General features: G+C 38.1%; 7 protein-coding genes across 13 annotated transcripts; 4 read left to right on the top strand and 3 right to left on the bottom strand.

Annotated features, from left to right (window-relative positions):
- Nucleotides 1-28,615: 28,615 nt before the first annotated feature.
- On the bottom strand, nucleotides 28,616-43,744 carry LOC127634407 (nucleolar and coiled-body phosphoprotein 1-like). 2 transcript variants are annotated; one of them, XM_052113946.1, is made up of 18 exons: nucleotides 43,416-43,744; nucleotides 39,281-39,324; nucleotides 39,041-39,111; nucleotides 38,801-38,922; nucleotides 37,287-37,347; nucleotides 36,950-37,151; nucleotides 36,793-36,873; nucleotides 36,621-36,701; nucleotides 34,899-35,057; nucleotides 34,130-34,572; nucleotides 33,301-33,687; nucleotides 32,481-33,065; nucleotides 31,792-32,404; nucleotides 31,334-31,404; nucleotides 31,086-31,247; nucleotides 30,333-30,493; nucleotides 29,531-29,621; nucleotides 28,616-29,445 (listed from the first exon to the last, which is right to left on the bottom strand). In XM_052113946.1, the coding sequence occupies exons 1-18, from the start codon at nucleotides 43,422-43,424 to the stop codon at nucleotides 29,360-29,362; spliced, it is 3,429 nt and encodes a 1,142-aa protein (XP_051969906.1). In that variant the 5' UTR covers nucleotides 43,425-43,744; the 3' UTR covers nucleotides 28,616-29,359. The 2 variants fall into 2 exon arrangements, with proteins under 2 accessions (XP_051969906.1, XP_051969907.1); XM_052113947.1 differs by having other exon boundaries at nucleotides 36,793-36,867.
- Nucleotides 43,745-48,949: 5,205 nt separating this feature from the next.
- On the top strand, nucleotides 48,950-50,611 carry LOC127634420 (cystatin-B-like). The gene is made up of 3 exons (XM_052113974.1): nucleotides 48,950-49,091; nucleotides 49,852-49,953; nucleotides 50,061-50,611. The coding sequence occupies exons 1-3, from the start codon at nucleotides 49,020-49,022 to the stop codon at nucleotides 50,187-50,189; spliced, it is 303 nt and encodes a 100-aa protein (XP_051969934.1). The 5' UTR covers nucleotides 48,950-49,019; the 3' UTR covers nucleotides 50,190-50,611.
- Nucleotides 50,612-50,871: 260 nt separating this feature from the next.
- Nucleotides 50,872-72,860, bottom strand: LOC127634418 (protein MIX23-like). Of its 4 annotated transcripts, none has more exons than XM_052113971.1 (5): nucleotides 72,513-72,860; nucleotides 52,739-52,864; nucleotides 52,457-52,603; nucleotides 51,184-51,243; nucleotides 50,872-51,092 (listed from the first exon to the last, which is right to left on the bottom strand). In XM_052113971.1, exons 1-5 carry the CDS (start codon nucleotides 72,561-72,563, stop codon nucleotides 51,042-51,044), a joined length of 435 nt encoding a protein of 144 aa, XP_051969931.1. In that variant the 5' UTR covers nucleotides 72,564-72,860; the 3' UTR covers nucleotides 50,872-51,041. The 4 variants fall into 4 exon arrangements, with proteins under 4 accessions (XP_051969931.1, XP_051969930.1, XP_051969929.1 ...); XM_052113970.1 differs by lacking the exons at nucleotides 51,184-51,243; nucleotides 52,457-52,603; nucleotides 52,739-52,864 and adding exons at nucleotides 68,464-68,523; nucleotides 69,735-69,881; nucleotides 70,017-70,142 and having other exon boundaries at nucleotides 72,513-72,599; XM_052113969.1 differs by lacking the exons at nucleotides 52,457-52,603; nucleotides 52,739-52,864 and adding exons at nucleotides 69,735-69,881; nucleotides 70,017-70,142 and having other exon boundaries at nucleotides 72,513-72,599.
- Nucleotides 66,173-67,491, top strand: LOC127634419 (cystatin-B-like). 2 transcript variants are annotated; one of them, XM_052113972.1, is made up of 3 exons: nucleotides 66,173-66,336; nucleotides 67,134-67,235; nucleotides 67,343-67,491. In XM_052113972.1, the coding sequence occupies exons 1-3, from the start codon at nucleotides 66,265-66,267 to the stop codon at nucleotides 67,469-67,471; spliced, it is 303 nt and encodes a 100-aa protein (XP_051969932.1). In that variant the 5' UTR covers nucleotides 66,173-66,264; the 3' UTR covers nucleotides 67,472-67,491. The 2 variants fall into 2 exon arrangements, with proteins under 2 accessions (XP_051969932.1, XP_051969933.1); XM_052113973.1 differs by having other exon boundaries at nucleotides 66,216-66,376.
- Nucleotides 72,861-72,914: 54 nt separating the features above from the next.
- Nucleotides 72,915-77,037, top strand: LOC127634416 (protein FAM162B-like). Its single transcript, XM_052113962.1, has 5 exons — nucleotides 72,915-73,108; nucleotides 73,671-73,766; nucleotides 76,003-76,114; nucleotides 76,508-76,616; nucleotides 76,714-77,037. Exons 1-5 carry the CDS (start codon nucleotides 73,006-73,008, stop codon nucleotides 76,825-76,827), a joined length of 534 nt encoding a protein of 177 aa, XP_051969922.1. The 5' UTR covers nucleotides 72,915-73,005; the 3' UTR covers nucleotides 76,828-77,037.
- Nucleotides 77,038-77,909: 872 nt separating this feature from the next.
- On the bottom strand, nucleotides 77,910-93,676 carry LOC127634410 (importin subunit alpha-5-like). 2 transcript variants are annotated; one of them, XM_052113951.1, is made up of 14 exons: nucleotides 93,562-93,676; nucleotides 90,535-90,668; nucleotides 90,214-90,327; nucleotides 90,010-90,109; nucleotides 89,832-89,926; nucleotides 89,441-89,572; nucleotides 87,392-87,480; nucleotides 87,217-87,316; nucleotides 86,710-86,873; nucleotides 86,455-86,533; nucleotides 86,221-86,346; nucleotides 85,998-86,125; nucleotides 81,060-81,235; nucleotides 77,910-79,817 (listed from the first exon to the last, which is right to left on the bottom strand). In XM_052113951.1, exons 1-14 carry the CDS (start codon nucleotides 93,674-93,676, stop codon nucleotides 79,630-79,632), a joined length of 1,740 nt encoding a protein of 579 aa, XP_051969911.1. In that variant the 3' UTR covers nucleotides 77,910-79,629. The 2 variants fall into 2 exon arrangements, with proteins under 2 accessions (XP_051969911.1, XP_051969913.1); XM_052113953.1 differs by lacking the exon at nucleotides 93,562-93,676 and adding an exon at nucleotides 93,324-93,380.
- A 10,662-nt stretch (nucleotides 93,677-104,338) lies between these two features.
- LOC127634412 (D(3) dopamine receptor-like) lies at nucleotides 104,339-123,756 on the top strand. The gene is made up of 8 exons (XM_052113957.1): nucleotides 104,339-104,479; nucleotides 106,968-107,268; nucleotides 111,258-111,370; nucleotides 113,348-113,484; nucleotides 115,960-116,153; nucleotides 117,570-117,641; nucleotides 120,433-120,796; nucleotides 123,391-123,756. Exons 2-8 carry the CDS (start codon nucleotides 106,981-106,983, stop codon nucleotides 123,585-123,587), a joined length of 1,365 nt encoding a protein of 454 aa, XP_051969917.1. The 5' UTR covers nucleotides 104,339-104,479; nucleotides 106,968-106,980; the 3' UTR covers nucleotides 123,588-123,756.
- Nucleotides 123,757-134,948: the final 11,192 nt, after the last annotated feature.

Below are 134,948 nucleotides of genomic sequence, written 5' to 3'. Positions count from 1 at the left end.
GAACAAGGTGCTTGCAAAAAGACCGTTCAAAATGCTTACAATCAGGAAACTCCTCGCGCATGTGCGCCAGGGGACTGGTTTATTTCTCTCGATCTGAAAGATGCATACTTTCAGATTCAGATAAATCCCGTCACAGGCCATTCTTGAGATTCAGCCGACGGCCAGGTTTATCAATACACCGTCCTTCCGTTCGGCCTGTCCTTAGCACCTCGTACTTTCACGAAGTGCATGGATGCGGCGCTCGCACCCCTGCGGAGTCAGGGTTTGCGAATTCTGAACTATTTGGACGACTGGCTGATTATGGCTCAGTCACATATGGAGCTTCTGTCTCACAGAGCAGTTCTCCTCAGCCATCTGAACAGTTTGGGTCTTGCAGTCAATTGGACCAAGAGCTCACTACAGCTCAGTCAGACCATTTCCTTCCTGGGAATAGAACTAGACTCCGTGGCAATGACGGCTCGTCATTGTCTGTAAATGATAGCGGTTGAGTACGCGCTCGTGCGCTTTCTCCCGGTCATTCAGGGTCACCACGTCCTGGTCCGTTCGGACAACAGATCTGTGGTATCCTACCTAAACCGTCAGGGCGGTGTCAGATCCAGGAACCTCTTCCATCTGACAAAACGCATACTGAGTTGGTCCCAGTGCCACCTGCGCTCGCTGAGGCGACGCACGTGCCAGGCCACCTGAACGACGGCCCGGACAGACTGTCCAGAGACAATATTCCCCCAGGGGAATGGTCCCTGCACGCTCAAACAGTCCAGACGTTATGGCACCTATTCGGCAGAGCAGAGATAGACCTCTTTGCGTCCAAAGAGAACTCTCACTGCCCAATATTTTTCTCTAAAGCGAGGACGCAGCTGGCCCAGGACTGGCCCAGACGCCCGCTTTACGCCTTCCCTCCCGTCTCGCTATTGCCACAGGTAATGCAGAGGATCAGGGAAACGCGTCACTCGGTGCTCCTCATAGCCCGCGTTGGGAGAATCAGACATGGTTCCCGGAGCTTACGCAGCTGTCACTGACAGCGCCGTGGCCCATCCCAGTGAGAGCAGATCTCCTCTCTCAAGCTCGCGGCACAATCTGGCATCCCCACCCAGAGCTGGGCGCTGCATGCGTGGGTGATCAACGACTACCCGTCGCTCTGCCAGAAGGAGTAATAAACACCATCATACACGCTAGAGCCCCTTCCACGAGAAGACTCTATGCGTCAAAATGGTCTGTGTTCTCAAAATGGTGCACCGACAGAGACCTGGACCCACGGACATGTGGGGTGTCGTCGCTGCTCGTATTTCTACAAGAGCTGCTGGATAAGGGCAGATCCCCATCCACGCTCAAAGTGTATGTGGCAGCCGTTGCGGCGTTCGCTGAACCCCTGCACGGCCAGTCATGGGGTAAAAACGAGCTGGTCATCCGCTTCCTCAGGGGAGCTAGAAGGATGAACCCCCGCGCCCCCATCGGTTCCTATCTGGGATCTTTCTATAGTTCTCGAAACTATGAAAGCCCCCTTTCGAACCACTTCAATCCGTGGATTTGAAATACCTTTCACTCAAAACCGTTTTTCTGACTGCCCTGTCATCAGTCAAACGTGTGGGAGACCTTCACGCGCTGTCTGTCAGCGCTGCGTGTCTTGAGTTTGGACCAAGTGACTCCAAGGTCATTTTAAAGCCTAGACACGGCTATGTTCCCAAGGTGATCGGTACTCCTTTCAGAGCACAGGTCATTTCCCTATTGGCGCTGCCAGCACCGGATAGCTGAACGCGACGCCAATCTCCTTTGCCCGGTCAGAGCACTGAGATTGTATACTGCGCGCTCTGCTGCTTTCAGACGCTCCGAGCAGCTTCGTTTCGTTCGGAGGGCGCACCAAAGGTCTCGCCGCTCGAAACAGACACTATCTAGATGGATAGTGGACGCTATTGCTGCTGCATACGCGTCAAAAGACCTGCCATGCCCGTTGGGCATTAGGGCTCACTCCACTAGAGGCATGGCATCCTCGTGGGCATGGTCCAGCGGAATTTCCATTCACGACATATGTGTGGCAGCGGGATGGACTTCCCCTCCACCTTTGTCAGATTTTACAATATGGAAGTGCCCGCTCTGCAGGCAAAACTACTAGCGGTTTATCACGCTACAGCTCCCCTGGTGAGCTGCACTGATGGGACACATTCCACACAGACCGGCACCGCCGCTCTGTCGTTCCCGTCCTACTATGTGCTTATGTATTACACAATCAATGACCCGCATTCTTGCCGGCCAAATATTATTTCCCCACTCATAAGGGCTCCCCTGGTCCCCCTTAATTCCCTGGGGCTCATACAGTGGATGCTTGGTGCGCACGGCGTTGACAATGGGTTCCCGTAGCGTAAGCTAGCTTACGCAATACGAGAGAACCTCTCGTAAGAGAACGTATCGGTTACCTAACGTAACCTCGGTTCTCTCTAGATGAGGGAACGAGTATTGCGTAGCCGGCCGTGCTTCGCGCCTACGGCGACTTTTCGCTTCAGTCAATGAAAACCAGGGTTCCAGCCTACGAACTACGCTTATATGCACTCTAGTCACGCCCATTTTGGCGGGCTTTGATGCAGTGAGCGCGCGGACGCCTCTCATTGGATGCGAGTTCGCCCAAGCTCGTCTATAGGCTGCAGCAGTTGCCGCAGAGCAACCTATGAGCTCGCTAGCTAGCTCGCTCAAGGTCTGCAGCTGCCGCACTGCGTTGACAATGGATACAAAAATTAAGGATAATTTTTTGGCTTCAATATCTCAGAAAAGATGAATCTTTCCCGTAGCGTAAGCTAGCTTACGCAATACTCGTTCCCTCATCTAGAGAGAACCGAGGTTACGTTAGGTAACCGATACGTTCCATCACTTCGTGTATTTAAACCCTGTTTATTTCTCCATTCCCCTGTCGGTCTTTGATGTTTGTGGACACCTGTTTCCGTGCTCATCGTGTGTGTATCTTGCCTGTTACATCTTCGTATGTCTTCCGTGTTTTTGTTTTATTTTCCCCATCGCGGGTATTTCCTTTGTTCTGGTTTTGTCTTATTGGTTTTCACCCTTTGTTAAATAAAGCCCTGCATGTAGATCCTCGCCTCACGTCTACCTTCATCCACTATCGTGACACTAATAATCTAATAGACTTTTATAAAGTTTTTATTTTAAAAAAAATATATATATATATTTATAATTTTTAAATATGATTAAATAATTACTGTATATTAAAATTAACTCAATGCTTTTATAGAGTGATAAAATGATGTGATTTTAGTGTATTATGTAACAATTTTAGTCTGTAGGTGTATTTGTTCAGAATCATGGTGACTTTTGGTGTCAACATATAATAACCCGGTATACAGATTTTTACTTTGTTGGTTATTATACAGTAGGTATCATTACGTTGCAAAAATATTATGAGTAAATGTTTTTGCTCTTTTGCCCATCAATGGCTTGGTTCAGTTCTTACATAGTGGTCATACATGCATACATCTTTTCCCAAATTTAAGGTTTTTCTTCTTTTAATTTTTTACATTGTTTTGAAATTTAACCAGAACATTTTTATTTGTATTTGTTCATTTGTTTGCCTTTTTGTTTTCACAGAGATGTGAAAATTGTTACAAAGCACTGGAACTTATACCCATACAATACCCAGAATGACACAAATCTCCAATCACATACAATTCACACCTTTAAACATAATTAGTCAGATTCCACACAGAAAAACAAACAAGCAAAAAGACATGCCCACAAATATACACAGTCAACATAATGAGAGCTGTGAGCAATTGTACCCACCGCAGAACTGCTGCATATGGGAGTACCCCTCAAAAAACCTACATCAAGTCTATTTATAGCAGTCATTTTATTTTGTAGTAGAAGCTTAGTGGGCAATCAAGTAACCATAATAAAGTATGTTTGTTTACGCATTGGGCAGAGGAATGAGGGGCCACATAGGAAACACTATAAGCCATGCGAAAAGGGTACTTTGGAGAAAACTACAAACTTGCATTTCACAGCACCACAGCTTGTGGTGGTAAATAGCTTTGACAGCTTAATGAGGTAAACAGACATTTTTAGATTCTGCCAAAAGCCAAGTTTTCTTTAGAAGCAAGTGTTGCATAGCTGGAATAATAAGACTGTGAATCCATTAAATATTTGTAATATATTAGGTTATTTTATTGAGGCTAAATGTGGAGAATTATGCTTTAAATTATGCCTTGTCTCCATGAGAAAAATAATAAGGAAACAATATTTACAACCTATTTTAGTTCTGTCATATTTCTGAGTGAAACAGGCTGTTCAACATGTTGGGAAAGACTTGATTTCATCCATCAATAATTTATAAGATATGCACCAACTGACACACTGCCATTGAGACGAATGGGAAGAGATTTCCTTAGTGATGTCAAATGAAATATAAAGTCATTTTAGGGGCTGGTTTTTAATTTCAGAGAGCAAGTTATTACATTTTGCTGAAAGATTATGAAGAAGAAAAAAATTCACTGATGAATCATACTCACCAAGTATAGAATGAATAAGAACATGCATTAAGTAAATAGGGTCAATTTGGATTTCATGTTGACTTTAACCTTAATCAAGGTGGCAGGTTTAGAAATATTCAGTATCTTTGGTACAAAATTTCCATCATATTTCCATCAGTATTAAACAGGGGACCAAAAACAGAAGACTTCAGAATTTTGATTGATATTTGATATCAGTCTGAAGCAGATGCATGGGTTGTCTCATGCAAGTATATGGATTTAGAGTATAAGAATGGATTTCCTCCTGATGTGAGATCATCTGGTAACACCTCTATCCTTTTTTAAAGTGATAGATAAGGTCAGAATTGAGAATGATTTTATTACACGTTGAAGCTGTGACGCTGACAGAAGGCTGATGCAGTGTTAGCAGTCTCTCACTCCTTTCCCTGGAAACTGCTATTAAAGGTGTGATCTCGGGTGAGAAAGTGCAGCCGCATGAACTGCATCCATTTAATCTTTATACTACAAAAAATTTACAAAGATGTACAAAAGATATTCAAACTGTTGTTTGGCAACATGGATTTGTCTTAGAATATTCACCAGACTTTTAAACTACAATAAGACCTGTTAAAGATGCACTCAATAATTATTTCCTCATCAAAAATAAATTAATAGTAATTTTGAAATGTGTATAAAATCATGACCACTCGCATTAGATGAAGACTCCAGTCATGTAACCTTATAGTTTTGTTTTACATAGAGAGTCCTCTCATAATGATCACACAACCAGCCGAATACTACTTGCTTAATCTCAATAACTTTTTCACTTATGGATATAATTAATAATATCTGATTGTGAATAATAAATTTCTACAATGGCATCGGGAACTAAATTTTTTTTTTTACATGATGCTGCATCCACACTGCTTGGTGTCAGTGTAAGTCCAAGATAACATATTTAAAAAATGACTGCGTGTACCTTTAAATCCAAATCATCAATTTGTGGATTGCAGTCATTTTGTGTCCATCAATCTCTTCCCAACACTACTTAAAGGAATATTCCGTGTTCAGTACAAGTTAAGCTCAAATTACATTATGCTTCCTTTTCATAAAAAAAGCCCAAATGGAGGTTACAGTAAGGCACTTACAATGGAAGTGAATGTGCAAAATCAATTTGGGGGGATACAGACATTTGATGTTTAAAAGAAGCTATATTTCGTGCTATATTAATTTTATGTTAAATAATAGTTTATTAAAAGTTTTTATTAGTTCTCACAGCAAAAAATAAGTCAAGGGACATTGGTTGTGGAAAGAGCCATGAATTATAGTGACACCTGCTGTATTTCATCCTCTCTTTTGACTTAAACATTTTTTTTACAAATAATTATTGAGTATGCTCCCAGAGGTCATTATCCTGTCTGCATGCGAGCAGGACCCCATAGCTGGCATACTGCAGTTTATTGAGCTTTTGAAGGGTACAAGGACAGTGTGGTCACAGACTGCACTCCTAAACAGTCTATTTATATGACTCTAATTAAACCATGAACCCCTGAAGCGGGACCGTGTTCCACAGACCTTTAGAAACCGTTCCAATATTTTGCTTTTCCGTGTTTAACAGTGTTAAGGATTTAGATCAGCCATGTCAAAGAACTACCCCCATTAATGTTCTACCACCTGGTGTTGAGATCTCACAGCACCTGCACAATACAGTCCACATTTGCATAGTTACACAGTTTTGGTCGGGCTTAACATGGGCAAAGACTTGGGTATGTACGGTAGGTAGGGACGTAGCTGTGGCAGGATGTAAAGGATTGTTCATTCAAAAAAATTTATTAAAATGTTCACACTCTCATGTTGAAGTCTGATTTATTTTAAAATGTTGCTTCTGTTGTTTACATTTAGCTACTATTAAATGGGAAGATACACTGTTTTTTTAATAACTCTTTTCCTGTTCACAGAGTGTCAATTTGACTAAAAACAACTGTAATAAATAAACAGGATGTTATAATATTATAAACCTGATCACAGCAGCACTGGAGTCCCACAGCAAGATGACAATGTTCAATATTTAAAGGAATATTTAGTACAAGTTAAGCTCAATAAACAGCATTTGTAACAATGCTAATTACCCCAAAAAATAGTTTTTCTTAAAAAAAAAAGCAAAAATCTGGGTTGCAGTGAATCACTTACAATGGAAATGAATGGGGCCGATCCATAAACATTAAAATACTTACTATTTCAAAAGTATAGCCACAAGACATAAGCAATATGTGTGTAAACATGATTTGAGTGTAATAAAAATCACTTACTAACCTTTTCTGTGTAAAGTTACATCCAGTTTTACAACTTAATTGCCGAGATGAGCCTAAAATGGCTTAGAAAATTACAACTTTACACCTCAAATAATATACGAGTTTTAACAGAAGAATTAATGTAAGTGCTTTTATAAAATTATAAGCTTCACATTTCTGCCTTTAAACCCTCCAAAAATTGGCCCCATTCACTTCCAATGTACGTGCCTCACTGTAACCTTGATGATGAGTTCAAATGTTTTGTGGTTATCAACATTATGCCACAAATGCTATAGATTGAACTTAACTTGTATTGAACCCGAATTCCTTTAATTATTCCATCGCCTAAAAATACACCACTGTGTGTACTGAAGGCTCGTTGTACCCTACTTTGGCTACTATTGACTCACACTAAAACAACCTCTGTGAATCCTTGAAAAATCCATAGAATCTAACTGGCAAAGCTAAGTTTAGTACTGAACAGTTTGATGAAAATCTAATGGGCCACCTTAATAAAGAACAGTACTGTGCTGGCCAGAAAGCCGGTGCTCTTGGAACTGATGTCATGACTCTTAGAACTGAGAAAGTGACAATGTAATGCTGCTGTACAGGCAGCAGGACTTAAAAGATTTACTCAGACCCAATAAATCTTAAATGCCTTCAATCCTGGAAAGTCTGCTATCGACAGAGTGACTTGCCCAAGGTGACAGGCAGTAGTTTTTGAGGGATTTTGATAACATGTTGACCTCTTGATGCTAAATGGCGTGTTCTGTAAAAAGCTTTCTTAGCGTGAGTTCATACGCTTGTGGTTAAGCAATTTTACATCCGAACATAACCCTAGAGCTTTAGTTGTGGATTAGCTATAAAACTGATGTATTTTGAGCCCTCAGCCTAAATCAGTGTTTAATGTTTAAGATATGTGCCAGATGTAATAATAGATACAATAAATACTGTTGTACTCAATTAATCAATTCTTCTGAGAACCTTTAACTGTCCTTTTTCTTTTTCTTGATTGAGATTTGATTATACTACACTATTGTGTATTTACAATCTTCCTCTACAGCTTGTTATAATTTGCATTGTACATTTAGGGTTAAAATTTAAATTGTAATTTTTCTGTATATTCTGTAGATCTGTAAGTAAGTGCCGAAATTTACAGCTGATGCAAATATGTCAATAACCACTGCCTGTACTTTCCAAACATCATACTTTCACTTTTTGAACAAGGCAAGAATTTTTTTGCAAACTTAATTATAAATCTGTGATTTCAAGATTAACAATTACAATGAGTAACAACATTTTGAACTGTTCAGAACAGGTATAATAATAATAATAGATGTTTTTCTTTTTCAACATAAAAGCATGATTTCCCATGCCTGTTACCAGACAAACTCATGCACTGAATAAGATATGTAAATGCTCTAATGATAAGCAAAGAAAAAATTATCTAATTGAAAATGAATATATTTTTGGGACTACTATTTTATGTTAGGAATTGCAGAAAAATATGCTTGAGGCGACTCCCTGACTGAGTGAGACAGATCTTTTTTTGCTTCTCAAAGGCTAATTGTAGGAAAATCTGTAGAGAAAGGAGACAACAACTGGTATGAAAACACTGGAATAATTTCTGTGCTAATTAATGGCCTTGCGCACTTGAAAAACAAAGAAATCATGTTTATTTTATTAACATGAGAAGGAAACAATTTTTACACCGTGCATTTTCATTCCCTTTAAACATATCATTTAAAGCCAAAGTAAACTCAAGAACACATTTTTTTTTTTTTTTTTTACAAAACGTCTTTTTTCTGTTTCATCATACAGTACAAGAGGATGTTTTAACACAGACGATTTATGTGCTAGAAAAATGAATGATTAAGCGATTCGACTCATTCTGCAAATTGTTTTACTCTTTTATAATTTTTCTTTATTTCTTTGTTGGTATTGTTGTCCATTTTATGTACTTTTCTTATGCATGTTTATTGTATAGCGCTTTGGTTAACCTTGGTTGTTTTAAAATGTGCTTTATAAATAAAATTGGACATTGACATGAATTACTACAAAGAGCTCAATTTGATTACCACAGACAATGGCTTTATACCCATTCCAGCTCAAACTGATGAACGGTTAGAACATCCAGGCTTAACTGAATCTGTGCGACCGCACCCTATGTAGTCATTTACTGAAGTAAAGCAAAACCACAGTTGTCCGAGTGAATGAGAGACTTGACTGGATGGAGAGATTTCACAGGCCTTTTGACATAAGGCCTTAGGCTCTGTAAACTCCATTTGAGCCTTTTCTACAACTTAGAGATACAGAGTCATTTGGCTGGTGACTTGTTGATTGTTTTAAACTTCCAAACAAATGCTTAGTTCAGAGTGATGGCATTCAAAACACATTCAACAGTAGTTACTTTTCATCATGAGACATCACTCTGCAGCAAGTGCACTGCACCAAATTAATTCACCCCAAATTTAAAATCTGTCACCGTTTACCTCATGTTGTTCCAAACCCCTATGACTTTTTGGACTCACATTAGGTGCATTTAACTACTACGTACTAAAGCATTTGATACAATTTACTTATTATGTTAATACGTGTTGTTGCATTGTCCTTACATTTAAAGTACCTGCGTTTATTTACATCTGTAGTTACACTGTTAACCTAACCCATAACCCAAAACCTAATCCTACTCCAAATCTTACCCTAAACCAGACATAGGCAACATACGGCCCGCGGGCCGGAACAGGCCCTCCATATGGTTTAATGTGGCCTTCGGCTCATTTATCGTAAAAGCGATTTTTTTTTTCATTGGATATTTCAGTTAACTTGCATTGGGACCTAACGCGTCTCCACAAGCGTTTAAAATGCTTAGGGTTGCCAGATAAGAGACACCACACCCCAGTTTGAGATATATCCTTGCGCAAATTGGAAATATTCTGCCTAGCGTTATACTTATTTCGTGCAATCTGGCAATCATGCACGCGAGTGCGCTATTTCTATCTCGCTTTCACCTTTGAACAAATTTAGCGATTTGTAGTGCAATATTCTGCTCAAGGAAAAGTGTGATACGGCTGCTTGTGATGTTTGGTGCTACTTTGCAGGTAAACCTTCTCAGTGATTAAATTAAATAAAAAAGTAGATCTCGGCATCATTGACATACGAGTAAAAGCAAGCCAGAGATGAATATGTATATGTATTTTTTATTTGTGCAATTTAGAAATGTTGAAGTCCCTTCGCACCTGTATGTTAATGTAACACAATGCAGTAATTATTTATCATAGTCATGCAGCCGGTGTTATTCAGTTGTGTGCTGAAAGTTACACCATCAAGGAGACCTGCATCATGACCCTTTTAGCATGTAAACGTGTAATGTTTTAGAAAAAAATAAGCAAACTCGCTGGCTTTGCGACAAATATTAAAAGTTCTGTAAATTTCAATTTATTTTTTTATTAAAACAGACCCCCTGATGTAGAGATTGTTAAATTGAATAATAAGTTAACAGGGAAGTAGAGATAGTAAAATAAATGTATAACCTCAGCCTTTATTCAGTTTTTTAATGCCTGAGAGAAAAGTATCTATCTTTAATAGATAATCAATAATTATCAATAATTTTGTATCTGTACTTACAGACCTGGAGAGTAATTTGAATACAATTTCAATTTCAGCTCAGGACCAACATCGTAATTAAATGAAAGGATTAGAAGGTTGAACATCAACAACATGTATGTGTCTTAACTGGCATGAAATAGGCACCTGATTCTGTCATGCATTCAGTAGACACTGGCGAAAACATCCCTTTGAATTTTGATGCCCAGAATGTCTTCTTGTCTCCCCAATATCCTTTAACCCAACTCAACCTCAAGTTTTGATTCTGATAAAAACAAATTACATTAAATATGACTCATAGTGTTGTCTTTAGCCAGGAGATGCTTTTAAAAAGATTAGAGATATTTAGGGTAGAATGAATTCCATCAAGCTGTCAGGATTGTCTCCAGTTATATTAAACACTTTTATTAGGGCAAACAGACTCTGGATTTATTGATACAATGTGACAAAATATGCACACGACAATCCAAATGAACTCTGTGATATTTGCCAGAACATTTAATCTTTCTCCCAGAGAGAAAAAATGTCCTTGTGTCTGTCTTTACTTAGTATAATCAGTAATTGTGCCAAGTCCTTATGTTGCCAACTTGAAAGAGTCACTCTACCACTACAATGTTTTTTTTGTTTTGATTTTGCAGTGCCTCCAAAAGTCAATTATATTATAGCCTCCCGACATTTCTAGTCACTCAGTATATTTACAAAGCACTTAAAGAGCAGATTCATACCAGGGTCAGTCATCGGTTGCACTAAAAGCACACTTTCTACAGCTCTCAGTTTGAAGCAAACAGGCAATAGACAGTTTGTCATGGGAGGGTGTCTCAGAATTAGCTGTCATTTAGGGGAATGTGGTTTATTATAGTATTTAAAAATGGAATTGACCACAGGAAATGACAGCATTGGTATGCTCAGCACTGTGCAAGTATGTTTTCCAGTGTACCTGCAGAGTGGTGGTGGTGTAGTGGGCTAAAGCACATAACTGTTAATCAGAAGGTCGCTGGTTCGATCCCCACAGCCACCACCATTGTGTCCTTGAGCAAGGCACTTAACTCCAGGTTGCTCTGGGGGGATTGTCCCTGTAATAATTGATGCCTATTACTTCATAAAAGCGTCTGCCAAATGCGTAAATGTTTATCGGACTATTTAAAGCAGTTTATCTCAGGTTATTGCTTGGACAGTACAGCCCCTTAAACTGAGCAATGGGAAGGATGAGCCTTTATGTGCTCTCTCCTGAAGCTATCTAATGTCCCCTGGAGCTATGCAAAAAAGTTACAGAGCACTGTGATTTGGTACAATTCATGAGCATGTATGCACGTGAGTCATTTGTTTGAAGGTCACATTTATCCAGTGCTTGTGTTTATTAAACAGCACCATCTGGGTTCCTTGCCCCACATTTGAATCATGCATGCAGCCCTTTTCTGAGAGAGTCTTGAATGTCAATTGCTGTGCTCTTCCATTGGCATGTGTATAGCGCAAATGATCAGTCTTCAGGGCAGTTCCTGCGAAATGTATTCAAACATTGATGCAATGCATCAAAACAACACAGAGTCAATTAAAACATCATGGTCTTTCTGGTCTTAAGGACTCATCCATGCATGTTATTCCAAAGAATATCATTTTGTCTGTAATTTTTTTAAATAAAATAATTTGCCCCTACTTTTTCATTCCCTTTTTACACCCTAACATGACCCATCAGGGCATTATGCCATACTGCTCGTTCTGTGCATGATTTCCTGCAAGACAGGAATGCCAGCGAACAGCCCGGATCTCAATCTCATTGAGCACATCTGGGAGCTGTTGGATCAGAGGGTGAGTTCTAGGGCCATTCACCCCACAATGTCTGGGAACCTGCAAGTGCCTTGGTGGAAGAGTGGGGGTAACATCTCACAGCAAGAACTGGCAAATCTGTTGCGGTCCATGAGGGGGAGAAGCACTGCAGTACTTAATGCAGCTGGTGGGCACATCTGATGCTGACTCTGACTTTTAATTTTGGATATATTTTCATCAGTTCATATTGGACAGAATAATCCCTTGGTGATTTAAATATTCCTATTAAAAATATTTCATATTCATTTCATACCATTCATAATGGTTTGTTGTACAAATTACAAAAAAAATACACACATAGCAGCATCTAATTCATACATAATTTTCATCTTCACAAATCCTCACCCAAAACAATTGGTGCACTTCTAAATGCGTTTTAATAATTTACTGTGGGCTTGCCACGGCACACACATAATTATTATTATTTTTTATTTTTGTTATTTTTTTTGGAGAAAACAAAAGGAGCTTCAGAGAGCAAAAAATATAAATGACTAGTGGAAAAATATGCTTGAAAGAGCACAGTCCCTATGCCAAATCCCAGGTCAAGAGAGTTGCTCAAGTTAGTTGTCAGAGCAATAAAATAAAAGATAAACAGAGATGTGGACCTGATTTTGCAGTCCTGGCTGTCTGCACCTGATACAAGTTCGGATGACTGTGACATCTGGAGTGATATCAAGCTGAATGAACCAATCAAGGTTTAGCTGGTTGGCTTCAGCAGTTAATCCCTGCTGGAAGGTGTTGTAACTACACCATAATAGGGACAAAAAGCATCTTTCTCCTCTAACAGCCATCCAAAAGTATTCTGGTTGAAAAAACTTTTTTGCGAGCAACATATGAATCTGAACAAAGGAAGTATATTCTAAGTTTGCTGATCCGTTTTCTTGTCTGAACTAGTTATGTGCATAAATCTCAACTCTCCTTTCCCTTTGCAATCTCATGACATCACAGAATGTAATGATATAAAAAAGAATTACATTGCAGATGCAATGCAAGGGTCTTTCTGAGAGGGATGCAAAAGGAGATATCACTGACAGATAACATCTGCAGCAACTAATATTATTCTACTGATCAAAAACGGTGTTATATTTATAGCTTCTGTCTCCTCCAGCACGCGGCACCTCCCGATGAACTAATGTGCTACTCCCAGTCGTGATGAAACAGCAGCCCGAGCAATGAGTAATGGCTTATGAGCATGTGTAATTCATTTTAATGTTTCTCAGGTGCACTATGAAATACCTGCTTCAATAAATACAATAAAAAATGGGTTACAGTGGTGCCATATCGGGACATGGTTTATCTCTTTGGCCTTAATAAGCCAAAAGAGAGCATGGATTTGTTGGTACATCCAAGATCCAACAGAATGCTGACTCCAGTTCAAAACAATGGCCTTGTTACTATAATCGTACATATAATGTTTTGTCCTGATATTAGATGTTTAGTCATAATAATATATTCCCATATATAGATAGAAACCAGAATACATATGGGAAAGTGATAACACTTGCAAAAAATAACAAAATAAATAATAAATTCTGCATAAGATATTAAGACTTGTTTTCAAAGAATATACAGTTATCTTGATTTTGTTTGTTTTTTACTTAAGAGACACTGTTCATTATATAGAATTATTGTTATTATTTATTTATTTTATGTATATATTTATTTGTCAATCTGTGTGATACAAAAAAGTGCCCTTTTAAGCATAAGTCACACACACACACACAATTTTTTTTTTTGATTATGCCTAAAAACTAATAAACTATTTGCTAACTAAAGCTATTTTTAAACAATATTTATCATATTAAAAAATATATATTTTCAATGATTTAAGGATGTTTAGATATTTTTACTGTAAAATAAGAACCAAATAATGATTAAAAATGCTGAAAACAAATTTAGTATTTTTTATATATAGTAAAAAATATATCCAGATTTTTAATGTACAACATTTACATTTTCTTGCACTGATATTTTTCAGTATTTACATTTTAAGGTGATTTTTGAGTATTTTGCATACAATACTGAACAAACTACAACATACACACAATACCTTAGGCCAGGGGTTTTCAAACTTTTGATGCCAAGGACCCGAATATATGACAATCACCTTGCGAAGAACCCCATCCTAAAATATAAAAAGATCACTAAGTATTTTTGTTTAGAAAGACCAGAGAAAAATTATGAAAAATGTGTGTGGATTATAAAGACAATTTAAATAATTAGTAGGGCTGTCGATTTAACGCGTTAATTCTGTGCGATTGAGTAAAGCATGTTGAATATAATATAATATAATATAATATAATATAATATAATATAATATAATATAAATATAAAATGAATTTGTTTTGTTCTATTATAACATGCTAAATGTGAGTTCTATTTTTTTTAAAAATGCAAAAACATAAGTGCAAAATAATAGCAGCAAGTCAGCCTCAAATTATGATTCTCCTACACTGTACTTCACCATAGGGATGATCTTTTCATGTTGGAATGCTGTACACTTTTACGCCATTCGTAGTCCTGTGTGTCCTTCCAAAGCAATTCAACTTTAGTTTCATCAATCCACAAATATTCTCCCAGTAGCGTTGTGGAGTTTCAAGGTGGTCTTTGGCAAATTTCAGGCACACAGCAATGTTTTTGTTGGAAAGCAGCAGCTTCCTTTGTGGTGTTGTGCCATGGATACAATGGCTGTTTAATGTTTTCCGTATAGTAGACTAATGAACAGAGATATTAACCAGTTCCAATTATTCCTTTAAGTCTATAGCTGTTCTTTTTTACCTCGTTGAGCATTCTGTGGTGTGCCCTTTGAGGCATCTTGGCTGGACAGCCACTTATAGGGAGAGTAGCCACAGTACTAAATCATCTCTATTTATAGAAAATGTTTTTAATTGGGGACAGATGAATATCTAAGCTCTTCAAAATAACTTTGTAACCCTTTCCAGCTTTATGCAAAATAACAAATTTTGATCGTAGGGCTTCTGAAATATATTTTTGTGAGGCATGGTCCATGTCAGCAGATGCTTCTCGTGAATAGCAAACTTACAATGTTTGAGTGCTTTTTATAAGTATCTTTAACCCAAACCTCCAATCTCATTTCATTAATTGGTTGCCAGATTTGCCAACTCCTGACTCTAAATAGCTTTTGTTGATGTCATTAGAATAGGGGTTCACTTACGTTTTCCACAGCACTGGGAATGTTTAATGGCATCTGTTCAGTAAAGACATGAAAGATTATAAAATCATTTTACATGAAAGATTTTGTGTGTTGATGGCTTAAGCACATTGTTCTTTGTCTATAATTGTGACTGATAAGGATGAGATCAAATTTAATGACCAATCAATGCAGAAAATCATCTAATTCCAAAGGGTTCACATAGTTTTTCTTGCCACTGTATCTTTTGTGCCTCTTTGTACATTGTTAATGCATAATTCCTAAACAATACAGTTATCTGATGACAAAAATATTGTTAAATATAAATATCGGTATTAGCCTGTAGTTTTTTGTGTAAATCAGTATAGTATCAGCCGAAAATTACCATATCGGTGCCTCTCTAATTCTCTGTGTATTATTTAGCATGTAGTATTCTACACAATAATTACAGTATGTTGAATGTATAAACCTGAAGACAAACATTTATATTAAACTGAAATGGCAAAAAATCTAATTCTCTAAATATATCATTTATTTTACTTTTTTACAATTATGAACACTTTGTTTTCCTTATCTGAAATTTTCCACAGACCCTTCACAGCCTTCTGGGGGACCCCAGTTGAATACCCCTGCCTTAGGCAACATAAACAGTAGTAAATAGCCACCTGAGGCCTGACACCCTTACGGAATAGATAGTTACTTTTATTACTTTCAGAAATTCTGCTTTAAAGCCTCATGGGTCTTGTCCAACACTATAATGGTCCCTGTGCCACACAGTGGAAAATGTCACAATCTTATTGATGATATCCCAGAAGCTTTTACATTAATTGGCTAGTTTATGACCGCAGTGAGTGGGGGACAATGGACAGTCAGTCCATAAGTCTGGAAAGCTCCCAGATCGAACATTGCATTAAAACAGGGCGCTCAGCCAAGGATCCCAGTTTAACAGCTTTGACAACGAAAATCAAAGGTTTTTGCCCTAAAAGTGGTAAAAAAAAAAAACATCAACAAACAAAATGATAAAATAAATTTGCAAAATATACCTCAAAATAAAAATGTAGGATATATGGAGAATTAATGGGCAAGATTCCCAGCATTCCAGAGTTTATATAGTTACTGCAGACTTGTACTCTTGATACTTGGCAAGTAAATTCACCAGATTGTAAAGGGTGGAAAGAGTACTGAAAAATCAGACTCAAGTAGAGGTACTGTTACTTCCCAAAAAATGTAGTGTGAGTAGAGTAAAAGTAGCTGTCCTAAAAACTGCTCAAGTAAGAGTAAAAGTGTAGCTCATTTAAAAGTGCTCATGAGTAGTGAGTTTTGATTACCGAGTTGCAAAACCTATGCCCCATTATAATGAACACTGTATGCTAACTTTTAAAAATTCATCACTTATCTATGATAAACAGTACATGAATCTGATTCTGAAAAATAAAAGGGAGACATGATAACAGAAATGAAAAGATGAAAAAGTCATTTTCAATACACAGATCAGAAATATATTTAAAAAACAATTATTATTAATGTCAGTTTTATTCTATTACATTAATATTTTTAAAACTAGTCAAGTTATTCAGCCAAAAGTAATGAGTGAGTGCAAATACACTTTTTGCCCCACAGTTTAAGTTCACTTTAGACATAAATGACTTGGTTTACATTAATGCCACATCAAGATGGGCATTGGCAGAATTATAAAGTTTATTTGATCATTTAGCGCTCTAGGAACACACACGCGCATGTAAAGCGTGCAAACATTAGCCACCTGTCAATCAAACAGCACGTAGCGACAGACGTCAGGAAATAAAAAGTCAATCTTTTATATTTCATCTAGATCAACCAACCAGTGGTGCTCTTGCTATTACGATTGATGTAATGAACACCCCTGTTCTAGATGTAAAACATAGGCTAAATATAGAAAACAACTCAAATGTTTGATCGAAAACATTCTCTCTTTTTCAGATAAACATCTAGATTGTTTTATCGCCCAGCCCTATTGATAACATTGCATTAATCTCTCACAGCAGCCCAATATTCTCAGTGATAAATAGTTCAATTACAGGCTATGTTTACCTAAATAAATTTACCTTGATGTTTCTTCAGATTAGAGGCAGGATTAATGCTGATATCTGGCTTGAGCAAGTTCAACTCACATGACACGATCATACAATTGGCCTTTTTCAATGCGAAAATCCCTTCCAGGTGCGGCCGGTTATGTTCAGCTGTAATCTATGCTTGAGGCATTCTCCACATCCATAACAGTTGGCACCAGGTCTGCAGGTGCCGTTCAAGTGTTTTTTACGTGTGATTTGACATGATGGGAGTCACGAGACTCTCCCTAGATAATCATGTTGACAGATAAAAATTAAATCAGGACAGGGAAGTAGCGAACACAGATGGTGGGAAAACAGCACAGTAAAAGTACAGTTACAGCACATAAAATGTACTCAAGAAAAAGTAAAAGTATACAAATTTTAAACTACTTAAAAAAGTACAATTCTTGGGAAAAAGTAGTTAATTACAGAAACGTAAGTATTTGTAATTTGTTACTTTACACCCCTGCAGATTGTATATAACTATGCACATGTTTAAGTGTTATGGTTTGAAACAGTGTGATTATGATAGCATATATTAAATATTTATTTGCAGTTCTGCTTGCTTGGATTCCATTGTAAGTATTGTATTGTCAATGTGTTTTCCATTCTTTTTTACAAACTGAGGGACAAGCCCAAATAATTTTCTGTAACATGAAATTTTAAATAACCAGTTTGTTCTTTAAGGGCAAAAGGCAATCACGGCCATCAACACCTAAAGTGCATAAAAGACGATTAGATTGCTTTAAATGTCATAGAACTTGTACATATGTTCTGTTAGTCAGCAACTTCCGAGCAATGTTCATTATAATGCCCTTGGCTGAACTTATCAGCGGAATTAAAAGAGGCCATAGGCAACTTGTTAATTAAATGTAAGTCTGCAAAAGCCCAAGATCTTAAAGATCAGGTCATTGCTTCCTGTCAGTTATTTTTAAAGCATCTATAAATGGTGATTCTTTTTTTACAAGAAGGTTTTCCATGTATGAGGCGCTAGTGCAAATACGAATGTGGAAGTGCAGAAAATATCTCAAAGCAAAGAGCAGTTTACATTTGGAAATGAATCCTGTGTCTCGCGATCTATGTAATAGCAAACTTCCCTGTAGCAATTTCACACACAAGGGAAATGAAATTCCCTTATATATAAATATATATAAATGGGATTGAACTTGTGTGAATTGGAAAACCATTACACATATTATCATGGCAAATGTCTGGTGTTATAATTTTATTTTTATATGTAAAATATACACTCACTGAGCACTTGAACAGGAACACCTGCACACCTACTTATTCATGCAATTTCCTAAACAGCCAATTATGTAGCAGTGCAATGCATAAATCAAGGCGATACGGGTCAGGAGCTTCATTTAATGTTCACATCAACCACCAGAATGGGGAAAAAGGTCTCAGTTATTTCAACCGTGGCATAATTGTATGCAGAAGACCACGTCGGGCACTTTGTTAGGACCATAGTGTTCTTAATAAAGTGCTTAGTAAGTGTAATTTCTATGAATATACAGATATTTAAAAATGTAAATACTGTTTTATAATATTAAAACAAAAACTTTATTATCATATTAAATAGCCTAATATTTTTATGTAATAACTTTATAAATTAATTTGAATTAAAATATTTACGCAAATCACTTAATAGTAATGTTTACCATTTAGTTTACTTCATTAAATGTTGTGGAAGTTGCACTCTTTTCATGGAATAACTGAGAGATTACTTCATGAAAGCACAGGCCCAGTGTAATAATACAATGAAATGACAATGTATTCAAGTCCAGGCTTTCTGTCTGTGCAAAAAATGCAGAAAAGGGGTTGCTTGAGCACAGAAAAAGACATGATGGTATTAATGCATCTCTACCTTACTGCCTCCTGCCAGCTTCATTACCATGCTGTCACGTAGATTGCGATTATACCTGCTGACAGAGATTAACTATATTTGAACAGTATCTACCAAACACAGACACAAACATGCACATAAACAGTGTCCAACATTAGTCACTACACTTGTCAAATAGTTTATCTTACAAAAACAATCACACAAATAACAAATAGCTAAAGAGCATTCTCAAAAATATGGTGCTACTTTCCATTAATAAGGGACAATTCGGTGTCCTATTACTTTATGAAAAAACACATAAACACATTAGAGTAACAAATCTCATTATAATTGTTGTCTGTATAAATTAGGTGTTTATTCAATGAAATATAATATTATATTATTATTATATAAGTATAATATTTACCATGACGTCCTGAAATTGATAATCAACATTTTCTGAAGGTTAAGCTCCTTTTATTTTCATTATCACACAATTTCATTATATATATATGAAAGTTCCCCTATTCGTGGAACGTGCCAAGTTTAATTCCCAGCCTCTCACCAGTCTCAATGTGTCTGTGCGGTCCTGAATCTCACTAGCTGTCATTCTACCCTGCGGGTGGCTGTATATCAGTGCAGCTCTCGTGCATGGCAGAACTATCGAAGCAAGAAAGTGGATGTTTAGTCTGTCATCCATTTTCTCAAAATCTCAATGACAAAAACAGTCATTCAGAGCTCATCCCCATAGTGAACACATTTCATACCTCAATTAGGACCAAATAGATTGCCTGTCAGTTATGAGAATTTAAATGAACTGTCAGTAGCTGAAACTGTATGCATGACTATCAGGGGTGTAATGTAATTGAGTAAAAATCCATATAAAAAGTATTATACTTAAGTACTATTTTTGGGATTTGTACTTTACTCGAGTGTAATTTAAATGGAATACTTGTACAATGTAAGAAATTGCTGTACATTGATGAGAGCAAATTTCACAGCAAAATTACTAAAATTAAGTTTTACATTATTTTACAGTATTAAACAATGCATTGTGGAATATGTGATGTACAGATGCACTCTGCAGTATTTTATTGTTTATATATATATGAATTATATATATATTGAAGTCAGAAGTTTACATACACTTAGGTTGAAGTTAATAAAACTCATTTTTAACCACTCCACAGATTTAATATTAGCAAACTATAGTTTTGGCAAGTCGTTTAGGACATCTACTTTGTGCAAGACACAAAGTAGTCATTTTTAATGCCCTGAGTGATTTTTCCAACAATTGTTTACAGGTAGAATATTTCACTTTAAGTTGATTTCATCACAATTCCAGTGGGCCAGAAGTTTACATACACTAAGTTAACTGTGCCTTTAAGCAGCTTGGAAAATATCAGAAAATTATCTCAAATCTTTAGACAATTAGACAATTAGCTTCTGATAGGAGGTGTACTGAATTGGAGGTGTAACTGTGGATGTATTTTAAGGCCTACCTTCAAACTCTTTGCTTGACATCATGGGAAAATCAAAAACAATCTGCCAAGACCTCAGGAAAAAAAACATAAAAACTATTGTGGACATCCACAAGTCTGGTTCATCCTTGGGAGCTATTTCCAAACACCTGTAGGTACTACGTTCATCTGTACAAACAATATTACGCATTCTGTCTCCTAGAGATTAACGTAATTTGGTACGAAAAGAGCAAATCAATCCCAGAACAGCAGCAAAGGACCTTGTGAAGATGGTGGAGGAAACAGGTAGACAAGTATCTATATCCACAGTAAAACGAGTCCCATATCAACATAACCTGAAAGGCTGCTCAGCAAGGAAGAAGCCAATGCTGCAAAACCACCATAAAAAAGCCAGACTACAGTTTGCAAGTGTACATGGGGACAAAGATCTTACTTTTTGGAGAAATTTCCTCTGGTCTGATGAAACAAAAATTGAACTTTTTGGCCATAATGTCTATAGTTATGTTTGGAGGAAAAAGGGTGAGGCTTGCAAGCTGAAGAACACCATCCCAACCGTGAAGCATGGGGGGTGGCAGCATCATGTTGTGGGGGTGCTTTGCTCCAGGAAGGAACACTATGTGGATATATTGAAGCAACATCTCAAGACATCAGCCAGGAAGTTAAGCTCGGTCGCAAATGGGTCTTTCAAATGGACAATGACCCCAAGCATGCCTCCACAGTTGTGGCAAAATGGCTTAAGGACAACAAAGTCAAGGTATTGGAGTGCCCATCACAAAGCCACAAAACTCAATCCGATAGAAAATTTGTGGGCAGAACTGAAAAATGTTGTGCGAGCAAGGACGCCTACAAACCTGACTCTCTGACGTTCAGTCTGGAGGAATGGGCCAAAATTTCAGCACTTATTGTGAGAAGCTTGTGGAAGGCTACTTAAAATGTTTGACACAAGTTAAACAATTTAAAGGCAATGTTACCAAATATTAACAAAGTGTCTTCCCAATGGGAATGTGATGAAAGAAATAATAGTTGAAATAAATCTCTCTCTCTCTACTATTATTCTGACATTTAGAATTCTTAAAATAAAGTAGTGATCCTAATTGTCCTAAAACAGGGAATGTTTTCTACAATTATATGTCAGGAATTGTGATTCCTGATATTTACACATGCACATGCGTAATGTTTCATCCATTGTGCTGTCTAGATTGTTTTTAGTGCAGGTGTCACAAAGATTTAATGTTTTGAACAAGTTCAGGTTGCAAAGAGACAGTTACAATGTTTAACATTATAGCATAACAAATTATTCTGGAACAAGCAAAGTTTCAGTGGAAATGTTTTTTTCCTTCTAATGTGCTGAGGGGCCTCCATGCCTTGTATGTTTACTGTTACAGTCACAAATGTTGCCTACAATGCTTACATAAAATACAGCCTTTTGCAACATGATAAATTTAAGCATTAGAAAATAAGCTCCAGATGAAAGTAAAGTAAATAAGAAATATATAGCTATTGTATAAAACAAATCCTCAAAGTAATAATAATAATAATACTGTATCATAATGTATTATGATGAAAAACTGGACAACAATGAATAATTGGTGGGCTATAATAATAAAAACAACTGAATTCCAAAATGTTAGTGAGTGAAGTAGTATGTTTTTCACACCCTGTACATAAAAAAAGGTGGAAAAGTGTTTGTAAAAATATATAGGTAAATATTGTTTTTTTTTATCACTTGTCAAAAAACTGGAAAACATGAATTGATTATCTTGAACTAGAATTTTATTTCAGTAAACATTTTTAATGTACTTGGCTACAACAGCTGATATGATGAATTTAACATTCTGATTTAAGATCAATTTTATGTATTTTTTTAAGCAAAATTTTCTAAATGGGGCCTCGGGTTGGTCAGTTTCCTAGGGCAACTATTAACTATAATAATAACTATAAGCCAGCAATGATAATGATGATAATATTGATAATAAAAAATAATGGAATTGGAGTCAAGTCAAGTGGTTTTTATTGTCGTTTCAACCATATACAGTTAGTACAGTACACAGCAAAACGAGACAACGTTCCTCCAGGACCATGGTGCTACATAAAAACAACAAAGGACCAACATAGGACCACATGAGACTACACAACGAAATAAAATACCTATATAAACTACCTATATATACCTATATAAAGTGCACGTGCAAACATGTGCAAAAAGTACAGGACAGTACAACAAATTACTGACAATGAACAGGACAATAGACAGTGCAGCGCCGACCAGTACTCAGTAGTGCAAAAAGATGACAGTTTCTAAAAATGTAAACATAACATACTATGAGATAATGTTCTATGCACATAGCAGTTATTGAGGTAGCAGACAGTTATAAAGTGACAGTAATTAAAGTGCAACTCAGGACACATGTGTGTCAAACCAGTCTCTGAGTATTGAGGAGTCTGATGGCTTGGGGGAAGAAGCTGTTACACAGTCTGGCCGTGAGGGCCCGAATGCTTCGGTACCTCTTGCCAGACGGGAGGAGGGTAAAGAGTTTGTGTGAGGGGTGTGTGGGGTCGTCCACAATGCTGGTTGCTTTGCGGATACAGTGTTTTTTGTAAATGTCTTTGATGGAGGGAAGAGAGACCCCAGTGATCTTCTCAGCTGTCCTCACTATCCTCTGCAGGGCTTTGCGGTCCGAAACGGTGCAAGTCCCAAACCAGGCAGTGATGCAGCTGCTGAGTAAATATTAATTATGAATTTATTTGAATTCATCCATCTGCTCAACAGCAAGGTTTGGTAGCAAACCTCAGAAAACATTTCACAAAGCCAACAACATTACTAACTTTCTTCAAAGCTTTCATTTATTTTTCTATGTCTCAAGGGGCTGGGTGCTCTCAAATCGCAATTTGTGAGTACCTTATCCCATGCATCGAACATTGTGTGACTGTGGCAACGTTTTCGCAAAATAAAATGATGTGGTTCATTACATGTGTCAGGCAGTTCCAAAGTGAAATGTCCACTGTGTGGTGCTAAAAGCGAGTGAAATGTTCTCCTGAACAAATTCGGTTTTTAAGATTAAGTTCAATCAAGATTTAAATAAACAAAACCGACCTAACTCCCTACCTTAAACCTAAACTTAACTGATTGTGTCATAAAAATCAAATGTGACATGAAAAACTATTTCTGAAGCAACCACTTGTAATCGTACTCCAGTCCTTTGTATCGCATATGCAACACTCTATCAGTTGAGCTACAGTGCAATTTGATCACATTTGAACAACCTTGTAAATGTAGTTGGTTATGTAATGCAAATGTTAAAATGAGTCATGCACTATAATAGCAAAAGTGTTTATATGTCATAAAATAGCATTGTGTGAGGAACAGAGCAAAAAGTAAGTGTTTATGAACTGATGTCGTATTACTCATGATTTGATTCTAGTGTTCATTCCACCTGGAAATTGCCATGTTATCTACTACAGGCCATGTAAAAATGATTTAGCAAAAATTTTGTTATTGTAACATGATTTTTTTGACCAGGTTGCGAATGTCAGAGACAGTTAAAAGGTGACTTAACAAACAAATCAATTTTAACAACATCTTCTCTCACACAATCTCCTCTCTTGATTTCATTCTAGATAGGAAAAATTACACTTTTTTTATTTTTAAATACTTAAGATCATTTAATCATGTGAATACTTTTTAATTTCACTGAAGTATGTTTTTGGCTAGATACTTGGACTTTAAATTGAGTACAATTTTCACATAAGTATAATTTCTGAGTACTTTTTACACCCCTGAGTATAGCAGTGAGATCACATATCCATCCATAGAACCGTGATGAGTAGATTTGTTTTAAAGAGAAAGCACTACAAATGAAGCACTCTGTTGCTCTAGATGACAAATAACATGTAAAGAAATGTTATTCCCTAACATGAAGATGTTAGGTTAAAATGTACATGAATGTATAAGTGAAAGTGTGTATTTTAGGTGCTTAAGTCAGAATTTCATCACTATTTTAAGTCTTTCACCATTTTTCAACATAAGAGGAAGAGATAGCAGTTCTATAAAATACAACCCTGACAATTTAAGCCCCCATTTCCAATCATTTGGCTGAAATACTCCAAAAAAAATTAGACAAATCTGAAAGTCAGTTTCTGCAGTGCAGAACTAAATTGGGCACTGACATTGTATGAAACATTAACTAGTGCTAGTTTTAAATATTGTGGGGTTACCTCCCCAATGCCCCAGAATCTATGCCCCCGGTCGGCAGACTGATCTCACTGTGAAATCAGAAACAGTAGGGTGACTTTTTTTGTGTGTTAAAATCAGTCTGTGCTTACAGAAATTCTAAACACTGCCCCCAGTGGCCAAATTGGTAAGTGTTGTTGGGCATATGAGCATGTTTGAGCTCCCTTTTCTGGATAAAATCTCCACAGAGGGGTCTCACACAAGTGAGTTGTTTTCAGCTGTACAGGCTGTAATACAGTGAAGAGAATTCCATATTTTATAAAACTGTACCCATCAAATCCAAAACCCAAACTTAAACCTAACTCTCAGTGGAGTACAAATGTAATGTTAGTGCTAAAAATGCAACCTCCTAATCATGCTCACCACTAATTATTGAAACGCAATTGCTTCCTGGTTTCAATGCGGGGTCTGTACCCAAGTCTCCAAGCTGATAATACAACGTGCTTCAAGTCATGCCAGCAGGGAAGGTAAACACGCTGGAGCCGATGCAAAAATATCTTATAGGACATGGCGCTTGTCAATGAGTCTGCACAATGTGGCCAATCCTAGGGTAGTGAACTCTTGGAAACAACATGCCAACTTCTAGTGTGATAATGTTGGTGTCTGACTGGTCAAGGTGCTATCAAATAGAGCAATGTTTTGATAGCACCACAGAGTCCACAGTTATACTTTTCTAGGAAACCAACATACATAAATTTGATTCTGCATGTTAAGCCAGGAGAGGAGAACATATTTTAAACATCCACAAAACAAATAGGGTTAGGGTTGGGGGTTAGCGTCCATATTCATTTATTCATATGATTTGTAAAAAGAATTACATCCAAAGGACTGGAAAGGTAATATTAAAATCAAAAAGGTACAAACTGAAAACCATTTTTGTATTATTCAATCAAGAAAATCAGGGTTCATTTGGATAACAAATTAGCCTTGTTAAGTGTCTGGCAGCTGGAATTTCCTTGATTTGTTTAATGCTGCCGAGACTGCCAATTGAGTTATAAGCAAATGCTTTAGTAAAATAGCCTTATTGTTTAGCTGAATTGATTTGAATGGGCTTAGTAGAAACTAACAGAAGTGTGTAGCACCAGGCATGTGGGTTTAGAGAAAAATTCAACAATGAAAGGAAATGACCCTTGATGACTTTCACTGCCAAATGGTTGTGTTCATAAAACCATCACATTATTGCATTAAGCACCTCTACAAAAAACTGCAAATAAACTGATTTTGTTCTGACAGTACAGTTCTTTGGCTGATCACATTGATGTACAAAAACAAGGAATGCATTCACATTAACTGAACAAAGTTTCACGACTTTGTGATTAAGTTTTAAATTGCTGTGACTAAAACACTACAACACATGAGCATTAACTTGTCTGAAGGTCTAACTGTAATGGGGTTTTAAGAAACATGTTACTAGCACAGACTCCTCTACATTGGAAGACTATAAAAATGCTCATCTAATGACTCTTCTACATATTGCCAGAATTTTTACCTGAAAAAGACATGCACATCTAGAGAAAAAAGCAGTGTTGCTCTCCATTTTGGTGAAATGTGTTCTTTGGGGAGCTGTGATTTTTCTATTACAGACTGCTCCACATTTATAATTTACCCTCAGAGTTTAGGACTCTCTCAGTTGCCCTGTGCTCTGTACCCTTTTAGAGCTCTCAGATTCACTTAGCACCACAAATGTGAGAGCACAGTAATCAATGTTACCAAGTGAGGAAAAAAGGGTTGCAGTCTTTTAATGCTTTAAGCTCACAGTGCCTCCGCAAGCTTATGAAGCTACTGAAGACTCACCAGCTTAGATATTTTCTTTTGACTGAAGGTGAACGGAAAGTTCATCATACCTCAATTACATTTGATATCCATGTAGCACAAACCAACCGAGGATCTTCATGAAAATCACAGTCCAGACATAATTATAATTTCTTTGTTATTTTAACAACATTTTTACTGAAATAGTTTTCCTAATCAGTATCTAAACATTATTTTTGCAGCGTTGGACCTTAAAATAATTCACGTCCAAAACAGCATCCTCAAAGATGCAAGAGCAGTGTTGTTTTTTACTTATAATCAGCCAATCGTGTTGCAGAAGTGCAATGCATAAAATCATGCAGATATGGGTTAGGAGCTTTTGTTAATATTCACATCAACCATCAGAATGGGTAAAAATGTGATCTCATTGATTTTGACAGTGGCATGATTGTTTGTGTCAGACGGGTTGATTTGAGTATTTTTGTAACTGCTGATCTCCTGGGATTTTCACACACAACAGTCTCTAGAGTTTACTCAGAATGGTGCCAAAAACTAAAAATATCCAGTGAGCGGCAGTTCTGTGGACAGAAAAGCCTTGTTTATGAGAGAGGTCAACAGAGAATGGCCAGACTGATTTGAGCTGACAGAAATTTTACGGTAACTTAGATAACCACTCTGTACAGTTGTAGTAAGCAGAATAACATCTCAGAATGCACAACAGATTGAAACTTGAGGCAGATGGGCTACACCAGCAGAAGACTACATCGGGCACTTTATTAGTACCATAGTGTTCCTAATAAAGTGCTCATTGAGTGTAATTCAAATATAATTTTGGGTCTCTATGTATAGATATTATCATGATACAATCTTGCTATTTTTATGCACCAAAAACAAGATACATACAAATGTAATCTTCCATATTCTTTGCCATTTTCTGGAAGCTCTTACCCTTGAACACAGCGAATCATTCAAGGGCTTGGTTTCACACATCTTTGGTCTCTATGGGTAACATCAATCAGCTCAGTGATGGGCTTAATTGCAAGGATTTCTTCATTCCTCTTCCTCTACTGTCCTCTAAGAGGAATTACAGAATCCACAGGTGGGCTGCTCGATAAAGAGAATTAATTATTGATGTCTTTTGCTACTGTTATTTCACAGCACAATTCCAAATGAGAGGCTGCATATTGTAGATCTTCCCACATATCAGCTGGTGATGCATTCACACTAAACTATAACCTAATCTGACTGGCATTATCCCAGTAGTAAATTGAAACATTTTCAACCCAACATTACAGGTTAGCCTGGTGATAAAACAAAGTTTATAAAAGCAAATTGCAACTTAATTTCTCAGTCACTGGAATTGGACAAATTATTCTGTGGTAAACAACCCTTTTCTTTTTTTGTGTAGATTGGCTTGAAACCCATAGGAGAAATATGCTGTTATCTTAACTATAGTCATATGGTCAGTTTAATCACTTGGTGTATTATCCTTATAAAAAAAGTCTTTGTTATCAGTACCACACTTCTGTCAAATAATTTGAGCAGAACATAATTATTCAAAGACAAGCATGCCAATCTTACCAAAGGGTTAAGTAACCTAAAGTGTTAAGATTTGTTATGAAAAGCCACCTTCAAAGTATTCAGTCTTTCATATTTTTCATGTTGTTTCCATTGCATTTCTGAGGTTTAAAGCATGTTTTATAATTAAATGATAAAGACGCCTATACACGTCACAAGGGGGAAAAATTGGCATGCCGCAGTGGATTCCAGATTAGAAACCTTTTATGACATACAAAAATGTGGCTGAAGGTGTTTAGCGTTTGCCAATATAAATGACCTTAAATGTAATATCTTTTGAACAATAGAACTACATAACTAGCCTGAAAGGCTTTGAAAGCTGCTTTTGTTTTTACTAAAGAAATTGACTTTACAAGAAAAGCAAATGTACAGTGAAATGCTGGTATCTGCAACAAAATTCTCTTTCAGAATGGGATGTAAATGAATGGCAAGCTTTCCAAGTGGAAAAATTCAAATGACTTTTTCTTGCAGATCTATACATACAAACACACCCCAAACAATTGAATTGAAACAGGTTTGTGGTTCACATAAATATTTCATCAACAAAAGCAGTGAGATATAAAGAGATCACATACATGTCAACACTAATCTAAATGTGACAGACTGTAAATTAGGCCATTGCTAATAAACTGAAAGAGAGATTTTACTAGAAAAACCACAACTAGCAATTCATTTTTTTTGCCCAGTGATAGACATTCGCTACAGACAATGTAAAATAATACAGGATCTGCTGACCCCTGCTGACAGCCTAGCAATTTGTTTAAAATTCCAAAACAGTTGCATTCCAATGGGAAAACACAGGAGACAGAAATGTACATTTGTATTAATAAGACCTCTGTTTTGAAAAGCTTTATACATAACACTTTAAAAATAATATTTTACAGATGTCATAACAAATAAGAAATATGATCCTTTCAATTTTGACAATTTACCTGAATCTATTTACACAAACAACTGCTTTTATGTATCTTCTTTAAACAAACAAAAACAAAAACTACAATTTTATTAAAACAAATTTAAACAGCTGGATATTTCAAAGTTAAAAAGGCCACATCATGTTAATCATCTTGTTGTGATGTTTGTGTTCTGTGGTAGATCAGTACAGCAGGCTCTTGACAGAGGTTATGGATGCTATACACTTGTCCTGTAATTAAGACAAATACACATTAAATTAAAGAATTTGTGACAATTATGTGACTGACATAAGAGATTAAAAAAAATTCACTCACCAGAGGGTATCATAAACACCTGTCCAGAATTGTAAACTGACTTCACGCCATCAATATCAACACGCACACAACTTGAAATAATGCTGAATACCTTAATAAATAGAAAAACAGTAAGGTTAAAACTGTTATGTATAGTGGCCCCAAAAAGTATTTGGACATTATAATGCATGTTATTGCATTAGATATCAAAAGTGAAATATACAAACAAATTATGTTTTCTCAGAACGAACATTTTATTTTTGCCATTATTCGGTTTATTTTAAACCAACTGCTCCCAAGGTAAATTTTTAATGGATGCAAGTTCCTCTCAAATTCAAACAAGTATCCTTGAATAGTAACCACGGGTGTAGTTTAATCACATTTACTATGGACATGCTCCACAAACTTTGACAACCAGAACGTGTCCAAATCCTTTGTCTAAATTTTTAACAATGTATATTGTTTTATCAATTGAAACCCAACTTATTTCTGTGAAATTTTTGCTTGAAAAATATTAACTATAATTCAAATAAATGGCAATATTAGTTTGATCTTTTGTTGATATATAATGCAAAGGCATTCGTACATTTTCAAGTGTGGCTAAAAGCATGCAAAACGTTCTTCAATACTTAATTCTTATCAAAAAGGCCAACTTGGGATGAAGAGAAAGCAAAGGATAATACAGTAAACCGATTGACAGACAGGTACGTTTGTGGCCACCTGTTAACCTTGGTTTTACATTTGTAATCTAAACACTGCAACAGGTCACCACTGCAGTTATGCAATTAGCTCAGAGATAACACGAGAAACACTTTCTACTCACAGAAACAGTGTCAAGGTCCATCTGTGGGGGTTTCTTCATGAACGACCCCAGCAGAATCTTTCCATGAGAGAATGAGCCACTCTGAAGGTCAACTGCATGGCCAATTGCTCGGCCTCCATGGGAGTGCCAGTGAAAGTCATCAGGACTCACAACTCGCCCGTCTAGAAAGCAGAAAACATACTGCACATAAGTTACATGAAATAAGTCACAAAAGGTTAATGCTTAAGCACATAGGCTAGCAAAACAAAGGTTGCAAGTTTATTCTCAAGTGGGGCATTCCAGGAACTGGAGAGCTAATGAGACCCTTTATCCTCCTGTATTACTATCGTGCCCTTAAAGAATTAAACACAAGGCTGTCACAAGGGGAGTTTTCCTGTCATTTCTGTACTGTACATTACAACAGACAAAAACCGCATTCTACATCCCAAGTAACTTCAAGTGACAGATATTTTTAGCTTTTGAAGGAAATGTGAGTTGTTTTTACCAAAGCAAAACTTGCAGCTACAATGTTGGAGTTGGCTTGACAATTTTCCAAGTGCTTTCTAAACCATTGCTAAGGTGTTCTGAGTGCTTTAGGGTGTTGCAAGGCAGTTGTTTACTGGCCCAAGTCAAAAGAGCCCACCAGAATACCTCTATGGATTCCTAGGTAGTCACTGATTTTGTAGATATGGCTTCGATTCCTCCTTAAAAGTCTATGGACTTGGCATGTATAGTTGATATGTTTGCAGAAAATCCATTTATACATGCGTTTACCTTTAGAGGCTGGGGGCCACAGGTGAGAGAACCACGCGTGCAGGTTGTTCCAGTCCTCCTCCTCTAAGATGATGGGTTGCAGTGGAGGACCACAAAGATCACACTGGGCCAACACCCGAGGGATGTGTCGCACATGGGCAGTCACTCTGGATGACAGCAAGTCTAAAAATAATTGGAAATTAGTTTGTTAACCACGTTTGATTTAAGATTCAAAATTACAAATGGTACATCACACATCAAACACTCACCAATATCATCCTCCTCATCGTGTTGCTGAAGATCAATCATTGACGATGGCCCACTCCTTAAACCTTTGTCACTAGATAGGCGACACAAAAACAATGTTGCAGTATAAGCAATATTTGTAAATTTATTTTTATATTTTTATTAATCATGTTTCTGTTCATATTTCTATATTTATAGCTGCCTAAGTGCAGCATTAAAAAGTGTGTAAATGCAACTTTTTATAACATTTATATGACATTTTATGCGCTTACGCAGAGTATAGTACGGCCAATATAGTATACTTCAAAAGGCTACAATGTTTGACCGTATGCAAGACATAACAGTGCATGAAAAAAATGTGGCATTCCCTAACCTTTAGATGCAGTTTCTTTGCCGCCTTCAAAGTGCATAGACAACATTAGCAATGCAGTTTAACAGTAACTGATAATTGCTCAAAGGGGAATTTTATAAATCAACTTACACATCAGATAACGTGTTGGGTCCACTGGATGCTCTGATGCTCTTTTCTTTTCTGGTCCCTGAGGACTCCACAGTAATGCCACTGGTGAACCCAAAGGAGGCATTACGGTTTCCCTGCAGTTGATCAACGCTGTGGGCCATATTCTCACTAGAGTGTTCTGACTGATCCTCAAGAGAGTGAAGGAGGTTTCTACGTCCCCGTTTTTGTCTCGATTTTACAATGTTTTCAGCTTTATCCGAGGCGAAAATGGCATTCATTGAGGTTAAAGATCTTTTGATTGACTTTGGTGTGTTGATTATGCTTCTTTTTATGTTCTTGATGTAATTCTTTGTTTTCTGTGATTTGTTTTCTGTGATCCCCTTATTAAACACAGCACTAATAGAAGAATTTGGTAATTTGGACTTTGCATTTGGAGGGGGATTGTGAGGTTGTGGCCCATCAGTTGCTTCCTCGGATGGTGGTGCTTCCCACCAGTTGGAAGGGGCTTTTCTTTGCCTTTTCTTTGGAACGTCATCTGGTACAGAACTCTCTGGCCTTCTAAGAGAAGATGAAGGATTTTTCTGAGCAGTTCCAGTGTCTCGTGTGTAGACCTTGTCAAATACTCTATTCTCACCTGTTGTAACAATAACAAGTTTTAAGTACAAAAACATATATCAAAAGCAGTAAACACAGTCTGAAAATGAGTGTACCTGGTGTGATGTTGTGCTGTCTGTAAGGACTACATAATAATGGACTAACTTGCTCAGCACTCTCATTCACAAAAGTTTCTTGTCTATCTTCTTCTAATTCCTCCCCAAACCCAGGAGTTGGTGACGGAACTTGTTGCTGAGTGGTTGCAGATTTACGTTTCTTTCGAACACCTGTTTTCTTAGACATTTTCTGTTTTGCTCCAGTTTCAAGGTCATCACCATGAGCCATCACCTTTTTAATGCTTTCCACTGCATTGTTAGTGACTGAAGTTTCTGGCTTCTTCAGATTCCCCTGGATAGGTCTGCGAGACTGTGTTTCTTCAGAATCAACAACAGCTGCTTGCTTTTCTGTAGTTTTTGGCTCTGATTGACACTCTGTGGGGCTTTCATCTTGGCTAGTAAGCCACCAATCTCCTGGAGGCTTCCTTCTCCTCTTGCATGTCACAGGACTATCTGAAGAAGTGTCAGGTGCCATTGCTGATGGATCCTTTGGTGCAGATTCCACTGTTTTTGTCTCTTTTTCCTTCAGTTTTTTTGCTGGAATCTTCAAAGCACCTTGCTTGGTTGAAGACTTTTTATTTACAGCTACATTGTAAAAAATGTAACCAGAAAAGGTAGACAATTATTGGCGACACACAAAGAAACCAGCAAGTAATAGGATAGCACAATTCCTATAAATAATAATTGAAGAGTATGTGTATGACTATGTGCAGCTCATGTACGTCAACAATTTTTGTCATGAGAAATCTCAGCTGGGATGGGTGTGTTAGATACCAACACAACAAAATTCTACTTCTCATATATTGCCAGAGCAACTCACCTGTTCTTTGTGCCTTCTCTTGCTCATTAAGGGAAAGTGAAGCTTCACCAACGTCTTGTAGTTCACAAGCAGAATCTATCTGTCCCAACTTTTTTTGTTGGTTAGATATCCGTTTCTTTGTCTTAGAAACAGCTTTCCCATTTCTGCTCTTTTTTCCATTTTTGTTAGATTTTACAGAGTTTGTGGTGTGAGAACCTGCTACAGTGATTACTTTGTTGGATTCCTTTTTTGTTTTCGACCCTGGTCTATCACGTTGAGAACTGGAGGATTTTTTTATATAGCTAGGCACAGGTGGAACTGGAGTCTCGTGGCTACCACCAGCATTGTTTCCATCTTTGTCAGATAGCTCATCAAGATCAGATGTTTTGCTCTTCGTATTTCGTTTTCCTATAAACATCACATAACAGTATGTAAAAGAATATAAATAAATGTTTTGCCTCACCAGTCAAAGTTTGGGCACACTTAACTTAATGTATGTTATGCATGAACTAAAGACTTATGTTTAAATAACTGAGATTCTAAAATTATTACAAGAAATTAAGAAGCTAAAATATAAGATATTTGATATAAAATACAAGTGTTGGTTTGTTTAGCACTATTCTTTAATAATTACCATACATCCATTTGTGTTAATCGTTTTGATGACTTTACAATTATTCTAAACCTTATAGAATATAAGTAAAGAATGAGTAGGTGTGTCCACACTTTTGACGGGTTAGTGTTAATGTAAAATTATGTCTATAATTCCCAATTTAGGAACAATATATTATTAAAATGAATAATACATATTAATACAACTAAATCTAAGATTTGGCAGATTTGCATGTACCTGATGAATCCATAACTTTGTTTCCCTGTACAGTTTGAGAGGGACTCTGATCACAAATCCTGTTCTCTCGTCTTTGGGTTACAGGGTCTGGTCTGTCCTTGAAAACATCATGCGGCACAGGTCCTTTGCGGCTCTTTTTTGAAGCCCTCCTACGTTTTCCTTGAGGTTTTTGCTTATCAGAATCAATTTGCGCTTGGTTTCTTTTAGAATCTGTGCCCTGCTGATTATTTATATCTTCTTCACTCTGTAAAAGCTGATCTGCAGATTGTGGATCTGCAGGAACACTATCCTTTGCAGAGTCTGCTGGGACTGGTCTTTTGCTCCTGCTGACCTCTGGCTTGCGAGGGATCATAAAAAGAATAGGAGCCTCATCGTCCAGGATCATGAAGTCCTCCTCAAAATCTACAGGCAGAGGAACTGGAGCTGCCGCTGGTTTCCTGGAACTTAACATTGGAGAAGTGTTATACTTCGGTACACAATGTGAGACATTCAAGCCAGACATTCCATACATGCATAAACAAATATGTGAATTAAATTACTCACAGAAACTTTGTAAGAAAATTATAAATGATTGAGCATGAGCTGTTATGTCGGGCTAGTTCTGATCAGAGAAATGTGCCACAATGTTTACACTTTTCAGAAGAAATCAACGTTGAGTGGCTTACTTACATTTGTCTCTGCACATTAAAGTGAGATAGGAGAAGGTATTTTACCATTCAGAAAATTACACACATCACATTTAACATTAGAGGCTCACATTTAAACTCACCATGAAGACTTGGGCATTAAGGCCTTTTTAATCTTGTGCTGGAAAGACAATCTTTTCTCAGAATCCTCCGCCATCTGTTCCTTGCTTTGCTGAGTCTTCCCAAGTTGTAGTTCATTCTTCTGAACCAAAACTGGAGACAGCCGACTTGGATCTTTATCCCTTTTTAAAAAAGTAAAACTTTTTTTGTTTTGAACCAAAACTATGTTTAAACTTTTTGTAACATATATATATATATATATATATATATATATATATATATATATATATATATATATATATAAATAAATAAAAATACTTAAGGTATATAAATTAATGCAGCTGCTATAAGTCAACGTATTGTATAATTTAGTGGCAAGAAAAAGTAAGTGGAATTATCTGGTTCTCTGCATTATTGGTCATACAATGTGATATCATCTGCATCAAGGTCACAAGTATAGACAAAACACTATGTGCTTAAGCCAACAACACAAATGTCTTTACTGAACAGATGCCATTAAACATTGACAGTGCTGTGGAAAAGTAAGTGAACCCCTATTTTAATGATATCAACAAAAGCTAATTAGAGTCAGGAGTTGGCAAACCTGGCATCCAATTAATGAAACGAGATTGGAGGTGTGGGTTAGAGCAACTTTGACTAATAAAAAGCACTCAAACAAATGTTTAGTTTGCTATTCACAAGAAGATTCTGATGACGTGGACCATGCCTTGCAAAAAAGTGATCTCAGAAGACCTACAATCAAGAATTGTTGCAGTTATCAAAAAGAGCTTTGATATTCATCTGTCCACAGTTAGACAAACTGTCTATAAATGGAGACGTTTTAGTACTGTGACTACTCTCCCTCGAAGTAGTCATCCAGCCAAGATGACACAAAGGGCACACTGCAGTATGCTCAATTAGTTAAGAAAACCTTGAATTAAAGCTAAAGACTTGACGGAATCAATGGAACTGGTTAACATCTCTGTTCATGAGTCTACTTATACGGAAAGCATAAAAAAGACACTGTGGCAGGACACCACGAAGGAAGGGAAAAATTAATTTCCATGTTTATCAAGATATCCTACTGCATAATGTCATTGTGACAGTGTGCCAGCTGAAGCTCAGTAGAAGTTTGGTGATGCAGCCGAACAATTGACCAATTAAACAATTAATTAAATCCACTACACTACAGAATGGCTTCAAAAAAGAAAAATCAACCTATTGGAGTAACCCAGTCAATGCCCAGACCTTAACCCAATAGAGATGGTGTGGAATGACCTCAAGAGAGCTGTTCACACCAGACATCCTAAGAATATGGCTGATCTGAAGCAGTTCTGTAAGGAAAAATTTTACCAAAATTCTTTCTGAACTTGTGCATGTTTAATTCGCAGCTACCGGAAATGCTTAGTTGAGGTTATTGCTGTCAAATGAGGATCGACCAGCTATTAAATCCAAGGGTTCACTTACTTTTTACACAGCACTGTGATTATTTAATGGGATGTTAAATGAATACATGAAAGATTTTAATTGTATGTGTTTTGTTAGCTTAAGCATATTGTGTTTGTCTAAACTTGTGACTTGAAGATGCAGAAAACCAGCTAATTCCAAAGGGTTCACATACTTTTTCTAACCAATGTAGGTGGACCTGCAGTTCATAATGTAATCCTTAATGGAGAGAACAATTAAATGTATAGTCTCAGTTGATAGCACTGGAAATTGTAACACTGAAAATATTGTTTCCTAACATTAGTAAATCTTCCTTTGTGTCTGGATGTGAACACTGGATGGCTTGCAATGCTGCCTTGCTTGGTTTTGTAGTCTTCATGCTGAAAAAGCAGAGATCAGGTGATGTTAATTATAAATACATTTATAACAGAAATATAAATGTTACTGTTGTTTTATACTATAATAACTGACCATGATGAGGAACCAGCATTTAGTTTAGTGGCTTTTCTAAGTTCGAGCCTTTTTGGTGGTGACGCCAGAGACACACTATCCCTTCGGAGCAAAGAAAATTATGAGACAATTATGCAATAAAATAAAACAGTGCTCATACTTTCAGTACTACTCTTACCCACTGAGGGATTCCTTCACTGGTTCTGACTGCTGAGTGAAGGGCAGCTTGCTGAGGTCTCCTCCAATGGGCTCCTCATCTTCAACTCCAAAGAGCAGAGGGTCAGCCACAAGCCTTACTCCATCTACTGCATCACCTCCCCCTGTTTCCATTTCAATAGGGCTGGACGTCTTAATGGGAGCAATGTCTTTAAATGGACTCTCTTTGTAAGAAATTAAGAAAATATGACAATGATTCCAAGCCCCAGACATGGGATGAGACTTATTTTTTTAACAATACACACCAGTTCTACGATCACAGACATTGCAATTAAAACAGATTAAAGATAGCGTGTTACCTTTATAAATTATTTCACCCTCTTGAATACCATTTTCTTGGATCAAAGCATCCTTGCGAACCTGAGAATAAGAGTCGTGTGATTAACAACCCTCTACGAACATGTTGGAGAAAGAATCGTCATTGGCTAGTACATTTTAGTTTTTACTCGCCAGACTTTTTACCACATGTAAGCATAATGAAACTAAAAAATATATTAAGCAAACTGAGAGAGGGGGCCTCTTCATATTTATTCAAGCAATATAGTATATTGCTTTTTAAAAATGTCATTTATATGATGTCATGAAATTGCATTTCTAATAAAGATACAAGCTGTTGTCACTGTTTGAACACATTTCTAACAAAACAATTCACAAGGTAGGAACCTAATAATGAAAATTAGGGGTCAGGATTGTGAAATTTGTCTGACAATTAATTGTTCAATCTGTAATCTGTTTTAAGGTGTTTCACGAATATGACAATTAATTACCATACACACTCACTATGTGTGCTTCATGCACACAACAAAGTAATTTATACAAATTTAGCTTGGGTCATTTAATAATATAAGGGTATATGATTTCCTTTTCAGGCTTCAAAAATATATGAATGACAATCAAATATAAAAGTATAACATTTAAAATGATTAAAATAATATTTTAATGATCAAAATATGTCTAAATAACTAAAATATATCTCTTATTTGTACAATTTACTTTTGATCCAGTGGACTTTTTCAATGTTTTGTTTTCTTTTGCTTCTTTTGTAACCCAGCCAACCTGTATAGCTAAATAATATTATGCAATAGTAAAATATTTCTTAAATTCTTCACTTTTACACATAATTTTAAGGCTCACAACACACAAACCCTTATTTCTCGTGAAGGAAGAATTTGAGATTCTGTTTCTTGCATTTTATCATATCCACAAAAATGGAACAGGGCAACACCTCTGTCTCACTGCGTGTTATTAACACTGTGAATAAACCCACAATGACCACAGACATTTGTGATTACATGGCTGTTAAGTCAAACTGGAGTGTTTGCGTCCACAAAATGAATACGTTTATACCTTGTTTATATTTTCGCGGGAGTTTGGCGCAAGACTCTGTAGAGAGCGTGCACATCAGAGCACTTGAGAAGTGGTTTATCTTCACAAGCTCTTAAGAGAGCTGCTCTTGTGACATCCGCAGTGCGGTCCCCTGAGATGCTCGGAGTTCAACTGAATGACACGTAAGTGCTTTTTCCTGCACGCTCATGAAACAACATGCAGGGAAATACGAGGCTGAATCCAGCTTCTTAATCAACTGCTTTTTATTCAGTAAAAGGGCCTCAGTGCTTCGACACTACACAACTGGTGAGTGAAATGTTAATATTTACTTGCCAGTGGCTAATAATGGTCGCAGAGTGTGAAAAGTACTTGCATATGCGAGTGATTTACTCACAATGTAGAGGGCTGATTAACTTCATATAATTAATAAGATCACACTGTGGTGCTAAGAACAGGAATCTGTCCCAATAAATCATGCCCTATTCACCTGTTTAAACGGAGTTTTCATCTGATCTCCATTAGATAAACATCTGCTTTCCTTGGTCTCAGTTTCACCAGTGCTCTTGGGCAATGGAGAACGCAGAGACAAACCCAGGTCAGAATCAACATCTATCGACAAAAACAGAGAATATGAATTTACACAACAAATAATATATGCAATTAAAAATTAATCAATTAAATGTTGGTGGGAGAGGTAGCATGGAGAAGAAAATTAAAATATAATTACCAATGTCATCAAATAAATTGTCAGTGCCACGCAGGGAAAAGACATCTTTTATCCTAAGTTTAGACATGCCTCTGAAAAGCAGCAGCAACATATTCCCATCTGAAAAGTGCCTCATACTTGAGCTAGTTAAGATATTAACTTTTAAATCAAGTCAGATTAAACAATCATATGCATGATCTACTACAAGACTACTGACATGCACAGGTTACATTAAAGTTTTGAAAATGCAGCATCACTTACTTTTCCTCTCCTTGGAGATAGTGCAGTTTCTTTTTGGCCTTGCCCTGAAATGATTCATTAAATAAGTAATGTCACATTGAGAATTGTATATTTTGACCTCCATTCCAGGGCAAAAGCCAATAACATACATTTATACATCAGATCTGTATTAAAATATTACACATTATTGTATATTTAGATACAAACATGTATGTTGTTTACTGTAGCCACTCATAATGTAACAACAACAGATAATGTAATAAGCTGAATGTAATAAATGTCCATATTGTAATGGGTTATTTTATGGTAGATGTATTACATTATTAACTCATTGTAGTGACTCATAATGTAATCATCACAGTGCATAATGTTAAAACAGCACAAAATGTATAAGCGAAACATAATGTTTAATAACAATCACGATAAATCAATCATATTTTATTTTGTTAAATTGAATAGGTTAATGACATTAAGAGAAATGTATGCTTATTAGGCTACATTGTGAACTCCAATATTTTCATAAAACCTTAATTTTGTGATTGTGACCTGCTCCATCATTTTGAGCTTTAATTTAATTGATCAATTGTCACACATTATACATAAATTTCTGCATATACATGGTGAAATTATTTATTTTTCACATATCCCAGCTAAGCTAAGGTCAGAGTGCAGGGTCAGCCATGATACGGCGCCCCTGGAGCAGATAGGGTTAAGGGCCTTGCTCAAGGGCCCAACAGTGGTGTCTTGGTGGTGTTGGGGCTTGAACCCCCGACCTTCTGGTCAGTAATCTAGAGCCTTAACCACTGAGCCACCACTGCCCTTTATGCACTGAATTAAAAAGAAAGCCTCAACTTTCTGATTATATAATTATTACGTTTGTAATAATTGTCTATATTTAATCATTTAAATAGTGTCTGTCATAAAAACTTGCTTTTGAGAATGAAAGAAAAAAGGCACTAAAGACTCCAAACACTTTTTGTCCATTTGACAGAATTGGGAGATTTATTGAAACATAGGCTATATTAAATAATATATAGACATCAATCACAGGTAACTAAAAATATAATGCATATATATATATATATATATATATATATATATATATATATATATATATATATATATATAATGCATATATATATATAAATAATATATATATATAATGCATATATATATATATATATATATATATATATATATATATATATATATATATATAATGCATATATATATATATATATATATAATGCATATATATATATATATATATATATATATATATATATTCATATATTATTCTGCATATTTTAATAGTGTATTTATAATTTTAGCAATATGCTTCTCTTTTCTCGCTAAGTAACATGCTAAGGACATTATAGGCCTAAATTTCCTGTGGTAAACATAAAGTTAGGTGACAGTTCTTAGATATTATAATTAGTAGTGGTATTCGGTATGTTAGTATATATATTAGTAGTAGAGATCGACCGATATATCGGTCTTGCCGATTAATTGGAACTGATAACAGATTTCTGGAACTATCGATTATCAGCAAAAATGCAAACAGATTGTTTTTCCCTGTTGCGTCCTGTGCTGGAGTGGCTGGGAAGCGTCCGCTGTCGTTATACAGTATGAGAGTGGCCTCTAGAGGCACTTTACTGATGCCTTGTGGTGTTTGTTTTGACATGTAAGACTACACTCTGCATGGAGCGGAACCCTTCAGATGCAGATTTAAAACATCAACAACGAAACGGTTAGTGATGGGTCATTTGCGAACGAGTCAGCTCTAAAAGCCGGCTCTTGTAGGTGAAAGTTAGGAGCCGGCTCGTATATCAGAAGAGCCGAATCCCTTTATAAAAATATTTTTAAAAGATCAAGATATGAATAATCAAAAGATTTAAAGGAATAGAATTAACTAATTCAAAGAACGAAAAAAGAAATAAGATAATATAGGCCTAAATGCTCGAGCGCTCACATTCGTTCTGACTGTCTGCTCAGACTAACAGTCTCACCTGTTCCTGTCAATCAGACACACAGTGTCAACCAATGAACCAAAGATGCGAGGGAGGGCGGAGCCAACATATTATTTTGTTCAGATTGTATTTGATTTGAATGGTTACATTTATATGCACTTTGTTTATATACGTTGAAAAGTTATACTTTAAATGCACAGGTGAAATAGCATCCTTCTTTTTACATTTATTTCAATTTGTGGGATGCTGCAGTTTTGAAAAATTGTTATTTAATTTTCTTTGATATGGTGCAATATTCTATTATCAGTACCGCCGCTCCCTACAAGCGTACTACGCAGTCTGCGTAGGGCACCAACTCCCTAGGGGGGCACAATCTTAACCTAGGAGGGCACCAGAAAGTCCACCAGCTGCCCTTACTTGTTATACATTATTCAAGAACCCGAAAACAGTAGCGGAACACAGACGAACGCTTCACGCTCATATCACGCGAACACCCCCCACAGACTATTACGCTGTTCAGACTGCATTTGTTTTGAGTGGTTAGATTTATACGCACTTTGTTTATATACAATAAAAAGTTATACTTTAAATGCAAATGTTTAATAGCATTCTTTTTCATCACAAACCAATGCATTTTTTAATACATTGTGGTTAAGGTAGAGTATGATTTCATTTAATAATTTAATTAGAATTGTTTTAACACCAATTATAGTCAAACTATCGCAAACTGTTTGACTAGAAAAAAATACAAAACCTATATTTTTTTAAAGAGCTGTTTGCGAGCCAAAAGAGCCGGAATGCCCATTACTAGAAACGGTATGTAAACGTTACACCAGTCTGTTGTGTTCCATCTGTTTGAACAGCCCCTGGCCTGGGCTCATAGTCTGAGCTGCTTCTCCACAGAGTTCAGCCAAATGCCACTGCTATCTATGAATATTGCTACTCTACATACAACTGTACTGAATAAAAAACATTCTGATATTTCACTGTTATTATGAAGCTTGAGTCTGGAGAAGCAGGAATCAGTGAAAGTGTAACACCATGTGAACTGTCTATTGAAGCGTTTCCCCCCCCTCATTTTACTTATGAATTAACATTTGAGAATATGGACCGACAAAAACTTTTGATTTATTTTATGAACATTAGTTGAAAAGTTAAATGCTCTTTTTTTTTTTTTTTTAACAGCCAGGATAGGAATGATCTATGCAATAATATAACAGTGCTCAATGGTTTATGTATTTATTGCACCTTCTCGTGGACTAAGGAATCAGCTGATTTTAAAATTAGAATATTAGTTCATATATATATTCATATTTATATATTTCATTTAAAAAGTGCAATACATTATGGTTCAGTCAGTACTGTTTATTTTTGTAATTAAGTTCAGCACTATTTTACTTTGAGTGAGTGTTATTTTTTCATTCAGTTTCAATTTAAAAAACAATCGGTTCACTAATCGTTATCGGCAGGTACTGCCCAACTTAGTTATCGGTGTCAGTAAAATCAGTTGACCTCCAATTAGTAGTAATATACAGTAACATTTATAATTATAATAAATGCATGAATATTTCAATCCAGTGTATTCCGTATGTAGCTTAAGACTAGATTTAGATTTTTTTATTATTATTATTACTTTTGTAAAGGAATATGTTTGGTTAGGCCTTAAAATGGATATTATTGTTTTGTTTTGAAAATGATTACAATGAGAAACAAATGATTACATTTTTAATTAAACTGTTTTTTGGGAGTTCATAATGTAATACTTCTCTCCTACTGTAATAATCTATTACATTTTGCGCATCATAATAATGTAATACTTATTATGTTTTGAGAAAATGGTTACATTTATGAACATGTATAACATCTAACTTGTTACAATATGTGCGGTTATTACATTATGAGTTGATAAATATACTAAAAATCAAGTGAACATGTCCCCAAAATTCATAAACACAGTTTGTTTTTCTTTATAGCTCTCTGAATTGTTACTAGTTGCTGTTTTTACTTTATAATCTCTGGGTGTACTCAAAACCTAGTGAGCTGCCTATCTAGATAGCATTTTCTCCCATAATGCTGCCTATGTAGGCATCTCACTAGGTTTTGACAGCCTACTTGAGTCTCAAACTGTGGCTACAAACAGCGGTCATTTCAGTTCTACAAGTTTACCAAGTTACTGCAGTACAGACCTGCGGCATTGTGTTGCGTTCCACACCGAGGTTCGAGAGACCGTGTGTCCAACAGTGAAGCTCACAAGCCCGCAGACAGTTTCCCGATGCTCCGCTGCAGTCTCAACATGCCCGCTATTGTTAGAAGTCCGCCATTCGTCGATTACTTTACACTAGCATTTGCTTAAATATGTTTGAAGTATTGATTCTGTTATGCTCCTTTTGCATTTAAGAATGTCTTAAACAGCCCAAAACAATACCGAAAGTTAGTCTTAAAATGTTTATATCCGAAAGAAATTTTAATATATACCATAGAGTCAGCCACTGTATTTGGCCCACAACAACAACACGAATTCTCCCGCCCAATCTTATTCCGCTGCAAAAGGAAGACAAATGTTTAGTGTCGCCACCTAGTGATATGGAGCGTAACTTCATTGTCACAAGCCACAAATATTAGAGCTAAGTTTAATAAGTAATAAGATTAAGTTTTTTCGCTTTCAACTGATAATTGCAACGAATATGGTTGTTTGTTACATTTGTCTTGCCTTAAATGCTTTTAATGAAAATATACATTTGATAACTTATATTACCTAGTTATCCATACAGAAAATACTTCATAAACAAATTGTTAAACAGTTAATTAAATAGATGGACAGTCCCCCTAGGAAGTACATCACTTATTTATTTTTGTCTTGTGTCTTTTCAAATCATGCTGTATTATTATTATTATTATTATTATTATTATTATTATTATTTTACAAATTTTATTTTTCTTCAAATTATGTTAAATTGTGGGGTTTTTGTTTTGTTTTGTTTTTTTATGACAGAGTTAGTGGAGAGGAGACAGGAAATGACAGAGAGAATAGTGGGAGTGGGATCAAGAAAGGAACACACAAGCATCAGCACCACACGTCATAAGCGCAACCCATTAATGGCTATGGATAATGGTGGTGGATGGAAAAATGCCCGTAAAACAATCTCAAGGAAAACTTCAAAAAACTCTTTTGATCCATGCCAAGTCCCAGGAAAGGTGAATGCAGGTCTGAGGTCTTCACAAACAGGGTTGGGAGGGATACTTTTAAAAGGTATTCCACTACAGATTACAGAATACATGCTGTAAAATATTATTTGTAATTTATTCCATTAGATTACTCAAGGTCAGTAACATATTCTAAATACTTTGGATTACTTCTTCAGCACTGGTAGATTTTTTTTCACTTGTTTTGACTATAAAAACTCTGTCAGTACAGTAAGACAAAATACACATGTTAAAAATACATTCTCAGAAAACCCTAAATATCATATGCAGTGTTGTTTCTGAAACAATATCAATCAAACTGTTCTTGTTTTAAGGATTTTTTGATATTTTTACTGGAAAACAATTAAAAAATTATTATCAAGAATACGATTTTTGCCCTAATATCAAAGGTCTTACTAGAAAAAAAAGAAATTATGATCTAAAGTGCCTCATCTTATGTATAAGTCATTACCGACACTTCAACCCTATTTGGTCTGTCCAATACAAATGGTATATCCCAATGCCATGTGCTTACCAGAAAACGTCTTGGTTACGTGTGTAACCTCGGTTCCCTGAGCTAAAGGGAACGATACATTGCATCATGCTGACGCTTATGGAAAATCCTTTTCTGACAACCTAGTTGAAACCCTTCCACAATAATGCCAATCCTAAGATTGGCTATGGTGTTTAAGCCTTGCCTTTTTAGATGTGAATATGTCCAGTATATAAGCGGGCATGCAAACACCATTCCTCTGAATTTTCTAACTGAGTGACAAAGAGCATGTGACAGGGCGGAGGGCTAATCAGGCTAGTTAGCACTTGAGAGGGATAAAGGCCGATCGAAGAAGGGAGTGCGACAGAGAGAGAGATTTATGGGCAGCTGTCCGACACCTGTGTGTGTGTGTTTGTCTTTTTGATTACCTTTCTTATTAAAATACTATTTATATTCTCAAGCTGGTTCTCACCTCCTCCTTTCCATCAATCCCTTTACAGAGCGCATCACTTGCACCTCAGAAAACTCTGAGTCTGTAGTGCAGCCAACTTAGGCAATTTCTTGTTCCCTTCATCTCAGGGAACAGAGGAGTTGCATATGTAACCAAGACGTTCCCTTATAATTCAGTTCACTCGACATTGCGTCATGCTGATGCATATGGTAAACAAGTCCCATCACGTTGCACAACACAACATATTCCACCCAGAGAGGGATACCGAAGCATAACACTCGAAAGAACATGATGCCCCAGTCCTGTGGGACGGTGACATGGTGAGCCAGGAGGGGACCACTTAGAATGGATATATGAACTATAGTCATATAGTAAGAATTAACCCCTTCACAAACCCAGTCGGGAAGGAAGTACTATTAATAATGAAAGTGCTCGGTACTTTATGGAAAATTACAATGGTCAAATGCAGACGGTTATGTAAATTGATGGGGGAGCCCGTACTTAATAGGGGCAGAAGTAATGTTCAGCCAATGAAATAGCATGCGCTCTACACAGAGAGGACTTGCGAAGAGAGAGACGTTTTGTCTAATTTGTAACACCTTGCAAATGTTTTTTGAGAAGATCAACCTGCTGCAAAACATATGTCTTGCTGTTGAACACAACATCACCGTGCAGCTGGGTCCAGCTACACTGTCACCTTCCAAAACTGTCAGAAATCTAGGGGTAACCATTGATGATGAGCTAAATTTCACAGACCACATCTCAAAGACTGCAAGATCATGTAGATTTACACTCTATAATATCAGGAAGATAAAACCTTTCCTCTCCGTACATGCCACACAACTGCTCGTTCAGTCAATTGTCATAACTAGACTGGAGTACTGTAACTCTCTCATTGCAGGCCTTCCTGCATGTGCTATTAGACCTCTGCAAATGATTCAGAATGCAGCAGCACATTTTGTCTTTAATGAACCAAAGAGAGCACATGTTACACCACTCTTTGTCTCTCTCCACTGGCTGCCGGTTCATGCACATACTAAATTCAAGGCCCTGATGCTGGCATACAAAACAGTCACTGGGTCTGCTCCTGCATACCTAAACATTTATGCAGAACTACGTTCCCACCAGAAGCCTGCGGTTGGCTAAGGAACGTCACCTTGTCGTACCAAAACAAAGAGGCACCAAAACACTTTCCCGGACTTTCAGTTTCATCATACCACGTTGGTGGAATGACCTTCCCAACTCAATCCGTGAAGCAGACTCACTCTCTATCTTAAAAAAATGGCTAAAAACACATGACGCAATGTTGAGTGAACTGAATCATAAAGGAACAAACTTCCCAGATGCCAATGAAGAGGAGCAGAAAATATGCGATAAGTTTGGTCATTTTTTAATTGTATGTACAGTAGTTAAAATTCAGGGATGGGCTGGGGCTCAAAACATTCCACAACCTACAGCTGATACTGTATGTGATCATGTTGGCTGTACTAACTACTTTATATATGTTTTGATGCTCACCATATTTTGATACTTAAATTAGTCATCTTTAAGTCTTCAGTGTTTAGGTAGTCAAAAGCATCTCTTAATGAATTCGCAGAGATCCGAGTTCAAATCATGATTAATCGAACAGGCTCATCGGTGTTTATTTACAGTTCTGTTCCCTTTTTTTTCTTTAAAAACAGTTGAAGTCTCATACCGAGGATAAAGCTGGGCGAAGTTTAAACGACTTCATCTCCAAATCGTATAAAACAAATTAATTACTTTTATCAAGATAGGAGGACATGATAAATTAATATCTTTATAAAAGTCGATGCATTGGAAAACTGGTGTCTATGAAATAAAAACCCAGATGACGGATTACAACAACTAAGATCAATGTGCAATACTTTCTCTTTTACCACTTTTAGGTGCATGTAGGTGGGGATGACTTTATTCATCTGCATGTGTTGCCTGCCCTGTTGTGAAGACAAACTAGAGCTGCATGGCCTGCAGACATCCAAAGCTCACCATGATGAGATTGAATACCTCTGAGTGAAACCTCCAGAAAGAGCCTTTCCAGAATATTCATAGATGAATATTTCAGCTCTTTTGGTCCACACAATGCAAGTGAATGGGTGCCAAACGTTTGAAGCTCCAAAATTCACATAGATCAGCATAAACGTTATCCATATGACTACAGTGGTTAAATATATATCTTCAGAAGCGATTTGAAAGGTGTGTCAAAAAAAAAGTTAAACTGTTGGCACCCATTCACTTGCATTGTATTAAATGGAATTAAAGTGTTTAGTAAGATGAATCCCTCGCTCTGTATGCCAAATGTCTTCTCACAGTTATCATTCTTGTTTTATTCATTTATAAGTCGTACCATGCAGTGCAGCTTATCAGTGGAGCATTAGTGGTCTACACTGCACTAGAGAATCAGCTGGCATTCGCAGACCAGGCATCACTTTAAAACCGGGGACAGTCCCTGTTTTACAAATCATGTACCTCCTCATGGTGGACTTACAATCGGGACACCTTTTGTCCTAATAATGTAATTAGTCTAAGCAGAGGAGGTTTAGCCATTGGGAGAACCGGGACTTTTCCCAAAGGGCCGGCCGTGAAATGGGGCAGAATGGGCTGCAATAAGCTGAAATGGGCCACAACATTATGCAAAACGCCGCCGCAATATGCCGAAAGGTGCAGCAATATGCAGAAAATGACACGTAATTAATATATTTTTTTTTCATTTTGTTTTTGTAAACGAATAATGAAATAGCAAGTTGTTTTTGTTTTTCCGATTTTTAATTCCTAATAGAATATGAAATGAACGAATGATACATGGATTGAGTCTCCTCTTAGACAGTTTCATTCTAGCGCTGAATGCTGAGGAGGGACTGGTCTAGCAAGGACACAGCCTAGTAGCTGTGTCTCGTTTCGAAGGCTGCGTGCTAGGTAGGACACGTCCTTTGAAGGCTGCAGTATACTGAGCTTTAAACAAGCCTCGTTTAAACGAGACAGCCTTCGTAGGACAAACGTAAACGGAACGTACCATTGGTTGCAATGACAGCACACCACTCTTTAACGCAAGCGCTTTGAGTGAGAAGGGAACAAAGTCCCCTTAGAAGGTACATTTTAGGAGAGATATAATGATGTAAAGAGAAAAGTAAATAGATTTTACAGGTGTACTTTTAGTCTAATACTTTATTTTAATTATAGATTAATATAATTATACATATTATGCTGCAGCCTTCCGATTGATGATTAAACCTTTTTTTTTAAATGTGAAAAAGTTATCAAAATATGAACACAAATAAATGGCCAAAAAAAAAAAAAAAAAAAATATATATATATATATATATATATATATATATATATATATATATATATATATATATATATATATATTTACATGTTGAATATATATATATTAAAAGCATACGTGTAAAAAGTAAACATTAATCATATTTGCGAATAAATTCAATATATTTAACGACAAATAAAAATAAACTACTGTGTAAGTCGCTACTGAAACATTTCAACCCTATTTGGTCTGTCCCATTCAAATGGTATGTCCCAATTTCATGTGATTACCAGCAAGCAAACAACTTTCACGGAGTGAACATGCACTAGTTCGAAAACAATATTTTTTGTGGTTGATTTAGCTAATCTTCTGTATTTGAAATGCCTGTAATTTGTGGAGGAACTTCCGAGGCAAAAGATGCCAATGAAAATGTGCAGAAAATATGCGATGAGGTTGGTCATTTTTTAAATTGTAGACAGACTGTGAAAATTAGGTATGGGCTGGGAACCTCACAACCTACAGTTGATCATCTTTCACTAAATGTGTAACATTTACAAGTAATACAGAGTAATACCTGCTGTTGTCTTTGATATAGCATCGACAATTATCATATTTTGATACGTGAAATAACAGTTGTCATCGCCTATTGTGTGTACAGAATTTTAACTCACAGATGTTGGTCAAAAAAAAGAGTCTAGATGCTTATTCTTTTAAAAACTACTTATTTTTAGTTCAAGAAAAAGTATTTATTTTAATAATGTATTTTTTTTTTTAAATGGATGATATATATTTTATTAAACACTGAAGAGTTTCGCACACATTGAAAACGGAGTGGCAGTTTTTGTATATTTACATTGAATATTAATTTGTTTTTTGTCAGCCGACCCATGGGAAAGGTTTGGTATAGCCTACTCATTGTGCCGCAAGGGAGGGGCCCAAAAATAGACATTTGTCACAGTCCTGGTCATGCCCATTCTGATTATTGAGAGGAAATTATTTTAGATAAAAATAATATATATATATATATATATATATTATTATTATTTTTGTTTGGGTAAAAAGCTAGGGCAAGAAACATTATTTACATGTTTAAATTTGGTACATCAAAACAAAACCTGCTATAGGAGGGAGAAATGAAAAAAATAAAAGTTGCATGACACCCCTGCCAACATTCATTGACAACCCAATTCCCCTTTTCTTCTTTGAAAACAGTTGAAGTCCCATGTCGAGGATAAAACTGGACAGAAGTATGACGTTTTCATCGCCAAATCATATAAAACACAAATTGTTCAAGGAAAAAACTTCTTCATCAAGGTAGAAGAAAATCATAATCTCTATTATACTTAAGATGCTTTGAAATAAAGACCCAGACTACAATTACAACAACTACAATTTTAATAATTTATTTTACTTCTCTTTAGGTGCATGTAGGTGGGGATGACTTTATTCATTTGCGTGTGTTTAATAGCCTGCCCTGTTATGGAGGCAAACTAGAGCTGCATAGTCTGCAGCCATCCAAAGCTCACCATGATGAGATTGAATACTTCTGAGTGAAACTTCCAGAAAGACCCTAAATCAAATCAGCATCCCTATGCTCATGAAACCAGCTGATGGCCTTAAAGTAATGAACATATGCATTTGTTTACTAGTGGGATCATAAGTAAAACACTATCTGCAATAAAATTGCTTAAGTTTAGTAATTATGTCCGTATGTGTGTCCAGACATTGTGTATTTGGCCATAGGATAACAGTTAATTTTTTACACTAAAAACATCAAATCACACCGTTAATCTGATAAATAACTATGGTGACAGACTGGTCTTTACAAAAGTATTTGACCATATCCCCTGATTATATATAAATGTATACTTAAATAACTGCTTGTACTATATACATTATTTACATAAAATGCATGGATGAAACCCTTCAACTGAACATTTACTATGTTGGCATCATGCCTGTGTTTAGTCTTGCTACCAAAGTCAAAAAAGTGCAGTGTTATGTCAGCTGGGGTTTATGAACAGATGTGCATTACACTTTGGCTCTGGTGGGCAGGTCAGCATCTCATAATGGAATAATAATCTAACTGTTACCCATCTCTTCAGAATTGTCAATTAAAATTCCCCACTGACTAAATTTACAATGAAAACAACAGACAAATTGTTCAGCTATTGGAAAAATGTTGACGTTTATAAAATCTATTGTGTACAATATTTTTATGAAAAAGTATACAGGACTTGGAAAACAGTAGTGCTCCTTCACTGTAGAAACAAAGCCACAGAGGAGACTGGAGGGGAGAGGTTTTGTAGGGCAAGCGACAGTGACACTTGGGTGGGCCGCTGCCTGTTGTCCTCAACAGCTGAGTTAATTTTTGACTTCTCTTGACAGAACAGAACTAACATTCACACGATCTTGGGATGGGTGTAGTGAATTCGGCACCGTTCGTTGAAAACCTGTTGGGGGGGGGGGATTCACAATGGTAATTTGGTAAAGATAAAAACAGAATTCAATAATATCAATACGAGAACACTGATATATGCTCACCTTCAGACTACGGTCATTGACCACTTCTTCAACGTTTAGCTCTGACTGCATGAATTTTAACTGTAAGAAAATTGAGAGAGACTATCTGGAAATCAAACAAGACTTCATTCACTTAAAAAAGATGTTCCAGGTTGTGAAATGGAACATAACACCCCCCTTTTTTTTTTTTCTTTTTTCTCTTGACCATAGATGGCACTAAATCTCATCTCAACACCTTTATTGAATGTCTGTACTCTTCTCAATCATGATATTTCATCTGAATGTCAACATTTGTGAGATTTATTCCATCCAAATGTCTGTGACATTCGATTATGTTGGATATAAAAAGTTTTTATGTCTATTGGTTAAGGGGGGAGTCTGTGGACACAGTAAAGTATTTCGATTTTTGGAGTAAAAATATTGTTTTTATTTTTAAGTGACAAAGGTGGAGGTCATCTTGCCCCAGTAGTGTGGTACGATTTAATATTCTTTTATTAAAAATGTTCTCCCTATTTTGGAATGCCCAATTCCCACTAGTAGGTCCTTGTGATGGTGCAGTTACTCACCTCAATCCGGGTGGCGGAAGACAAGTCTCAGTTACCTCCACTTCTGAGACAGTCAATCCACGCATCTCATCACGTGGCTCTTTGTGCATGACACCGCAGAGACTCACGGGATGGGAGGCTTATGCTACTCTCCACGATCCACGAACAACTTACCACGTGCCCCATTGAGAGCGAGAACCACTAATCATGACTACGGGGAGGTTACCCCATGTGACTCTACCCTCCATAGCAACTCGGCCAATTTGGTTGCTTAGGAGACCTGGATGTAGTCACTCAGCACACCCTGTATTCAAACTTGCGACTCCAGGGTTTGTAGTCAGCGTCAATACTCTCTCAGCTACCCAGGCCCCCTTCTTCTCATAATTTGTAATTTTGTGCTATGACAACAAAATTAGAAAATGTTTCTATTTATTTCCCTTGATAATATGTTGGATGATGCACCATCCTCCTGTACATGCTAAATGTTTATATATGTTACAATTTAAAAGTAAATTAACATTGTTCTTTAGGGTAAGATGGGGTCAGACACCCCCTTTTTTTCATCGTTCGGCTTATTGGATGTTAAACCACTGCTGAAATACTGTATAACAGCCAATTACAACATGGTTGTTATAACGTGGTATAAGTTGCAAGCCTCTCTCCTCATTATGACATTTATTTGGTTATGAGTTACTGTTCAAACGTGACAAAACTTAAGTGCACCCCCTAGAAGCAGAAAGTGCCATTACCTTAGTTTGCTCTTTCCTTGGTTGCTTGATAATTGACAAATTGTCATTATCCTTTGCTCTCTCTTCACGTAACTGCCCGATGATGGCTGAGGTCTCTGTAATACATGCTTTTATTGCTTTATCTCTGGAAAGATGAGCCTCCATGAGCTGGAACACATGAATAAAATACATAGAAAAGGTTTTGTAATAAAGTCACAGACCAAAACATTCCACTAGAATGTGGGATCTCTAATAATCAATAAGATTATTTAAAAGTATTTTGTAGTGTAAGGTGACACATACAGACTTGTAAAGATCTTTGCAGGTCTGTGTGGCATCCACTTTGCCAGAGAAGGATGCAGTGGGCACAGTGGTATTAAGGGCATGGACAATTCTGTCGTCAATGGTGCGCATTACTTTTATTACTTCCTAAAGGATGTGGGGGAGATACACAGATCAATACATTACTTTGCAAAGTATGTAGTATAAATCAAACCATTTCATAATCTTTAACTCCATGCATATCCATTACATATTGTTTCCTGTAAATATAAATATTTTAAGGTTACATGTGTTTTGTAATCAATAAAAGCAATATTTAACAGATATATACAAGCACAGACTATTTTCATATTTCTCCTAAATAAAGATAACTAAAATGAGATTAAGTTGTTATTTTGAACTTAATGTCATATGTACTGTATATGTGCATTTAAATGCAATCATCATTCATTTAGCTACTTTAATGGATATGGAGACTTGCCACCTCAAAGACAATAATAAATTACACAAATTCACAAAACTATAGGTATAACACCACTTTGCAGTACAAATGCAAGAGGTAGCCTAAAGCAACTGACAAGCAGTATATAGGTGAACTTCTAAAAAGATTACAAATGGTTATAAACTTATAAGAAACGGTGACCAGCAAGAGTACCCTAAATATAGGCTACATTTACCATGGCAGATGTGAGGAAAACTCACATCTCAACCCACGGAAGGCTGCTGGACCAGACAACATTCCTGGCAGAGTGCTCAGAGGATGTGCAGACAAGCTAGCAGATGTTCTTACCGACATCTTCAACATCTCTCTGAGCAGCGCCTTCGTTCCAACGTGCTTCAAGGCCACCACCATCATCATCCCCATGCCAAAGAAGTCTTCAGTGTCCTGCCTCAACGACTACCGTCCCGTCGCACTTACACCCATCATCATGAAGTGCTTCGAGAGGCTCGTCATGAGGCAGATTAAGACCCAGCTGCCCCCCTCACTAGACCCACTGCAGTTTGCGTATCGTTCAAACCGTTCAACGGACGATGCCATCACCACAACCCTCCATCTGGCCCTCACCCACCTAGACAATAAGGACTCATACGTTCGAATGCTGTTCATAGATTTCAGCTCAGCATTCAACACAATCATTCCCCAGCACCTGATTGGAAAGCTGAACCTGCTGGGCCTGGACACCTCCCTCTGCAACTGGATCCTGGACTTCCTGACTGGGAGACCTCAGTCAGTTCGGATCGGGAACAGCATCTCCACCACCACCACACTGAGCACTGGGGCCCCCCAGGGCTGTGTGCTCAGTCCACTGCTGTTCACTCTGCTGACTCACGACTGTGCAGTAATGCACAGCTCGAATCACATCATCAAGTTCGCCGATGACAGGACCGTGGTGGGTCTCATCAGCAAGAACGACGAGTCAGCATACAGAGAGGAGGTGCAGCGGCTGACGAACTGGTGTAGAGCCAACAACCTGTCCCTGAATGTCGACAAAACAAAAGAGATGGTTGTTGACTTTAGGAGAGCACAAGGTGAACACACTCCGCTGAACATCGACGGCTCCTCTGTGGAGATCGTCAAGAGCACCAAATTCCTTGGTGTTCACCTGGCGGAGAACCTCACCTGGTCCCTCAACACCAGCTCTATCACCAAGAAAGCCCAGCAGCGTCTCTACTTTCTTCGAAGGCTGAGGAAAGCACATCTCCCAACCCCCATCCTCACTACATTCTATAGAGGGACTATTGAGAGCATCCTGAGCAGCTGCATCACTGCCTGGTTTGGGACTTGCACCGTTTCGGACCGCAAAGCCCTGCAGAGGATAGTGAGGACAGCTGAGAAGATCATTGGGGTCTCTCTTCCCTCCATCAAAGACATTTACAAAAAACACTGTATCCGCAAAGCAACCAGCATTGTGGACGACCCCACACACCCCTCACACAAACTCTTTACCCTCCTCCCGTCTGGCAAGAGGTACCGAAGCATTCGGGCCCTCACGGCCAGACTGTGTAACAGCTTCTTCCCCAAGCCATCAGACTCCTCAATACTCAGAGACTGGTTTGACACACACGTGTCCTGAGTTGCACTTTAATTACTGTCACTTTATAACTGTCTGCTACCTCAATAACTGCTATGTGCATAGAAAATTATCTCATAGTATGTTATGTTTACATTTTTAGAAACTGTCATCTTTTTGCACTACTGAGTACTGGTCGGCGCTGCACTGTCTATTGTCCTGTTCATTGTCAGAAATTTGTTGTACTGTCCTGTACTTTTTGCAGATGTTTGCACGTGCACTTTATATAGGTATTTATAGGTTTTTTATATAGGTATTTTATTTTGTTGTGTTGTCTCATGTGGTCCTGTGTTGGTCCTTTGTTGTTTTTATGTAGCACCATGGTCCTGGAGGAACGTTGTCTCGTTTTGCTGTGTACTGTACTAACTGTATATGGTTGAAAAGACAATAAAAACCACTTGACTTGACTTGATTTCCCTTATACATTAATACACATTTAAACCTAAATTAGTAATGTTGAAAAAAGTTTGCGTCGTGTTGGTTTAAATTAACACTGTTTTAGTGTGTAAACAAAATTGATTTTACATAAATGTTTTCAAACACAGCACATCATTTCACCCATGTTTGCTCTGCACATTGAACCTTACGACATCAAGGACCACCAGACTACCGAGGGTCATTCAATCAAACAACGTGGACACCACGATAACGTCAGATGTGTGACCCAAGTGTTTGTCTCCGATTTAAGGGAGCTGAGGTACTGTGAGTTTTCTTCATTGGGGGGGGGGCGGTTTCCCAGAGACTGTCTCTTCTACCAGGAACATTCTTGGAAAATAATATTTTTTTTCCCTTTTATTAAAAAAAAAAAAAAAAACATTCATTTCCTGTGTTTGAAAAAGGAAGAGACTTGCTATCTTTAAACAAGTTCTGTATAGCTGTTCTGATTACCCTGCCATACCTGGACAGTCCAACGCCAGCCCAGTTCTGCGGTGAGGTAAAATTTAAAACTTGAGTTGTGAATATTACTCAGGTATGTTGACTGATGTGAGAAAAGTATTTGATGTGAAATGTAATATTCATTATGTACTGCTGACTGAACTGGTTCTCACTTGAATATTCTGTTGGAGCTGTTGTTTATTTTATTTTGTTTGACTTGAGTATTTCTGCAGAAAGGAAAGAGACTGAACATAAGCTTGAAACTAAGTGAAGCTTTAATTATGTGATTGTTTATTTTTCATTCATAAGTCATGTGAAACAAAAGTTTATTTTTGGCACTTACAATCATTTTCTTTATTTTATTTTATTTAAAATAAATACATCTACAATCGCTGTCATCTTGGAGTAGGGGCATTCCTCCTGTCTTGTAGGCTGGTAGTAGAAAAAGGGGTTAATTCATTTTATTACACTCTGGGAAAGCTACCGTGTACACTTTAAGTCCTGGGGTCGCCTCCTCACCAGTCATTGCTAAAAAAGCACAGTTGATTAAGACAGATTAAAACATACTTATTTATAATAAGTACAGGAGTTAATTGTCCTAGGAGTGGGGACTTAGATCCTGTCATTTCCCTAGGCATCCAAGATATTCAGAATAGATACTTACCCCCCTACATTGTAGTGAAATTTCCCGCTACATCTGCAGTGCAGCTGATCAGTTGAGCACTGGTGGTCTACACTGTACTAGAGAATCAGCTGGTATTCGCAGACCAGACGTCACTTTAAAACCGGGGACACCTTTTGTTCTAATAGGCCTACTGCAGGGTTCCTCAATAGGCGGCCCGCGGGCCATATCCGGCCCATGAGAGAATTGTTTTTGGCCTGCGCTTTCAAATTGTGTTATCATGGTAATGTCCGGGTAGCACTGGCGCGAAATTTAGCTGGCGCGAAAATTCAAACGCAGCATCATTGACAGCTTAGTCTGACAGCGTAAACATGGCGAGTGTGAAAAGAAAAGTGGACACGGAAACGCAAAGCCAACGTGTTTGTTATGCATGCAGACCGTAGCGGTCTGTAAGTCTGATAACATCCAACGCCATTTCAGTGCATTGCACAGCAATTTTAACTGCAATTATCCAGAACATTCTGAGAGCCGCAAACCGAAGGTAACACAATTGGTCTCAGCTTACAAGCAATCAGTTGCTGTTATTTACAAAGCCACATCCATACTGCAGCGTCCTTACGTGTGGCTTGGAACCTGGCAAAGGCAAAAAATCCGTTCACGGATGCCAAATTAATTAAAACCTGTGCAATTGACATGGTGGAGAAAGTTTTAAATCACGATGACAAAATGAAGAAAATAGTTGTGGATCTATTACAGAAGGTGCCATTATCCGATTGCTCGGCAACAAGAAGATTAGAGGCATTGGCGGGTGAGTGTATGTCCAATCTTTTATCTGACATAAAGGAAGCAGAAGTCATGTCACTTGCAATAGACTCGTCTTGCGACCGAACCGACATTGAACAGCTGTCAGTGTTCGTCAGATTTTTTGATGGGAAGGTTGGGAGGCTGGTAAACTTTATTCGCGCGAGTTCTGGTCTGCAACATCGCCTTTTCCGAGCCTTGCTGGAAGAAATGTCAGCAGAACGGCATGATCTTTTGCTGCACAATGATGTCCGATGGCTGAGCAAGGGTCATGTGCTGGAGAGAGTGTGTGAACTTCAAAATGAACTTTGTTCATTTTTAAGCAGCCTAGCCATAAGGCAGAGACATTTCTGAGGTTTTTGAACGACAGCGCAGAGATGGCATACGTTATTTTTTGAGCGATATCATGTCTCACTTAAATCAGCTTAATATGCAATTGCAAGGCAAGAACCACACCATTGCAGACATGTACGAAGCTGTTGAAGCTTTTCGTTTAAAGCTGACACTTTTTGAACGGGATCTTCAAGGGAGAAAGCTACACTTTCCGCATTTGCAACAGCATTGCGAGAAACAACAGACGCGAGAGGACCCGCTAATGCGTGACTTTGTGACGAGATTGGCAGAAAATTTCAAGGAGCGATTTGAGAGCTTTAACCTGTCAAGCAGGGGCGTGTCTAGAGCATTTTCAGTGGGGGGGCCATGCTGGGGCACTGCCTCCAAACGGGGTGGCCGCCAGTGACCAAAAAAAAAAAGCTAAATTCTACAGTATATTACGTACATCCTATTGATTTTATTATTGTTTTAACTTGAATAAAGTTACTTGTAAACAAATGTAGTAATAAAGCACATTTTTGATTAATTTAGTTTTTTTGTCATCCCTGTATATATCCATTAAGTTAAATTTGAGAGCCAGTGTTTATTATTTTTAGTGTTTTCATAAAACTAACAAGTTTATAAAATAAAAGCAATTTTAATAATGAGCAATTTTAAAAACCCAGAAGCAGAAACGATGTCAACTATTTAATTTTAATTAGTTTGGCCATTACAATATACAGTAGTATTATTCACAATCTCTTTCAAATAATAATAATTTAAAAAAAAAAATCTCCCCCCACTGTAATAATTCAAATGGTTTGGCCAAAACATCAAAGTGTTTCATTCAACATTTTTTTCAGATTAATTTACAAAAAAGCTGAGTAACACAGAGTTAAAGTTTTAGCACTGTAACATTTCAAATGAAAACACCACAGTTTAAAAATAAAATATGGAACCATTACATTGTGCTCTGCTAATATATTAAGGAACAGTCTTTAGTTTAGAAACAATAAAAACAGTAGCAGAAAGAGAGGAAAACAGTCGAAAAAGAAAGAAGGCAGACCTCAACTAAAACAGCTCTTCTGTTTCGGTGGTGACTGGCAAGCTCACCATTATTATTTATAAAGGTTGCAGAGTTATTATCTATATTGATTAAAAATAATGGTATTGAAGGTCTTTCAGTGCTGGATAGACATATACTTATAAGTCAGTTTGCTGACGATACAACATTGTTTCTAAAGAATGAATATCAAATTCCATTAGCTTTACATTCGATTAACCAGTTTTCTAAAGCTTCGGGCTACATTTAAACCTAAACAAATGTGTAATGTTAACACTGCATGAGTTTCCTTTGCAGTCATTATCTAATATACAAATTAAAAGGGAAGTTAAATATTTGGGGATTATTATTTCTAAAGATAAAGATGTTATGGAGAATAAAAATGTGTTGAATAACATAGATAAATGTAAGTCCATATTGAATAGATGGCTGCAGAGGGATCTTACAATTTTTGGAAGGGTTCTTTTATCTAAAATGGATAGTTTGTCCAGACTCATCTATCCAGCCTTCTCCTTGCCCATATCGACACGAATTATTAAATTAATAAATAAGGTGAATTTTAAATTTATTTGGAGAAATAAGTGTCAGTATATTAGAAAGGAGGACATGATTAAAAAATATGAAGACGGTGGGGTGAATGCTATCAATTTCGACATTATGAATGGAGTTTTGAAATTGAAATGGTTAAAATCCTTCATTCAAAATAGCCACTCTTTTTGGTTTATTGTCCCCAATGCTATCTTTAACAAACTGGGGGGAATACACTTTCTGTTATGTTGTGACTTTGAGTGCACCTCGTTACCAGTTAAACTTTCAGCCTTCCATCAGCAAGTGCTGCTCTATTGGAAACTATTGTTCAAACATAACTTCACTCCTCACAACACTCCAGTTTGGAATAGTAGATATATAAAGTTTGGCAGAAGATCTGTATATCTTGAGGAATGGATATCTAAAGGGATTTGGGCTATTGTCCATTTCTTGGATGTTAATGGAAATTTGTTACTGTATAGAGAGTTTTGTGAGAAATTCCAAGTACAGTGTACCGTTAATATGTTTAATAGAATGATTAGAGCTATACCAATTCCTTTAAGATTAATGGTTAAAGAAGACATGTTGTACTCCAAAATCTCCCCAGTACTGAGACAGCACTCCTTAGAAGGTTATGATTTATGTGATAAAAAATGTAGAAATAGAGTCATTAGAATTTTTTTTTTACAGGCTTATTACCCAAACCCAATTAGACGGGAATACGTGCATAAAGATTTTGATAAGGTTGAAATAAAAAAAAATTAGGAAAAATGATTTGTCTTTTCCTCTCCCTCCTAAAGCTAAGGAGGTGAACTTCAACATTTTAAATGAGATTTATCCTGCTAAGGAATTTTTAAGATTGAAATTTAATTTTGATGTGAATAATTGTGTTTTTTGTGAAACAAATATTGAAAATCTAGAGCATGTCTTCTTTGATTGTGATATGGTGCAACCCTTTTGGAGTGAGGTGCAGAATTGGTTAAGGTCTAGGAGGGTTGAACTCCCACCTCTCACGTGGAAGTTAATTAGGTTTGGTGTTTGTCTGGAAAACAAAGATTGTGATTTTGTTATTAATTTCTTGTTATGTTTTGGAAAGTTTTTCATTCATAAATGCAGATGGTTTAAATCTAAACCCAACTTTAATCACTGCATGAATGAGGTTAAACTCTTGTGCAAATCTTTAAAATTTGTTAAAAATCAGAAAGCCCTTAAACTGATTTCTCTTTTGGATACGTTTAAATTAATTTAAAAAGTCCCTTTTTATTTATTTTTTCATTTTATTTATTTTTGTTTTTTTTCTATTTAATTATTGGTTTGTTCATAGTGTGTTTTCTGTGTTAGCTATGCTCAACCTATGGCTGAACAATTGAGGTTATATTCAGAGATTTGTTGATGTACCTTGTTTGTTTGTGTTGTTGAAGGATAATAAAAAAAAAAATTAATTTTTTTTTAAAATATGTCAAAACAATTTACGGCAATTGTAGACAGTAATTATTTGAGGAAATTGTTATGTATATTTTGATAAGTCACTTGTGATTTGTATTAGGGATGCACCGAAATTTCGGCCGCCGAAAATTTTCGGCCGAAAATGGCACTTTCAGCACTTTCGGTTTTCGGCCGAAAGAGAAAAAAGTCCGAAAATATGAGCCGAAAATATATACCTCCTCGCCCCCCTCAGTGCTCAGATTTCAATCTGGATCGATCTAGCCCTTATCACAGCGCTACCAAACAAAGGCCGATCATGTCAGCGGTGTGGACATTCTTCAAAGTTTCTGATAAGGACATCAAATTTGCGATCTGCAGTGTTTATTCAGCAGAACTTTCAAGATATATATATACAGAATACAGCAAGAGATTCTACAGGAAAATGTCACAACTAGCGCAGCTACACCACAACTTGAGACGTATTTATCTGAACTACTCCAGAAGCGACAATCTCCTTGACTACGGGCGCATAAACAAACACCGCTTTCCTTTGCTTGCGCGGATTGCGCACAGGTATTTATCTCCCCCACGCACTAGCACAGAGAGTGAGAGACTGTTCAGTGCAGCATCTCATGTTCTTGATGAGCTTTCTGACAGGAGAGACGGTCAGAAAATTTAGCAACTTTTGTTCTTGAAGAGAAACCTGTCACTTGTACTTAAATAGAAAGCGGTCCAATATGATGTGAATAGCAATTACATTACACTTGTTCTTCACTTGAGGATACATCTGTCGTTTACAGTTGAGGTTGGATTTAGTTCAATTACTGCTGTTTTGCACAATCATTTTCACTTAAAGTGTACATACATTTACATAAACAGAATAGAGCACTGATCTATATATATAATTATATATTATAGATATATATAGATCAGTGGAATAGAGGCCCTCTGCCATTCTGTGTTCTGCCTGTTGTTTTAATTAAAATTACTGTTGCATATTTAAACTTTTTGAAAGATGTCAGCTAAGTTCATTTCTTGACTCTTGTTTTGCATATAATAGTTTTCTAAAACTTTACATTATTTGGATAATTGTTAATAAAATCTGTAAAATTTGATTTTTACAGAACTGAAAGAAGAAGAATATTTAATATAGTTTTAATATATTTTTTGTCCAATTTTGTTGTGCTACTTTCAATAAAAGTGTGATTTATTTTATTGGTTTGTAGTTTTTCAATTCAGATTAATTAAATTCATGAAATTAATGAAAAAGTTTTAATACAATTATGCACAACATTTTTTTTTTTTTTTTTTTTTTTTTTAAATAGGTAAAAATTTCGGTTTCGGTTTTCGGCCAAGTGCATCCTGGATTTTCGGTTTCGGCCCAGAATTTTCATTTCGGTGCATCCCTAATTTGTATCCTTTTTTTTGGCAATAAAGATGACTTTATTAAGCTTTAAAAAAATATCTCTCTCTCTCTCTCTCTCTCTCTCTCTCTCTCTCTCTCTCTCTCTCTCTCTCTCTCTCTCTCTCTATATATATATATATATATATATATCACGAACTTCAGTAAAGTCTATAAACTGATTGGCCATAAAATGAACCAATCACAAGACATCTTATGGGGGAGCACCTGGGGTGGCCAATCGAATTTCAGGGGGGGCCGGTGGCCACCCTGGCCACCACGTAGACCCGCCCCTGCTGTCAAGTGAACTACTTCTCTTCCTAAGACATCCATTTTCAGTCCCAGCAGATGGGCAATGGACTGCTGAGGCCAAACGCCTGGTTTCATCCTTAGATGAAGCATCTTTGCAGCTGGAGATTTTGGAAATGTCAAAGTCTGATTTTCTCAGAGAGCAACACAAGGAGGCTAGTGTGAGCGACTTTTGGACAAAAGTGGTTTCTCAAGCTAAATTCAAGAACAGCAAAATCATTGCAATTTTCCTACTTTCAATGTTCCCCTCCACTTACATCTGTGAGTCATCGTTTTCTATTATGAACATCATCAAGAACCAGGATAGAAACAGACTGTCCAGTGTGCATCTTGATCAGTGTCTCAGGATTGCTACAACAGATTATAGCCCCAACATCAGAGGTATTGCTTCAGCCAGTCGCTGTCACTTCTCGCATTGAATGGTGAGTATATGTCAGTTAATTGTTTGATCCCATAAAATCATAAAAAGTAAGAATAATACAATATTAATGCTGATTGGTCTAATAATTGAATCTTCAATTAGGGAAAGTGAAGAGAAGAGATCCAGTCTGGAGATGAGCAGGAGCTGTTGACTCGCATGGCAGACATGGAGATCCAGAATTTTTGTTTGTTCATTTGTATTTAATATTCAACAGGCAAAGTTCTTTAGTTTTCTGTATCTAAGTACAAACATTTTCTTAATTGGTTGAATAAAAGACTACTGAGAATTAAAAAAACAATCAGAATATGTATATTGTGACTCTTTTAACAAAACATCAACAAAAACAACAATAATAATAATAGCAGAGCAAACATTGTGGTCATAACATCGTGGCTGGTGGCCCTTGGCTTTGTATTGTTGGCAGAATTTGGTCCTTAGTGAAAACTAATTGAGGAACCCTGTAATACTGTAATTAGTCTAAGCAGAGGAGGTTTAGCCATTGGGAGAACCGGGAGTTTTCCCAAAGGGCCGGCCGCGAAACGGGGCCAAATGGGCTGCAATACGCTGAAATAGGCCGCAGCATTATGCAAAACGCCGCCGCAATATGCCGAAGGGGCAGCAATATGCATAAAATGACAATTATTTGTTTTTTAATTTTGTTTTTGTAAACAAATAATGAAATAGCAAGTTGATTTTAGTTTTTCCGATTTTGAATTCCTAATTGAACATGAAATGAATGAATGATACATGGGTCCGTGTATCTTTTGGTCATTCGATTTTCCTTTTAGAATCGGGTATTCAAAAACAAAAAAAAGTGTCTATTTGATTTTTGCTTTAAAATACAAAAATTAAAATTAAAATACAAAGCGTTTCTCTTTTTCAGTGTCAAAAATGGATGAGTGATATTTAAAAAATTATTTTGAGTTTCATTTTCTATTTCGGATAACAAAAAATAAAATTACTTTAAAACAGAAACGAAAAAAGGACCGTTTCTTCATATTCCGAGACCGGATGTGGTCATTTACGTGACAAGAGCGCCAATGAGGACGGAGCTGTGTCAAGACTATTTTTCATTCACATAATAAGAAAGCAATTAAAACTATATGTGAGTCCTTCAATATATTTGCATGATGTTTAGCCTTCCCCCCTGGGTGTATTAATAGGACAAACGTAAACGGAACATACAATTGGTTGCAATGACAGCACGCCACTCTTTAACAAGTGCAAGCGCTTTGAGTGAGAAGGGAACAAATTCCCCTTAGAAGGTAAATTTTTGGAGAGATATAATGATGTAATGAGAAAAGTAAATAGATTTTACAGGTGTCTAATACTTTATTTTAATGATATATTAATATTCTTGAGAGTCTCCACTGGCCAGCTAACATCTGACTGGCACCAGCTGGAGGTGGGGATAATCACTGGCTGTACCATCTCAGTGACCCTCTTTGCACTGGCAATGAACATGCTGGTCAAGGCAGCTGAAACAGAGTGCAGAGGCCCCCTCAGCAAGGCTGGAGTAAGGCAACCTCCCATAAGAGCATTCATGGACGACCTCACAGTGACAACAATGGCGGTACCAGGTGGATCCTCCAGGGGTTGGAGAGACTCATGTCATGGGCACGCATGAGCTTCAAACCTGCAAAGTCCAGGTCTCTGGTCCTAAAGAATGGGAAGGTTACAGACAAATTCCGTTTCAGACTGGGAGAACACCAGATCCCATCAGTTACTGAGAGACCAGTGAAGAGCCTTGGGAAGGTCTTCAACTGCAGCCTGAATGACAGAGACTCCATCAAGGCAACCGGTGCTGACCTAGAGGGATGGCTGTGAACAGTGGATAAGTCTGGGCTCCATGGAAGATTCAAGGCCTGGGTCTACCAGCATGGAATCCTCCCAAGAATCCTCTGGCCTCTGCTTATCTATGAGGTCCCCATGACAGTGGTGGAAGGTTTTGAGCAGAAGGTGAGCAGCTATCTACGTAGATGGCTGGGCCTGCCACATAGCCTGAGTAACATCGGGCTATATGGGAACACCAACAAGCTCAGGCTCCCTTTTAGCTCAGTCAGGGAGGAGTTCATCCTTGCACGGACACGAGGACACCTGCAGTACTCTGGATCCAGAGATACCAAAGTGTCCGGCGCAGGGATTGTTGTGAGGACAGGGAGGAAGTGGAGGGCAGCCGAGGCAGTCCAGCAGGCAGAGGCGCGGCTGAAGCACAAGGCCATCCTTGGAACAGTGGCGCAAGGCAGAGCCAGACTCGGGAGTCTAACAGCGACCCGATATGACTCTGCTAGTGGAAAGGAGAGGCAGAGGCTGGTACAGGAGGAGGTGCAAGCTTCAGTCGAGGAAGAGCGAACCAGCAGAGCAGTGGCCATGCGGCAGCAAGGCGCCTGGATGAAGTGGGAGCAGGCGATGGAGCGGAGCGTCACCTGGAAGGAAATCTGGAAGTGGAACCCCCAGAGAATCAAGTTCTTGATTTAGGGGGTCTATGACGTCCTCCCAAGTCCATCCAACCTGTGCACATGGGGCAAAATAGAAACACCTGCATGCCCTCTTTGTTCCAAAATAGGAACATTAGCACACATCCTGAGCAGCTGCTCCAAGGCGCTGGGTGAGGGCCGGTATCGATGGAGGCACGACCAGGTCCACAAATCCATCGCTGAGGCAATCAGCAAGGGGACCAAGGACAGCCGATACACCCAAGCTTCAGCCAAGACAATTCACTTCATCAAGGAAGGACAAAAGCCAGAGAAAACATCAAAAAACTGCTCTGTAAGTTTGCTCTCCACGGCCCGAGACTGGGTGATGACAGTCGACCTGGAAAGGCAGCTGAAAATCCAAACACACATCACCTAGTCCAAATTGAGACCTGACATCATCTTGGTCTCTGAAGCCACCAAACATCTGATCTTGTTAGAGCTGACAGTGCCCTGGGAGGAGAGGATGGAGGAAGCTTAAGAGAGAAAAAGGGAGAAATACCAAGAACTGGTGGAGGATTGTCGGAGGAACGGATGGAGGACCAGGTGTATGCCAGTAGAGGTGGGCAGTAGGGGATTTGCTAGTTACTCCCTGAGCAAGGCCTACGGTACGCTGGGCATAAAAGGTGCTTATCAAAGAAGAGCCATAGGCAACGACGTGGAGGCAGCAGAAAAAGAATCCAGATGGCTCTGGTTAAAGAGGGGAGAGCAGTGGGGGCAGTAGAATGCCACCTGGACACAGGCCGAGGCCTGATCAGCCTCGGTCGGGTCGCCTGGATGAGGGTGTCTGTTGTAAGACCCGAAACACCCAGTGACTCCTGGAAACAACACTGATGATGTGTCCAAGGTTGTGTATCAGAAGATGTTTCTGTAAAATATAATTATACATATTATGCTGCAGCCTTCCGATTGATGGTTAAACCTTTTTTTACCATGTGAAAAAGTTATCAAAATAAGAACACAAATAAATGGCCAAAAAATATATATATTAAAAGCATACGTGTAAAAAGTAAACATTAATCATATTTGCGAATAAATTCAATATATTTAACGACAAATAAAAATAAACTACTGTGTAAGTCTCTACTGAACCACTTCAACCCTATTTGGTCTGTCCCATTCAAATGGTATGTCCCAATGTCATGTGATTACCAGCAAGCAAACAACTTTCACGGAGTGAACATGCACTAGTTCGAAAACAATATTTTTTGTGGTTGATTTAGCTAATCTTCTGTATTTGAAATGTCTAGAATTCGTGGAGGAACTTCCGAGGCAAAAGATGCCAATGAAAATGTGCAGAAAATATGCGATGAGGTTGGTCATTTTTAAATTGTAGATGGACCGTGAAAATAAGGTATGGGCTGGGAACCTCACAACCTACAGTTGATCATCTTTCACTAAATGTGTAACATTTACAAGTAATACAGAGTAATACCTGCTGTTGTCTTTGATATAGCATTCGTATTTTGATACGTGAAATAACAGTTGTCATCGCCTATTGTGTGTACAGAATTTTAACTCTAAAATGCAGAAAAAGAGTCTAGATGCTTATTCTTTTAAAAACGACTTATTTTTAGTTCAAGAAAAAGTATTTATTTTAATAATGTTTTTTTTTTTTTTTAAATGGATGATATATATTTTATTAAACACTGAAGAGTTTCACACACACTGAAAACGGAGTGGCAGTTTTTGTATATTTACATTGAATATTAATTAGTTTTTTGTCAGCCGACCCATGGGAAAGGTTTAGTATAGCCTACTCATTGTGCCGCAAGGGTGGGGCCCAATAATAGAAATTTGTCCCAGTCCTGGTAATGCCCAACATTCTGCAGCTTCATGCTCATTCTTGAGCCAAGTGGATACAACTTCAAAAAATAGAACTTGTTCTGATTATTGAGAGGAAATTATTTTAGGTATAAATATATATATTAAATAAAAAAAATAAAAATTGTATAAAAAAAAAATGGAAAGAAACATTATTTACATGTTTAAATTTGCTACATCAAAACAAAACCTGCTATAGGAGGGGGAAACGGACAAAAAAAAAGTTGCATGACACCCCTGCCAACATTCATTGACAACCCAATTCCCCTTTTCTTCTTTGAAAACAGTTGAAGTCCCATGTCGAGGATAAAACTGGACAGAAGTATGACGTTTTCATCGCCAAATCATATAAAACACAAGTTGTTCAAGGAAAAAACTTCTTCATCAAGGTAGAAGAAAATCATAATCTCTATTATACTTAAGATGCTTTGAAATAAAGACCCAGACTACAATTACAACAACTACAATTTTAATAAATTATTTTACTTCTCTTTAGGTGCATGTAGGTGGGGATGACTTTATTCATTTGCGTGTGTTTAATAGCCTGCCCTGTTATGGAGGCAAACTAGAGCTGCACAGTCTGCAGCCATCCAAAGCTCACCATGATGAGATTGAATACTTCTGAGTGAAACTTCCAGAAAGACCCTAAATCAAATCAGCATCCCTATGCTCATGAAACCAGCTGATGGCCTTAAAGTAATGAACATATGCATTTGTTTACTAGTGGGATCATAAGTAAAACACTATCTGCAATAAAATTGCTTAAGTTTAGTAATTATGTCCGTATGTGTGTCCAGACATTGTGTATTTGGCCATAGGATAACAGTTAATTTTTTCATACACTAAAAACATCAAATCACACCGTTAATCTGATAAATAACTATGGTGACAGACTGGACTTTACAAAAGTATTTGACCATATCCCCTGATTATATATAAATGTATACTTAAATAACTGCTTGTACTATATACATTATTTACATAAAATGCATGGATGAAACCCTTCAACTGAACATTTACTATGTTGGCATCATGCCTGTGTTTAGTCTTGCTACCCAAATCAAAAAAAAGTGCAGTGTTATGTCAGCTGGGGATAAAGAACAGATGTGCATTACACTTTGGCTCTGGTGGGCAGGTCAGCATCTCATAATGGAATAATAATCTAACTGTTACCCATCTCTTCAGAATTGTCAATTAAAATTCCCCACTGACTAAATTTACAATGAAAACAACAGACAATTGTTCAGCTATTGGAAAAATGTTGATGTTTATAAAATCTATTTTGTACAATATTTTTATGAAATGGTATACAGGACTTGGAAAACAGTAGTGCTCCTTCACTGTAGAAACAAAGCCACAGAGGAGACTGGAGGGGAGAGGTTTTGTAGGGCAAGCGACAGTGACACTTGGGTGGGCCGCTGCCTGTTGTCCTCAACAGCTGAGTTAATTTTTGACTTCTCTTGACAGAACAGAACTAACATTCACACGATCTTGGGATGGGTGTAGTGAATTCGGCACCGTTCGTTGAAAACCTGTTGGGGGATTCACAATGGTAATTTGGTAAAGATAAAAACAGAATTCAATAATATCAATACGAGAACACTGATATATGCTCACCTTCAGACTACGGTCATTGACCACTTCTTCAACGTTTAGCTCTGACTGCATGAATTTTAACTGTAAGAAAATTGAGAGAGACTATCTGGAAATCAAACAAGACTTCATTCACTTAAAAAAGATGTTCCAGGTTGTGAAATGGAACATAACACCCCCTCCCCCCCCCACCCCCTTTTTTTTTTTTCTTGACCATAGATGGCACTAAATTTCATCTCAACACCTTTATGGAATGTCTGTACTCTTCTTAATCATGATATTTCATCTGAATATCAACATTTGTGAGATTTATTCCATCCAAATGTCTGTGACATTCGATTATGTTGGATATAAAACGTTTTTACTGTGTCCACAGACTCCCCCTTAACCAGTAGACATAAAGTATTTTCGATTTTTGGAGTAAAAATATTGTTTTTATTATGAAGTGACAAAGGTGGAGGTCATCTTGCCCCAGTAGTGTGGTACGATTTAATATTTTTTTATTAAAAAATTATCTCCCTATTTTGGAATACCCAATTCCCACTAGTAGGTCCTTGTGATGGTGCAGTTACTCACCTCAATCTGGGTGGCGGAAGACAAGTCTCAGTTACCTCCACTTCTGAGACAGTCAATCCACGCATCTCATCACGTGGCTCTTTGTGCATGACACCGCAGAGACTCACAGGATGGGAGGCTTATGCTACTCTCCACGATCCACGAACAACTTGCCACGTGCCCCATTGAGAGCGAGAACCACTAATCATGACCACGAGGAGGTAACCCCATGTGACTCTACCCTCCCTAGCAACTCGGTTGCTTAGGAGACCTGGCTGTAGTCACTCAGCACACCCTGTATTCAAACTCACGACTCCAGGGTTTGTAGTCAGCGTCAATACTCTCTCAGCTACCCAGGCCCCCTTCTTTTCATAATTTAAAATTTTGTGCTATGACAACAAAATTAGAAAATGTTTCTATTTATTTCCCTTGATAATATGTTGGATGATGCACCATCCTCCTGTACATGCTAAATGTTTATATATGTTACAATTTAAAAGTAAATTAACATTGTTCTTTAGGGTAAGATGGCGTCAGACACCCCCTTTTTTTCATCGTTCGGCTTATTGGCTGTTAAACCACTGCTGAAATACTGTATAACAGCCAATTACAACATGGTTGTTATAATGTGGCATAAGTTGCAAGCCTCTCTCCTCATTATGACATTTATTTGGTTATGAGTTACTGTTCAAACTTCACAAAACTTAAGTGCACACCCCAGAAGCAGACAGTGGCATTACCTTAGTTTGCTCTTTCCTTAGTTGCTTGATAATTGACAAATTGTCATTATCCTTTGCTCTCTCTTCACGTAACTGCCCGACGATGGCTGAGGTCTCTGTAATACATGCTTTTATAGCTTTATCTCTGGAAAGATGAGCCTCCATGAGCTGGAACACATAAATAAAATACATAGAAAAGGTTTTGTAATAAAGTCACAGACCAAAACATTCCACTAGAATGTGGGATCTCTAATAATCAATAAGATTATTTAAAAGTATTTTGTAGTGTAAGGTGACACATACAGACTTGTAAAGATCTTTGCAGGTCTGTGTGGCATCCACTTTGCCAGAGAAGGATGCAGTGGGCACAGTGGTATTAAGGGCATGGACAATTCTGTCGTCAATGGTGCGCATTACTTTTATTACTTCCTAAAGGATGTGGGGGAGATACACAGATCAATACATTACTTTGCAGCAAAGTATGTAGTATAAATCAAACCATTTCATAATCTTTAACTCCATGCATATCCATTACATATTGCTTCCTGTAAATATAAATATTTTAAGGTTACATGTGTTTTGTAATCAATAAAAGCAATATTTAACAGATATATACAAGCACAGACTATTTTCATATTTCTCCTAAATAAAGATAAATAAATGAGATTAAGTTGTTATTTTGAACTTAATGTCATATGTACTGTATATGTGCATTTAAATGCAATCATCATTCATTTAGCTACTTTAATGGATATGGAGACTTGCCACCTCAAAGACAATAATAAATTACACAAATTCACAAAACTATAGGTATAACACCACTTTGCAGTACAAATGCAAGAGGTAGCCTAAAGCAACTGACAAGCAGTATATAGGTGAACTTCTAAAAAGATTACAAGTGGTTATAAACTTATAAGAAACGGTGACCAGCAAGAGTACCCTAAATATACAGGTGAAACTCGAAAAATTAGAATATCGTGCAAAAGTTCATTAATTTCAGTAATTCAACTTAAAAGGTGAAACTAATATATTATATAGACTCATTACAAGCAAAGTAAGATATTTCAAGCCTTTATTTGATATAATTTTGATGATTATGGCTTACAGCTTATGAAAACCCCAAATTCAGAATCTCAGAAAATTAGAATATTACATGAAATCAATAAAAAAAAAAGGATTTTAAATACAGAAATGTCGGCCCTCTGAAAAGTATAATCATGCATATGTACTCAGTACTTGGTTTGGGCCCCTTTTGCATTAATTACTGCCTCAATGCGGCATGGCATGGATGCTATCAGCCTGTGGCACTGCTGAGGTGTTATGGAAGACCAAGATGCTTCAATAGCGGCCTTCAGCTCTTCTGCATTGTTTGGTCTCATGTCTCTCATCTTTCTCTTGGCAATGCCCCATAGATTCTCTATGGGGTTCAGGTCAGGCGAGTTTGCTGGCCAATCAAGCACAGTAATACCATGGTCATTGAACCAGGTTTGGTACTTTTGGCAGTGTGGGCAGGTGCCAAGTCCTGCTGGAAAATGAAGTCAGCATCTCCATAAAGCTCGTCTGCTGAAGGAAGCATGAAGTGCTCTAAAATGTCCCGGTAGACGGCTGCGTTGACTCTGGACTTAATAAAGCACAGTGGACCAACACCAGCTGATGACATGGCTCCCCAAACCAACACAGACTGTGGAAACTTCACACTGGACTTCAAGCATCTTGGATTGTGTGCCTCTCCATTCTTCCTCCAGACTCTGGGACCTTGGTTTCCAAATGAGATGCAAAATTTGCTCTCATCAGAAAAGAGGACTTTGGACCACTGAGCAACAGACCACTTTTTTTCTTTAACCCAGGTAAGACGTTTGACATTTGAAGCCCATGTCCAGGACCCGTCTGTGTGTGGTGGCTCTTCATGCAGTAACTCCAGCCTCAGTCCACTCCTTGTGAAGCTCCCCCACACATTTGAATGGCCTTTTCCTGACAATCCTCTCCAAGCTACGGTCATCCCTGCTGCTTGTGCACCTTTTTCTTCCACACTTTTCCCTTCCACTTAACTTTCTATTAATATGCTTTGATACAGCACTTTGAGAACATCCAACTTCTTTTGCAATTACCTTTTGAGGCTTTCCCTCCTTGTGGAGGGTGTCAATGATGGTTTTCTGCACAACTGTCAGGTCAGCAGTCTTCCCCATGATTGTGAATTCAACTGAACCAGACTGAGAGACCATTTAAAGGCTCAGGAACCCTTTGCAGGTGTTTAGCTGATTAGAGTGTGACACTTTGAGCCTACAATACTGAACCTTTTCACAATATTCTAATTTTCTGAGATTCTGAATTTGGGGTTTTCATAAGCTGTAAGCCATAATCATAAAAATTATATCAAATAAAGGCTTGAAATATCTTACTTTGCTTGTAATGAGTCTATATAATATATTAGTTTCACCTTTTAAGTTGAATTACTGAAATTAATGAACTTTTGCACGATATTCTAATTTTTCGAGTTTCACCTGTAGGCTACATTTAAACCTAAATTAGTAATGTTGAAAAAAGTTCGCGTCGTGTTGGTTTAAATTAACACTCTTTTAGTGTGTAAACAAAATTAATTTTACATAAATGTTTTCAAACACAGCACATAATTTCACCCATGTTTGCTCTGCACATTGAACCTTACGACATCAAGGACCACCAGACTACCGAGGGTCATTCAATCAAACAACGTGGACACCACGATAACGTGTTCTAAGATGTCCGTTTGCGCTTTAGAAAGCTACATTAATTCATCCCTGACAGCTTCGCCAGTTTTACCTGAAACATTGAAAAGTCCTCACAGTTTAGTGCTCCACTAGGCGCCGCCATATTGGACTAAAAGGGCCCTGCGCGCTAAGAGTGCCCACTAACTGCCTGAATTATACTTACTACAAAGAACTACAGTTTGATTGTGATGTTATAGATAATTTCTGAGTGTTTCCGTATGCTCATTCTAGCTTGCCCCGAAATAATAGCGAGAACGCGTTTTTCTATGTCCACACAAGACAAATAATCCGAATTAAAATGGAGAGTGTAAAAGTCACGGATGTGGTGCATTAAATAGTATACAGCGATTTAATACTAATATTAAGTTATTTATCTTATTAAACAAAACAAAAATCCAACTGACCTCACTTATGAACAGGCGCTACCATGTATTGACCGCTCAGGGTCCTTCAGTGTTTCAGCTGATTGAATCAGCCTGTACTGACATTCAGGCATTACTGAGAGGAACTAAACCTGACATTGTCAATTTGGCACGTTTTCATGGATGACAGAACTGGTGTCTTCTCTCTTTAATTATATTGTTTATTCAGAAGACATGATCTCCAGTATGATCGGTGGGCATCGCGCTGCCTTTGGCACGTTAATAGGTCAGTATTTCCAGCAATATATTTGTTTAGGAAGCAGCCAAACAGTGTATGATCAAGCTGTGGCATTAGTTCAGTTCAATAAATGGTTTCGTAGTTTCGCTTTGGTGCTACTGGCATGAACCAGTTTGTGATTCATGCTGTTGCGTAGATTGTATTTTCATGTGTTGTTTGATACTTGGACTTGTTATAATAATTTTTTAACTTTTAAACCCACCTGATCTCACAACATTATAAACGTATAAACTTTTTACAACTGTATTACTTTATTGGCTCAATCATTAAGAATAAAACAATTCAAATTAATATGATTCGGAAAGCTTCTTGAAGGTGCTCGATGATTGGCTTAATTTATTTTACTATAGTATCAGCTACATTAGTAAAATAACGGTATCTTGGCGGAAAGTGCTGAGCTTGGTACATGTACATCCATGGCGATATTTTTGTTTAACTTTAAATCAGTCCGAGTGTAAGACAAAACCCAACTTATTTTTGGTGTATACACATTATCATACGTCCTGAACTGAACTGCATTATAGCCTGTTGATGTGTTTTTGCCTCGTAGCGCATTTGCGGAGAGGAGTGATGAACACTGGCTGCAGAAGACTGTGCAGCAAGCCTCAGGAGGAGGCATCTGTACCACAACAAACCCCAGCACAGGGTTGGTACTTGATCCACGTACCTTGATTTGAAGGCTTGGCATATGAGTGACTCTTTACGTAAATGTTCCCTCCTTGAAAATGCTGAATGAAATACTTTATTCCATTATGCGTTGTTGAGGTTACCGCGGTAAAGATAGTTTGTGGTTTGAAATTCAGAATTTGATTGGTTATAAACCCGCTTCACAGCAAAGATGCCCCTTTGGAGCCCGTGTGGGGCCACTGCGGGCAGAAACTGATCCGGTGTGAAATGTGGGGCATTATGGGGCCAAGGTGGGCCAGCCCAAAGTGTCTGATGAGAGTGGGCCCCATGCCCACAATATGCCCACGCTTTGGACTGGGTCTGGCCTCTGCTTAAACCTAACCACAAAGTGCAGCCGGGTGTGCCACAGGATGTGGGCCACAGTACGCCATGTGGGTGTGCTCAATAGGTCCTCAACAAATAATAAAAATAGTTTGGTCTTTGTACCTGAAGAATACCACAACATTACTATTAATGCATATGCATAGTAATTGCACTTGTTGAAAGTAGAAAAAATTAAGAAAATATATATTAAAACTGAGTACAAAACTGATCGTTTCATGAAACAGAACAATAATCACATTAGAAAACATTACGTATAAATCAATCCCCTCAGGGGCACCAGTGGATCTCTGCCATTTATCTTCTGGTCCTTCCCGCATCCTTGTCTCTAGCGTTGCGGAGCCACATTTTAATCGCAGCTTCCACTTCGGATGCTGTGGGCGGCCCAGTTACTTTTTGTCACATCATCTAAGTGAGAAAGAAAACAACAATTGAAAAGTAAATGTAAAAAACATTTGTTAGGGCCTTTCCACCTCAGGAAGTTCCCCAGGGCACCAAGAATCTTTTGAGGAACTCAAACTTGTTGACTAATGCTGCTAGTTGGCATAGTGAACTAGTCCATTAATATTGATTCCCATGAAACTTTTCTCCATTTTATTTACACATTTACGTTTTGGGTTAAATATTTTCTAAAAATGCTAAATTCTGTGATGTTAACATAAAAATTAAAAAGCGTTTATCTGGAGCAGATGATTTCATTTCACATCAGGTCTCGCATGCTTCTCTTTCACACGCGGTGCGTGCAGACATGATGAGCAAAATACGGTTTGTTATTCATGTTTTGTTCTTCATAATTAAGGCTTCTATTTCTTTCCAATTTAATTTTTTGTTTAGCACTTGGCAAAACATAATGTGCAGTTTAACAAAGATTTCAAAACTGAAATCGGAGATCATTTCAATAAAATGCATTTTAAATTATCCATCAGTGTTTGTAAAATGCGTTAAATGACGGACAATTTTCCGTTAATGTAACCTCTGGTTATTATATGTTGGCTAACTTTTACTTGGTATTTTCTTAATATAGGATATTAGGTTTGCTCTTATTGGTCCTGACCTGCACTGTCTATACCTGGGGTCAAACTATGTCATGCATATCACCATTAGCACGCAGAGGAGTAATCTCTGGCACATGAGCAGTTTCATTTAGATGAAGTAGAGCCTACTGTGGCCTGTGAAGATGGCCAGAGTTTAGAAATATAAATTGATTTCCTGTTATTACTCAAGGCAATGGGGGTTGAGCAGTTAGATGCAATAAAACATGACCAAATGTGATTGTGAAAGTTTTCAAAAATCAGGCTCTATCTAAAACAAGTGAATCTGAATGAACCCAGACTGCGTGATTGCTGGAAATGTGAAAGTGAAGAGCGCTTATTTGTCACCGTCCCGACTCATGGACTTAAAAAGGGTTGACAGGAAAACAAACTGTTGTGAAAAAAATCACAAATCAGACTGGTCAAGATGAGAGTGGATTCAGTCTTCTAGGTGTTCAACTTTTGGAGCTATTTGCATCAGAAAGTGAGGAGTCGTAAAATGTAAACGACCGACTGCAGAGCGGAGGATGATGTCATCTGAATTCACAAATCATGAAGAATAAAATGCAACATTATTTACATGTCTATGACAGTGCATAGCGGGTTTATAGCCAATCAAATTCTGAATTTTAAACCGCAAACTTTACCGCGGTCAATTACATATTGATTTTGAAAACGTGTGCGTGACACAGCAAGAGTGTAATTGTGTTGCAATAAACAGGAAATTATCCTGTTCTACAAGAATCAGTCTGAACTAGAGGGTATCTCATCAGGTATTCTCTCAGTCAGGACTATGATATATCTTCTCACTAACTCCTTGTGTGATTCATTTCTTGCCCTTAGCACAACGTCTTGGATTTAAATTGCCAGGCTACTGCCCATCAGAGTGGGATAAGAAGATGTTGATGTGGTCTGGGCGATTCAAAACCAGGGAACAGATTCCAGAGTTTGTGTCGTAAGTGAACTATTCCTGTTTACATATGATAAACTCCTAACTCCAATGATCAGTGGTTGGTTTATGAGGTCATGTGGATAAAGTTGTGCCAGTTTATTGGTGGAACAGAAGGGCCTTCTGCTGTGAGGCTCAAACAAGATTTACCCGAGTGTACTGACTGGTAATTGGTATAATTCTTGGTATCTGGAAGAAGATCAGAGTGGGCTTTGTTTGTGATGGTTAGACACAAAACAGAGCAAACATGTCCTCAATGACCCACCATTACATGCAGTTCCAATTATCATATTCAGTTAGACACTACTTTAATAAGCATTGCTTTGTAGATGTATCTAACCCCCAGTTGTTTGCACAGTTTTTGCTGCCTTTTGAAAATTCTGAGTTTGTCACTTTCAGATTTGAGATGATTGATGCTGCCCGGAATAGATTGCGTGTGAAGGCCTGCTATGTCATGATGGGACTTACCATCTTGGCGTGCCTTGTTATGGTTGTCTTAGGCAAACAGGTAATGCGACAACTGAAAAAGTGTGCAGTTGGTTAATGACTAACCTTTTCAGCTTTATTATATGTCTGTCATACATAGTCAGTGCTTTCCATCACAGGCTGCAGGTCGGCATGATAATCTGACTCTTCGTAACATGGAGAAGAAGGCTCGATGGAAAGAGGAAGCGCAGAAAGCAAGGGAGGAAGCTGCTCTTGTGGAGAAAGCCCAGTGAGATGTTTCCAACTGAGCTCCAGAGGCCCATTTATTCTAAAGCCATGCTTCATTGGATCTCTAGTGGAGATGTTACAGATGCTCTTTCACCCAGCAAATACATTTTTAGAGTAGTGTAAGAGAGGCCACTAAAGATGTATTCATTGTGTGATTTTTGTATATGTCCAGTAAAAACTTAACTATCCTTAGTCTCATTTTGTATTTATTGTCTGTTTTTCTATGAATGGGGATAAATGTATGGTTAGTTCGTGTTAAATAGTCTTAAAAAATGGAAGTATTACCAGAAAGCTGAACAGGTTTTGAACAACATGAGGGTGATTCAATTGACAGAATTTACATTTTGGCACTTAAACTATCCTGCACATTATGTGGACAATGATACTTCAAGTTGTGCAGTTTGTTGAAACAAAAAGTAATTGGATTTTTTTTTACCTTGCAATCACTAAAACATGCAAAGGAAAAAAAAAAAGTTGTATTGATGGACTGAAATATGGAGATTTAGGTATGGGGTCTTTTAACATGGGTCAAAAAGTAACAACACAGAACACTCTTAACGGTGTTGTGTTTTGCATGGGCAACCACCACACATTTTCTTCATAAAATTTCCAAATGTAGTTAATATTTACCATTTAATAATAATGCTAAAACTACTTGAATTACACAAAAAGAAACACATAAAGCTGAGGTTTATTGTCTGTGCCTGCCTGCCTGCAACGACCAACCTGAAGGAACAGCAGCTCGGTAATTCATCTGTTAATAATATCCTTCAAAAATGTGGGTGACACTTTACAAATAAGGTTGTATTCATTAACCTTAAAAGTATTGTTCATTCTTAGTTCACTTTAATTATAGCACTTATTAATCTTGGTGTAATGTTATTTCAACATACTAATATTTTTAAAACTAAAAGTTGTATATTTTAACATTAGCCATTTAATTATGAACTAGCATGTATTTGTATTGTCATAAATTCACATTATACATGATTAATAGATGTGGTTACTTTAAAACACCTAATGCATTTATTAATGTTAACAAATAAAACCTTATTGCAGAGTGTTGCCAAAATGTGTATATTGAATGTATGCATAGTCAAAAAGTAGATTGAGTATATGTAAAAATTAAAGTGTAACACTGACAAGTGTCAATGATGAGTGAAAATCTACTAATATGCTAACAGACACTAAATTAAATGTCTTGACCACTGGAATTCATGAAACGGCATTTATGCAAATGGCGTAACAGAGAACAGTTACACAATTTCAATAGGACAGTAGTATTGAACACAAAGAGCTGGTCATCTCTTGGGAAGAATCTGACATTGAAATAAGAATGTAGTAAACAATCATATCTTTTGAGCTAATACCCAGTCATTTTTTATTATTTTCAGTCGTCTTTAAAAGTTTGTTTTGTTGTTTGTCATTTTAAAATAAGAATTATGGCACCTTCGGTATTAAGAGATTCTAGTCCCCACAAAATGTAATAAAATGAAACAGAATTGTTTTCAATTGAACACAGATTTCTGCTCTGTATTTTACATCTAAAAGTTCTTCTAGCTGTTCAGAAAATGATGTGTCTGAATGTGTTTGTGTGAATTCAGCATGATTAGATATTAAAGTTTGTCTCTCACAAAAACACACATCAGAAAGCTAAGCCTTTTTATCATCAGTTCTCAATTTTCATCAGCTTGTTAAAATGTCACTTATTGATGGTGGAAGCTTTGAAGGGGTTGATTTTTCTCAGCCGGGATGAGGCAATGAGAACACACTCTTAAATACTTGGTGTAAATACATCCTGTAATTATTAAGGTATGCATCACACCTTTATATCTCAATATCCTGAGAAGTGACTTTGGGCCTAAAACTCACTACAGAAGTTTTAATTAAAACAAAGGGTGTTCTGAACGTAAAGTGCTGATGAAGATGATCCTCATGTGAAATTGTCCTCTTGAAGTATCAAAAGGTCCAATGCACAGGACATACGAACAGAAACTTTGTTTGTCTTTCCTGGCTTTTGTGTGTCTAGCAGTCTCAGTGAGTGGGAAGCCTCTGACTCCCGGAATTCCAAAGGTGCAAATATGTAACCCCAAAAGGAGAGGCAGAACCTGCACAGTTCAGTGATTGTTGGAATGCATGTTTAATGCATGTCAAAAGTAAAAGGCTGTCTGACTGGCACCATCAGTCAGAAAGCCTGGACCCCTCAGTGCGTCTGGCTGTCTTTTAATTGTATGGGTCAAATGAGAAGGTAAAAGTGCCTTGCCTTCAGTAGACGTCTTTTCAGTTCTTCAGCGCAAATTGGCCATGCCACTTGGGGGGGGGGATTTGGGGACATGCAAACACAGTCACATGGTCAGTCCAGTGTTTTACAACAGAAAAGAATATCCCTTGTCAAAGTCAGTTCCCAGCTTCTGTCAACACAACACTGGATGCGGTTTTCCAGATTTCTTGGTACAGGGCTCCCGTTGCTTGTTTTTCTTAGAGTTGAATGAAAGTTTAATACAGGATATGAAGGAGTGAAGTATCTGTGTAAGATATTTAGGTCATATCTAGGGGTCTACTGGTCATGTTTTCATCAGGTTTTCTGCATCTGGGATGATGTCACCATTGTCCTGGAGCCATCCGTCGTGCCAATGAAACCAGGGAAGTAGGACAAGAGGGGAAAATGGGTTGACCGGCAACACAAGCTCTTGTATATCACACTCTAATTAAAAATTTTCATTTATTGAATCCTTCGCTCTGTTGGGTCAGAAGGGCATCTCTCACCCTCCAGGGTGGACTGCTTGGAGAAGAGGGGGTGGGAGATGTTAAAGTTGGAAACCCTCCATCGGAGCCTCACACTGCTGGAACAGGAATTGTTGCTGCTGGAGGTCAACAGCAGGCGCCAGAGCCGGATCCTCATCATCTGTGCTGAAAAAGCGCTCGATCAGGTCAAAGGCCTTCTGATAGATCTCCTGGTTCTCATGGCCCTGAAGAAACTCCAGCTTATCCAGTCCTATGAGAAAGCAGTAGATAAAAATAAGCTTCAGCACCTTACGAAGCATTTGTCACGAAAATGTCTGGAATTTTAGTGTACAGTAAATGTATGAAGCAATATCTGGAATTTGTTAGGAGTTGAAGTGGGCAATCAACCAAATAATTAATTATCTTTAAGTCATTATGAAATCATAATTGAGCCTGTTTACTTCCTTAATACACATTTCTGGTCTTACTGTGCACAATTCATCAGTGCATGTTACACCAAAGAAAAAAAATGCTTTTTATAATCATTTGTAAAAATGTAAAAACATCTCTCCTCCAATAACCAATCAAGGCATCTAGATGCTGATATGCCCACAACACCCACCCTTTTTTTCTCATTAAATAACCCGTTTTGCTATAACAGGGCTAGGTATTGATACAGATTTCCCAATTATATTCCGATTCACAAGCTCTCAATTCAATTCAATAACGATTCATATGGTATATTTCAGTTATAAAGTCCATTTAGTTACAAATGAAAGAAAATCTCTCCCAGATAATGCTATTTGGACCTAACTAGGTACATAACAAAAATATTAATTTAACAAATCTGGCATGATGATCCAGCTTTTTAAAAATGTGCAAAACCATGTATTCCATCAATTAATTAGTTATTATATTGTATATATTATATTTTATTATTAATTTATACTAGTTACAAGTATTTACATTGATTTGTAGAACACGTGAAAAAATGGGTAATGTCTCTTTAAGAAAACTAGCAGTTCTGTAAAGAGTGTCTGTAATTAGCACATATAAAAGAGAGAGGACCCGAATGGCTGGAATAGATCAGAATTAAAAGTTTCGTTTATTTTTGATCAACAATTGACAAAGGAACAGAAATAATATTAAGAGATATATTATTTACAGGAGTCGTCAAATCAAACTTTAAATCTCAACAACCAGTGAAACGATGTAGAAATTCTTTGCCAATATAGTACAATATAGTGCTGAGTAAAATCTGAACATTTACCAGCTAGTGGCAATTTTAAGTCGCATAGCACGAAATTTGGTCTCATAAGCGAGTGATTTACTCGCATTGTCGAGAGTTGCGTGTTAAGTAAAAGATCAATTTTGGGATTTTAATATAACGCTATCGTTCAAATGAAGATCGCGATACATCGGGTCCACCAGTCCTACTGAGAAATATATCACATTATGTAAGTAAAATGGGTTGCAAATGCTGTTTCATGATTACCAAACGTTACCAACATACCATATGCCTCCTCAATGAGGCCGCAGTAGGGGTTAATGCCTCCTCCTCGTTTAGCTTCAAGCTCACCCAGTCGTAGGATGTTCTCCAGGCCATTCAGGGCCACCTGTACGATCTTTGAATCCATCAGTGTCAGGAGGTCACATAGGGGTTTGATGCAACCAAGATCAACAAGGTGCCTGAGGAAAGAATCAAAACATTAAAATGTATAGCTTCCTTGGTTGTCCCACTTAGAAGTATCCATTTCAACAGAATATTAATAAGGTCTGTGAAAACATCTAGCTAACAATTACATCTAATCCAGTCTAAGATGCTGTCAATAAAACTGAAAATGTTCCATACAAGTAAAAGTTGCAAAACCTCTCGGCTAAATTTGATTTAACCAGGTTCCCGTAACTTGATAAATGATATTCATAACTTAACCGGATAATCGTGATTGGAACTTTAAAATTCATTTTACAGAAACTGCGCACACAAAGACAAACTTCTAGCCAATTAAATCTATTTGAGCCATGCATAACTCAGGACTACTTTATTAATTCTATGACTTGTCCAGGCCAAGAAATCACAATTTTAAAATTCCCTGATATTTGCAGGTTTTCCATGACCAACTCTTGGCACTCGCATACCACTGTACTAGGGATGCACCAAAATTTTGCCCGAAAATGGCATAAATATCTATTTCTGGTTTTTAGCCGAAAGAGAAAAAAGGCAGAAAATCTTGGCTGTAAATTTGAACAGAAACTAACACACACTTTACGCTGCACATTGTCACATACGCTGTCACATATCCCCAGATGTGAAGTGATCACACTCTTGGTTATTAGTGCTTTAATTAGTAGCGCTTTCCAGTGCTCCGATGTGTGTCATTCTGTGTCATAACTGTTACTATCAAGCTACATTATGACAATAAAGTAGCATAAATCCAACACTATAGTAGTCCATATGACTCATACTTTATATTCAAAGTCTATAGAATAGTTTGTAAATTGCAAAGGATGTGTTTAATAAGCAAGTAATAATTGACGCTGTGCATCGTGACCGTATTACCGCATTATTTTTCAATAATTCAATGGGCCGGAGTCAGTTATTCCACTTATACCATGGTTCCCACAGTTTAAGACATAGTTCAGGGTTTTATCTTAAGACATTTTCTGGTTTTCGTCTCTAAAATGCTCTTGTGAGTGGAACTACTATCTTCTGCCACAGATTCAGCACCTTGCTTTGATACAGCTGAAGCCTTCATTGCTAGTTCGAAAACATCACTTTAGAACTAGCAACAGAGGATAGTGGGGCTTGCGCTGTGTGTGAGTTTGTTTTTGAGTGATCAAAAGAAAAAAACTCAAATTGCAAGAGATCGCTTCTGGAAATACCTTTTTTGTTGCAGCTCTCGTCAGAAGTAACATCGCTTAAAAATCGGCAAGATGTAATTTTATGCACTTCTCAGCAGCAGCGAGTGTCACCATTTTTGTATATAGCTTCTCCAATGTAAACCTTAATAACGTTTTTCAACCCTGCTGAGTTGCAGGTGCGCGCTGACATGACGGCTGTGTTTTTTGCTCGAGAGTGTGCATGATGCATATAATATATGTGTGCCATAGAACTGGCTTGATGTTCACTGAAGATTCTCACTGGAATAACTGATCATTTTGATGCTGCATAACCCAGTAGAGTAAAATAAATGGTTTTCTTAATAGGCTACAAATTCTTTAATATAATTCTTCTTTGTCTACTCTATTTTATAATGAAATGCATAGTTACAGAAAAAGTGGTTTTAGTGTACCCCTAATAATAACATTTAGAATTTGTTCATTTAATCCAAACAAAGACCAGAGTCCAGAATGATTGGTTTTTCGTTTCGGCCATGAATTTTCATTTCGATGCATCACTAGTACCTGTTCTTTTGTTAAAGGTGCATTCAGTAATTTGGGGCTAATTTAAGAAGTTGTACACATTAACAAATGAATTGTGTTTTTGTGAAGAGTGATCCTAATGGTGTACACTCACATGAGATGAAGACTGTACTCATAATAGTTTTCTATAAGAAGTGTTTTATTATACATGGTGTGGGTCACCCCTTCAATGTGTTTCACCATGATCATATGACACTAAAGGTCGAAGAAGAAATTCCTTGTGCTCATTGGCTGCCGCTTATGTAGATACACTTGGCTATGATTAGCTTGTTTTGTGATGCAAAGAGCAAAAAGAATACAATCTAAAACACTTATTATTGAGCTTTATAAGCAGAGAGCAGCTGTACTGCCGAAGAAGCGAAAAAGGTCAGAAGCAAGAAGACAGAAAGTATAATTTGAATAAATATCTGTATGGCATACACAAGGTGGAAAGATTTGATGATTGAGAAAACCATGAGTGTTTCCGACAGGGTTTTGTGAGACTGTGGTAGGTGTATTTTGTACATTTTATAGTTAAATGCATCCATCTGGTGCACTTTGAGAGCTAAAGTAAGAGGCTAGATATATGAAGAACTTTGTGCTCTTGTAAACTATTTTGTGCTCTAGTAGTAATTTAATCATAAAAACATTGGTTGTATAGATATGGATGGTGATAACACAGCAAAAACGTCACACCCACAGAGCAAAAATGAGACCGAGTTTATTGTAGTCACAAATGGTGAAAACTTGACTAGGGCATACATATGAGCCAGGTCTGGACATTAAGCATTGTCATATGCTTGTACTCCGGACAAGTAAATTGGTCATTCACTTGTCCAGAGAGAAAAAAGGACATTTAAGTTACGTGCTCAAGTAACATGTCGTATATTTTTCTAAAATTAGGAATGATGCCCAGCCTAATAGTGTACCTATGCAATCAACAAAATTTTCTGCGACAGAAATGTAAACTTCACTGGGTAGCGGAGGATGCTATTGTCATATGATAATTATTTTATGTTACTTATGATAGTCAAATAAACAAACGCCTCCATTGCCACCATTAACAGCAGGGGTGCTCAAACTTCTATGGAATGAGATCTACTTTTTCATCATGTTATTGCAACAAGATCTACCATGTACAATAAAGGATATACATTATCATAATACCAAATCTTCAGTAGTCGGTAGTGAAATTTGACAATTCTAAATACAAGCTTCAAAACCACAACCAATAATAACACTAACTAATATGTTAATTATGGGAGAATGGTTTCAAGTAATTACTCATGACTAGTAAACACTCAGTAATAAAATAACAATAAAAACATCAATGAATAGAAATAGATTCAAAATAATACAATAAAAAAATACAAATTAAGAAAATTCAGTGCTTTTTTAACAGCTATAAAAGTTTTTAACAGCAGTTTAAAGTATTTATTCAGAATAAAATGCAACATAAAATGCAACATAAAATTACTACTGGTATTTATTGTATGATTATAATACTTTAATACTTTTTAAAGCTACTTAAGTTTTTCATTCAAGAGCAGCGAGTGGTTTTCTCATTTTCTTGTTAAGGTTGTTTGATTATTATAATGACACACTAGACAGCAGCAGGTCTATTAGCTTATATTTATACTTACAAGTCTGACATTTTAATATAAATCCGCTTTTTTTTCTCCACTGTTTACATTCAATTTAGACATCACTCTCTGTATTTACATGAATACCTCACCAAGATGGGCATTTTGGCAGAATTTTGAAATGTATTTGACAATTCAGATGCGCATCAGTGCAAGCATTTTTGGAACACATGCATTTTCAGCACACACAAATACGGCGACTGTTAATCAAACAGGGCGCAGTTGGCCTGTTACTAGATCGCTTGCGAATTATAAAATGATGTGCTCTTTGTTACTTTCAACAGTAGAATAAGAACTTTATAATAGCTTAGGCTATAACAAATATAGCTGTTTATTATTTTATTGACATTTTAATTAGTCTGCTTGTCCCATCAGGCAAGTCAAATTCTTTTCACTTGCCCCTTCAAAAATCCACTTGTCCCTGACAAGTGGGTGGTGTTCTAACTAACTTAGAGATGCTTTGCTGAAGCAACGGCATAAAACACAACATTAGAGATCTTTTATGTTATTATGAGAAGTGTAAAAATATTTTCGGATCATTCTGAAACTGGCGGCACAAATTCGTTAGGTAATTAATGGGAAACACTACATGAGTAGTGATGCCGATGTTGCTTTTTTTTTATTGGACAGGTAAGGAATTATGAATTGTTCAGGCCACTCTCTAAAACAGACAGTGGAATTTACATAAAACGAATACAAGTTTCCCTCAAACGTTTTAAAATGACGTGTGAGTCAACATATGTTAATAACAGACAGTTTTCAGCTGTGTTTACAAACGCAACCAGAAAGCAATGTGTGATTTTTTTATTCTTTGCTATCACAGCTATAGTATGGGGTGGCTCATCTACCTCCACCTCTATGAAATGTCATATGTCTTTATTCGTTTAGTAGCTTGGCACAGTGATGGTTGTGTATTTTGTGTAAACCATGACTTTGGTTGCTTGGACACAAAACGAGTTCTTCAAATACGGTATTCATGGACATGCTAAATTTGATCATCAAAAACAATTCTAATCTTTGCTTTACCACGACATTCTGTATCGATAGATAATTGAGGTTTATTTCACGGCAAGCAGTCTTAAGAAATAATGTGAAACATAGACTGTCTGAAGTTTGTTTTTAGGCAAAGCAATTATATTATATTAATTATAATAAATAACTTTAGATGCAAATGACATTCCAAAGCTGGCGTGAGATGATCATGCAGATCGACTGATGGCAGTCCAGCGTCTAACACCACTGTTGTATCAGTACTTAAAAGTACACGAAGAAGAGCACTGCTAACACTAGCGAGAGAACTACATAATGCCCTTTTAAGAGATTCTTTTCATTTTACCACAGTTTTAACCTAAAAATGTGCACTTTCAAATGGAAGGGGATCTTATGAGAGACATGACCCCTCTCACCTGATTTGCTCAGCAGAGCCACCAGATGTAGCGTTTGTAATTGCCCAGGCTGCCTCCTTCCTTGTACGGAACTCGGCTACTTGTAGGATATGGATCATTGGGGGAAGCAAGTCTGCATCGATCACCATCTACAGGTTACACAGATGGATAGAGCACAGTCATCCAGATGCAAAGACGAACATTCAGATAATCAAAACAATCACCTGTTTAAATATGGACATACCTGTATTTGTGCACGGTTCCCAGCTGTGATATTGGAAATAGTCCAACATGCCTCCTTCTTAATGGACTCTTTCGGGCTACTCAGCAGGTGAAGGAGACTTTGCAGGGCAGAGCAGTTAAGAATCACCTGTTTATGAGATGTCATATGGTATTAACTTTTAGATGTGTTAAGCACAAAGTGAATTGAAGTAATAGCAATATCATTACAGTACAGTACAGAGAATATAAGTTTCACCTGAGTCTGCAGGTCATCTCCCGTGACAATGTTCCCCACAGCTCTTAAAGCAGGGGACACCACTTTATATTCTGCATGTCTGCAACAAATATGAAAACAACAACTCAAAAAGCTGTTCATACTCAATTCAATTTTAAATAGCAGCCTCAAAAATATTTTTCAAGAGAGGTTCCATTGAAATTGATCAAAACCTAAAGCTATTCATTACTGTCTCTATTATCCCAGCACTTAATTGTTCTATCCATCTTTTCTTACAGCAGTAGTTCCACTAGTCTGCGGCAGACTCCTGAGTCAATGACAGCCTGGATCTTCTCATTGGGTCCATCAGAGAGATAAGAAAGAGCCCAGCATGCATCGGCCAGAATGTCGGTATCGTTCACAAACAGCAGCCAGGAGAGAACACTTAGACATGGTGATACCTGTAAAAGACAAATACAATGTACACACACATCGTTAAGCATAAATTTAGGTCAGAATTGACTTTTTTATATGCTTGCTTGAAATACAGCAGGCCCTTTTCATCTTTCAAACTCTCCTCATTTGCATTTATTCATTTGGCAGGGGCTTTCATCCAAAGGGACTTAGAAGTGCAACAAAATCAATTAGTCATATTAGGAGCCAACAGCGTTAGCAGTAAAGATAGACCTTTGGCAACAACTTACTGATATGTGTTTTACTTAAAGAGCAAAAATCACAGTAAATGCTTTGTTTGTGGATTGCCCCTTCCTGCAATGATTACATATAAAAAGAGGTTCCTGCTACCTTGGCGAAATCTGGGGGTGGGTTTTTCCCTCTGCACAGGTTAGACAGAGCCCAAACTGCATTCCTCATCATAGTCAGACGATTTTGTTTGGCCAATAACCTGCAAGGGGAATCTGTATTATTAAGACAACCATTACACAATACATTTTCAAAAGCAATTGGTTGCAGGACTTACTGTACTAGAGAGGGTAGAATGTTGCAGTCCAGAACATAGTCTCTGCACTCTGTGCTGTCTCCTGCAATGTTGCCTAAAGCCCACACCGCCTACAGCAAACATAAAGACTCAAAAACATCAATTCACCCATAACCATGTTACAGCTTTCTATACTTCAAACCAGCATGTACAACCAATAGAGATAAATCGAAACATTGCAGAACAGTTGCTGTGGTTTATGCAGGCAATTTGGCTTCCTTTATCTATCATACTATAAACCTGTCTGGAATGAGGCTAATAGGAAAACATAATTAAGTGATTAAATTAACCTGCTATCAAACACAAGACATTTAACTATGGTTAATTAGGTCTATTTTTGCCCCATCAAATAGACAAAAAGTGTAATTCCATTACAAACCCTAAATATAAATTAGGACTAGGAAATATTAGTGATAAAATATCATTCTTCTTTGTGTTCTTGCAGTGGAAAAACTCATATTAAGCATTTTGAAACCAGTTGGCGACAATTGTCAAAACACACAGCTGATGTGTGTAATTATTTTGATGTTCTAAAACTTTTTCCTACCCCAGCTTAATATGCAGAAGTAATTAAAAGTTATTAGTTGGTTGATTTCCCTGATGTTTCAGCCCAACTAGGGAAAAAATTTGATATGCGATAAGATAATTCTATGATGACATCATCAGAGCAAACGGAATCCCCACTGCCCAAATAAACTGGTTTATTGGAATAAAGAAGAACCATCTATCATACAGATCACATACATAATTGTCTTTTGTTCCAAATTGAATATAGACTGTGTATAATATGTACAGTTTTACCATTAGTTATGTAGCATATTAAAATTCCTCTTAATGTATTATTTGTATTATTTTTTTTTTTGTAAAGGGCATCTGAATATGAAGACAAATTTCACCATATTGTGGGATATCCTAAAAGTAAATGTAAAATATTTTATTTAATCTTTACACTGTAATTCATGTTTGTATTCATTTCAAAATTAGTTCATTCAATGTGGGACTTTTGTTTTGAAAAATGATGTCCATAAGCACTTGCTATAGAAATTCGCTTTCTGCTTTCTGGTTTAACTTGCTTGTTGTCAGTACGTGCTGAACTTGACTGAGAGGAATGATTTCATCTGGAGTCAATTAAATTAAACCCATCCTTTGATATATCCACACAGACCACAGTGGTCAATAAACAAGCCAATTTTGAGTTTTTATACCGCCGTCTGGTCTCATTATTATCTGCGCACACACACAGTTAAAGCACAGGACAGTGACAGTTACAGCACCCAGCCAATTAACGCCCAGCCTTTTCTCTGCATCACCTTGAACATTACTGTATTAAATTATCTGAGTGAATTGTATTAAACATCATTCCGTTATGCATACGTTATGATTTGTACATTTGCGATATTTATCTAAATTAGATATTTTGTGCAGCCCTAAGCATTGGCTTAACCAATGACATTAATTTAGGTGGGACTGTCTGTTAGTTCAGCCAATGAGAGATAAAGTGTGTGTTTAGAAAGCGGTTTAAAGACTGTTTATTTTTGCAATTCTGTTTGATGGTGGAGAAATTTCACACTTCCGCTTTAAGAGCTAATACATAAATATTGATATTGAAAATTGTAAAAAGGCTGTAAAATACAGATATATTCATTTTATCAGCTTAAGTGTGTAATTCCTGAACCATTATTGCAACCAAAAGGAATTGCAAAAATAAACAATGTTTTCAAAACCGCTTGCATGCAGATGGTCAAACAGTCAGTTAGTCCCGCCCCCATCTCAAACCATCGGTTGTGTAACGCTGCTGAGGTGGGTCTAAGCGAGACTCTCAAAACACAATAATTTTTATATTGCCACTGAGACCAACCAAAATTAACCAATGAATAGCTTACTTATAGTTATGTCTGCATATAGACGATAGAATGGAAAGAAGAAAGTATTTTAACACATATAACACACTTCAGCTTAAAGCTATATTGCCCTGTCCTTATATACATTTAAAAATTTCAGCATTTTTATTTAGTTTATTGGGAATCAAACCTGCTCTTGTACATCTTCGAAATCAGAGGCGAGCATCTCAATGAAAATGGGCACTGCCCCAGCCTGGATGACCACGCGTGTCTGGAGGGATGTGCCTGAAGCGATGTTGGTCAGAACCCACGCTGCTTCAAACTGCATAGAGACAGATGCCTGTTACCATACAGTAGAGAGCCATCCACTAATGCACCATTCAAGAGCCAAGAGGATTAAATAAAGACACCAAAGTGTCTTGCAAAATATACACATTCCAACAGTGTGAGCCTGTGTTGGGAACGCTCCATGCTTGATGACTCACTGTCTCAACTTGGGGGCTTAGTCTGCAGGCTGTTCTTCTGGCAACAGGCTGTATGATTCGTTTTACCATCACCCAGTTCCAGCCTATTAAGCTTACCTGTAGCGTGCAGTTCTCCCTCCTCTTCAGGAACTCAACGAAACAGTCCACGACGCCAGGGGTGGCAATGACCTCATCAATGGGCGGATTAGGTTCTAATAGAGGGTTAAAAAAAGTTTGTCAGCAAGTCCTTTTCATAATAAATATGATTATGTCAGCACTTGAATGAGTCTTTCACCTTTAGATAAGAGTTTTCTGAAGCACTGTGTTCCTATAAGTTGCTGTTCAGGACAGCTAGAGAAGATCATTTGTATCATGTCCTCAGATATAACGCTTCCCTATGATGGGGATGGAGTGAAAAACAAAAGATGAAGTCAATGGATTCTTTTCATCAATATGAAACAATGTACAAGTCAGTTTAACTTCTATTTAACATTCTCACCGTGATTTGGTCCATGTTGTTGGCCTGTGATTCCAGGTATCCGCTGTCTGACATTCCATCCTCTTCCAGTGTTCCATCCTCCTCCACTGTGGCCACATTTCTGCGCTTGAACAGCTGTAAGAACACAAAGATTCTCAGCCCACTGTGGTAAAAAAAATACCAAGCTGTGCTGTACCTCAGACTACTGACATGTTGTACTTTATTCCTTAACACATTTAACCCAGTCAAAAGCAAAACGTTGGCAAAATTAACCAACACAGATTTCAGTTTTATTACTAAAACCTGCACTTAAAGCCACGGACATATCTTCAATTCTCTTACTTGTTCATCTTTCTTTTGTTTGCGAAGTTGCAGGCCTTCCTCTTCCCTCCTCCTCCTCATCTCGTCTGTGTTGAGTGATTTGTTTTTATAGCTTTTGAGACGTGCATTGTCCTTTCCCTGACTCATGGCGCTGTCTGTTGGAAAGACATGATCAAAGGAATATAAACACAAGAGAAATCAACAAGCCTCATTAAAAGAGTTGCATGGGGATTTAAGCTTGATCTCTGTTAGATGACAGGCTTAAACAGATTGTTTCAAAAGATCACTGAATGTTACTTATTTCCATACACCAATTATTTTTTACACCAATGACAAGATATACACCGATCAGCCACATTAAATGGTTTTATCATTAAAACCACCTGCCTAATAATGTGTAAGGTCGTGCCACCAAAACAGCACCGACCCGCATCTCAAAATAGCCTTCTGAGATTATATTCTTCTCACAACAATTGTACAGAGTGGTTATCTTCATTACCGTAGACTATGTCAGTTCGAACCAGTCTGGCCATTCTCTGAGGAGATCAGCTGTTACAGAAATAATCAAACCAGCTCATCTGGCACCAACAATCATGCCACGGTCCAAATCACTGAGATCAAATTCTTTCCCCATTCTGATGGTTGAAGTAAACATTAACTGAAGCACCTGACCCGTATCTGCTTGATTTTATGCACTACACTGCTGCCACATGATTGGCTGATCAGATAATCGCATGGATGATTGTTGGTGCCAGATGGGCTGGTTTGAGTTTTTCTGTAACTGCTGATCTCCTGTGATTTTCACACACAACAATCTCAAGAATTTACTCTGAATGATGCTAAAAACAAAAAACATCCAGTGAGTGGCAGTTCTGAAATCTTTTTTCCATGCTCTTGAAAAATTTGCTTTTTGGCGATACGTGTTTTTCATCAGACAGCGACGATATATAAATGTTTTAGCTGTTTCCATCACATTGCAATTATCCAAGAGAGAGATGGATTGCATCGACAATCGTTTGCTCTTCTTTGCATTCCCGGATGTCATCCTCGAATTTTGCCTCCTGAATTTCTCAACCACTATTTAACAACCGGAATTTTGAGGCCTGAAATCCACAACCTGAATAATAAAAGCTTGGATTTCACAACCTGAATTGTTTTAGGTGAATTCACAAATTATTTTCAAATATTTAAAATAATAGCACAATTTTTCGATAACATCAAATTACACGGCCATTTTTCAAGATCATGAATTCTGAGGCTTTTTCAAAATTAAGTTACCATAGGCCTGGTGTAATGAATTCTTTTGTTTTTATTTGTAACATATACATGTATTTGTGGCATAATGTTGATTTCCACAAACAATTATTTAAACTCATCCCTCCTTTTCTTTAAAAATAAATACAAAAAAACTTACAATGGAAGTGAATGGGGCCAATTTTTAGAGGTTTTAACGGCAGAAATGTGAACTTTATAAATGTATTAAAGCACAAATGAATTATTATGTTAATACTGATGTATTATTTGAGCTTATTATAATTTAGCATAATTCTTACAGTCATTTTAGGGGTTGTTGACATTACATCATTATGGCAACAAAGTTGTAAAATTGGCTATAACTTTACACAATAAAATGTTACTTAGTGATTTTATCACATTAAAATCATGTTAACATGTGTATTGTTTATGTCTTGTCGTGGCTAAACTTTTGAAATTGAGTATTTTAATGTTTGCAGATTGGCCTCCATTCACTTCCATTGTAAGTGCCTCACTGTGACCCAGAGTTTTGCTTTTTTAAAGATTAATATATGTGGTAATCAATACTATGCAACAAATGCTGTTGATTGATCTTAACTTGTACTGAACCAGGAATATTGCTTTAATATTTTACTTTAGTCCCATTTATACATATTATGGCATAAAATATGAGTTGCTTTTGATTACATTTCTAGGTTAAGAGGTCATCAATCCTCAAAACAATGATTAATACTTTTACAGCATTTACTAATCTTTATGTTAATATCTAAATTAAAATAATTGGCTATATTTTAAGATTAGTTATGCATTATGAGTAAACATGAACTAACTATGAACAATAATATTTTGATAAATTAACATTAACAAAGATTGTTCATGATACCTAATGCATTAACTAATGTTAATGAATAATAGAAACTTATTGTAAAATATTACTAGAATTTGTATCAATGAATTGATTAAATTAACATCAACAAATGAGACAGTTTGTTTTGAATGGTTAGAACAAAATTGCCCTTATATAGGTTAATAAATGCTTCTAAAAAAAAAATCCACGAGTAAATATTGCCTTTTAATGTAAAAGTTAATTACTGACATTGCACTTTACCAATCTGACAGCAACAAAGAGACGTGGATTTTTATGCTGTCAGAGCTTGTCAGTCACTTCCGTGCGGGTTTAAACCATCAAACAGAAACATCTGTCGAGGTTTTGTGTCAATAGTTTGTTTAACCAGTCTGAATATTCTCATTTTATGTCAAGAAACTGTTTGTCGCATGGAAACGCAGATCCCTAATACATAATCAACACAGGTCATGTGTTTAACTGTCCTACCACCATCACTTATTAACCGACTACGTTGATTATTGTGATATTAGTAAGAAACAACGGATAAATAATCTGCCAGTGTGTCTTCTCACGGGCGTTTATACCCGCAGTGAAGGAGACCATTTCGACCTCAAAAACACCCCGCCAATCACACCAATTAAGCCGCAAAACCGTCTATGAAGCGGCGATCATTGATATAAGTCAATTAAATGTAATTTTAGGTTTTTACCGATGAGTGATCATCGATTAAAGGGCAGATTCTTTGGAAATATCGTTTAAACGTCAGACTCGCCTCCCCCTCCCAGATCTGCGCAGCAGCGTCTGTTAGCTCCCCTGCTAACACAGCCAACAAGGCTGACCGACTGATTGTTCTTATTTATGTTTAAACATTTGTATTTGTCAAATTTTATACACTTTACGTTGAATAAAACCGTCTAACCACAAACAATCAATTTAGACGCACTCACCTGTGAAAACGGTCTGGTTTATCCCTGCTTCGTTTAAGCTGCTACAGTTCAGCCTCCGCCGGTATGGTGATAATGCGCATGCGCATAGTGAGAGAACATCGTGTGCGAAGCGCATGTGTAGTTGCCAGTTTTGTGTAACTATAGGTTTAGCAGTGAATAATCGTCTGCCCTGTACTTTGTGATTTTGACATCTACAGAGATATAGCAGATTTTCTCCAAAATATAAATAATCTTATCACGATGTGTCTGTAGTACTACTATTATTGAGATTATCATAAAAAAATACCACAGATATAAAAGTCGCACATTTGCTGATTATTACACCTGTATTCACCTGTTAATTAAATATGAACATGTTATAGCCTAATGCTAACAGAACTACTCAGAGTGAAGAGAAACGCTTAAAACAGAATTCACCACCCTGCTAAACACCGCCTGTTTTCTCTGCTTTGTCACTTATTCAAATTTAATAATATAATAAAGCCATATGTACCGGTAATAGTATACATAATAACAATATAAATACTATCAATACTAGTAATATACATGTATAATATTCAAAATATCATTTTATTAGCTATATTTAATATGCATGTTATTACTGGAGTTGTGCCGAAATTTGCGCCCTGCCGGATTCTGACTGCCCCTCTCGTGCACGCGCATGACGTTATTTGATCACAGTGGTGCGGCGAGTTTTGCACTCTTCTGTCTACAAATCCGATTATAGTCAATATTTTCCACACAACTAACACCAAGACAACATCAACAAAGTGTTGCGGGAGTATATTTTCAATTAAACTTGTGCAGTTTAATAGTGCAGCTGCCTCGCGTTTGTATATCAATATTTTTATTTTATATATTCTTTTTAATATCTCACAAAGATATATTTACACTTTACAATAAGGTTCCAGTAGTTACATTAGTTTAACAGCATTAGTTAACATGAACTTTACAATGAACAATACTTTTACAACATTTATTAATCTTTTGTTATTAAAATTTTTATTGATTCCATCCACAAAAAACACAACATAAAATATAGAATCAGTTATATAAATTAATATACTCCAACCATCTTCCACCCCCTGAAAATTATTTGCCTGGCCTCCATAACCATGGCCAGGACCCAACCTTTCAAGTGGCTATCCCCAAAATTAATGACTTCCCCATCACCCAAAATGCAGAGTCTGGGGGAAAATGAAAATTGTGTGTCCAACACGTCACACATAAATCTTTGAATCTTCAACCAAAATTCCTGTATTTTAACACATCCCCAAAAAACATGGGCCCCTGTCTTCTGATTGGCATCGCCAGCAGGTGTCTTTAATACCAGGTCTATACAATCTAGAGGGTGTCCAATATAATCGATTCAAAATCTTAAATAGCATCAGATGCATCCTTGAATCTCTAGATGTAGACAACACTTTTTTAGAATCCTAGTCCACACTCCATCCTCCAATAATGTTTAAATCTCTCCCATAATCTCTTGTGGGAAGTTATAGCTCCGACCCCCAGACTCTGAATTAGCGGGGAGTAATAAACAGATGCCTCATGACCTTTTCCAAAAGCAGTAATCACCACTTCTAGAGTATCTACCCTTTTAGGGGGGTGTATGCTACTCCCAACAATAGTACAGAGCAGGTGGCGCATCTGTAAGAACCCGAAGAACTGAGATCCAGGAATCCTGAAATGTTGGACCAAATTTTCAAACGATCTCAACCCACCACTATAATATAGGTCACTGAATGTATTAACACCCTTCACAATCCACTTCGACCAGCAGAAAGGGGACTCACCAATATGCAACTTTGTGTTTATACTCGAGGCAACATTTAAATAAATGTCTGAATTAAACACTCTGGACACTTTTGTCCATAGTGCGTGCAGATGCAAGATAACAGGGTACGACTTAACTTCTCCAATTAGCTTAATATAAAGGCTTTTTAATAGTAAATAGGGGCAAGGACTTTCTGTTCAATTCCAAACCAGGGAGGGGCTCTCTCAGGTGGAAGCGACCAATGAGCCAAATGTCTAAGACCGAATACATAATAATAAAACAAATTCTTGTGTAGGCCTAGCCCACCTTTGTCAACCAGCCTATGTAATTTGTTGAAATGTAACCTGGGACGCTTTCCATTCCAAATGAAGGACTTCGCCTATGCTATCAAATTGCTTGAAATAAGAGTGGATGGAAATAATTGTGGATAGAAATGCCTTGTTGATAAGAGAGCTCAACAGAGAATGGCCAGACTGGTTTGAACTGACAAAGTCTACAGTAACTCAGATAACTGCTCTGTACAATTGTGGTGACAAGAATAGCATCTCAGAATACTATTCTGAGATGCGGGTTTGCGCTGTTTTGCAGCACAAGGGGACATACACAATATTAAGCAGGTGGTTTTAATGTTATGGCTGATTGGTGTTTGTGTGTATATACAAACAGGGTTGGGGAGTAACGGAATACATGTAACAGGATTACGTTTTTAAAATTCAAAATATTAGTAACTGTATTTACAATTTAAATAGTTGGTAATCAGAATACAGTTACATAAAAAAAAGTATTTTGATTACTGGGGAGATTACTTTGCATTTTATTGTCATTTTTTCCATTTAATATTTAGTCTATTCAGTTGGAAAACCTTTATCCATATAGTGCAGAAACACTTACTTAAGATGAGTAACATTCATAAGAGCAAACATAGAAGTAAGTTTGAAGTAATTTTGGCGCAGCAGAAATAGAAATAAACCTTGTGTAAACCTTGTCATGTGAACATATATCCTTATTGACCCAGCCTGTACGACCTTCCTTATTAAAAGCTGCAAATGGATTCTACTGAGTCTAGTGAATCATTACAGAAGACTTCGCCAACAACCGATCCAGCAGCAGTCATGCAATTGACCACTGAGCTCACAACCCAAGCTTCTCGTCTGAACCTGCATCACCAACAATTGAATCATCTGACTACACTCACTGAACAACTCGTACGAGGGTTGCAGGAACTTCGTACAGCAGTTGTTAATGCGCCAAGTACTCCCGCCGCCCCACCACCTCAAAGTGATCCTTCAAATACAGTGAGTACATCAGTTAATCCTCGGCTCACTTTCCTTGACAAATTTGATGGCACTCCTACTAAATGTAAAGGTTTCCTACTACAATGCACACTCTTCGTTGACCAACAACCCACTCTTTATTCCACCAACGCCAGCCGCATTGCATTTGTCTGTTCTCTGCTCACCGGCAGAGCACTAGAGTGGGTCACCGCCGTTTGGAGACCAGAGGGCTCCCCATTTGCTTCGTTTGAAGACTTTATTCAACAGTTTCGTCAAGTTTTTGAACATACCACAGAAGGAGGAGATGCTGGAGAACAACTCTTAATTCTCACCCAAGGGAGGAAAACTACAGCTGAATATGCTCTCACGTTTCGCACGCTCGCTGCCCAAACCAACTGGGTCGAAAATACATTGAAAACTCTCTTCAGGAAGGGACTAACAGTTGAACTTCAGTCCGAGTTAGCCTGTCGAGACGAGGGAAAGAACTTGAACGAATATATAGCTCTGGCCATTCATGTCGACAACCTTATGCGGTCCAGACGTACCACTCGAGCACCAGTCCATTACTTACCCGAGGCAGCAGCAACTCACGAACCTATGCAGATCGGATTCATTCATCTTACTCCAGAGGAACGTGAACGTAGAATGCAGAATCAGCTGTGCATGTACTGTGGTCAACCTGGACACATGAAGCTCTCCTGTCCTGTCCGACCTTCTAATCGCAATCAATCGGTGAGTCATCGGGGAAAACATCTAAATTCTGCATCCAGTTTCTCTGTCCCTATTCGTTTGACCACTCAAGATCAAATTACTGATACTACAGCATTGATAGACTCTGGAGCAGCGGGAAACTTCATTTCTCATTCATTTGCCAAGCAATGTAACCTCAAATTAAACCCATGTCATTCTTCCCTAACAGTGGAGGCGCTAGACGGACGTCCCCTCGGAGAGGGCAGGATCCAGCGTGTAACGGAGAGAGTAAAAATGCACATTGGGTCTCTCCATTCCGAGTACATCCAGTTTTACGTCATTCATGCTCCACATCATTCCATCATTCTTGGTCATCCCTGGCTTCAAATCCATAACCCACTCATTTCCTGGAGAGAAGGTCAAATAATTCACTGGGATGAGACTTGTAACAACCGCTGCCTGTCCAAAGTCACTCGAGTAACCTGTTCAACACCAGAATCTGTCACATCAGACCCCGAACTGGGAAACATACCCTCTGCTTATGCTGATCTCTCAGAAGCCTTCAGCAAAGAAAAGGCCTCACAACTCCCTGAACACCGCTCAACCGACTGCGCCATTGATTTAATTCCCGGTACTACACCCCCAAAGGGAAGACTATTTCCACTATCTAAACCTGAATCTGAGGCCATGAAACAATACATAGAAGAAGAGCTTGCTAAGGGTTTCATTCGACCTTCCACATCGCCAGCCGCTGCCGGCTTTTTCTTTGTGAAGAAGAAAGATGGGGGACTCAGACCATGCATCGATTATCGAGGATTAAATGAGAACACCGTCAAATATCGTTATCCTCTACCTCTTTTTCCAGCTGCCTTAGAACAGCTTCGTCGAGGCAAATACTACACCAAGGTCGACTTACGCAATGCTTACAATCTTATCCGCATACGTGAAGGTGACGAATGGAAAACTGCCTTTTCCACCACTAGTGGGCACTATGAGTACTTGGTTATGCCGTTCGGCCTATCAAACAGTCCTTCCGTCTTCCAGGCTTTCATGAATGACGTTTTCCGGGATATTCTGGACAAATGGGTGATCGTGTACATTGATGACATATTGATATACTCAGACTCACTGGAGGAGCACATTCGCCAGGTCAGATCAGTTCTCCAACGACTCATTCAATATCATCTCTATGCCAAAATGGAAAAATGTGAGTTCCATCAGACAAGCATATCCTTTCTGGGATACATCATCAGTCAGGAGGGAGTAGCCATGGATGAGAAGAAAGTAAAAGGAGTGCTGGATTGGCCATTACCCCAGACCATAAAAGAATTGCAAAGATTCTTGGGATTTGCTAATTTCTACAGAAGATTCATCAGAAACTTCAGTCTCATAGCCGCTCCTCTAACAGCTCTAACCAAACGTCACAGCCCTCGTATACTGTGGACCCCCGAAGCACAACAAGCATTCCAAGACTTAAAGACACGATTCACTACAGCACCCATTCTACGTCACCCTGACCCGGAACGCCAATTCATCGAAGTGGATGCTTCCAATACAGGAGTGGGAGCCATATTATCCCAGCGACAAGGGAACCCCGCCAAGATGTATCCGTGTGCTTTCTTTTCCCGCAAACTTACCTCAGCTGAACGTAATTACGATGTTGGGAACCGTGAACTATTAGCCATGAAATTAGCCTTAGAAGAATGGCTTCACTGGCTGGAGGAAGCTAATCAACCATTCATCATTCTCACCGACCACAAGAATCTGGAATGCCTACGATCAGCCAAGCGTCTCAATCCCCGTCAAGCTAGATGGGCTCTGTTTTTCACCAGGTTCAATTTCACCGTCACATATCGCCCGGGCACCAAGAACACCAAAGCTGATGCCCTCTCCCGGCAAACTGAGGAGATAGCCCAGAACTCCAACCCTGAAAATATCCTTCATGAAAACCTGTTAGTAGCCCCGGTCCAGTGGGATATCATAACCGAGATTCAACAAGCAAACCTTCAGATACCTACCCCCACCGAATGCCCAACAAACCTCCTCTTTGTACCTGAAACACTACGGCCCCGTCTCCTCGATCAAGTCCATTCAACCCCAAGTTCCGGTCATCCCGGAATCACTGCCACCATTCAACTACTCCAAAATCAATTCTGGTGGCCCACCCTTTCGCCCGATGCCATCAAACACGTTCAAAGTTGCATCGACTGTCAAACCTCCAAATCACTCCGAAGATTACCTGCTGGTCTTTTACGTCCTCTCCCAACACCTCAACAACCATGGTCACACATTGCTGTTGATTTTATTACTAACCTACCCAATTCCCAAGGCTACACCACCATTTTCACCATAGTGGATCGATTCTCCAAGGCCTGTCGACTAGTTCCCCTCACCAAGCTTCCCACTGCCTTCGAAACAGCAGAACTCCTGTGCAATCAAGTGTTTAGATTGTATGGATTACCTGATGATATAGTATCTGACCGGGGACCTCAATTCACTTCCAGAGTATGGACAGCTTTCTTCAAGCATCTGAATGTGAACATTAGCCTCACCTCAGGCTATCATCCACAGTCAAATGGTCAAACAGAGCTCTGAATCAAGACATAATCCGCTTCCTCCGAACTTACTGTCAACAACATCAACATGACTGGAGTAGATACTTATTTTGGGCCGAATACGCCCAAAATTCTCTAGTTAAACCCGCAACTGGCATCACCCGCTTTAAATGTATACTCGGCTTCCAGCCTCCTCTCTTCCCATGGTCTGGTGAACCCACGGAACTCCCATCCGTCACGGAATGGTTGCACAGGAGCGAGGAGGTCTGGGATCAAGCTCACACACACTTACTGCATGCTATCAGACGTCAAGAGCAACAAGCCAATCGCCATCGCCGCCCTGCTCCAGAATACCAGATCGGCCAATGGGTATGGCTATCAACCAGAGACTTACGACTTCGACTTCCATGTCGCAAACTCAGTCCCAGGTATGTTGGCCCATTCCAAATTGTTAGACAAATATCCCCAGTATCATTTCGTTTAGAACTGCCGGCTAATTATCGTGTTTCTCCTACTTTTCATGTTTCTCTGCTGAAACCTGCTGGTGGTCCGAGGGGAGAACCGGAGGAGGGGGCCGCCTCTCAGAACCCCCCAGCTATACTGGTCGACAGCGAGGAGGCGTACCGTGTGCACAAGTTGCTGGACTCCAGACGTCGGGGTAATATTCTCCAGTATCTGGTTGACTGGGATGGGTACGGTCAGGAGGAGCAATCCTGGGTCAATTCAAGGGATATCTTGGACCCCACTCTTACTGAGGAGTTTCATAGGATGCACCCGGAGAGACCGGCCCCTCGACCCCGTGGAAGACCCCGACGTCAGTTGCCTCCTCGCGTCAGGAGCCGCTCTCAAGGGGGGGGCTCTGTCACAGAGGAGGCTCCCGTACCACCTCCTCTCTGCCACCAGAGGGAGCCTTCTCCGGAATATTAACTATTGGCTCTGAACTCAAATTCCCATAATACCTCTTACCTGGGACTGATTGCGCTTCACACCTGCACTGCATTTACACACACACATAAGACACTCTCACTCACCACTTCTCTGCAAAGTCTTGATTTGCCTTGGTTATCAATTCTGAGCGTTTATCCCGTGTTTTGTTTATCTGGTTTTGATCTTGGACTGTTCTTGTACTTCTGATTATTGCTGCCTGCCCTGAATTCTGCCTGTTGTCTGGATTACCCCTGCTGTTTCTTCTGCCTTGCTCTGTCTGCCCTGTTTGACCCAGCCTGTATGACCTTCCTTATTAAAAGCTGCAAATGGATCCTACTGAGTCTAGTGAATCATTACAGACACAAACATCAGAACAACTAGCCCTAAAAAATTATATTATAATATTAATATAATACAACATTAATTTAGTTTGATTTCCCATATCATTTTGAAGCAAAAAAAAGGGTACATTTCAAAAAGTTCCTGATTTCCAATGTAAACATTAAATGCAGTTTAGTAATTCTGTAAATTAGTAATTAATTGCAATTATGTAACCAACCAACTTTGAGCTTGTGGGTGAGCTTTGTACATCAGCCACCACTGAAGACCATTATTGGACCCAGGAAAAACCCTAGTTGGGCCATAGTGTTTTGAAATTGTGAATGGTAGGTAAATTGGCATAAAAAAAATGAATAGTTGCCTTGTATGGTTGGATTAGGTCTTGTTGTGGTGTTAGAACTTAAAGGTGCTAAATGTAATATTTTTACTGTACTAAATCATAAATTGACCATAATATGTCATTAGAGAATTAGGAATTATATATATTATATTAATTAGCATTACTAGAATGTAAATTCTGATGTTTTAATGTTATCATTGTCATAGTCTTAGTATTATACTTTTTGACTTTCACAATTTCAGTGTCAGTTGTGACGTACGAACAGCTAAAAGCTATGTTGGGCAATCACAGCGTACAGCTGTTTGACATCCGGAATCCAGATGAATTCCAGGCTGGCCGTATTCCTGATTCCACCAACATTCCATGTGAGTTACTGAACACAGTGTCAGTGTCATTCAAAATAGATTAGTGTTTTTGTTTTTCAGTGTACACACTCACATTCAGTTCATTTTTATTATTTTAGTGGGACAGCTTGAAGAGTCACTTAAGCTACAACCACAGAAATTTGAAGTGCTGTTTAAGGTGAAGCCCCCGAAAAAGGAAGATGATAACATAGTTTTCCATTGCCGAAGTGGGAGAAGGAGTTTGTCTGCTCTTGAAATTGCTCATCGTCTTGGATTCATTAAGTAGGCAACTGAACACAAAAGTGATTCATGTTATACTGATCTTAGTATGCACCCAGAATACATTATTTGTGGATGAATTAAATATTCCTTGTTGTTAGAGCCACAAATTGTTATCTTTATATATTTTTCAGGGCACGGCATTATGCAGGTGGATACATTGATTGGGAAGAGCATGAGAAGAAGTAACAGTATTAAGCAGTTCAGCATTATTTCCTAATTGCAGATTTGACATCATATCAATTTCATGTCACTTTATTGTCAATATTAATATGGACTATTAATCTATTAATATGTACTAAATAAAAGATTACTGATAGTGTTTTCATTTTTAATTTGAAAGATTTGAAATGACTCACTGAGTTAAAATATAGCTGCAAGCAGCAATGAAGGGCCCAATCACCATGGGTCCATTTCCACCCTGTTTTCAGAAAACAATGCATGGTGGACATGCATTTGGCATTTTAAATTATTCTAAACAGTTTTGCAACAATTTGGGTAAATATAAGAGGTCTATTTTAAAATCTGTTGTAAGAGCCACACTTCCTGCTGCCAGGTGGTTGCGCTATGACCGTGACCAAAAAAATAGTCAAATCCATGTGATTTGCCACCAAAATTAAACATACATCTCAATTTTTATCTAAATGACACATTGCACACAGAAGATATAAGACACTTCCTGTTTCCCATTTTCATAATTAATAAAATGCCTCGCAATGCAACACTGTTCGATATATCAAAATCTGTTTGCAATTTAACATTTTCAATGTCTTGGCATAATATGTCTAAATGTCATGACAGTCCTATGACCTAATAACTATAATTATGAAAGTTGTCCAGCTTAATGCGAACTATATATGTACCTATTTTGGTGACTGTAGGTGAAAATGGGGGTGCTACATAGGCCGTCTTACACAACAATTTTAAAGGGGGCGCTACAAATTACAGATACTGCAATTCATATAAAAACAAGAGTGCTATTTCAAAGTCTGTTTAAAGTGCCAAACTTCCTGCTGCCAGTTGGAGGCACTATGACCGTAACCTATAATAGCTGCATGAATGTGATCAACCCTCATTACCAAACATACTGAATTTTCATCAAAATCACACAATGCACACAGAGAAGATATAATGTACTTACTATTTTCAATTTTTCGCCATAAATTTATTGCTTAGGAATGGCTACACCGTTCAAAATATCAAAAATCTGTTCACAATTTAGCATCTACAATGTCTTGGCATGATGTTGCACAAATTTGGTGCCAGACACATGTATTCCCTAGGAGGACTATTTAAAAGTTCAAAGCCTGTGATTTTCAGAAAATCCAAAATGGCCGACTTCCTGTTGGTTGGAGCTAACTAATGTGAGTATGAAAGTTGTTCGGCTTTATGAGAACTATATATGTACCAATTTTGGTGACTGTGGGTGAAAATGGGGATGCTACCTCACATCCCCCCTCCCCTCAGACAGATACTCAACACAGATGAAGGCTGGCACATTTTTCATTGGACAGCAATCAAATCAACAGACCTTCCCCAATACATCTGGTAGATAATTATTTGAATGTCATTAATCTATGTTGTGTATAGTTTTTCAGGAATGAGAGTTATTCGTAATCCGTAAAATCAAATGTAAGCAATAGCTCTCCAGGGATTGAATTTGGCACAGTCTGTTTAGTCTGAGGCTGGGACTTTTTCTACCTTGAATTAAGATAAATGACTATGATAAATGTGACCATGTCACTTTCACCCCAGCTATACTAGTGGCTCACACCAATGAGCTAGTTTGTAAAATAAAAAGTAACAAACTAATTTATTTATTTGCCTAAAGGACCTACTGATATATTCTTAGTGTGGGTCTGTTATAAAAATCTATTTTCAAAACAGTCATTAATGATCACATGTGTAAACAGTGAAGTCATCCTTCAAAACCGTCAGCAGGACATGAAAACATTGAGAGCTGTAACATTATATGATTTAGCCTTTTTTATTGTTTCCTTTCCTCTGCCAGTATCCAGTAACATATAGATTATAATTAACCTTCAAACATGATCTGACACCAGCTGTTAGAACTAAGGAGAGCAGAGATGCTTTGTGCGTAAAAGACCTTTTGGAGATCAAGTGAAGCTGTCTCATTCTGAAGCCATACGGACGAGTCAAGCTCTGCGCGAAACGAGTTGTGGATTGGCTGCAACAGAGTGTATAAGTATTTCTGGGGTTGTGCGTTAAAACGTTTCAGATACGCTGTGCTCGCCCGGTGCGCGTGAAGGATGGAGTCCCTTGCTCAGCGTCAATGGATCGCTCAAAGAACGATTGGACAGACAGATTTAATTTCGGAGAAATTGCATTCAGAAGTGGTTCTATTTCGGTTCTTCACTGGAGAAGCTTAACAGGTAGACATACTGTAAACTGTGTAATGTACTACTGGAATGCCCCAGCACAGACATTATAGTTATGACTTGATGTTTTCCAGGTCAGTCTCGTTACGCTTTAACACTGGCACTTACAGAGTGCATTTGTGCAGGTTATCACCAGCATGTTTTTTTCTTTCTTCGATGACTGTGACCTTAGTATCAGCATCGAGGAAACAACTTTTTTTTTTTCATGTTCGATACATTTTGGAACATCAGTAATATCATATATATTTTCACATCAAGTCATGGTATTTTTGGATTAATAAATATAAATGTATTGTCAAATGTAACTGAGCTGGGATATTAGGCATTTCTGTGACATGACAATTAAATGAGAGCAGCTTTGGTTGGCGACAGGGGTTGATAGGCACACAGTTCATTTTTGGTAATAATTTCACAAAAGTGTAATATCTAAATGTTCACCTTCTTGATCTACATTGATTGATCCAATCAGGGCATTTGAATGTTAAACTATTTTAAGGGGTAGGCAACTTTTCTATATTATTTTGGATTTTTATTAATATTAATATTCTAATTTTAGTTAACAATGATGGGTATCAGTTATATTTTTATATATGATATGTAAGCCTGTGATAAGCTATGCTATGGTTGATATTGTTAACGAAAAAGGCATGAGTGGGGTTGGTTGGCACATTAACTTTGGAGTTGGCTGGCACATTGGTTTTTGGGTTAGCTAGCACATTAGGTATTAAAAAAAAAGATAACCTTAATTACCTTCATGCACACTATTATTTTTATTTTTTTTATAAACCTTTCTATTATTATGAGGACTTTATATAGACATAATTATTTTTATACTGTACAAACTATATATTCTATCCCCTAAACCTAACACAACCCCTAAATAACCCTCACAGAAAAACTTCAATACAATTGTTTTTTAAGCTATTTAAATTATGGGGACACTAGAAATGTCCTCATAAACCACATTTATAGCATAATACCCTTGTAATTACCAGTTTGTAACCTAAAAAATTGTCCTTGTAAACCACACAAGGACATTACACATATACATGGTTCAAGAAAAGCCAATGATATTACAGTGGTTGTTATAATTTATGTGACAAAAAAAGTTTTACATTTATTCAAAGTTAATACAATAACAATATATGTTATACATTTAAAAAAAAAAATTATACAATTTACACCAGTAAAAAAATCATATTAATGCAAAACCATAAATTAATCATCTATTCTTATCATATTAATTTTGTCATATTAATTACACAATAATAACTCATATTAATGAAATAAGACAAACGTGTTGAGCTTGGTTGTCCTGGTTTGAAATAAATAATTGTTTGTTTCTCTGTGTTGCTTCTTTATTAAAAACTTTAGCATTTTAGCACTGTACCAACCAACCCCAATATGGCACAACACAACTTTAATAATTTATTAACTTAAGTCAACAAATATTTGAGATCCACTGAATGTGTTTGTTTTTTACTTTTAAGAACACAAGCTTTAATTTGAACCTATAATTTGAGTGTCTTAAAGGGATAGATCACCCCAAAAGGTGGAGATTCATAGTAAAAAAGGACTTTAATATTGATCTGTTTCTCACCCAAACCTATCATATCACTTCTGAAGTCATGTATTTAACCACTGGAGTCGTACGGAATACTTTGATGCTGCCTTTATATGCTTTATGGTACCTTGTGTATTCTGGTCACCCTTCACTTGCAATGTGAGGACCAACAAAGTTGAAATATGTTTCTAAATATCTTTTTTTGTGTTCAGCAGAAGAAAGTCATACACATCTGGGATGGGTGGTGATTAAATGATGAGAGAATTAAAATTTTTGGGTAAACTATCCCTGTTTATTCCCACAAAGATATTCAACAAAGTTTGAAAAGTGTGCCAAACAACCCCAGTCTCCCTTCTTATCTTATTCTTGCATAACATCTGACATATAACTTTAAGATATACAGTATGTTTGTTCAGGACTTAAATCAATGTATCAATCAATACATTAATATGTTTTTTTATTTTTATTGGAATGCATATTTTGTTAAAGGACAATTCTGGTGTACACCAAAAAAGGTTTTGATGCAATGAAGTGCCAAACACAGAATGCCATGGTAAAAAGAATGCATGGAACACCAATTGTGCCTTCACATCCTAAAAACATGTCTTTAATTCTGGAAAAAAATAGGGAATTCTGAAAAATACTCTCTCTTACATATATAAAAATATATTTTCGTATACCTTATATTTGTCTTCCTATTGCTGCTATCAATAAGCACATATTTCAATTATTTAAATGCTGTACTGTACCAGTGGCATATAAAATCACCATGTTTCTTGTGATTTCTCATGCTTTGAAGTCTTTCTGCAGACAATACAATTCAGGAACATAAGTATAAGGACAATGCTTCAATTAACTTGGATATAGATGCATTTTGTGATTTTGCTTCCTCAATCAAAAACTGTTCTTTTTCCCCAGATCTTCAACACTCATGGCATTGTTAGGCAGCACTGAATGGCTCTGGAATGACTCAGACCATTCTCTCACCCTTGGGGAAAACTCAAGCCTGGCACCAGGCATAGAAGAAGGGAAGATAAATTACTATGCCATGTTGTATTCCCTACTTATTCTGGCTATTGTCTTTGGGAACGTTCTTGTGTGTGTAGCTGTACTTCGAGAGAGGGCTCTCCAGACCACCACAAACTACCTGGTGGTCAGCCTGGCAGTAGCTGATCTTTTGGTTGCCTCCCTGGTCATGCCCTGGGCTGTCTATTTAGAAGTGAGTACACATAAGAAAAGTAGATTTTACAGTACATTGTCCATATATCATATTTGATATTACTTTTAACTAAAATAGCAATAACAGTAACAATGTGTAATTACATTTACAAGCATCTCCACAAATGAGAATAGAAAAGTGCCATTGATAGATAGAAGTACATAGTGTTTACAAGTATTACCTAGTATTTACAATGTAACTTGAAGGTAATATAATGTATGCATTTTTTGCTTACTCAAAACACAACCCAATGGTGTTGGGTGTACCTTAGTCAAGGTAGACTTTGTATTTAACTAGCCTCAAATTAAATGAATGCTGTGAGGGATAGAAGTACAGTTTGTTCAATGGGTTGTATAGAAGTACAGTTTGTTCAATGGGTTGTACTTCACCCATTGTGAAGTTACTTAAACTAAATGTTATTATTTTTACTAATAATATGCCAACATGTAACTATGCGTGGATGCCGTGGAGAATAGCGTGAAACCTCCATGTGTGCTAGGTCTCCGCAGTAACGCGCTCAACAACAAAGAAAGGCTGCCCCCGCATAAGGGCAGGGAATCTACGGATGGAGGCGTGAATCCTAGCCGTCCGGAATTAATATAAGTCTACCTCCAGCCTTGGTGAGTTCGACGAATGGGGTCGTGCAGTGAGTGGGCATACCCCAAGGGACGGAGCACTGCTCCGCTCGAGCAGACAAGCCCAACCTGCGATCGAATGGGGGCTCTCGCTGCATTCGACTGGGAGAGTCCTCCGAGCTTTGAACAGGAGAGCCCATGATACAAATAAATATGAATAGCTCACTCAGCGTTCGGAACGGGAGAACCCTCACTGTGGTTTGAATGAGAGAGCCCTTGATGGATTGTTCTGGAGGAGTCTGATCCGCCTTAGCGGAGCCGTGAATCTTAGTCACAAGTGCAGATCATTCCGAGTATAGGAGTGAATCTAAGGCACCGTGGAACAACCTCAGCCTATCCTCCTGACAATGTTGGGGCCCTCACAACATTCAAATGGAGGAGTCCTCGCTGAACTTCGAACTTGGGAGCCCACGATACAAATAAATGCTAGTTAGCTTGCACTGCATTAGAGCGGGAGAACCCCCACTGCTATTCGAACAGGAGAGCCTTTGAGTGCTTAAGTGCTGGCCCATCCTGCATTGTGGGACAGGTAGCTTCCGGACTGGCCAGGGTGGACCCCGGCTGTGTCCGAACAGTGGGGCCGGCCTATTGTAAAGTCAAGGTTTTAGCAAGCATCCCCCAGACCCGAAATGTGAACATTTGTGTTATGCTAATTAGGGCTTAATGTGCTTTCCTGATATGAGACGGTTGGTGCAGATGTAGCCAAGATATGCTCGGATGACCAGCGACCCAGTAATCGTATTTGGTGTTCGGGCAGGCCTTTGTGGGCTGCTGTGGTTGTGGCGTCGATGTGAAAGGAATGGCTTGAGTATAGTTTATCTGAGATGCCGGAATTGAGCAGGATGGATTTTAGGTATTTTTGAACCAGGGATACTGCTTGATTTTTGTCATAGACGAAGATGGGATCTAGTTGGGTTTTGGTTTGGGATCCCCTATAATGTTGACAGTTGGCTAGCGATTGGAAGGGCTGATGGGAGTAGGAAGGCTGAAGGAGCTGGTGTTGGTGTTCAGTTCGCTTCTAGGGCCAAGGCTCTGGATCTCTTAAAGAAAACGAGAGTCAGCAATATGGTTTTTTGAGCCTGGAATATGTTCTGCTTTAATTATGGTTAGCTGAGGAGGGATTTGGGATTAAGTTCACTTGCAGAGGCAGCTTCATGCAGGGAATGTCTCCAGAGTGGGAAATGGTAGAAGGGAGGAGGATAAAGTGAAGAGGGGAATGGGTCTAGAGCAGAGTTCTCCAGCGGACGCAGCTTCACGTGGGAATCCGCTCCAGTGGCCCATGGATAAAAAAAAAGCAAAATCATCAGGAACATATGAGACAATCCATGCTTGATTGGCATTTGTGATATGAATGGGCTGAATCCTCAGGCGCGGGACCGCACAGCGTTCAATGGGATAGCATACGATTCATTCGTGTGAGGTTTATGCTTGAAGCTGCGAGCGGCTGGATCCGCAGGCATGGGCCGCACGGCATACGATGGTAGGATGAACGGGATGAATCCTTGAGCGCGGACTCATGCAGCGTTTATCAGGAAGAGCCCATGCTTTCGTGTGAAATGTTTACATTGCGAATAAGTAAGAATTCACTCTGCAGTACAAATAGTTAGGGCATATTAGGGCATATGGTAGGCTATTTTTGAATTAAATTCATTGATGCAGAGATGCAGGCTTATGGTGAACTGTTTATTGAAGACCTGAAACAGCCAGATTGTTGTCATTTGCTAGGTGGGTGATGGTTTGTTTGGTATAAGTGTGATAATATGGGTTAAAGAGCCATGGAGGCCGAGATGTTTGATCTACATTTTTGGTGAATTTGGTGTAGTGGTTGTGGCACATGGACGGTTGTGCTGTTTGCAGTGTAGTGTGAATTTGTCATATGGCCCTGAAGATGCCAGAGTTGCTTGAACAATGTATTTGCACTCTTTGCAGTGTAGTGGGAGGTTTGATCGCACAGCCCAAAAGATGCAGCAGTTACTGCACCTGGACAGCACGTTTGTGCTACTTAGGGATGTGTTAAGCCGATGGAAAACATGGTAACATGGTAAATTATTGAACGCTTTTATGATTATGCAGCAATTAGATTGTATGGTCAGTAAATAAAGTTGGTAATCCAATGATTCGGGTAAATGTAGAGAACACTGTCTGTAAAATAATATAGACTGATTTTTACCAGCGTGAAGCATTTGTACTAAAGGGAGGAGTGAAAGTCATGTTATAGTAGCGATGCGTGGAAGTCTGTAGCAGACTTCCACGTGCTAAAATGTCTGCGTTGTTTTGAAAAGTTGTAATTTGTGTATGTCGATTGGAAAGAGGTCGCTGTTGCATGATTGTCCCTGTGTTCTGAATGGGCTAAATCATGCTCCAAAGGGCACTTCAAAGGGAGAACGATCACGATATTCATGATTGACATGTACAAACAGCATTGTTGAATGGATCCCATCCCAAATGAGCTGCGCGGCGAGGTAATATGGCTAACAGGAGTCACCTGAGCGGGAGAACCAGATTGGGGAGCGTTGGAATGGTGATGGAATTAAATAGTTAATCATTGTTTCACTCACGTTCAAATGAAGCTGCAATAGGGCTCATGAAATGAAGCCAGAACAGCACCCATTCATGGAGGCATGGACCACAGTCCTTGAGAACTTTTTGACACGTCCACAGTGCCGAAGCAGCCAGTTTGCAAAGCAACTTCACGCTATAATCTGCTTCAGAGAATGGAGCATACAAAGAAATACAGAGTAAAAATATAACATTTAACCTGGTAGTGGTCAACACTTCAAAAAACAAATGAGCTGCTGTGGCACCTTCTGTAGAATGAGAATGTTTGGTTGGAAGAGCTGTAATTACCTTGCTCCTCCCGAACCTTGTTATAAAACTCCATTTAAAAACATTTATTCAGAGACAGCATTCCTACTCAGTAAAATTTTGCCCTACATCTCTAGAATGGCTGCAGAAGGAGACATTATTTTGCTCCTGATTAGTGCCAGGTAGGGAGAGAAGAGGTGGCTGTCATGAAGCTCTACACCTAGCATTCTGATCCAGTAGCACACAGCCCATCCATCTCTGCCAGAGCTTTATTACCTCTTTCTCTACTCAGGTGGACATTATCTGCATAGGCCTCCTGTGAGAGTGACTGAGGGTCTGTTTGCCCACGGAACACTCATTATTTGCAAAGCGACTGAGAGAGATAAAAGCTGGGACTTGTATAAAAAATTATTTCTTTTTGGAGTGGTATGGAAAAACTCACTGAGGCACTGTGGAATTTCATTTATTTCCTTGGTTGAACAGAAAAACATGTCAATTTATTTACTGTTCAGCTAAACGTACCTTAACATGACCCTGTTTAACCTGCAGGTAGTTGGTGGAGCTTGGCTCTTCAGTCGCTTGTACTGCAATGTGTTTGTGACCCTGGATGTGATGATGTGTACCGCAAGCATACTCAACCTGTGTGCCATCAGCATTGACAGGTAGGGAATTTGTGCATGTACATGCATGTATAAGTCTCCAAGGACTCTTTAGGTCGCTTTTTAGGTTGTAAGATGTACAATATTTTTCACTTTTAACGGGCTTTTGTTTAAGTGTACTTAAAAATAGATCTTGCGTAATTAATTTGCTTTGTGACAGTCATTGTATTCCTTCATACAAGGGTGGATTTAAAGAATTACATACACTCACCGAGCACTTTATTAGGAATCTATGGTCCTAATAAAGTTCCCAACATGGTTTTCTGCTGTTGTAGTCCATCCACCTCAAGGTTCGACATGTTGTGGATTCTGAGATGCTATTGTGCACACTACAATTGAACAGAATGGTTATCTGAGTTACTGTAGACTTTGTCAGATCAAACCAGTCTGGCCATTCTCTGTTGAATTATCTCATCAGCAAGGCATTTCCGTCCGCATAACTGCCGCTCACTGGATGGTTTTTGTTTTTGGCACCATTCTGAGTAAACTCTAGAGACTGTTCGTGAAAATCCCAGGAGATCAGCTGTTACAGAAATACTCAAACCAGCCCATCTGGCACCAACAAATCACTGGGATCACATTTTGTCCCCATTCTGATGGTTGATGTGAAAATTAACTAATGCTCCTGACTCATGTCTGCATGATTTTATGCATTGCACTGCTGCCACATGATTGGCTGATTAGATAATCACATGAATAAGTAGGTATACCGGTGTACCTAATAAAGTACTCACTACGTGTAACATTTTCTGTTTGCATTTGAAGCCTGGTGTATAATAACATGCATATAGTACCAAATTAATGTATTCATACACTTTGTTATGATGCTTACATTAGAAAGTCCTGAAATTTATCATTTCTGATATGCACAGTCATACTTGAGCTTTACATTAATTTTATGTAATACATTTGCATATGTACAAGTGTATTATGAGGTAAAGGCAAAACTGAACTTTAGCTTCTTAACTTTAGCTTTGGTTGGTGTTAACTTAATATTATATTTTTGTTTAATGCATATTTAAATTTTTTCACAAAAGTGAGTTTGGATCAAACAATAATTGGTGGACCCCCAAGATGTTGTGGATTTTTTTTTTTTTTTTAAACAACGGAACTCCAAACAAAAGACACTCACTGTAACTGTAGAACCAAAACTGTTGTTATTAGTGTGAGTGTACATGTGTACAATGTAGAATATTTCTACCATTTGATCATTGTTTTTATCATGGAATATTTTTAATTATAATGTTATCAGCAAATCCCACAGTGACAGGTGTATCATTAACACCTTTATACATAGAGCAGTGAGTGGCCGTTGTTTTAATTTTGGTCGCATAGCATGAGTGTGAAACAGATAAGTAGAATTTTAATTAGTGGGAGGTGGGCAAGTGCAAGTAGCAAGATCATATACTGTAGAAGGAAATGGAAGAGCTCCATAATTATTCAGTAGAAAATGAGAGAGAGGCCAGGAAATAAATGTATTCAGCCGGGAGAGAGAAACAAACATTTTTAGGTAGATTAAGCCTCTCAGACTGGCCTGGTTCTCCCCCTCTTTCTTGCCAGAACCAGTATTCTGTGCTTGCTTTATAGAAATAACTGATCAAAGCAGAGTCTAATACAGTTGCATTTGTGTCACCCTCCTGACGTCGTCGAGCATAATTAATTCTTCAATGTACAGACAAACTCTTTCTTGAACTTGCTCCTTCATGAGGCTAATACATTTTTAATCAAATGTTTTCATTTTAGCAACACACTTCATGGCGGAATCTGCAAAAGCATTCATAATGAAAGTTTATCTAAAATTGAATTCGAAATGTATCTTTTTACATATCAAATTAGGTTATTGCTGCGGTGTATTCAAAAGTTACTTAGTGGAGTCTTTCAGAAGTTTTTCCAGAAGTCGCTACATACATTCTATGCTTCAGTGAGTGTGATCTTTACCTGATCTACATTCCCATCTAAATATCTCTTCCAACTGTATAGGTATACAGCTGTGGTGATGCCAGTGCTGTACAACACCACACAAAGTTCCCGTAAAAGAGTTTCAGTCATGATTGCTACAGTTTGGTTCCTTGCCTTCGCAGTCTCCTGCCCCCTACTGTTTGGATTCAACACTTCAGGTGAGCAAAATTCAGAGGCTTATCAATTTAGGGATAGTTGACCAAAAATGTACATTTTGTCATCATTGACTCACCCTCATGTTGTTCTAAACAAGTATGACTTTCTTTATTTCCCTGCGATACAAAACGAGATGTTAGACACAATGTGAGATACTGATAGTCTCAGTCACCATTCACTTTCATTTAATTTTGTCAATACAGAAAGTGAATGGTGAGGCATTCATTGCAACAACATTTCATTTTGCGTTCGAGGTGAAAAAGAAAGTCATAAGGGTTTGGAGCAACATGAGGGTGAGTATATAAGACAGAAATTGAATTTACTGCATGTGTGGACTTTCCCTTTAAAATAGAGGAATTTAGCTTCTTCTGTTGTTTATGTAAAAGGCTTTGCATTCAATCACACTCATTATTTTGGCACAAATTTATCCAACATGGACCATATGGAATATTGTTAAATTTCAATATTTAACCAAGGACATTTTGTTTACTTTTGGACGTTAAACAGTATTGCTACAGTGCTGGGTCTCCACTTGATGTTCATCATACCCAAGCACTACATAGAAACCTTGTAAGGGCCTAACTTATTGTAAGTGACAAACTGAATCAAGACATTGTTAGAAACACATAGTTCCAAAATACAAACTAGTTCTACAGATTTTTTTTTGATAAGAAATTGTATAGCTTTCAATGTGCCGTTCCCTCACATGGTTCTAAAAAGGTTTGCAGAAGGAATTAGCCATCCATTTAATTAGACTAATCAGTTAATTAGTTTCACAGTGAGATAAAATGAATGTCATCTCCCTCACACACTCAGACCTCCTAGATATGCACGAGATTCATTCTGGCTTGGTACTGTGTACTGGAGATGGGAGAGAAGAACTTTGAGGATGTAATTGTGTTGCTGCAGAAACAATGTTTTATGTCACAGATTACTGCCGATAAGTGTATTGATTATACTTTTGACACCGCTGGCATCATTACATACGTCCACACTGATTTATTACTTCAAATCTGGGATATTCAATCTTAATTACTTTTTTTCACAGTGGAATGTTTAGCTGTCTTTATGGCAAAAAGAAAATAATCACACAAAATTGGATAAATGTTTCGGTATTTACAATAAGGTTCTATAAGTTAAAGGGATGCTTCACCCAAGAATAAAAACTCTATCAACATTACTCACCCTCATGTTGAAACACAAAATTAGATGTGGGGCGGAGGGCGGGGCAGGGCCGGGTCGTGTTTCTGCACACCCGGCCCCTAATTGGGCTGATTAGCCCGAGAGGGATAAGGGCCCACTGGAGATGGTAGTACGACAGAGAGATTTACAGGCAGCTGCACTATCCCTCTCAGGCTAATCAGCCCAATTAGGGGCTGGGTGTGCAGAGCCCTGCCACATTAGACTAAATCACCATTCACTTTCACTGCATTCTATACCTGCCTAACATCTCCATTTGTGTTTCATGGAGGAACATAAGTCATATGGGTATGGAACAGCATTTTTGGGTGAACTATCTCTATAACATTAGTAACTGGATTAGTTATCATGAACAATTAACAATATTTATTGACAGCGCTTATTAATAATTAATGTAAATTAATTGATACATTTACTATTGTTTAGTGTTAGTTCATTTTAATTCATAATGCATTATCTAATGTTAATTTAAACAATGTTTAAATGTATTACTATATTTAGACATTTACATTAGATAAATATAAGATTAGGCAAATGATCACTGTATAAGTATAGTTCATGATTTTTTTGTTAAAGGAATATTCCGGGTTCAATACAAGTTAAACTCAATTAACAGCATTTGTGGCATCATTTTAATTAAGACAAAAGTAAATTTTGACGTCCTTCCTTTTCTTAAAAAAAAAGCTACAATCTGGGTTACAGTGAGGCACTTATTGAAGTCAATGGGGCCAATCCATAAACATTACATGTTTTGAAATTATAGCCACAAGACACAAACAATAGGTGTGGTAATGTGATTTTTGTGTAATTCAATTGCTCACCAACCTTTACTCTGTAAAGTTATAGCCAATTTTACAACTTTGTTGCCATGATGATATAACACTAAAACCCTACAATGACTGTAAAAATTTACATTTTACAGTGTTTTACATTGTTAAAAAATACAGGAGTTTGAACAGAAGAATAATGTAGGCTAAGTGCTTTATAAAATTATAAGCTTCACATTTCTGCCTTTAAACCCTCCAAAAAATATCCCCCATTCCCTTCTGTCATAAGTCTAAAGGATAGATGAGTTGAAATTATTATTTGTAGTAATCAACATTGTCACAAATGCTATCGATTGATTTTAACAATGTTTACATATACTACAGTATTGTAAAGTGTTTCTAGTGTCTCTAGAATCTTGTTGAATTTCACCAAGCTTTTAAAGATTTATTTTGTATCTCTGTGATTGTATACAAGTTACTGATGATATGTTGCATGTATGCACGTTGCAGATGACCCTTCAGTCTGTTCGATTTCAAATCCCAATTTTGTCATCTACTCCTCTGTGGTGTCGTTTTACTTGCCTTTCGTGGTGACCCTTCTGGTCTACGTGCGCATCTACATCTTCCTTAGAAGGCGAAGAAAGAGAATCACCTTCCGTCAAGGCAGTGGCAAAGTTCAACCAGCATCTGCACCACCATCAGTGGTAAGAATAGGCATTCTCATATTTCAAACACCCATGTGAGCAACACATCTCCATATAATCTCCTCAGACTATTTTGGATTATGTGATTACTGTCAACTCTCTCAGTAAAACTACTATAAACAACATAATCCACCAATAACAGTGTATAATGGCTAGAGGTATTTAAAGAAATAACATTTACTGGATTAGAAAAACATCTAAACTACAACAGGTCATTAAGGAGCTATCTTCGATTGAAACTACAGTTTACAGAGTACAGCATTTAATTTAAAATACATTTAATTTAAATTGAAATCAGGCTGCATTTGTTAGGAAACATTACTGGGTTGTTTTATTCAGTAAAACAACATTCCCAATCTGTAGATAGCACTTTCGGATATTTGTCTTCATGTGAAAGTGAGACGCACTGTCAGGACGTTGGAAAAGTTCCAGCAAAGCCATTCTGCTGCACTCACTAGGAATTTTAGTGCAAGGTTCAGTTCCAGCTAACTGGAGCCGAATTTGATATGGAGAAAAAGCTTTTTAGGGTGCCCTGAATGTTTTTCTTCCTGTTAAAAAGACAGTCATTCTTTTTTACCATCCTTTTTTATTTTAATAATTTCAAGGAGAATTACGTCAGGAAATAACATGAAAAGACCTAAAATCTTCTTAGTTTATACTGTACTGTTCAGATTTGTAAATAAAACGGTCACATAGAGTTACAGCTTTTCATAAAGATTAGGTGTATAAAACGTTACTGGATACTCCTAATGGAGCAAATGTGTTTTATCCAGTGTGACTTACAGTATACCATTACAAAGATAGTCAAGCTAATGGGAGTGTTTTTCAAAAGCATGTGGAGAATGAAGCACAAGGAATGTTAATACTTGGATTTTAACATTGATAAACAACATGTTTTTGAAAGAAAAAAGGGATTGGAGCACTCTTGGTTATGTATCAAGAACATTACACCAACACAGCCTCAGAGAGCACAATGCATAGGACAAATCAAGAGTGCTTAAAGCACCTTATAACAAACCTTAATGGATGACTGTGACAAAGACTAATCTGTCTATTGGTAATGAAAGAGTTGTTAAAAAAGAAAGAAAGAAAAGTAGGATTGCAGAGGAATTTCCCCTAGCCCTTTTAAGTTCACCTTTACACCAATAAGGCTTCCAGTGCGGGGCAAATTAGAGGAATAGTACTTAACGTCAATGCCAGAATAATTTTAGGGATACATATAGACTTGTCTGTCTATATAGAATAGTGGTCACCAGTTTAAAAGCCTCAGAGGCATAATAAGACAATGAAAACATGGACTTGATTAATGAGCATTCAGTTTAAATGGGGAAGGTTATTCATTCCAGTCATATACTTTTCTGTTAAAACCTAATTAGATTTACCCTCTTTTGCTGACACTTTAACATCTCTCCACAGGAAACAGGTTTACAAGATGGCACTCTCAAAGAGAAACAAGACCTCTCCCCCATCAGGATCAACGTGATAAATGTGGGTTTACATTGTGTGCCTGACTTTTTGTACAGAAATTTGTGCTACTACTCTAATCTTGCATGGAATAAGCCTGCTCAGGGCAACAGACTCTGTTAATGAATCTTACAAGGTATTTTGAGATTCCTGGCAGCCTTCTCCCTCCTTTTTGAGCATAGCAAGTTTGTTTGTGTTCCTGTGCCTCCACAGACTTATCTTTGGGTCTTTAAGCTGTGAGCTGGAAATTTGTGGCTCTGACAAATGGCACTGTAACACAGTTCAATGGAAAGGTGGAGGCGAAAACCAGCTTGGTAATATAAATAATATTTTAATAATAAGCTTAACCAGAAGACACACACACACATACACACAGGTGTCGGGCAGCTGCCGTAACTCTCTCTCACACTGCCATCTCTGGTCACTTTTATCCCTCTCGGGCTTCATCAGCACCATTAGGGGTCAGGTGTGCGGAACCTCTGCCCTGCCACATTCATCCCTTGTTCTCTCAGGCCTGGGAGCTCCCTACACACTGTAACAGTGCTTGTACCAAATAAAAACACAATAATAATATTTATAAGAGAGAGAAAGGCCAACGTGGAGGCAGCGGGGAGAGAGAGAGAGAGAGAGAGAGAGAGAGAGAGAGAGAGAGAGAGAGACATTTTTCTCCGATATGCCGTAGACTGGTCCTCGGACACTCCTCCACCCTCTAGCGGACGACAGCCATGCCTCCCCGGATGGATCGGAGGCAGTCCTCTGGCCCTGGCGGACGGAACTCCCCGCCACGTTCCGGGGAACGGAAGGGGTCTCCCCCGCCCCTGGCAGCAGTCCTCCCGCTCCATGAGGTCAGTTAGGAGCCCCTGGCGGATGGCCACGGCTGCTCCGTTGGGGTGGATGGTAGTGGAGAGGACTCTACTACGGCACATTCCTCCTCCTCTGGTTTTGGCACCAGTGTAACACAGATCTATTACCGGCTTGATAATATAAATAATATTTTAATAATAAACTAAACAAAAGACACACACACAGGTATTGGGCAGCTGCCCATAACTCTCTCTCACACTGCCATCTCTGGTCGCCTTTATCCCTCTCGGGCTTCATCAACCCAACTAGGGGCCGGGTGTGCAGAATCACGACCCGGCCCTGCCCTCCGCCCTGCCACAGGCACCCAACTTGCTTTGGCTGAGATTTTGCTCCCATCACTGGCAGACTCCATTTGTCAAAACTGTTTCCTCAGGGTCACATATTCCATCAAAGGTGGAGGGAGTAACTAGGGAAACCATACAGCTGTTGGGATCAGAGTTGGGATTCAAAAAGAGGAGTGATATTGATTAGTTAAGAAAAAAGAGGAGCTTAGAGATAAGCAATTGATTAAGGTCAGTCTTTATCAGTAGTCTTTAATTAAACCTTTACCATTACTATTGATGATATACTATCATGATATCTTGTAGTGGCCCTGAAAAATACACACTAGAGCCTTTCAAAGTTCTCTATTTTGCTGATTTGAGAAAAGCTACAAACAATATATGTGTTTTCCGGCCTATTTCTTATTAAATGTTTGGTTATATAGTTGTCCGTAGTGCTATCTGGCCAAAAGCTATTGTATTGAAATATACAAAATATAGTTTTTCAGTTGTCCACTGGGATTGAAATCCAAAATGGCAAAATTGGGTTTCTGAATTTACCGAAGTCTCATTTTCGATAATGTAGTGTATTTCTAAATACTAAAATACATCTGTAACGTTGTTCAAGTGAAAGGAGGAGGCGAGAACCGGCTTTACAATGTAAATAATATTTTAATTAACAAGTTAAACAAAAGACAAACACACAAATGACGGACATGTCCATAAACTATCTCTCTCTGCCGCACGATCCTCTGCAGTCGACCTTTATCCCTCTTGGAGGCTTGATTAGCCTAATACGGCACCGGGTGCCACAACATCCAACAGCAAGGCTGTGTTAGGGAGAATTTAATTAAACATTTTAATAAGATACGGCTGAAAAACTATCATTGCCCTTTCTTAGGGAATTGCATGTCAAAAAGGCAATATAAAACTAGCCCAAAAGCAGTATGAAATCATTGTAGCTCCACAAAGGAGATTTTCAGAATCAGAATCAGCTTTGTTGCCAAGTATGCTTACACATACAAGGAATTTGTCTAGGTGACAGGAGCTTCCAGTCAACAACAATACAAACAATACCAAAAACAGCAGCAAGACATAGATAATTAAAAACAAAAAAGAACACAAAATAAATAATTATACATAAACGTACATACACTCACCTTCATACATACCCACATACACACACGTAGTGCAAATCTAATACAATCTGTTATATAAAGAACAAAAAATTAAACTGTGTATTGCACATAATTATTGCTCAATGGGGCAATTTAATTGTTCATTAGATGAATGGCCTGAGGGAAAAAACTGTTCCTGTGTCTGACGGTTCTGGTGTTCAGAGCTCTGAAGCGCCGGCCAGAAGGCAACAGTTCAAAAAGGTAGTGGGCTGGGTGAGTGGGGTCCAGAGTGATTTTAGGCTGAATGTTAGCCTCAGTCGCCCTAATCTTCCATTGCATCTTATACCCAGTGATGACGGAATAGAATGGTGACAGAATTTTCATTTTGGGGTGAACTATCCCTTTAACAGTTGCTTCAATTTGAAAAAATAAATAAATACAATTATTTAAACAAAAATACTCTTAAAAATGAGGACAGCATAATTAATGATCGAACAGGTGTGCTTGTAGGTATAGTGATGTACCTTGAAGTTTGCATTGTTACTCTGACATTTCATCTCTCTTTCTGTTTAGGAAACCACAGAGCAGGTGATCCATTCCCGGCTCCTCGGCAGCTGCCTGTGGCGTAAGCAGCCTCAAACCATCCCTGCCGAGAACTCACTGCTGCCTCCTGTGGTCACACTGAACTACTGCAGCATTAGCCAGGCATCCTTTGCTCGCACTGAGCAAGAGCCAAACTGTGAGGAAGAGGAGGCTGATGAAGAGGAGCAGGTGACGATAAGGAGCTGTGAGGTGAAGAAGATGTCAAATGGACATACACACACCACTCTCCACCCACCACGGCCCACTCATGTCACGGTGTGCCCCAGTCAGGTTCGCTGTAGGAGTATGCACTCCAAGGAGAAGAAAGCCACACAGATGTTGACCATCGTTCTGGGTGAGAAGCTTTACTTTAATAAAAGCAAATATAACAAATAAGATACTTCAAGATTACAAGGCTATGTTTGTTAAATAATCAATTACTGTAGTATTTTAAAATTATGGAAAAATACATACAAAATTGTTAAACAAACTGATACTTACAGAGTCCTGTTGACCTTTTTTTTTTTTTTTTTTTTTTTTACATTCCTCACCCATCAAAGTAATATTTCTACCACATGACCTCTAGGTGGCACTGATATGTTTTCAGGCCTTATTTTGTTAATTTATGTAACATAAAAGCAGAAGTGATGGTTATCAGAAATGTCAGATTCTAAACTTTCAAACGATACCACATATGCCTGACTTATGCATTAGGAGACTTGAACATTTTAAGTGTAATTGTTTATTATGGTTGGTAATTGTTTACTCATCTTTTTGAGATGTTACAGACTTTACAGCTGATGTCCAGCATCATCCAATCACTGCCAACCATGTTAAAATAATAATTATGCATTATAAAATTCTGAATCTATGTGCTGATTACCATTGTCCCATGTTTGCCAAACATGTTGAGTGGTCCAAAACTCATCTGCAGCCTGAAACTGAACCTTTGGTTCCAAAGCTCAATTTTAGGATTGAATGCAAATAGCTGCATAGAAAGCTATAGGATGCTACCTTGCTCCCTATTTAGTGAATTGCTTAACCTCCAGTGTGCTGCCTGTCTTCACTGGTTTCAGAATAGTTTGAAATGGACCTTATTTTATCCTAAATCCATATAAAGCTTCTGAAATAAATATTTTTCAGCTTTTGGATGAACCCATTTAGATAGATAGAATCCTTTATTTTGGTCACACATTATACACACAGTTCTTTGCATATATACAGTGAAATGTATTAGTTTTCACGTATCCCAGCTAAGCTGGGATCAGAGTGCAGGGTCAGCCATAGTACAGCACCACTGGAGCAGATAGGGTTAAGGGCCTTGCTCAAGGGCCCAACAGTGGCATCTTGGTGGTGCTGGGGCTTGAACCCCCAACCTTCTGGTCAGTAACCCAGAGCCTTAACCACAGAGCCACCACTGCCCATTTATTCTCAATGTGAAAATGCACAGTAAATATAGGAATGCATTTACAAATGTTAATGAATAGAAACATATTGTACAGTGATAACAAAATAAAATATAACAAAATGTTAATTAAAATTAAGCAAAATGACTGACAGATGTGTTAGAGTTGAACATGTTTTTTCTACTTTTGAGGAAATGTGGTATGAGTTTCCACCTATGTGTACATATGTTTATCAGGCCACTGATGCACGAAAAACAAACTGACTTTTTAATGCAGCATATCAAACAAAACTAGAGACTTTTACCAAAGGCACTTTTGTTGGCGCTGCGTCCATAGGAGTGAGAGAATTTTCATTTTTGGGTGAACTATTCCTTTAACCATCTTAGACTGCAAAGACAGTGTCATGTTATGTGATGATTCTCATACACAGCCAACAGAAAACAAGACTAGCTCTGAATGTCATAACAATGGTAATTGTGACTGTGATGTGACATTTAATTTACATAGAACTTGACAACTGTCTCACTTTACATTTCCATCTTGCTTTTGCCCAAGGCAATATGTATTTGTAATTTGCTGGGTAAAGATAAAACTGACGTTTGGAAAGTGGGTTGCAGAGTCACTTTTTGAAGCTCAGTGTTTGCCTGGCGTCTGCCACAGATTGTCAGGTTGCCGACAAGAGGCCACTTGGGGAATACTGAGGATGCTGAATGCCAGCGGCATCATTTAACACCTACAGAATAAAGTCAGACTCCAGGATCTTAGTCTAATTGTACACTAAGTACCAAGCCACCATTTAGTGATGATTATCTCTCCATGAGTCAGTGTTACGTAGAGTGATAAATGGCATTGATGGTAATGTGATATGTCTGATTAATTGAAGAGGAAATTAAATCACTTTTATGGAGACAGATGTCTTGGATCAAGTGAGTGGCTCAGCTGCCTTAGTGCAAAGTCAATTGGTCAGGGTTGTCACATGACCATTTTGCCCACAGCAGAGATCAAGGTGTTTGGATGCTAAAAACAACTTTTGTTCCCATCTCGAATCCAAGACATTTGTCATTTACAAAAACTCATATACCTTTAGTCTTAAATGTATCCATATTACATAATCCCATTACTAAATAGTATAATTTAAAGTTGATGTGTGTGTAATTCTGTGCTAATATTATCATCAAGAAGAATTGCAAAAATAATATTTGTTTTCAAAAAGGTGTGCTAGAACACTCCCCCAGTCTTCCATTGGTCAGAAACACAGATAGTCCCACCCAAAACTCTTGCCATTGGTTGAGCCAATGTTGCTATGTTGGGCTGGTCAAGATGCTCAATCAAACGAGGGGATGTTTTGATAGTGCCTGTAAGTCAGCCTATAATTGGTTTACTTGTAGTTGTCTGCATATGAAGTTGGGATAGGAGAAAGTATATTGACTTTGAAAAAATAACACACTTTAGCTTATATGATGGCTGTTACGGTGTGATTTTATCGTGTCAAGTTTATGCATGGACACTCACTGTTTGCATGCATTTTTTATTTGTCTTGCAGGGGTCTTTCTTATTTGCTGGCTGCCGTTCTTTGTGACTCATATCCTATATACTCACTGCAAGGCATGCCGTGTTTCACCTGAGCTCTATAGCGCTTTCACCTGGCTTGGCTACGTCAACAGCGCGCTCAATCCAGTCATCTACACAACTTTTAACATTGAGTTCCGCCGGGCCTTTATTAAAATCCTGAGCTGCTAAACTATTGGCCATACTCCCATCCATTTCTCAATAGACTGGATAGCATCTAGACCAGAGGTTTTCTGCATTTCAGGGGAGGCGTGAAGAGTGGTAAAATGTTTTATTAAATAATATGTGTGTATATATATATATGTGTGTGTGTGTGTGTGTGTGTGTGTGTATGTATGTATTGAGCTTAACTATTATATTTAAAACATTGTTTAATCAGTTCTGAAAATAATAAGGAAAAAAAATATATATATATATATATATATATATATATATATATATATATATATATATCATGAATCTTTGTGGAGATTCTAAGAGTGGTTTCTAAGACCAGCAAATTTGAATCCTTCAGTTTCAGGGGTCAAACCCAAAAGACGACGATACGATGAGCAGTATTTAAGTTTAGGAATTACATGGATAGCATCAGCTGATGCAACACAACCTTTATGTGTCATTTGTCAGGAGATTTTAGCTAATGACAACATGCAACATGCTAAACTCCACAGACACCTTAACACCAAGCATGCTGAGGTAGCGGGTAAACCTCTATGGGTTTTTCCCATAAAAACTTCAAGCCTTTAAAGGTCAGAAAACAATTGTCGTAGAATTTGTCAAATTAATTGTAAAGGCCACTGAAGTTTAATATCATGTTGCACTGCATATTGCCAAGGCAGACAAAGCACATAACATCGGAGAGACATTGATTCTTCCGGCACCCATTCACTTGCAATGTATGGACAAAAAGAGCTGAAATGTGCTTATAAAAATCTTCACTTTGGTTCTGCTGAAGAAGGAAAGTCATAAATATCTGGGATGGCTTAAATTAAATCATGAGAGAATTTTCATTTTTGGGTGAACTATTCCTTTAACCATCTTAGACTGCAAAGACAGTGTCATGTTATGTGATGGTTCTCATACACAGCCAACAGAAAACAAGACATTTTTTTAACTCCAGATTGACGAATCCACTGATGTGGCCAGCTCCGCACATATGTGAGGTACGTGAAAAACATGGACATTCAAGAAGACTTTCTCTCTCTTACAGATTATTTGACTGGTTTAACTGAGATGGACAATTGGAATATCAAATTATGTTATTTGTTTCTTCTTCTAGGAACTACCATTGTTTTCTCCACCATTGTAAAAATTATATAATATAAAAAGTTGTATACTCAATGTCATAATTCATTTAATAACTTATGCAATTTTCTTGTTAAACAATATATTATACAAATTATTAAATCATTTCAAACAATTGTCTGACAATCTGTTCAGATGTGTTTGTGTTTGTGTTTGGGGAGGGGTCCATGGAGTACATTGTGTCACAAGGGAGGGCCACTGTCTTTGACTTTGAAAACCCCTGATCTAGACTATATGGAATTCATTTTTAAATGCAAAGTGCCATAAACACAGATTATAAAAGATTTGAACAGTCAAAGTGTATTCAAGGTGACCTCACATTCACTTTAAAGTGCATGACACTTCAAATGAGCAATCAGTGGATTTTTTGCTGTTAAATTTTACAGTCAACTACTCAGGGTTAATATAGTTCGTTCAAATCATTATTAGGTTCAGTTTGAGAAGACCAATGTGGAGTCCAGATACAACAGGTGTTTGGATCGAGATTTAAGCCACATTGAGCTCCAGGGTTTGTTGGTGCTTCACATCCTACAACACAGCCTAAAATACCACAGCAGCTTGTCGCATATGGGTGAATTCTGAGGTCATTGCGTGTTTGCATGTGTCACCTCATCAAATAGATCTGAATTGAGATTTGACAGTAGCTCCAGTTGTAAAAGCGAAAGCAATTTAATTTATGTGGCTACAATGGCCTCCTAAAGGATGGGTTTTCGTGATCTTACTGCATATTGGTTGAAAACAAGAAGCGATTTGTAAACACAGCTGAAAACTGTCCATTATTAACATATGTTGACTACACATGTTGTTTTAAAAAGTTTGAGGGAAACTTGTGTGAGTTTTCTGTAAATTCCACTGATTATTTTAGAGAGTGGTCTAACAATTAATAATGTCTGTGGCAGGGCGGAGGGCGGGGCCGGGTCGTGATCCTACACACCCAGTCCCGCCCTCCGCCCTGCCACAATGTCTTACATGTCCAACAAAAAAGAAGCAATATCAGCATCACTACTCCTGTTTTTCTTTGTCATCAAATATTTCCACCTTGTGTATGCCGTACCAATGTTTACTCTAGTTTTTTGCTTTCTGTCTTCTTGCTTCGGAACTTTTTCAATTCTTCGGAATCTCCTGTTGTCTCTGCTTCTAAAGCTCGATAATAAGTATGTTCCGCATCACCAAACAACACTGCACTAAGCATAGACACGTGTATCTACATAGGTGGCGTTTAGTGAAACACAGCGGACCATGTCATTCCAACATGGTGAAAAACATTGAAGGGGAGACCCGCACCATGGATAATTCTTTGATTAAATAAAATTAAAGAAAATAGCCTCGCACCGTGGTACAATGATCACACTCATGCTCTCAAGAGAGCAGCTAATATGGAGTGCAAGCGGAAGAATACAAAATTAGAGGTATTTTGCGGTGCATGGAAGGATAGAGTCTGTCTTATCGAATCGCAGATACAGAGGTGATTCCAATAAGCAGGGATCTTTATTCAACCACAGGATAAATAAACAAAACAGGATAATGAAATTCGGAAGACGTGCTGAAACAGTAGGCAATCCTTTGAGGGGGACCAGAAGATAGGCCTTTGAGAAGCGATCTACCGCAATCAGAATACAGGTTTGGCTGTTAGATGGTAGGAGATCTGTCATGAATTCAACCCCTTAGTGTGACCATGGGAGTTGAGGGATGGGAGGAGCTTGCCGGCTGGCAGGCACCGAGGAACCTTGGTCATGGCACAGTCTGAGCATGCCTGTACAAACCGTCGGATGTCCCGGGCCATGTGGGGTCACCAGTAACGATTCTGGGAGTCTGGGAGATACCTGGGGAGTGAAGGGAGTCAACGAGCTGGGTAGTCGGCACGTAATAGTGCTGTGAACACTGAAGTAGATAGTGGAGATTTTACTAGGGGTGAAGCAAGATTGAGCTTACTAGCACTCTTTGGTGCCGAACCGGGCACTCTGACAGTTGATGGTTGAGGTGCCACAGTATAATCACAGACTCTGCTCCAATCGTCTCTTACATACCACCGGAGAGAGACCGAAGTACCCCAACTGCATTGGTTCCTAGGGGGTTCTTGAAAATGGGAGTTGATAATGGAGGAATTGAATCAGAACAGAATGGAACAGACGGACTGAAACATGACTGCATGCGGATAGATACTCGTATAGAGTGCTGGATGAAGCGCTTCAAACCCATAGTGTCATCACAACCAGCCAGCTGTTGTAATGATGGATCAAGTCCTTGACAGAAGCGGTATTAGAGGCCGCATCATCTTGCTGGTTTGTAGCGAGATGGGAGCGATGGAGGCTCGAGTGGTGAGAGCTCGGCAGAGTTGTTGAACCATCTCCTCGATGGTATCGGTGGCGTGCTGAAGCTCCGATCCCGCTGGATCTATTTTTTGCAGTCCAGACTTCTGTTACCGAAGTGCAGACACAGAGGTGATATTGAATCCAATAAGCAGGGACATTTATTTAAAAGTAAACAAAATGCGAAAATTTGTTGTAACTGATGATCTTTAAAGCAAGAGACTGAAGATGCATGATAATGCAAATGGAGAATAATTCACAACATGAATAGGGAGGTAACAAAACACTGCAGAAAGGCAGCAAGATCCAGATAATCCTTAATGGAGACTAGACAAGGATGAATATGTGAGGTGAGTATATATGCAGTCTATAATTAGTGGGGGAAAATGAGTGTCAGGTGTGTGTGATTAAAAGTCTGGTGATTGAGATCGGAGAGTGAAATGCAGGGGAGAGTCTGATGCAGGCGTGACAGTCTGTAGCTAACTGGTCAGCATATTTTAGCAAACACTGAAAATAACTTAAACACCTAGAATTGTTGTAGTTATTTTCAGGCTAAATTGGTTAGGAATAAATCATCAACTGAATCTTCTGCCTCAGCACAAAAGTAATGACTTCATGAATATCTTTACTGATAAAATGAAAATAATCTGAAATAAAATTGGAACTATTTAATCAAATGTCACAGCACCTCAGAAAACAGTGTCTTATCATTTTGCTCACAAGCAACTTCAATCCTTCTCTGTCATGGCCAGAAATTTCCTTCTTACAAAACAGAGGTACTAATGATTGGACCAAAATCCTCTCAAAATACTGTAAGCTGCTAAAATATTATTTGACTCCCGATGGATGTACTGTTACATCGTCTCCTGCAAAGAACTTAAGTGTTATATTTGATACCAATCTGTTCTTTAAAATCTAATTTCCAATGTTTGTAGAACAGCATTCTTCCACCTAAGAAATATTGCTAAATTACAACACATGCCCTCTGTTGCTGTTGAAAAATTAATTCATGCAGTCATGACCTCAAGACAAGATTATTGTAATGCATTACTGGGAGGAAGTTCAGCGAGTTCAATAAATAAACTTCAATTGGTTCAAAATGCAGCTGCCAGAGTGCTGACTAGAACCAAGAAATATGATCATGTTAGGCCCATATAATCATCATTACATTGGCTACCTGTTAAATTTCATATTAATTTTAAAATTCTGTTACCTACATACAAAGCTTTGAATGGTCTAGCTCCACAGTACTTATGTGACCTTCTGACATGCTATATTCCATCACATTCATTACGATCACAAAATTCTGGCTTGTTAAAAATTTCTAGAATATCACAAACCACTAAAGGAGGTAGATCCTTTTCATATTTGGCTCCTAAACTAAGGAATAGTCCCCCTAACAGTGTTCGGGAGGCAGACATATTCACTCAGTTTAAGTTTAAAGACTCATCTATTTAGGCAGGCATACAGGTGAAACTCGAAAAATTAGAATATCGTGCAAAAGTTCATTAATTTCAGTAATTCAACTTAAAAGGTGAAACTAATATATTATATAGACTCATTACAAGCAAAGTAAGATATTTCAAGCCTTTATTTGATATAATTTTGATGATTATGGCTTACAGCTTATGAAAACCCCAAATTCAGAATCTCAGAAAATTAGAATATTGTGAAAAGGTTCAGTATTGTAGGCTCAAAGTGTCACACTCTAATCAGCTAAACACCTGCAAAGGGTTCCTGAGCCTTTAAATGGTCTCTCAGTCTGGTTCAGTTGAATTCACAATCATGGGGAAGACTGCTGACCTGACAGTTGTGCAGAAAACCATCATTGACACCCTCCACAAGGAGGGAAAGCCTCAAAAGGTAATTGCAAAAGAAGTTGGAGGTTCTCAAAGTGCTGTATCAAAGCACATTAATAGAAAGTTAAGTGGAAGGGAAAAGTGTGGAAGAAAAAGGTGCACAAGCAGCAGGGATGACCGTAGCCTGGAGAGGATTGTCAGGAAAAGGCCATTCAAATGTGTGGGGAGCTTCACAAGGAGTGGACTGAGGCTGGAGTTACTGCATCAAGAGCCACCACACACAGACGGGTCCTGGACATGGGCTTCAAATGTCAAACGTCTTACCTGGGCTAAAGAAAAAAAGAACTGGTCTGTTGCTCAGTGGTCCAAAGTCCTCTTTTCTGATGAGAGCAAATTTTGCATCTCATTTGGAAACCAAGGTCCCAGAGTCTGGAGGAAGAATGGAGAGGCACACAATCCAAGATGCTTGAAGTCCAGTGTGAAGTTTCCACAGTCTGTGTTGGTTTGGGGAGCCATGTCATCGGCTGGTGTTGGTCCACTGTGCTTTATTAAGTCCAGAGTCAACGCAGCCGTCTACCGGGACATTTTAGAGCACTTCATGCTTCCTCCAGCAGACAAGCTTTATGGAGATGCTGACTTCATTTTCCAGCAGGACTTGGCACCTGCCCACACTGCCAAAAGTACCAAAACCTGGTTCAGTGACCATGGTATTACTGTGCTTGATTGGCCAGCAAACTCGCCTGACCTGAACCCCATAGAGAATCTATGGGGCATTGCCAAGAGAAAGATGAGAGACATGAGACCAAAAATGCAGAAGAGCTGAAGGCCGCTATTGAAGCATCTTGGTCTTCCATAACACCTCAGCAGTGCCACAGGCTGATAGCATCCATGCCACGCCGCATTGAGGCAGTAATTAATGCAAAAGGGGCCCAAACCCAGTACTGAGTACATATGCATGATTATACTTTTCAGAGGGCCGACATTTCTGTATTTAAAATCCTATTTTTTTATTGATTTCATGTAATATTCTAATTTTCTGAGATTCTGAATTTGGGGTTTTCATAAGCTGTAAGCCATAATCATCAAAATTATATCAAATAAAGGCTTGAAATATCTTACTTTGCTTGTAATGAGTCTATATAATATATTAGTTTCACCTTTTAAGTTGAATTACTGAAATTAATGAACTTTTGCACGATATTCTAATTTTTCGAGTTTCACCTGTACACCTAATTTATTCTTCAACTCACAATTAGGCTGCTTTAGTTAGGTCTGCCGGAACCAGAAACATTCATCATGATCTTTAACTCTACATAAAATTGAATGGCATCTATGCTAATATTATTCTATTTGTATCACTGTCTCAACCTCGGGATTCATAACCTGAGGTTACCTGACCCTGCCAGATCCAGTTCCGTTCCAGCTTGGTGTTGGACGTGTCGCTGAGCGATGATGCCTGACTACAGCCAGTGCTAGCCAGACATCACTTCAGTCTTTTGACTTCAGAGGATGAACTGATCCCAGCTCCAACTGTAAGACATCGGACACTTCATATGCCACTGCGTGAACCTTGGATTTAGGATGGACCCCACTGAACCTCACTGAAATTCCCTGCAGTTTAACCTGCGATGCACCTCATAATTGATCTCTGCCTGCATCACCTTTGTCTACTGATGGACTACACTCTTGAAATGGAATACATAGACTATCATTTAATTGCCAACAAAAGCCTTCATCAGCCAACTAACAAAGACAATTAATCTATGTGAACTGATGCAGTTAGTCCAGCATGGACCTCAAAGGCATTAGTCATTAATCTTACAGTTCATACAAAATCTTTAATTTGTATTTTTAAAACAATGGACCTTAACGCTTACTTAATTTTCAAATTTAAAACCATGACTGGCACCGCACAAAAATAACTAATATTGGCATTATATTCATGATGTTAGCCAGAGGGGAACTGGCCCCCACAGTGAGTCTGGTTTCTCCCAAGGTTATTTTTCTCCATTAACCAACATCTTATGAAGTTTTGTGTTTCTTGCCACAGTTGCCTTCATCTCACTTACTGGATTTCTAAATACAATTATTAATTAATTATTTATTAAACACAATTCACAATCGTATTTTATCAAACTCCACAATGATCACTGTAAAACGTTATAGATATTACAGATACATTTTTTAATGCTTAATTTCCTGTAAAGCTGCTTTGGAACAAAGTGTGTTGAGAAAAGAGCTATACAAATAAAAACGACTTGACTTAATAAAAAAACTTTTTTATAAAAAAATATTAAGAGGACAGTGTACACCATTCAGATCACTCTTTACAAAAACACAATTCATTGGTTAATGTGTAAAACTTTTTAAATTATCCCCAAATTACTGAATGCACCTTTAAAACAAGGTTAATTGGGGGAGAGGGGCTCTGAATAGGAGAGCTTTGAGCAGAGTAGGAAAAAAGAGACTTTAGCTAGCATTTGACAGAGTGCTCAGATGGAATCCAGCTGATTATGTGGAGAAATATTGTGAGAAAAAGAAATTGAGTAAGAGCGAGTGAAAGAGAAAAAAGTGTCATACTTAAGAGTAGTTTGACTATAATTGTTGCCTTTCTTGACACATACAGGAATTCAGCGTGCTGCATGTGGGGTATGCGTACTAAAAATAACTAAACAATACAGGGAACAAACAAAACATCCACGAGGGGAAAACAAAGTATAAACATGAGAAACATCCACGGAGAACAACCATAACATTATTTGACGACTGACAACGAATGAACAAACAACAGGGCTTAAATACAGAAGGAATGATGATTAAATTACAAACCAGGTGAGAACAATGACACTGGCAGTGATGAGGGCAGGGAATTGTGGGAAGTGCAGTTCGGAACTGGTGACAGGGGAGAAACACAGAGCAGACAACAGGGGATCGTGACAATTTTATGCAAAATGTAATATTTAAAATTGGAATTCAGATATATGCAACAAAATATGTGTTTGCATTTAAAGACATTACATTTTTAATTTAAACAAAGATATGAATGCCTAATTAATTTAAAGAAAGGCAGTATAGGGTAGCCTGCTACCCACGTCTTCATTACCTCATGGTTTGATTTAACTTTAAAGCAGATAAGCACAGAAGTGCGTATTTGTCTCCCTAGTGACAGATTAATGGCAATTGGATTTAATGTATGCATATGGTGTATACAACCAGAGGGAACAAAGATAAGTAACCCAACAGGAGGAGGACAAGTTCATCAATGGAATTCTGGCTTTCTCATACAGCCACATTAAAAACATTTACACATATATTCAAACATGTATTATTGTGCATTGTGAGTCTACAGAAAGTGGCAGATGTTATCTTTTTTTATTAAAGGGTGATGTATGCATACTTATAAATATACAGTGGTACCAAAAATTATTTGTACACTTAGCTAAATTAATTTGCATTTATTGTAAAGAAAGATAACATAAGCACACTTTTCAAGCAAAACATTTAAAATAAATAAATAAATAAAAATAAAGCTTGTTATGTTCCCCATCTGTCACTCACTCAACATTGTGTCGATTGTAGTGACACAAGGGGTCTTTCTTAAGAGCCTTGCGTACCTCTGGATTAGAGAAAAGGCCAATGAGAAATTGGCAGACAGAATTTGCATGTTCCGTCCCGGGTCATACGGGTATAAAGGGAAGTGGACGTCTGTCAGTCAGATTTTTTCTTCGGAGCCGGGTGGTTGTACAGCAGCAAGCTGAGTTTCACTACTTCTCCACTCACCTCTACCAGAGCATTGCTGTTGGATCTACGGCACGATTCCAGCAGCTTTCGCCTACTCTACGTATTTCCCCTCTAAAAGAGAGTATTTTTAATTCATAAAAGAGTAATACACAGCAAGCGTTGAACATCCTTTTCAGGACGCATCTTTTTAAAGATGCCCTTCTGCCTCTGTGTAGTTCCTGGATGCGGTCGATATCTCTCCAAATCTGATGGTCATAGACGCTGCCTCGCGTGTCTGGGCCATGATCACACTGAGGCAGCGTTTGTGGATGTTACATGTACTCACTGCGAGAATATGACCGTGGCAATGTTGCGGTTGCGGCTTTCCTCAAAGTGAATGCCACTCCAACCGCCCCCCGCGTCGCTCCTTCTTCCCATGGGATAAAAGATGACCCCGTTGGCGATGGAGGCAATTTGGGGATGGCAGCAGGCTCGGTTTTGCCTGGTACGTCCCTACGAACCACCCGCCCCCAGCATGATCGCTTGCTTCTGTCCGGGTTCGAGGTGAGGGCGCCTTGCCTCACAGTCAGTCCGCGTTCTACCTTGAGCCCCCTGAGTTGGATGATGACATCACCACTGCATCGGAGAGCGTCCAGGCATCTGACGCAGAAGACTCGACTGGGCTGCCACCTTCGGGTCAGCCCGCCTAGTCTGAGGCTGATGCGTTTCCATTCCTATTCTTTCAGGGGGAAAAGACTCTGTAGAGACCACATCCTGCCCAGGCTGGGGGAGGTAACATGTGGGCAATACATCACATGGGTTGACAAGCCACACATGCAAGTGGCGCGGTGGTAGGTCCAACTTAGTAAGGGAGGAGCTCTACAAACACAGCTACCAGGGCAGAGAGATTGCCCAAGGGAGATGCAGGTCTGCCAAAAGGGGGACCGTACCATGGAAAATACATCACAGGGAGTTGCCTGAAAAGAGAATTAGGCCTGTGGAGTCCTACCCCATTACAGAGCACTTGAATTTGCAGGCCAGAGGGCTAGGGAGGATTCATCCAGGGAGCCGAGTTAGTGGAATCTCCTGGGATAATAGTGTTCACCTCAGTGTAGGGGAAAGGCGCTGAGTGCAAGCGGTACACCTGGTCAGTTATTCCGCATTACCGAGTTCTACCGGCTCGGACCTGATAAAACACGGGACGAGACCCTGAGATTATAGAATCTTGCAAATGTATTGGGTGTTACCCTGCCCGCTGCTCTGCAGATGTCTGCTAGGGAGGTGCCGTTGGCCAGTGCCCATGAGGATGCCACAATTCTCGTCAAGTGTGCTCGAACCCGCAAGGGGGCGGGCACCGCCTGGGTCTGGTAGGCCAGGGAGATGGCGTCGACGACCCAGTGGGCTAACCTCTGTTTGGAGACAGCGTTCCCTTTCCACCAGCAAAAGCAGACAAAGAGCTGCTCAGAACATCTAAAGCTCTGCGTGCGGTCCAGATAGATATGCAAAGCACGTACCAGACACAGCAACGAAAAGGCTGGGTCTGCCTCCTCCTGGGGCAGTGCTTGCAGGTTCAAGACCTGGTCCCTGAAGGGGGTCGTAGGAACCTTGGGCACGCAGCCCTGTCTCAGTCTTAGGATGACATGAGTATCTGCCGGCTTGGCCGGGAGGATTCAGTCTCCGTGCGCCTCTAATGAACCTGATAATCAGGTTGAGCTTACCCAAGGACTTACCGTCCACTACATACACCTTCAAGGTGGATTGGGACAGCCTCCCCTCCAACCTCTCTTGCAGGAATGAAAGCACTGACCAAACTGCACATCTCTGTGGGACTTCAGATCGGGAAGAAAACCAATTTGCGAACAAGCACTACTTTAGGGCATAAAGCTGCCTGGTAGAGGGAGCTCTGGCTTGGTTGATCGTGTCTACAACCGGCACTGGTAGGTCACTCAGATCTTCCGCATCTCGTCCAAGGGCCAGACGTGGAGGTTCCAGAGGTCTGGGCGCATATGCAACAGGGTACCCCGTCCCTGGGAAAGAAGTTCTTTCCTCAGGGGAATTCGCCAGGGAGGTGCTATCGCGAGGAGCATGAGATCCGACAACCAAGTCCGAGTGGGCCAGTAAAGGGCCACTAAGGTGACTTGTTCTCCGTCCTCCCTGACCTTGCACAGCACCAATACAAGAAGGCTCACTGGGGGAAATGCGTACTTGCGCAGCCCCCAGGGTCAGCTGTGTACCAGCGCATCTGTCCCCAGAGGGGCCTCCATTAGGGAGTACCAGAGCAGGCAGTGGGAATTGTCTTGGGAGGCAAAGAGGTCTACCTATGCCATGCCGAACTGGTCCCAAATCAGCTTTATGTATGCTATTGTCACGGTGCTGTCTGAATGGATCAAGACGTGCTTGCC

Source organism: Xyrauchen texanus, chromosome 41 (genome assembly GCF_025860055.1).
Source record: "Xyrauchen texanus isolate HMW12.3.18 chromosome 41, RBS_HiC_50CHRs, whole genome shotgun sequence".
Classification (NCBI taxonomy): Eukaryota; Metazoa; Chordata; class Actinopteri; order Cypriniformes; family Catostomidae; genus Xyrauchen; species Xyrauchen texanus.
This window is presented reverse-complemented; position numbering and strand designations above follow the sequence as displayed.

Excerpts from the sequence above, each read along its gene's own strand:
- LOC127634410 (XM_052113951.1), bottom strand. The coding sequence starts at position 93,676 with ATGCGCTTCGCACACGATGTTCTCTCACTATGCGCATGCGCATTATCA. Across the intron at positions 86,126-86,220 it reads GGAACCGTGCACAAATACAG|ATGGTGATCGATGCAGACTT; the intron begins GTATGTCCATAT and ends TGTAACCTGTAG. Across the intron at positions 81,236-85,997 it reads GGCTCTGCTGAGCAAATCAG|GCACCTTGTTGATCTTGGTT; the intron begins GTGAGAGGGGTC and ends TTCTTTCCTCAG.
- LOC127634418 (XM_052113971.1), bottom strand. The coding sequence starts at position 72,563 with ATGGCGGCGCCTAGTGGAGCACTAAACTGTGAGGACTTTTCAATGTTT. Across the intron at positions 51,244-52,456 it reads CAAGGAAAGAGCAAACTAAG|TTAAAATTCATGCAGTCAGA; the intron begins GTAATGGCACTT and ends ATTTTCTTACAG. Across the intron at positions 51,093-51,183 it reads TCAATGACCGTAGTCTGAAG|GTTTTCAACGAACGGTGCCG; the intron begins GTGAGCATATAT and ends CCCCCCCAACAG.
- LOC127634419 (XM_052113972.1), top strand. The coding sequence starts at position 66,265 with ATGTCTAGAATTCGTGGAGGAACTTCCGAGGCAAAAGATGCCAATGAA. Across the intron at positions 66,337-67,133 it reads TGCAGAAAATATGCGATGAG|TTGAAGTCCCATGTCGAGGA; the intron begins GTTGGTCATTTT and ends CTTTGAAAACAG. Across the intron at positions 67,236-67,342 it reads GAAAAAACTTCTTCATCAAG|GTGCATGTAGGTGGGGATGA; the intron begins GTAGAAGAAAAT and ends ACTTCTCTTTAG.
- LOC127634420 (XM_052113974.1), top strand. The coding sequence starts at position 49,020 with ATGCCTGTAATTTGTGGAGGAACTTCCGAGGCAAAAGATGCCAATGAA. Across the intron at positions 49,092-49,851 it reads TGCAGAAAATATGCGATGAG|TTGAAGTCCCATGTCGAGGA; the intron begins GTTGGTCATTTT and ends CTTTGAAAACAG. Across the intron at positions 49,954-50,060 it reads GAAAAAACTTCTTCATCAAG|GTGCATGTAGGTGGGGATGA; the intron begins GTAGAAGAAAAT and ends ACTTCTCTTTAG.
- LOC127634407 (XM_052113946.1), bottom strand. Across the intron at positions 39,112-39,280 it reads TATCTCCAAGGAGAGGAAAA|AGGCATGTCTAAACTTAGGA; the intron begins GTAAGTGATGCT and ends GCTGCTTTTCAG. Across the intron at positions 34,573-34,898 it reads TTAATGCCCAAGTCTTCATG|TTCCAGGAAACCAGCGGCAG; the intron begins GTGAGTTTAAAT and ends TCCAATGTTAAG.
- LOC127634416 (XM_052113962.1), top strand. The coding sequence starts at position 73,006 with ATGACAGAACTGGTGTCTTCTCTCTTTAATTATATTGTTTATTCAGAA. Across the intron at positions 73,767-76,002 it reads ACAACAAACCCCAGCACAGG|CACAACGTCTTGGATTTAAA; the intron begins GTTGGTACTTGA and ends TCTTGCCCTTAG. Across the intron at positions 76,617-76,713 it reads TGGTTGTCTTAGGCAAACAG|GCTGCAGGTCGGCATGATAA; the intron begins GTAATGCGACAA and ends TTTCCATCACAG.
- LOC127634412 (XM_052113957.1), top strand. The coding sequence starts at position 106,981 with ATGGCATTGTTAGGCAGCACTGAATGGCTCTGGAATGACTCAGACCAT. Across the intron at positions 107,269-111,257 it reads CCTGGGCTGTCTATTTAGAA|GTAGTTGGTGGAGCTTGGCT; the intron begins GTGAGTACACAT and ends TTTAACCTGCAG. Across the intron at positions 117,642-120,432 it reads TCAGGATCAACGTGATAAAT|GAAACCACAGAGCAGGTGAT; the intron begins GTGGGTTTACAT and ends CTTTCTGTTTAG.